This window comes from Spinacia oleracea, chromosome 2 (assembly GCF_020520425.1).
Source record: "Spinacia oleracea cultivar Varoflay chromosome 2, BTI_SOV_V1, whole genome shotgun sequence".
NCBI classification, from domain to species: Eukaryota; Viridiplantae; Streptophyta; class Magnoliopsida; order Caryophyllales; family Amaranthaceae; genus Spinacia; species Spinacia oleracea.
Window position 1 is genome coordinate 53,583,082 of NC_079488.1, and position 144,179 is coordinate 53,727,260.

Genomic DNA, 144,179 nt, shown 5'->3' on the forward strand with positions numbered 1-144,179 from the left:
CAGATGGTAATCTCGGCCTTGGTTCTTTTTAGTTGTTTCAGGAGAGGATTTTCAATGACTTCTGCGACGGTGGCGTGCCGTCCATTCTCAGGAGTTCGCCTAACCGGGATGTCGTCCATAGGAGGTGGGTGAATATCCGGTTGGTATATTCTTCCGGATCGGGTGAGGTTGTCGACCTCGGGCTCCTGAGGGGTGGTGTCAATGAGAGCATACCCGGGCCAAGTTTCAGTGAATAGGTCCTGGCCCGACACTTGAGATAGGTAAATATCTTCAGCATCATCATTCCACACACCACACACTTCTCTCTCGATTTGATCCATAGGGACCACAGCGAGTGGTGCACCTTGAGGTGTAATATACACCGTGGGGTCGAAATTTTCTGGTTGGTCGAGAGAGATGTGACAAGAGCCGAGTGGGCTCTTGTTGTTGTTGGGTTTGCCAACGTTAGGGAGAGGTATCACTTCATCCTCTATCATGTCCTGGATTGTATGTTTTAGATTCCAGCAGTTTTCAGTGTCATGCCCATTTCCTTGATGGAATTTGCAGTAAGTACCTTCGACCCAATATTTGCTTTTGACAGGAGGGTCACGGGTGGGGCCTATAGGTCTCAACTTTCCTTGATTGGCAAGTCTTTTAAAGGCTTGTACCAAAGTCGACCCGAGTGGGGCAAACTTTCGGTCTCGGACCCATCTTCCAGGGCTTCTTCGGGCGGGAGTCTCTTCTACAACATGGACTTCTTGGGCTTGGGATGTGTTACCCCGATTATAGGTGTTGATCTTATATGTGGGTTTGCTTTGTATGGTTTTGGCGAGGTCGTCCTCGATCTTTATTCCCACATCATAGACTCTTTTGACAGTGTCAAGTCCCAGGTACCTAAGGTGTTGTCTGTAAGCCGGGTCCAGGTTGTCAATGAATTTTTGGACCAATTATGTTTCGGGAGGCCTATTGATTAGCTGGGCCGCCTAGTCCCTCCATCTAGCAAAGTAGGTTGTGAAACCCTCATTTTTCTTTTGGAAGAGAACTTCCAGCTCGCGCATGGTGACTTGGAAATCCATGTTCGACGAGTATTGCTTGATGAAGACATTGACAAAGTCTTCCCAAGTGGGGAAGAGCTTAGGGTCCTGGTGATAGTACCATTTGAGCGGCACAGGTTCCAAGGACAAAGGAAAGGAAGGTAAATACATGGACTTGTCCACGCCTTTCAAGTTCATGGCATTCACAAAGCTCAGTAGATGATCACGGGGGTTGTCCGTGGCCTTGAACTTTGGTAAGTCAGATGAACTGAACTTTTCTGGTAGTTTGCCAGGAAAAGGTTTAGAATCGAGGGAGAAGTATTTGCTCCCCATGGTTTGCTGTAGGACCATTTTTTCAATCCTCTTCTCGTTATCGAGGTCATTTTTGGCTTGCGCAGCCGCTAAAGCTTCATTTTCCATTTTCAGTTGGCCCATAAGTTGGGTCATTTGGACCATCTGGTCTCCACTACTACAAAAATGGGCAAAGAGACCCCTTAGAAAAGACCTCATGTTCGACATAACGGGTCTCTTCAATATAAGAGATCCATTATTATAGATAACGGCTCTCTTATTGCGCCAAATAGCCCATTTAAAATGAGAGGGAAAAAATAAGAGACCCGTTATCTTATTTAACGGGTCTCTAGTGCATAAATAAAATTATTTAATTAATATAATAAAAGAAACAAGAGACCTAGTACAGTAGTTAACGGCTCTCTACATTTCAAAGACCCACCACTCCCGTAAAATAATGTTTAAAAAAAAATTTAAAATTGCAAAAGACCTGTCATTTAAAACAACAGGTCTCTACTTTCTTCATGGCGCCAAACTTTTCGCCAAACTTTCGCCAAACTTTCGCCCAACTTTCACCCTAGTTATTTGCCTCTTCTTCTTCCCTGGACATACGAACAAGTAGGGCAACGAAACACACAAACCGAAATCACCACCACCGGCGAATCTATATACAACCGGAGAAATACGTGACGGTTGGCGACTTCAACCACCACCGGCGACCTCAACACAATCTCTAGCAATCTACGAATTCAGGTTTTTGTTCTCATCTCTCTTTATTTTTTTTTTTCGAATTTCTGAATTACGTGTGTGAATTTTGAATTCAATTTATAATTTCTTCTACAAGTTAGGTTCTGTTTCCTGAAATTTTCAGTTTCAATTTCATCGTTCTGTTTTTGCCCTGAATTTCTGAAATTTTATTGGTTTTCCAGTTCATGTTGAAAGTGTTTCGCCATGGTTGGTTGAATATTGTTTTTGTAGAGTTTCTTGGCATGAGTGACACACTGAATTGATCTTTGGTATTCATGGTGTGCGCCCAGTACAGAGTCTACAGACTCAATTTTTATTTAGGTTTTCTTATTTTGTAGTTTAAGTGTCAAGGCACACCTTCTGACCTTCTATCTTTGGTGTTCATGTTTCTATTTAAGTGTCAAGTTTTCTTATTTCTGAGTATCAAGTATCGAACCAGGGAACACAGTCCAATAGTCTGAGACGAACGTCGAGTCCAATAATCTTGGAACGTAGAGCATGATATCTTTAGGTTTTGGTTGCTTTCTTCTATCTGGTTGGTTTAGAGTGCTGCTGTATCTTTTTCTACTAATGATGAAATAATTTAACCATCTTTGAGGAATTAAAGAAAATCACAGATTAAAACATTTTTGTATGGATAGGGATAGATGTGCAAGTAGGAGTACACATTACCCTGTACACCTGGCAGAGTGTTGAATGGGGTAACATCTTTCTTTTTCTCCATTTTTGTCATTCGAAACTGTATGTGCTTGGAAATTCACTCTCATATTCCTTCTGTTGGCTTCCCTGGGTACCTTACTGTAAGTTGTCTAGTCTAGTCTGCTAAAAAAATTATATTCAAGTTTCTAGATTATTTTTTTAATAGCTAGTTTTACAGATTGTTTCTTATTAGTTGTTTGTGTTAATTTATGTGCCAAATTACTTTTAAAATTTATGTTGACCTAGTACGGTACAATAAGTGTATATTAGTGAAAGTCTAACATGCGTGACTATACTTTACAATATGTTTTCATTTCCAATGGTTGGTGTATAGAAAATAGAAATGGATCGAAGTTGGATTTCAACAAAAATTCCGAGTGACCCAGAATATCAAGCAGGTGTAAGGGAATTCATTAAGTTTGCTGTTAAGAATGGTGGAGGCCGCTCCAAGCTACGTTGTCCTTGTATCATGTGCCATAATTTCTTGCATAAGAGACCCGGAGAAATTCTTAATCATTTATCTAAATGGGCATTTGATAAAACATATACATGTTGGATTTGGCACGGCGAATGCAGGGACGAAACAACGGTCGGTAACTCTGAGGCTAATGTTTGTGAAGGTCATAATACGAATGAGGGAGATAGGTTAGAGGAAATGCTTCATCAAGTTGAGGAAGCTTTTGATGAAGACCCTTTCACATTTGAGAGCTTGCTAAATGACTCCGAAAAGCCTCTCTATGAAGGCTGCACTAAGTATACAAGGTTGTCTGCAATAATAAGGTTGTATAACGTGAAGGCGAGCCAGGGTTTGACTGATATAGACTTTAATTTGATACTGGAAGTGTTCAAAGATATGCTTCCAGATGATAATGTCCTTCCAAGTCGTACATATGAGGCAAAAAAGACATTAAGCCTTATGGGTTTACCTTATGAGAAAATTCATGCTTGCCCTAACGATTGCATGTTGTATAGAAATCAAAATGAGTCATTAGAGAGTTGCTCAGTTTGTAATGCCTCGAGGTACAAGAAAGAGGAAGGACGAGTCCCTGCTAAGGTATTATGGTATTTTCCAATAATACCGAGGTTTAAAAGGCTATTTTCTAATGCGAGAGATGCCGAGAAGTTGACATGGCATTTTGATAGTCGAGAAGATGATGGATTTCTTAGGCACCCCGCTGACTCACCACAATGGAGGTTTATTGATGGGAAATTCCCCGAGTTTGCCAAAGAAAAGCGTAATCTACGCCTTGCTTTGTCTACTGATGGGTTCAATCCATTTGGCTCCTTGAGTAGCACTTATAGTACTTGGCCTGTTGTTTTGATTACCTACAACTTATCTCCCACACTTTGCATGAAAAGAAGGTATATGATGTTGTCATTGCTAATTTCTGGTCCAAGACAGCCTGGTAATGACATCGACGTGTATTTGGCTCCTCTGATCGACGATTTGAAGATGCTTTGGGAAACAGGTGTAGAAGTGTTTGATGCATATCGAAATGAGAAATTTAATTTGAAAGCAATGTTGTTCTGCACTATTCAAGATTTTCCGGCATATGGTAATTTGTCTGGGTATACAGTGAAAGGGAAGGCAGCATGCCCCTTATGTATGGAGCAATTTCCGGGACATTGGTTGAACGGATCAGGGAAGCATGTGTTTGATAGTCATCGTGTATTTCTGCCATGTGATCATCACTATCGTTACATGAAAAAGGCCTTCAATGGGAAACAAGAATTTGGAGAGCGTCCAAAGATCATGTCTGGTGTAGAGGTGTTTGAGAAGATAAAAGATATCCAGATCACATTTGGGAAGAAACATCGAAATTTTCTTTCTAAGCAAGGGTTTAAGAAGTGTTCAAAATTGTGGAGCTTGCCATATTGGAGATTTCTTTTCGTGAGACATTCTCTTGATGTGATGCATATTGAGAAGAATGTGTGTGATAGCCTAATTGGTACATTATTGAACATCCCTGGGAAGACTAAAGATGGCCCGAAATCTAGAGCTGACTTAGAGACACTTGGGATCAGACAGGAACTCCATGTTGTTGAGAAGGAGAGTGGTCGAAAATACTTGCCTCCTGCTGCGTATACACTGTCTAGGAAAGAGAAAATCGAGTTATGTGAGAGCTTGGCAGGAGTTAAAGTGCCACAGGGGTATTCTTCTAACATTCGTAGCCTTGTAAACATGGATACCTTGAAGCTTGTGGGCCTTAAGTCTCATGATTGTCATGTCCTAATGCAACAATTATTACCCGTGGCTATTCGTTCAATTTTGCCTAAAAATGTTCGACATGCCATTATCAGACTTTGTTTGTTTTTTAATGCAATTTATAGTAAAGTCATTGATCCTAAAGATTTGAAAGCTTTGGAGGAAGATATTATTATAATTTTATGCCAATTAGAGATGTACTTTCCTCCATCGTTTTTCGATATCATGGTTCATTTGACGGTTCACCTAGTAAGAGAGATAAGATATTGTGGTCCTGTATATTTGAGAGTTCAATGGGCTTTTGAAAGGAAAATGAGAACGTACCAGGGATATGTTACAAATGCTTATCGGCCTGAGGGTTGTATTGCCGAAAAACTTTTCTACGAAGAAGTAGTCGCATATGTTAGTGAATTTATGGTAAATGCAATGAAGATAGGACTTCCTGTATCTCGGCATAGTGGAAGAATGGATGGTCATGGGACCCTAGGTCGTAAACAACTTGATATGTCTTATGAAAACTGGCACAAGGCACATTCATATATTCTGCATAATGAGGATGAAGTTGCACCATATGTCGAAAGACACATGAGACACTTGAGGAAGTACAATCCAAGGGCGAATCCGAAATCCTTAGCTGAAAAACAAAGCAAGTCATTCATTGTTTGGTTCAAAGATGAAGTAATCAGGGAACTTGAGGACCCTTCAGTAGTAGTTTCTGATCGAGTTAAGAGTTTAGCATTTGGACCCAACTTTAGTGCAACTTACTATTCTGGATATGTTATTAATGGCTGCACTTTTTACACCAGGTTTCAAGATGATATTAGTACTATGCAAAACAGTGGGGTTACTTTGGAATCTGAAGCTATTCATTTTGCTAGTGCGAAAGATAAGAATCCGGTTTGTGCTACAATGCGATACTATGGAGTCATTGAAGAGATTTGGGAGTTGCATTACTGTAAGTTTTCGATTCCTGTTTTCAAATGCCAATGGTTTGACAGTAACGGAGTTGTAGAAAGTAGCTTAGGGCAAATATTTGTCAATCTTAAAAAGACCGGTCACAAAGAGGATCCTTTTATATTAGCTAATCAAGCTAGGCAGATTTTTTATATGAATGACCCCTCTGATAAGAGAATGGCAGCAGTCATCACACCAAGGTCTCGAGTTGCCTTCTTTTCCATCGATGCCACTGGTGATTGTTTAGATGATACTATGTTGGAGGCTAGTTCTTTGGGAAGAAGAAATGTACAAGTTCGGGGTGATGATGATGATGATAATGCTGATGATTCCTCGATGTATGTGAGAGATGACCATAACGAGGGTACATGGGTTGAAGAACAAAAGAATAGCAAGGGAGTCAAGCTAAAGCGAAAGCGAAAGCGTTCTAATTAAAATGTAAATATCGTGTAGAATATGATTGTTTTTGCATAAAACTAACCAACTGATTAGAATCTGATTGTGGCATAAAAGGACCAATTGATTGTTTTTGCATAAAACTAACCAACGAAGGAATTTCGGGTATGTATGGATTTTGCGATAGTAATGTTCTATCTCCGTTGAATCCAACAGTGGAAGAGGCAGATCGGTGTGAATATTTAGTTCGTGCCTTTGGGTGCAACAAGGGAAAGAATCGTAATCAACTATTCTTTGCACCTTATAATGAGAAGTAGGTGCAATGCGTATTTTCTAATTTTATTTTCTTTTGATTCTGAAGATAGTTAAAGTTGTCTTTATTCTATTAATATGCTATTATTTTCTCTTATAATTTGTGTATATAGTCAGAACTGGATGTTAGCAGCCATTAGCCCTTGGAATGCTGTAGTGTATTGGTTGGATCCGGCTGGAGCAGGAAAGGAGATCCCTGAGTTCATTAAAAGAGACATCAATGAGTATGTGTTAACCATACTTGTCAATTTTCCTTGTCAATTTTCCTTAGCCTCCTGTTTCTTCATAATGGATATCCATTAATATCGAAAAAGAAGCTCATTGAGCTATCATTTTTTTTACGCAGGGGAATTAGAAGATTTAGCATTCTCTATCGAAAGGATATTAAGAAAGTAAAAAGGAATCCGAAAATTGGGTGGATGCAACCAGAGGTATTTCATCTGTGTTCTCTATAATACTATGATGTAGTACATTAATACAATAACTTAACTTACCTGATGTATTACTGTATTTCTTTTATTCCTTATATTGTAGTGTCCTCGTCAACCTCAAAACAGCAATGACTCCGGATACTATGTGTGCCGTTATATGATCGAGATTTTAGAAAAAAGAGTTCTATGGGTGCCTGACCAGGTATCATTTCCTATCATTGCTATTACCTGTGAGTTTGAAGTAAAAATGACTAACAGCTCTAAACTAGCTTTAGACTGCTATAGTAGCAAGCATACAAGATAGCATTATGGCGAAAACAACATCTAAAATCACCTGTCCTTAATTATTCGGATTCCCATACCTTGATTTGCTGCTAAGCCTGCTGTGTCCAGTCTGATTACCTGAAGGAACAATAATTAGATCATGCAGGTACAAAACAATGCAGAGTTCAGGAAATTTTAATGTATCCCAAACTCACCAACTTAGTATGCGTAAAAGGGAACTTCAGATTAGTAACCCTTCTTTTTTCCCCTTAATCTGTCATATTAGTAACCTCCTCTGTGCATTCTATATCAGCCCTAAGGAAAGACAGATGAAATACCTCTCAAATTCAGAAAATTTTTACACATTTATTCTCAGATGCCTAAATCTAAATCTATCCTTTATTTTATCTGGAAATTTACTTACTCCGTACTAGATGGCTATCCTTACAAAGTTACAAATAGATATAAAGGTAAAACCGTTCTCTGTTGCTTCAATTTCCAATCACAGTTAGCTTTTACAGAGCTGTAAATAATAGGATACCAGAGAAAAGAAGAGAACTAGAAATGTGCTGGGATCAATTAGGTTGAGAACTCTGATTACATAGCGGACAAGCAAAAGAGATCAGACAAAACGCAGATTAACAGTTGATTAATAGTGTCAATGATTGAGGGCTTTGAAACTCAAGCGCGCATTGACTAATACTGTATAGAAGTGGTTTATTACAAAACAAACTTCTGAGATTAATATCAAACGCAAAATCATTATCCGATTGACATATACGTATCTAATCAAACCCAAAAAAGCGAAAGATGTATGATTAAGGACCTTAGATACTTTTTTCTTATATATAGTCAGGAGCAGTCCTGATAAACATTTCCTGATCTAAGCTCGAGCAAGAGCCTAGCATTCGAGCAAAAAAATTTGCTGTGAACATCTTGCAGTCTGCAAACTCTGTCCTAGCTGGTAAAGTCAGTTAGTTAGTTAGTTTCATAGATCATTTCAGTACAGCTGGTAAAGTTAGTTAGTTAGTTATTTCATAGATCATTTCAGTACATCTGGTGTTTTTGCTTTGAGGTAAGATGTTTTGTCTGTCCAGATTTGGGCAAGTCACTGTTTGTTGTCTTTCCATTTTTACTCTCTATTCTGGGAACATCACTAAAGTGTGTTGTGGGATGCCCCAGGTTAAAATTTTGGTAGGAGTTTAGAGACGAATTTAAATTATACTCTTTAATCGTATTTTCTGAAGGATCGTGTCACCTTGTTGGCATATTTGCTGATTATTCTGGCATGATTTTAGTTTTGCTTGTAAATCTGCATTTCTGCATCTGGTATTTGCCCGTGAGCCGAACTATTGGCAGATGGCCGGATTGGTTAAGCTTAGAACCTGGTATCTTTTGTTTAATCTCAAATTGGTATTAGTTAGTATTTGTAACTGGAAGACTATTTATTCTTTGACCTCTATACCATTTCCTGAACTGCACCATTTACCTTGTTTATGCCATTTATTTCCAATTTTAGATTTTCATTTAGCTTAACCTGCCTAATATAGTTACTTGTACCATTCCATTATCATTACCTAAGAAGCGTAGCTGGGCAGGTCTTAGCTAGTTAGATTGCCTTGATATAGTACCTTCGTACTTACATTCATACACGATAAAGAATACTAGGCTTCTGTTATGAATTGTTGTAGCAGTTTCATTTTCTTTCCTATAATGAACTATGCATTTGCTACAACTATGCGTTTACTAAAATACTAATTATGTTACTTATTTACAGTTTTCTCACGAAACCTATTCATCGGAAAATGTTGATGAAGTTAGAGACATGTGGGTCGAGTATTTTCTCAAGCCAGAAGCAAATGAAGAAAACAAAGATGATGGTATAGAAATAACTCCGTGAGTTTTGATTGGCAAATCGGTGTAAATATATGATTAGATTTTAGAACGTACGTTTTGTTTTACGTTTTTAATTTGGAAATTACAAATTAATGTAAAGTTGCGTTTTGAGCATTACTTTTGGTAAATATATTTTTGGAAAAATTGATATTATCGGTCCCAACTATGGCCGATTTACTTTAAAAGGTCCCAACTTTTGATTATGTCAGGGTGGTCCCAACTATAGAGAGTGTTTTCCAAAAATGGTCCCTTAGTTAAAATTAAGTGCTAAATAACTTAATTAACACTCATATCTCTCGTGCAATAATCATATTTTTTAATTAAATGAAGTAAATGGAACAGTATGATATGCTTAAATCAACTTAATTAATAGTTTAATAAACCAAAGGACCATTCTTGGAAAACACACCTTAAAGTTGAGACCACTCTAGAATAATCAAAAGTTGGGACCTTTAAAAGTTAAACGGCCATAGTTGGAACTGTCAATATCAATTTTTCCTATATTTTTTTGGTAATATGGACTATTAAGAAATGTTTATTGAATTATTATAAAATATTACAGCAGCAGGTGGTTTAATACAATCGGTGAATGAAAAATTACAGGTTATTAGCATGTAAAGATTACAGCAGGTTTACAAATTACAATTGTTGAATTATTAAAAAAATATTACAGCAGCAGGTACTGAATTAACATTTTTTTAAAAAAAAAAAAAATACATGAAAAGAGACCCGTTATTCATAAAAAGGGCTCTTTAGGTATAATACTAAAAAGTTCAAAGAGACCCCATATCTTACATATGGAGTCTGAGGTTATTAGAAAAGAAATTAATAAAAAAATCAAAGAGACCCCATATCTTACATATGGGGTCTGAGGTTATTAAAAAATAAATTAATAAAAAAATCAAAGAGACCCCATATCTTACATATTGGGTCTGAATATTTTTAATAAACAGACCCCATATCTTACATATGGGGTCTCTTTCTCTTCTAAAATATTTTCCTAAAGGCCTACGTAAGAGACCCCTTTTCTTACATGAAGGGTCTCCAACTTTTAACAAACAGACCCCATTTCTAAGAGGGGGTCTCTTTTAAAAAGAGACCCCCCCATCTAGAGACCCCCTTAGAGGAGGTATCTTATGCCGTTTTGGACGGGTCTCTTTGCCCATTTTTGTAGTAGTGCTCGCAAATCTTCGATGGACATGTTTGAAGGCGCGAATCGAGGTTGGGGAAGCGGAGATCCTTGAAATGAGGGACGACGGACGGAGCTTGGAGTCACTAAACCTGAGGTTGGTGATGTATCTTCGAGACGCACTAATCGTTGATTCCCTGATCGGCACCAAGTGGCAGGACCAGTCCTAGGCATAAGATAAGCTAAAGTTTAGGTTCCCAAAGTTTCAAGCATTACTTAGTCTTAGACTTCGACTCTCTCTATTGGTTTTTCACTCTTTCTTTTGTTGGTACACTTTTTTGGTTTTTTTTTCTTTTGGTCATTCTTTGGATTTTCGAAACACTTGCCCGTGTGACATTCATAGTTGTTAGCATGTTCGGTTTTGGTGCCGAGCATTGCCGTCGTAGGAGGCCTAACAACGACACAAAGAGTTATTAATTTTTTCACGAGTCGCTTTTGAAATCGAGTGCTTTTCTTACGCCCTCGTAGCAATTTTTTTTTTACGAACATTTTTTGTGCTACGTATTTTTCTTTCGCTCGGGCACCGAGGCTGCTGCGCCTGACTAGAAGGCCAAGCAGCAACTTCAGCGCCCAGCTAGGGGCGTGAGAAATTCTGGCGCCCAGCCAGGGGCGTTGAAAATGCGTCCCTGGCTGGTTCTCGTTTTCTGTCTTCTGTTTATGCGACTTCGATTTGCGTGCTTGCCTAATAACGTCCTTTATGCGTAGCAGCGTTTGTGGGATTCGTTACAGGCCATCCCGAGCGTCGCTTATTTTTGTGGCGATCATTCGGGTTTGCGGAACACGTGTTTCGGTATAACTCTTTGGCAAATTAGTCTATGAATGTTTGGGCAATTTTTAAGGTCGTTGGTTTCCTAGGATAGTTTGTCACACACAATCACATATTTCGCTACACATAACTACATTACAAACATGGATTTGAAAATTAAATATGTCATGTAGTTTATGATAGGCTTCTATGGGTAGTTTATTTGCGCCTGGCTTGGTACCGCTTCTATCATAGATCTAACACATGCCCCGGTCGAGGTAGTGTCTTCAACAGACGAATTTCGCCCAAGAGGCCAACCCGCAAGTGCAAGCCATGGGGGCATGCAGGCGAGAGGGACCTAATGAGCGAGCGATTGGGTTCGGGATAGGTGTACTACCTGCACAAGTACCGAGTGGGAAACATGTGCGGCGTATGCACCCCCCTATTGGCGGAAAAAGGTATCCTTAGTCCCAAATCCCGAGGGAGCCGAGATTCGTTATGCGGTTCTGCCCGTTCACATTAATATGCTGATTTTCAGGTCGTCCCAACTTGACGGGGAAATAAACGCGGGGTAGGATCGTTTCACCCTTCGGCTATTTTGATTACCTACAAGCATGAGTATTTCCTTCACTATCCCCAGTGGAGTTGCCACTGTGAGGGGGTCGAAAAAGAACGAGGCTAATGCGTGACCTCGTCCCTTGTGGGTGTGACGATTCTTTTTATTCAATCAAGTGTAATTGGATTTCCTGTGAGTTTACACCCAATTGACTAGTAATATAGGAGTCGCCCTTCAGTTTTTAACGACAATGAGAAAAACTGATAAAACCCGGTTATCGTGACATAAAGGGAGTGCAATTATGTTTGACCACGACGGCCGTAGGTTCCCTTGTGATCCCTGGTGTGGGGCTCTCTCAACATACACCCGCAAGGTAGAGATTGAGGGTTCGGGGGACTGTAACTACCGAGAGGAGTACTTCGCTCGTCGATAACTCCAGAGGCAGGATATCCTTACTAGCTCAGCATAAATAATTGAAGGGACATGCGTTAACTATTAAACTAATCTGAGTTGATTTTAGCAATATGCAACATATAATACTAGATCGATCACGATTATTTGAATTAAATAGCATTAAGGGACCTAGCATGATAATTCAATTTCCCAAAAATATTATATTTGTTAGGCGTGATAGAACAATCAGATTTAGTTAGTTTAACAGTTCATAAAAAGGGCGTGGAAAGCAATTAAATCATCGAGAAGGGGCACATTACGACGCACCCTTGAGAGGTGCGTCACGGTTCTCAGAAAACTAACCACTTTGACTTTGCTATTTCTCCTTTTTATTTAACGAATCTCAATTATGGGATAGGATACGTTCTGTTCGATTTATGGATCGATTGCGACAGAACGCGTGAACAATTTCGCAGCGTGAGGCTTAGGCTAAGGGTTGGAGTCAATACTCAGAATATAATTGTGTTGTGTTCTTTTACGTCGAATTTGGGGCTGTATTTATAGGGAAGAGTTCGTGGAAAGATAGAATTGCAGAGTTCTAATCCATAAAGAATTAGGAAAAAACACGTACCCAGGTATTTTCAGCGCCCAGGCCTGGGCGCCGAAGATTTCGGCGCCCAGAACCAGGCGTTGAAAATAGGGTTTGGGCTGTTTTCTTTAGTCAGATTCGGATTCCTGAAATCCGTAGAGTTTGAGACTTAATCGAGTCTTTTAGTGCGTATTAATCTTGTGACGGGATGCGTCTGGGCCCGTTACGAACTCTAGGCTCGTTAGGATTTTAATTAATACGTAACTCTTATTTCCGAATCATATTAGGAATAGGATTCTCGCAGTTTTCTATCTCATTTAGGATTTATGTTGGAATGCAACACCTAATTCTGACAGGTTTCTATCCTTTATGATTTGCCACTTTTAGAAGCTACCTTTTACGACAATTACTATTTTTAGCAGGTTTCCATAAATAGCTGTTTTCTATAAATATCAGGTTTCGGGTGAAATGAAAAGGGGAATTGAGATTCGTTTATCTTATAGGAGATGCGTTGTCAAGTTGAGATTTATGCTTTCATCATCGAACCTTTCCCTTTCGGGAATGGGGACAAAAGTAGGTGTCTACACTTATGAGTAATGAAAGTTATCCCCTTTTGCAAAAGGGGACGAAGGAATGATTAAGAAACAAATATCTCAGATCATCAACACTTACATCATAGATCAAACAACAAATGTTGCATTCATGCAAGACAACAATATTCATCTCAGAATGTCCCCAAGCATCATTGAAACAAATTCAACCTACAAACACTTAGCGCCTGAGAAGCATCATAACTGATACTAATGGCAGCACGAGTGAGTGTAGGTAAGTGAAAGTGTTTCTCATCATATAAAAGACTCATCATCGATGTTACACAACAAAGGAACTTAAGGGGACAACTAACCTCTAAGTAAACAAGACATGAATTGCCTTTCCGGTCTAATGCCAGTTTATATGTGACGGAATCAATTGAATTGTTTCCAAAGACATTTAAACTGGCAAAAGATCAAAAAGCCAAAACAAACCATGCTCATTTTGGTCTCAGATGTCCCCAAGCTTTATTGAAGCACACCATGTTCACAAACCATTAGCACACAAAAGCCTCAAACAGCCTAAGGCTGGATGCTAATGGCGCACTGTGGTTTATGATGCATGGATAGTTTCTCAGCAAACAGAAAGACTCATCACAGACCTCACACAAACACAAAGGCAATTTGACTTAAGGAACACACATATACTAATGGCAGCACGAGTGAGTGTAGGTAAGTGAAAGTGTTTCTCAGCATATAAAAGACTCATCATCGATGTTACGCAACAAAGGAACTTAAGGGGACAACTAACCTCTAAGTAAACAAGACATGAATTGCCTCCCCGGTCTAATGCCAGTTTATATGTGACGGATTCAATTTCATTGATTCCTAAGACATTAAAACTGGCAAAGACCGGAAAGCCAAAACAAATCATGTTAAATTTGGTCTCAGATGTCCCCAAGCTTCATTGAAGAACACCATGTTCACAAACCATTAGCACACAAAAGCCTCATACAGCCTACGGCTGGATGCTAATGGCGCACTGTGGTTTATGAAACATGGATAGTTTCTCAGCATACTGAAAGACTCATCACAGACCTCATTCAAACCCTAAGCCACTTATTGTTAAGGGACACACAAGAACACCAAGCACTCATGAAAGGCAAACAATAAGAGGGGACTTTAGTGATTATTTTATTTCCATTCACATGTTATTCTTTAATTCATAAACTCATCCCCGTATGCTTTCACCCCTTTCAAGGCAACACTAATCAACCAGCAAACATATCACAGTTGATAATCAACAAACAGATCACAGTTGTTAACCAACAAACAGATCACAAACATATGTTTTTATACCAATATCACAACATTTTTATACAGGCAACATTTTTTAAACAGGCAACATTTTATCAAGCAACAAGGCAACATTCATCAATCAACAAGGCAACATGTTTCAAGCAACAAGGCAATAAAAGAGGACATGCATACACTCCAAACCCTATAACATCCACAAAAACATCAACACCCCTTGCCAACAACAGATCACAGTTGTTGGCTACTCCACCTTATGTCTCCACAGCTAGCTAGCAATCCAAATATAAATAAAAGAGGGTTTTATAGAAGACAGACTTATCTCTAAGCATCATCAACACCCTTAGGTGGCTTTTGTTTTATTTCATCTTCCTTCAACTTTGGGGACGAAGTCGAACATTGCCCATCAGACACCTCAGGAACACCATTCGTGTTCTCACACTCACCCACATAGTATAGGTCGAATGAATCAGATTTATTGGGTTCCTTGCAAGCAAGAGGGGACATAAATGGTGATTAATATATTCCAGATCATCAAAACAAGATCATACAAACAAGATCATCAAAACAAGATCAACTGAACAAGATCAAATGAACAAGATTTTCACAACAACCATGGGATTGAACATGCAACTGAAATAGATCATCATAACGAGATCAACTGAAGAACATCACCAAAAACATTCATGGGATTGAACATGCAACCGAACTAGAACATGCAATACATGCAACTGAACAACGTCACCAAAAACAATCGTGGGATTCAACATGCAACTGAAACATGATCATCAAATCAAGATCAAGTGAACAACATCATCATAACAACATCATCATAGCAAAATCATCATAACAACATAACCATAGCAATATCATCATGGGATTGAACATGCAACTAAAAAAAAATAAGACATTCATTCCTGATATTGAACATGCAATACAAAAATCATATAGATTCACAAGGATAATCAAGGGATCGAGGACATGCAATTCAAAAATAACATAATTTATCATGAAATATCTGACATGCAAATCGAAAACTCGTCACTGAAAAAAATAAATCAAAATAATTCATGATAATACCATCCGATCAACAAATTTCAGACATGCAAGTTGAAAAAATGCTAAATAAATTTAAGTTATGTTTATTCAAAATAAATCAACAAAATTCACAAAAAAATCACCAAAATTCACAAAAATTCAGAGTAAACCTTAATTTCATTACATATCAGAAATTTCAACCAATAATCACAAAAAAATCCCAAAATATCAGATTCAATCCCAGAAAACAGAGTAAACCCGAATTTACTAAGAAATAAAAAAAAAACCCAAAAATAAAAGAAATATACCTCTTCAGATTCGTCTCCTCTAAAGAATATCATATCTGCTAGTGTGGGGACTCGATCGTCGTATTTCGACTCCACCTCTTCACCATGCTCCACATCCCATTTCTCGTACCAAGCTTTGAGATAATTTCGGGTACTCGTGTTCTCCTTCTGGGCCAACCTCAAATTATTCAAATACTCGCCAGAACGAGTGGTCGTTGTTGGGACAATTGCATTTTGACCCCCAATCACAGTTTGGGTCAGGAATTCGTTGCCCAGAAGCACCCACCGAATAACTCGGACGAGATTTGGAGGAAGAAGATCCCATGAAGATATTCAAGGAACCCTAAAAAACTCAGATTATTTCCCCCAAAAAAATTTCAACACAAAATCGTTTACCAGCGTCGATTTGGGACAAATCAGGGGACAAATATAGAGGGGATCTGATCGGAATGTGATTCCGTTTAAAATTTTAGAACAAATTTGAGTGAAAAACCCAAAGATCTGAGAGATCTAACCAAGAAACACGAAGAACAGAGGCGGAAAACCTTAGGGTTTTGAAAGAAACAGAGAGGTTTTTTGAGGAGAGAGAGGGAGAGAGTTTAGAGAGAGAAAGGAATCCGGAGAGAATGAGGGAGAGAGAGGGGTGAAAGGGACGGTTAATAAGGAGAGAGGGAGGGAAAGCGACGTTAGGGTTTATTGAATTAAATAAGGGTGGTTGGGTGGGTTAAATTAATTTAATATTGATTTTGGGGAAATTTAGGTAGGGAATCTTTAGGTATTATGGTAATTAGATAGAAGTGTAAGGGTATTTTAGGATAAAATGTATGTCCAAAAATAGAAACGGATACAACAAAAAGAAACGCTTAAAATAGAAACGGATACAACAAAAAGAAATGGAGGGAGTAGATGATTGCTTATTAATTTAATATAAATAAAAGCTGACATGTTGATGAAAAAATGGAAAAAGTGTAAATGTATAAGAAAAAAAATCATGGTTTGTGAAAAAGTGTGAAAAATGTATGTCCAAAAATTGAATCAGGACAAGTATTTAGAAACGCCCGATGAGAAATATATGACACTTATGAAACGGAGGGAGTATGTATTTGCCAAAAATAGTAAACTAGACGCGCGTTTATTTGTGGACAAAGTGAATACTTTGTAATACTTTTTATTTTTTAGTATTAGAAATTAGATTGTAGTTAAAAGTCAATTAATTAAGTGATTTTAAAGATCTAGAGGGACTAGTGGTTGGTGAATATTACGTACTTCAAACTTATTCGTACTATTCTCCTTTATTTCTCTCTTCTCTCTCTTCCTCCTTCAAAACCCTAAACTTTTAGGGGCTACCACCATCCTAATCGGTTAGGTTGATGATAAGTCTCTATTTTCTTTCTCTTTCTAGCTTTTGATTTTATGTTATGAGTAAAATCTTCATTCTATCTCTAATGAAGAGTTTCTTTACCCATTTATTGGCTTATATCTAGTCTTTTTGAGTTACATCTCTCTCTCTCTCTCTCTAAAAATTGATTCGAAACTAAATCAATATCAAAGCTACAACAAATCGAAAGACTCATTCATTGAAGGTTGTATCAAACAACGGTGAGGGTATTCATAATTGTCAGATCTCATCCACAACGATCATGGTTTTATCGGATTAGAATTTCGTTTGATCCAAATTGTTTTGCATTTGTTAATGATGTCTATTGTAGATGTCGTGTGACTATTTTAGTACCCCTTTCGTATTTATTTAAAAGATACACTTTCTTATTCGGTCTTATTTATTTAAAGGACACACTTTCCTTTTTTTGGCATGTAATGATCCTCATTTTCATTTCCAATTATGTTAATATTTCTCTCTCTCTCTCTCTCTCTCTCTCTCTCTCTCTCTCTCTCCCTCTCTCTCTCTCTTATGGAGTTGTGGTCCTCACGCTTAATCACATCCTCTTATTTTAATTCATTCACTGTCCTTGTAATAAATAATACTCCCTCTGTCTCTTTTTGTTTTTTACGTTTGGTATTTTTAACGCGTTTTAACGACTAATTAATGTGCATTGAGATTTTTCTAAGTTTTTCATGTAAACAAGGAAAATTACGTTTATTTATAATGTTTTCACTCTTATCAAAATTTTGATATTGGGAAAATGAGAAAAAGTTAATGTCTTTATGGAAAAGTGTGAGGGATTAAATGACTCAATTGATTTAATTGGTTAATATAATAATTGGGTACAAATTTTGATAGAATATTAAATCATTTATGTGATAATATAAAAGGAAATGTAAAGAACATTTTGAAACATCCAAAAAGGAAAACGTAAAAAACAAAAAGAGACGGAGGGAGTAGCTCAATACCTCATTTTCATTTTATTTTAATAAATTCAGGAGGAACTCACACTCCTGAAACTACCTACCGATCAAAATGTTTTGTTTAAAAAATAAATGTGGATAAAATAATGAACTAATTTTACCTTAAAAATATTATAAATTGATTTTAAAATCAATTCAAAATCTTTGATACTTTTTATGCACTCTCGTCATCTTTAGTGTACAAGTATCGTTTCACTAATTTCTATGTTCTAATAATAGCAAATTTTACCCCCTTTTAACTTTTTGCAAATTTGGAAACCCCATATAACCATATTCATCGCTTCCCAAATTAAGAGGTTTGTAATCATATAATTACTATGAACAATCTCATTATAATTCTTCTCAAAAAAAAAACAACCTCATTATAATCTTTTTTTTTTGTTGCCAAAATCGTCTTTCTTCTCTCCGGAAAACTAAATCAGTAATTATCTTTCCTTTTATATGGAATTGACGCTAAGCCGCCCTATATTTGGCATCTCCATCTCCGCTCCAATCAGGTAACTTATTTGTAGAACAGTACGTAGAAGAATGATTATTTTTGTAAAATGATTATTTTTGTAAAATGATCATTTTTGTATGCATGTTATTTCTAGGAGTTCATATTTTAAATGATTTTTCCGACAAGTACCTCAGATGTTTAACTTAATTCATGCAATAAATCCCAGTATTTTAAGTAATTCACTCTACATCCGACCTTTAACTTTGGGAAAATAATTTGAATAGCCTTATTGCCTTACGAAGAAGATAAAAGAATAAGAGATCTAACATAAGATAACATCAAAATCGTGTTATGTTAATTTGTTTTCTAAACTTCAAAAGTAGACGGTAAATTTCTGAAAACACGATAATATATACTGAATTATAATCTTGAGGATATTTGACAGAAAAATCGTATTTTAAAAACTTCAACCACGCTTCAGAGAGCCCCGACTATAGTCAATTCGTATATTTATGTCTTGTACTTATTGCATTTCGGTTCACTTTAATACACTTTCCACAATTTAATAGCCTACTAGATAGTTAGATCCCATCCTACTTTAGAGCACTATAATTTGACATTTGGCATTGGGTTAAGTTATAATGACGATACAAAATTACTACAATGTTGACAGTATATAAAAGGTAAAATACGACGGAGTATTAACTTCACTCGAGTCTAATATGTGACCGTAAGTCAAGTTAATAAAATTGTGAGTTTATAATATGGGGACAAATTTACATTCCACTTGCATCGTCACTTGTATTTTATTTTGATTCATCAACCCCTAGTTGCTGCCACTTGCAATATTCGATTAATTATTTTTTTGAAAATTGTGCTTAATGATCTTGTATTGATATTGACGAAGATAAAGAGAGATTTAAGTAAGAGATTATCAAGTTAGTGAAAATTACTCTCTCTGTCTCTTTTTGTTTTTTGTGTTTGATATTTTTCACGTGTTTTAACGATTAATTATAAATATCGAGATTACTCAATCTTTTTTATTTAAACAAGATAAAATAAGATTATTTATAATGTTTTCTCTTTTATCAAAATTCTAATATTGATAAATGAGAAAAATTTAATGTCATAAGGAAAAAGTGTGAGATATTAAATAATTCAATTAATTTAATTGGTTAAAATAATAATTTGACACAAATTTTGATTGAATACTAAGTCATTTATGTGATAATATAAAAAAAAATGTAAAGAATATTTTAAAATACCAAAAAAGAAAAAAAAAAGTAAAAAACGACGGACGGAGTAATATAGAAGAAAAAGATGAATGAAGGAGAAATTAATTTTTACTTAGACCAAAAATTAATGATGTACTTGGTCTCAGGTCGGTCACATGCGACTAACAAGTAACAACATCCTATGTAAGATCAACTTTGTCCCACCACCCCACACGTGTCATACAAACCCACACCTCATCAGAGATATTTTTCTTGGTTCAATCAAGTCCAAAATAAGAAAAGCAAAATAAATAATAAAATGACATGAGAAATCAAGTAGACGCCCCATCGCATGTTGACAAATGAGACCCGTATTTCTAGTAAATACTACACTATCTCCGTTAAACCACACATTTATTTCCTTCTAAGTTTAGCATTTTACCAACATCCCCTATTTTTTCTCGAAGCTTCACAATCAGAAAATTAAACTTCTAGAGAAAAAAAAAAAAAAAAAAAAAAAAAAAAAGAGAAAAAGGGAGGAAGAAGAATTTTAATACGAAGGCCAAAGTCTGAATCATCAACAAATTAATCAAATTCCTTTTCCTCCCTTTCTCTAATTGTTGATTGATTATTCATCCACAATAATTTATTGAATTTTCCAAAATTTGAATTATGGCGTCGGAAATGTTAACGTCTGGAGCAAGTGGGAGAGTAAGCGCCTTAATATCAATGAGTGCATGGAGGAGTTTTATGAGGATGATGATGACTGTATTATTCGTGATTTTGGGACCGTTTAGGGAAAGAAGACAGAAAGTAGCGCCGATATCGGTGTCGGCGAAGGAAGAGAAGGTGGTGAGCGGTTGTGTTGGTGGTGGCCCAGTGGTCAGGTTGCCGGCGGCGATTGTGAGGCGAGTAGTGGCGGATCAGGAGGTGGCAGCGAGGCGGATGATAGCGATAAGGCGGGTGAAAGAGGATGAAGATGACAAGTGCTTGAGGGATTATTCGCTTTTTGGTACACCTAGAGGTGTTACGCTATTTACGCAATCATGGTCTCCTGTTTATAGAAATGTCAGGTACTTTCCTATTTTATTTTTTAGTAGCAAAATTTGCAAAATATACGCCCTTGTTATAGTTTGCCAATTACAACTTCACTTACAATTTTAAACTTGACCCTCAACCCTAAATTACATATTCCGGCAAAATCAATTAGAATATGACATTTTAATAATCTATTAAAAATCCAATTACATAATTTCCTTTAAAAATTGGACACAGGTTACCCCTTACAACTATTTAAGTACCAACACATAATATATGATAAGCCAAATGCACTAGTACATCCCAATATTCGTCAATCTTTGTATTGGTTGTTAATTAACTTCAAAGATATTGTATTATTTGGTATTAGGTTGAGAATTTATGACGAAATTATGCCCCGTTCGGTGTAATTAGCTACTTGAAGCCAACTTTTAGAGGATGGAGTAGATGTCAGACTCATACTCCGTATTACATGTTAAATGAGTATGTTCAACATTAATTAGACGGTAACTTTAGGGGAAAAACATTTAATCTAACAAGATCTTACGCGACTGCCATTTGTATTACGTATTAATCACAAAAGATCGAAAATTTAGCGTGAATAATATAAAAATAAAATGGTGCAATATTTAAGGAACGAAGTAAATATAACAATTTGACTAAAATATTAGCAAATACTCCTTTCGTCCATTAATACTCGCACCGATCGAGTTTAAGATACTTGAATTGACTTGTTAATTTCAGTGGCGGACCTTGAACGGTTTTACGAGGGGGCCGGTAGAAAAAAGTTAAGCAATATACTATGTAATTATACAATTATACACAAATTTTAGGAGGGGCCGTAACTCAAAATACACTACAAAAATTTTCGGCCGGGGTGGACAAAGATCCGCCACTGGTTAATTTAATGGGCGGTAGTTGATAGTGGGGGTATTTTTTAATATAGTTAGTGTAAAATGGTAGGGGTAGTGGGGGTGTGAATTTTTAAATGATTTTTTGTAGGGTGTGGGTTAGGAGGTAATTGTGAGAAATAATAATATAATATTGGTAAAAGAATTTCATTTATAGAAGCGGTGTAAGTATTAAGGGACGACCCGAAAAGGAAAGTGGTGCGAGTAGGGACGGAGGGAGTATTTTCTTCCATTTAGAAACAATAATAAAAAAAGAGATAGAAAATAGAAAATATAAAGTAGGGATCATTTAGGGAAAAAAGTTGGCCCTAAACTTTTACACTAGGAAGTGACGCATGTCACTTCTGATGTGTATTTTACTATAATGTAATATATTACAATTTTTAAGTAGTTTTTTAATCACATTTTAACTAAATTGATTTTGGGAATAATGATACAAAGTATTAACGTTTATGCTAGTCTGGCTTACCAAGAAAATTATCTCCAATTTAAATGTAACATGATGTACTGTGACTCTGTGAGAAACTATTTTTGTTAGTAACACTATTTTGATATTACATTACACGGGTTTGCACTATTTACTCAACAGTTATCATAAGTTTCAAACATAAAGTGAGTTTGAACCATTATTCCATTGTGCTCTTATTTTTACGCTATTGTGCCTGGTTTTATGAGCCGTACCTAATGTTTGAAACTCGCGTATTCGTTAGATGGCTGTGTTTACAGTTTTGTTTCTTGTTTTTTTTATTTGAAGTCTAATGTTTTGTTTCATTTATGCAGGGGACTTGTGTTGCTATTGCATGGCCTTAATGAGCACAGGTTCGTGGTTGGTCTGGTACTATACTACTATGGTACATATTGGCTCTCTTTATTTATCCTTTTATCGGACATGCTAATTGTTCGTACATTTGTTTTTGATGACAGTGGTCGATACAGTGACTTTGCAAAGCAGCTAAATGGTATTGGAATCAAGGTTTATGGTATGGACTGGATTGGTAAGTCTTCTACTCTCATTAATTTCTTTTGTTGAAACTTGATATACCAATCTTTTGCACTGTCCTTTTTGGGTTTGTAACTTCGACATAAAACTTACTCTCCTGCTAGCATTGTCCTGGTCTTATGCTCCATTTTATTCGACTTATTTTGTCTGAATTTATGTTCTGTTATGGTCACCTTATTTCTACTTATTAAGTTCGAATAAAATAAGCCCAGGAAAATAAAGGTTGACCAAGTACAAGTTATAACTAAAATAAGTTCCGATAAGTTCAGTTAAGTTAAGATAAATTCAGATAAGAAATTTCAAGAAAAAATAAGTGAAAATCAGGTGAATAGAATGCATCCTTAACTTTATCTGAAAAAACCTTATATTGTGAAAAATATATGAGATAATATTATCTTTTCCTGAAATCGGAACTTATCCGAACCTTAACTAAACTTATTTGTATGCCGTATATTCATGGAATGGTACGTGTATTGTATTTTGCTTCTTGTTCAAACAATAGAAAACTGGAACACTATAGTGCTACAACCCTGATCGGACATTCTGAAAAAGGGTTCAAGTGAAGGGGCGAAAATTAAACATTTGGATAAGCTATACCATACTACCTTGCGATATTTCTCTTTTGTGGGAAATGTACCGGAATGATTTCAAGAAGGCGATTCGAAAGCGTATTATTGCATTGGTTATATCACTTATGGGCCAGATTTGCTCATAAACCCTTGTGTTGTGGAAGGTTATCAAAATCGTGATTCTACTTTAAGTCGGAAGGGCCCGCCAGAAGGATCGTAAAATCGTAAGATTTTAAAAATTTTATGGAAATAATATTATATAATAAAATGGGTAAATCATTTTATAGACAAACACTAAAAATTAAACTATTTAGTTAGTTTCTCATCTAATAGGCAATATCTTTACAAATCATGTAAACTAACCTTTGTACTATATTTTGTAACTGGAAAAAGTATTTATATTAAATAACAAAAACACCATAATCCAACATCCAACAATGCTATGCCATAAACTAATGAGAATAAGAACACAAATTACAATACTCCGTACAATCTAACAAATTATTAATGGTTTATCAACCATTATATCCAAAGCAACGAATCAGAAATTGGTCCGGTCCTAAACCGGACAAAACCGAAATAACCCGAAATCGGAATCTATAATTTTCTTGGTTCAGAGACCGGTCCGGAATAATTCCAGTTCAGACCTGAAAATTTCGTACCGGACCGATTTGGTTTTTGACCTTGGACCTGTTTAACAATAGAGTACTTAATTTCACACTGATTTTTCTTCATAACCACTCTAAATAATCTAATACCTATAGTTTATCTACATTAAACTCACAAAATTTTGTTCTATAAATAGATTTACTGCATATTTTCAGTAACCAAATAGCTTTAAAAGTAGGTTCAATACCTCAAAAGTAACAACAATATCAATTTAGAGTGACCAATTGATTCAACTAGAATATTAGTTGAACTATTGATGCTTATTTTACATAGAATTCAATCCATTATTCCAAAGGAACAAAATCAATGAATAAGATCTAGTACGATGTCAAATTATGTATTACAAAAACATCCAAAACAGCGAACCTCAACAATAAACCCTGAAACCCTAAAATATGTGAACTACAATAATACCTAAAATATGGGAACTACAATAATGCGATTAATCCACCACCCACCAAAATAAATAAATCAAAACATCAAATTATTTGTTCTATCACCTGGGAATCTTATACCATTCTATCACATGGCCACATGGGAATCTTTCCTTCACATGATTCTCAAAACCACAACCGAGAGCTTCATGATGAAGGCTACACATTTGAGATAATATGTCTCTTGACTAACTCATCAATCATCTTTGGAATAGTCGACAACACAAAGAAGAATTGTAGATCTAAAGAGTAGGTGGCCTAAGAAGTAGAAATAAAGTGGAGAAAAAGAAAGATAAACTAGTGATAGAGAAACAAGTGGTAATTATTGGAGGTTGAGCTGAGAAGTAAAGAGAAGGAGGATTAACAGAGGAGTGAGAAAGAGAGGCAGGGTGATGGAGATCTTAAAAAGTTGGAGTTGGGCGGAGTAGTAGAGGACTAGGTTAAGAAATGAGAGCGGAAATTAGTCATATATACTCTATATTTATGTATCCGGGTTCACGGCCTGGACCGGAACGTTTCAATTTTTGTCTTGGTTCGGAGTCCGGAATCTCACCTGGTGCCCGGTCCTGGCCTCGGTCAATTTCTGCACACTCCTACCCATGGTAGATCCCGTGGTAGGTTGCCACATTTGGAATCATCACCAATTTGCCATCAACACCAATATCATCTAAATCGAAGCAAAGCTTGACATGTTTCTAAAAACTAAAAGCAAAAGAATTGATTTAACTAAATTAGAGAACTCCAAATTGAAGAAGTAAATTACAGGTGCCCATTTGCAAATGCCAGCAAGTTTCACATGTGTCCCGGGTTTAAACAATACCATGATGGTGGTATGAGCGTCCTTGGTGTCTTGATTCTGGCCATACGGTGCTTGCAAGATGAACTCCGGGCAAGGGGGGTCCCCTAGGCAGAGCCTCCGACACTCAAGTCACTACAATTGGTGTATAAATTGAGAGTATTTTGGGGAGAGAGAGAGTAGGTTGACTTCTCTATGAGAGGTATATGTAGTGCTTTGTTGGGCCTTTGAGGCCTTATTAGTGATATTGGACTTGAGTGTGTTTTATTAGCTTTTGGGCTAAAATGGTATGCCTATATTAGCACCTAAACAACATGCCCCCATACCCAATTCTATTTGAAAAATGGATTGGGTTTTAATTTGTAATCACGATTCACGTCCAAGTAAAAATCGATTTCATCTTAGAATTTTATCCCTTAGCCCGGACTTCAGATTCGGGTTTTATCCTTTGGCTCAATTTTATCCTCGAATTGTACCTTCGGATTTTGTCCTCGGCTTAGATTTTATATTTTGGCTCGATTTTATCCTCAGATTGCACCTTCGTATTTTGCCCTCGGCTCGGATTTTATCCTCGGATTTTACCTTCGGATTTTAAGCCTCTTAAATTTTAATTTGCATTTGAGAAAAATTCAGAAATCTATTTTATTCGGCTTTTAGGCCGCTTAGATTTTAATTTTCTCTCGAGGCAAATTCAGAAATTTATTTTATACTGCCTTTTAGGCCGCTAAGATTCAATTTGCACTAGAGGAAAATTCAGAAATTTATTTTAAGAACTTGCTAGCCTGAGCGCAGTAGTCGATGTTTAGTTTTTTCCAAGTTCTTGTGATCCGTGGATCTAGGCAAGAACTTACATGACTATACAAGCGGATTTAACTACAGTAGCCCGAAAGCAATGCCCAAAGTTAATTATTTCCAAGTCCTTGTGATCCGAAGATGTGGGCAAGAACTTGCATGATTATCTAAACGGATTTAATTTCAGTAGCCCGGAAGCAATGCCCAAAGTTAAATATTTCCAAGCTCTTGTGATCCGAAGATCTGGGCAAGAACCTGTGGGTTTTTCCAAATTCTTGTGATCCAAAGATATGGGCAAGAACTTGCAGGTTTTTTCAAATTGTTGTGATCCGAAGATCCGGGCAAGAACTCAAATTGTTGTGATCCGAAGTTTTGGGCAAGAACTTGCAGTTTTTTTCCAAATTCTTAGAAAGAACTTCAGGTTTTTCCAAATTCTTATGATCCGAAGATTTTGGTAAGAACTTGCATAGTATCCGTGCGGATGAAATTCGGTAGCCCGAAGGCAATGCTCGATGCTAAGGTTTCCAAATTCTTGTGATTCGGGGATCTGGGCAGAATTTGCTGGGTATCCGAGCGGATGATCTTGGTAGCTGAGGTGCTCTATCACAAAAAGGAATTTGACATTAATCTTTGTTCAATTTGTTGTTATGAAGTTGACTTGCAAATTTGATAGTGTGATATATCAACAGAGAAGTATATATGAATATAATTGCACTGTTTGACATATACTCATGGTTTGAAAAGTGAAACTTGATTTGATATTTAAAGAAATATTATTTCTTACTCTTCACTACATATTTTCAATATGCCCTCACTCATGAGTTGAGTTTTGGTCGACTTATGAGTAGTATTGGATAAGGTAAGTAAAATATAGTTGTGCTAAGATGATCATTTAATGGAATATTATCTTAAAAATGCACCAAGTTTGCCATTATTCGATTGTTTAACCAACATTGAGGTTCACTCGTCTCGTTTGTAAATCAAGTGAATATTATAATGCAAGTATGATCGGCTAATATGCTTTATCATTTTCGGATAAATGCCAAAACATACAAGATTATGCAAAAAGCATGAGACGAGACTACATAATTTTGAGCTCGATAATTAGCGTACTTGTGCTTGTCGAACATGAATTTATAATTTGTTTTGGACATGATAGAAAATTTGAGGTGTATGCTCATGCGAAATGACTTATGAAGTCTCCAAGAATATCTAGCATTTTACCAATTTTATCAAGACAAAGTATAAAGTTTATACTTAAATAGGTAGAGGGGACGTATCGTTTATCAAGTCAAATAAATTATCTGATGTAGAAGATTCCTCGTCATCTATTTAACTGGCCCACGATAATGCAATATTACTCGGCATAGTAGAGGACTACAACACCACTTCATGTAATATCTTTAGATGGCCCACCATATTACTCGGCATATCTTTTATTAGTTGACAATATTACTCGACATCTTTTATTTGGCTGGCCCACCATATTAAACGAGCTTATCTTGAGCTTTTATGAAACTTCAATTATTATTGAGTAAAGCTAACTCACTGCCTTTTGGATACGACATCCAACAAGTAAAGCCAATTGACACTTTTTAACTTTTCAAAGCTAAGTGAATTGTTGCATGCCTGCATTTATGTTTAGGTTTTGGCTTTTGATATCATTACACGTGCCAAATGCCAATAGATGTTCTGCGTAAAACATTGCAAGGCTAGCTTCGGGAGGTTGCTACGACCTCGACACTGAGCTCGGCTCTGAGTTTCGGCACTGAGCTCGAGAGTTGTTATGCTCGGCACTGAGCCTCGATTTTGAGCTTTGGCGCTGACCTCGGCTCTGAGCTTTCGGTACTGAGTTTTTAGGGTGGCTTGTAGCTTGCGTTTAGTGTTTGAGATTTCCTCCACTACCGTGCGTATTTTTGGAGGTAGGTCTAAGATTAGACCGCCTTATTTTCCAATTTCACAACATATGGTGAGTAAGGCACATCCTCGACACATTACTTTTTGTGATTAAGATGTCATAATGTAAGATTGTTTTGCGGACACATAACCCACTTTCTAATAGTCGAGATATGACAAAACGACATTACTCGCTGGTTACCTCATATTCTTCGTCCACTTTTTTGTGCTTGAAGTCTTGAACACGATAGCCATGAAAGAGTGCATCTTCATAAGGTAGTGTACTTGATCCCCACAGACGGCACCAAATTGTTTCAGGGTTGAAACGATGCTATGATGATAATGATGTTGATATGAGCGTCCTTTCTTGAGTTCCAGCACGTACGGTGCTTGCTAGATGAACTCCGGGCAAGGGGGGGGTCCCTCAGGCGGAGTCTTCGACGCTTAAGTCAGTACTATTGATGTATAAATTGAGAGTATTTTAGGGGAGAGAGAGAAAGAGTGGGGTGGCTTATCTAGGATTGGAGAATGGCCCGTTATTACCTTCCCCCATGAGGGAATATATATAGTGTATGGTTGGGCCTTTGAGGCCTTATGAGCGATATTGGGCTTGAGTGTGTCTTATTAGCTTTTGTGCTAAAATGGTATGCCTATTTTAGCACCCAAACAACAATATGGATTAAAGAACACTGAGAATATTAAAGGCAAATTGCTGGCAAGTTGCATATGGATTGTCGCCTTATCTGTGATCATTTACTCAAATTGAAGAAGCAAGCTATTCATCTACAAATTCAGCAAAATAAAAAATACGGAATAACTAAGCAACTAACCCGAGATGACAACACGAACAACAATTCAGCAAATGACTGAGATTATTTATGAAGAAATAATTATTTTGCTGATTGAAACCGAGATGTAACGATAAAAAATGGCAAATAAATAATTTTGAGGAGTGAGAGAAAGTCTGTGAGTGTAAGGGGGGTGAAAGTGCGTTGCTTGGGTAAACAAATGAATGATAGGCTATGGGCCTGGCCCAATTTTAAGCAACAAGCACCTAAAAGGCTGAATCAGTAAAATCATCCCAAAGTCGCGATTAGCACGATTTTACCGATATAGTAAGAATTCTACTTGCGATTTTTTTGGATTTCGATTCTAGGTGTAATTTAGCTCTTTTTGGTCCGGTGGGATCGTAAAATCCTACAATTAGCTACAATGTTTATGACCTTCGTGTCGTGTGTTTTCGCTTGTTTAAAATGTCTGTTTTATGAGGTTTATTTTCTTGCCTGAATCGGGTGTTTCTTTCTTGATTATGTACTTGAATGGTTGTTCTTCTGTTAATCTTATCTACTCTACCCCTTCTCTATTCTTTATCTAGTTCTGTTAGAGGCTCAGCTACCGTCAAATAATAACTTTAAAAGGGGTAACATAGTTTTTAGCTTTCTAACCAAAATCTTTATCATTAACGAAGACACAACTCAATATTTTTTTTGGATTTATCGTTTTTATCTTTGTAGTAACTGTTTATAATCTCCTATTTAATTAAGCTTAATTGAACTCCTTTGTTTCCATCTTTGTAGTGAAGATGTTTGGTATTAGATTTGCTACCTATAGATTCATATAAACTCATAACGGTTCTTTTTACCAAATAAGTAAAGTCTTTTGTCCCTCCCAATCAAAGTTACAATTGTTTGTTTCGAGTTCAGAACTATATGTCAAGTTAGGTGAGAAATGTGATGTGTGCCTTTAAAGTGAAAGGTGTTTTTTGATAGTGAAAATCTGATTTAAATGCTGCATATAGGCCCTTATCCCCCGCTTCCCCTCCCAACCGCGCACCCCACTCAAAAAAAATGAAGTTAGAGAGTAGATTTCAAAATTTTAATGATCCTACCATTTCCCACATGTCATCGGATTATTTTAATGATATTAGTCTTGTTCTTGTCATTTCTGCTTGAGAGTGTAGAAGTCATGTTTCTGTGCATCAATATGTTAATGTTGCAGGATTGAGCATTCTGATTGGGTGCCCTGTGGTGCTGGTAAAGTAACATGTGAAGCTCCTCTTAATATGTAAGCCTGTTATTTGATGAGTCTGAGTCCGATTAAAAGTGGCGCATACATGATGCATGTGTTTTAAAATTCCAATGTCGATATGATAACCATCTAGCATGCTTAAACAAAAATACTTTCTTCATTTTCTTACTTGATTTCCTTCTCTTGTGGGTAAGGTCAGTGCTCATTTGAAATATATATAGCGAGGTTATATTATCCAGGCAAACTTCCAGGTGTTGCATCAAAAAAATATGCGAGGTTTTCCTTTTGGTTCCCAGGCTGGTTTTTTAATATTTATCTTTGTTTTTATTTTTCCTACTAAACTTTGATTCTACCCTACGTGAGTTTGATGAAGTGTGTGTTTTTCATTGCCTTACTTGATTCAGCGCCAATTTTAAGGTATTCTGTCAGTTTGTTCTCTTCTATAGTTCTTCAGACTATCACTATGTTGGTTTGTTTAGTTTCCTGTTAAGTAGTAAGGTTTTTAAAAAAAAAAATTAGGCAGAAGGATATTAATTCCAGCCTTTATTTCTAATTCTTTTTATCGGTGTACTAATATTTTCGGTTTCGAATATCCATTTTTCCAGGACATGGTGGAAGTGATGGACTGCATGCTTATGTCCCTTCCCTTGACGATGCTGTCGTTGATATGGTATGTTTTCATCAGCCGTTGGTAATAGAAAACAATTTTGTTTAAGTCATTTATAATCCGTGTGCTTAATAATGTTGATACAGAAAGCATTCCTAGATACTATTTTGTCAGAGAATCCTGGACTTCCCTGCTTTTGCTTTGCACATTCTACCGGTGCAGCTATTGTACTTAAAGTGAGTGTTCTCTCTTTAGTCTTGCTGCTGAAGAACTTTCATTATTTCTCTTTTTATGTTGACTCTTGGTACTTATCCTTCGAATTAATGCTGTCCCATGTCAAAAATGCAGGCAGCTCTTGACCCTAAGGTTGAAGCTCAAATACATGGCATAGTTTTGACATCACCTGCAGTTGGAGTCAGTCCATCTCATCCAATTTTTTCTGTAAGCCTCTAATTCGTATTATTTTTTTCTTTCGTGATAAATCTGTAGTTGAGCCTTTCTTTTTTTTAATGTTTCATACTTTTGAGAAACTTAATGTCTGTCGTTCCATTCACTACCAAGTCTCATTTTAGTACTAGTTTTTCTAAAAGAAAATCCTTTTTGTATGCTCTGAAAGTGAAAATTTGGTGGGGAAAATGATGTACCACATACACCGGGAGAGAATTGACCTTCTAAAAAAAAATTGAATTTAGTTCTTTATTTATAGGTGTTTATGGAATTATTATAGCAGGTTGGTCTAGTAATTATAGGGGGCGGCCGTTCAGAGGCAGCAGAAGCCATCGCCCTATATTCGGCTTCAGATGATGACTCATCCAGAATGGTTTGAGAAGCAGTACGCTGACCTTATAAAAAGAAAACAGATTCTTGAACCCCTTTTACGCTCATGATATGATCACCGGTTCCATCGAACTTGTCAAGATCTTACTTACTTGAATAAGTAAGGACAGGAGTTTCAGAATGGGCGGGCACGAGCGGTCTAGTGTCCGAGCCGCCACGGGCGTTAGGCACACCATCTTGAGAAGTAAATGCTTTTGACTACCGTAACTGAATTTCATGACTTAAAAGTAAATCCCAAGGATTTTGTGGAAGCCTTGGAACCTTAACTGGATTCTTAACAAATCAAAGTCAAATTGTAAAATGGAACCATAATCTGTAGCACGGAAGTTCATTGGGATAAACTCAAAATGAACTGCTCTTAAAATTTGCATTTGGTTCAGCTCCGATTAGACTCTTTCAAGAAACAGTTGCAGGTGGGGCGGGCTTTTGTTTGCTGGGTAAGTTGATTTAAGGGAAGTAGGAACTATTTTAGACTACTTCTAGACGCTGTTGATTCTGTAGTATTCTGAACTCTAAAATAATGTTTCCTTGGTGAACGAGTCTAAGCTGTCATTCAGCATCTGAATTTTTATCAAAAATGTGATATATGACTGTTTCTTTACGCCAGAATACAGATTTGTAGTGCTTTTACAGGCATTGGTACAAATATTCATGAATCTTATGTTACTGTTTTAACCTGTCAGGTCATTGCTCCAATTGCATCTTTTTTATTTCCAAGGTATCAATGTCGGGCTGCAAACAAATCAGGCACAGTAGTCTGTAGAGATCCTGAAGCACTAATAGCAAAGTATTCAGACCCTCTAGTTTACACTAGTGCAATTCGTGTTAGGACTGGCTGTGAGATTCTCCGCATTTCCGCATATATACAAGAAAACTTGAAGAGATTGAGAGTTTCATTTCTTGTACTTCATGGATCTGCTGATGCTGTTACAGACCCTGAGGGTTCCAAGAAATTGTATGAAGAGGCGTCTTCGACTGACAAAGCAATCAAATTGTATGATGGATTGTTGCATGACATCCTATTTGAACCTGAACGACAAACTGTCATCCGGGATATAACTGAATGGCTAATACAACGGATAGAAGACTAGGTATGAAACCGAGAACTTGTATAGACCACAACATATTGATGAGTGGCAGGCCAACCTCTTTTTATTGTTGTCGCTTGCTATGACTGCACCGGTAGTACGAGGACAGTTGGGGTATGGAACAATAAACAAGGTTCATTTTATTTTCCGTTTAGCCTGTAACTTTCATCTGATCTAATGGACTGTTGAAAAAGATCGATTGCAAAGTGTTTCTTGTTCATTTATAATCTCAAAATTGCTTGTTTCCCACATAATGTATGCTTTTTGCAGCAATTGTAACGGAGATATATTTCATCTTCTAACCATTGAAGATGCATTTAACCTTTATTTACAGCAATGGGCACCCTGAAATTTTTGGTTATGGGCTAGTTGGATTTTTTTGCAAAATGTGTGCAATTACGGACACTGCAAAAATAATAATAGTAATAGTAATAGTAGTAATAATAATAATAAGCCAGCTCCTGAGGGCATTTTAATAACTTGACTTTTCGTGTAAAGACGAAAACACCCTCCATTCGTTGTATATCGTTGGTACTCCGTACTCGCTTGCTGTGCCTCCATCCCCTCTCATTTTTCTCTCTCCTCACTTTTCCCCCACCAAAAGTAAACCCTAACCCTAGAAACGACGGCATCACAATCGCCTCCCTCCTCAATTGCTTCCCATCGCCGGCCTTGCATCGCTTCCCATCGTCGAATTTCTATGGTTACTTTTCCTCGCCGCCGTCCCTCACCAAATCGCGTACCAAAGCAACGTTAAGGTAGTTTTTTGCGTTTTTTTCCCTCTCTCTCTGTCTTTAGCTGAAGAATCATGAGTTTTAATTGGTTTTTTAAGGTTTTGTATTTTTCGATAATCGGAACCCACCATTCACCAAATTCGTGGCCAATTTCAGATCCCTCGATTACCTTCGTTTCGTCACTATAACCCGCGTTTCTGTTACCGTCGGCTACTTAGTATGGCGTTGACGTCAAGCGGCGATGTCGGCGCAGGATGCGGCTGCGGAGGGGAAACGGGGGTTGCCACGGTGAAGATGACGGCGGGGACAACTTCGGTGCAGAAGAGTAAAGAGAGTGAGGGTGTTGGAGTGGTGATGATGAAGAAGGTGAAAAGAGAAAGAGGACGGTCTACTGCTAAAGATTGAAAAATGCCGCCTTCTACTGCCAGAAAGTGTAGTTCCAGGTTGTTCTTGCTCCTCTGTGATTTAAATTATTTTATTTTTATTTTTTAAAATTATGATACTGAACATTATTTGTTGTATTTGAATTACTCATTTAATTGGGTGTTTTTTCTGGGTTCTTCTCTTTGGTAAGTTTTTTGATTTTGATGGAGTTTGTATTGTACTGCAACTATTTGTTGTATTTGTGTATTGAAGGTATTGAATTTTTGAATGAATTTAGTTGTTGAATTAATTTTCTACATTTTTGAATTAATTTAGTTATTGAATTAATTTTTCGAATTGATTAATAATGCTCATTAAAAATCTGTCGAATTTTTGATGCATACAGGCCAAGAGAACCAAGAAGGTCGGTAATGTAAGGAAGTAAGGTGAGTTCTGATGTGGTGATGTCTGTGACAATAAATCCTCTGGCATTTTTTTTATTAGTATGCATTTGATATATTTTTGTCTAAAACAGCTCGAGAACTAAGAATCAATTCTAACATTGTCTCGGTTCTTAAGAGGACTAAAGCTATCAAGGCCCAACTTGAGCGAATGGACCGCGCTACTGCTGAAAATTGGCGTCTATCTTCTGAATTGGGTACCCCAATTGATCGGTAAGGAACACTAATCTCGAAACTAATTGGGGTTTGAATTGTTTGTAAGGTTTGTTTTACAAAATAAATGTTGTTGCTTTGGTTGGTAATTTAGATGGAAGTTGATATTTTGTCAGAAAGTTGGATATTTTGTAGGATTTAATGTTCTGATCAGATAAAACCATGATCCAAATGTAGAAATTAATTGGGTTTTTGTGTAGGTGTATTTTTATGAGTGTTAAATTTTGTTTTGTAGAATTTATTTTGGGTTTTGATTGTTATTTGAGATAGAATTTGATCAAATTTGCCTGAGAATTTGGGAAACTTACTCTTTCTAATTAGATTTGTGCATTATAATTGCTTATGCGTCTGTAGACTGACTTCAAATAGTTCTTAAATGCACTATGCGATATTCGTGTAGTTAGAATATTACTCCCCTTTCAATATTATTTTGCACATAAACAATCGAGTTTATCACCTGTATATTTCCATAACGCTATACTGTTTATTTTCTTTGTTATGTATGATGATTTTACCCTAATACATCTCCAAGCCTTTGTCTATCTGTCTACCACCCTTTCTAACATTTCCAACTTACTGGACAGGGATTCTTTTTATGATGCATTTTATGGAGAAATGAGCTTGAATGAGGATCACTTCAAACGGATAGAAGCAGCGGCAGCAAAAGGAAGAACTCAAGAAATCTTACCATGACACTGAAGGAGTCTTCTCCACCCAAGAAATCAAGAACTCAAGTTCAATCGAAGAAAACTCTCACTACAGCAATGGCTTCAAAGGCAATTTCCTACAAAGAATTTGCCATGTCACCCCCAGGAAAGGAAGAACTAACGAATACCTCAACACACCAGTCTCAACACGTCCTACAGGCATAATTCCAATACCTCCAATCTATAACCTTAATTTTTTTAATATGAACTTTGTGAACATATTTTTATCTAATTTTATATTTAGTGTTGTAATACAATTTAAACTTTTTATATAATCCCGCACGTATCGCTCCCCTCTATTTTAAGTTTTTCGTGATGTAAGGCTACGGGTATTGTACGACCTTACTATCGCAAAATATGAATTTTGCGAATGACTTTTAGTGCCTAATATTTCTAAAATTTCGCACGCATCGAGTGCTTAAAATACTAGTATATATATAAAGGAGGCATATTTGCTGAAATATTAGAGCGCCACCTAGGATTACTAATGGTTTCGGCCAATGAAAAATAAGATTTCTAATTTATTTTTGAATTAAAAAGTTGATTTCCACGTAGATAATTAATTAGCTGCCACGTAGATATTCTAATTAATTAATTACTAATATATACAACTCCATCCAAAATCAAACACTCTAAAATTAAAAAATAAATCTAAAATAAAATTCATCCAAAATCAAACACTAATAAAAAATAAAATAAATAAAAATTCAATTTAAAATCAAACATTAACCTAATATTAGAGCGCCACGTAGGAAATTAATGGTTTCGGCCAATGGAAAATAAGATTTCAAAATTAATTTTGAATTAAAAAAGTCGAGTGTCACATAGATATATAATTAAGTGTCACGTAGATATTTTTATTATTTAATTATTAATATTACGCGTGTACAATTTCATCCAAAAACAAACAACGCTCATAATTAAAAAATAAATCTAAAATAAAATTCAATGCAAAATAAAAAAACTAATCTAATCTAATATATAAAATCGGGTATACATAGGAGTTCTATTTAAACATAACAATTTAATAGAATCCGTGTATCACACTGGCTATAATCTAGTAATAATAATAACAAGAATAATAACTATAACAATAACAATAATAATAATAATTTTTTGTACTTTGATTGACTTTGTTAGCATGTGACTTTGTTAGCATGCGTCTGTAGCTCAATGGATAGAGCGTCTGTTTCCTAAGCAGAAGGTCGTAGGTTCGACCCCTACCTGACGTGCACTTATTTTAGGGGAGTGGGGGTCCAGATTGTATCTCGGCTTCCTACTAACTATTTGTAAAATATTTAACTTTGTTAGCATTTGATTTATAATAATAATAATAACAATAACATGTCAAAAATTAGTTATAGTTTAATTAAACTAAAAAATATTATAAACAAATTTTTATTAAATTATTAAATTATAAACAAATTAAATATCATGATGCTAAAAGTTCCAAAATCTATTGGGATAATAATACGCTCCTCGACTCCCATGGTCACCCAGAAGTCATTGCAAATATAACGTACATTAGAATAGTTGGGAAGATAACACATTCATCATCCTTTTAAAATTAATTGCACTGCCACTTTTCGCACTACATTAAGCACACAGCTAAAAAAAAATTCCTCTCCGAAAAAGAGTTTCTTCGCCCCTAAGCAATTAGGGTTTGTTCTTCCAGTTCGTCCTGTTCTTCGACTATATCCTTTCAAATTCATAATTAGTAGTCTTTTTTTTATTTTAATTTCTTTTGTAATTCTAGATTACTCGTTAGTGAGAAGCGATTTAGTGATTTGTTAGTTTCTTAACATCTGTTTTTTCTTGTTTTTTTTCTTAAGACATCTGTCTAATTGAAAAAATTTCTTTTTAATCCTTTTTTCCCAATCCTAAACACCTGTCAATCTCTCTTATAATTCACTTTTCACTCACCGCTTAAACTTCTTTAACCGTTTTAAATTCACACTTTATTCTTCAGGAGCTTTTTTCTTCATAGTCTAATTTTCTACTCTACTCTTTCACCTCTTCAACTCTCTTGGAAAAATTACTTTAATCTTAGAATATACTCTGTTGTCTCGATTACCATGTCTCTTTCCTTCTACTCTTCTTTAATCTTCTACCTTTCTTTATTCTCTTTGTCTATTGTCTGTCCTTTTAATGACTCATTTAAATCCTTGGAATACTTACAGAATGGGTCCTCTTGTTGACCCTCCTCAAGAGTTTCATATGGGCGAAATTGATTGGGAGAAGTCTGTTGTGGGTCACTTCTTCGATACTAATCCTCCTAGTCAGTCCATGGTTCAACATATGGTGGATTCTCGTTGGGAGAAGCGGGAAAATATTACAGTTTACCGTACAGGGAAATATTATGTTTTTGTCTGCTCACATAAGGCTGATGTGGAAGCCCTAATAGAGCTTCATTCTACTATTATTGATGGTAGAGTAATCACGTTTAGAAGAGGAGGAGCGGGAGTAATTCTGGGTAATATTGATTTCAAAAGAGCTTGGCTCTGGGTTCGAATTGTTGGTCTTCCTCTGGGGTTGCTTGACCCTGAATGGGCTCTACAATGTCTTCGTCTTATTGGCTATGTTGAGATGATAGAGCATGATGGTGTTGTATTACCGTCAAACCCTGAATTCAGAGCAAAGGTATGGTTTGATTTAACAAAACCTTTAATTCCTGGATGTTTTGTTCCTGTGCCTGGGGGTCAGATTGTGTGGGTTTACTTTTGTTATGAGGGTGTTTACAAATTTTGTAAGAAATGTGGTATTATTGGTCATTATATGTGTAATTGTGAATATACTGCATATCATGCCTTTCATGAAATTAGAAGTAGAATTGAGGGATTTGAGGCTGCTGGTCTTACTGTTATTCATGGTACTATGGAGACCCCCCTTTATTCTAATATGATAGAAGGCCTGGATGATAGATATAGGTTTCGAAATGTTAGAGTTAATTTGCTTTTACTTGGGTTGGATGCTGAGTTTCAAGGGGAAGCTGATGATGAGGGGGGGGGGGACACTGATGTTGGGGTTGGAGACTCCTCGGATGATCAGGGAGGGGATGATGGTAATGAGGGAGGGGGTAATGCAGTATTCCAAAATGGTGATGTTAATTCTCCTCATGAAAATGCAAATGAAAATCATGGGGATGTTGATGGGATTAATGGTATGAACATAGGGCTTCCTCAGAATGGTAATGTAGAAAATGGTAATGTAGCAAATGGTAATGGTGCAAATGGGTATGGAATTTTTGAGGGGATCTTTGTGGTGAATAGGAATTCTGACTCTGATGATTATGCGAGTGCTCAAAGTTATTCTGATTTAGTTCATGTTGTTCATAACTCAGCTGAGTCAGGGGAAGATTATGACCCTGTAACACCAGAAAATTACCACCACCCATGAAGGTTTAATGGTGATGTTCACTCTCAGTTTCAGAATGTTAGTACGTTTTCAGGAGATCCTTATGCCCCTTATTACCCTTCAAATCAGCAGCAAAGAAATCCAGGTTTTAGAATGTCAGCCCCATCAATGTTAAGTGATAGTAGTGACAGTAGCATCTCAGAAGAAGGGCTGGGTGGTTTTTTTGCAGCACCTCAGGTTGGGAAAGATTTTGAAATTGGAGAATCATCAGTTGCAAAACCACCTGACTATCACACTACAAGGGTTTTTGTTGAAGGTAGGCCTCAGGTGTGTAGGGATAATGTATTCACAACAATCCCAAGAGCTCCTTTTGGTGTCTTTGAAAGTGAAATTTCTGTTAGGTTATGATACATATGACAATTCATAAATCATGCGGAAAAACCATAAAGCCAGGAAAGCATATTATTTACACATAATCATTTAGCATAGAATAGATGCATACATGTTGTAGCGTGCCTTCCCTAGCTGCGCCCGAACCGAACAAGAACAAGTCTTTAGGACTCCAAATGTCGTCCCTCTGTAGATAGTCCACAGTACATCCGGATCCGCCTCAAGTTAGACCAACTAGAATCGCCCTTAAGGTGCTTAGGAATTTTCGGCTATGTGTTTGCAAGTGCATGGCTGATTTTTCTTTCAAAAACTTACCCTTTGAATACTTCAATCGTGCCCATAAATTGTGACCCTAGGCACCTATTTATAGGGGTATGGAAAAGGAATTGTAATCCTACTAGGATGTGGATTTGCTAGTTAGAATCTTATTAGGACTCTAAATAACAAAATCAATCTATTAGGATTAGGATTTAATCTTTGCACGAATTCCAATAGGATTAGGATTCCCGCACAAACGTTGCACGAGCCGTGCACCCGCGCAAGCCTTGCGGCCCACGTCAGGCGCACAGCGCTCGGCCCGTGCTGCTGTGCTCTCGCGTGCGCGCGCCCTTGGCTGGGCCTGGCCTTGCGCTGGGCCTGGTCGAGGCGTGCGTTGGTGCGTGCGGCTCGCTGGGCGATGGCCTGGCTTCGTGCTGGGCCTTCGTCTAGCGGGCCTCGTCCGATGCTAATTCGTACGATACGCTTCCGATTGAATTCCTGATTCCGGAATTCATTTCCGATACGAACAATATTTAATATTTCCGATTCCGGAATTAATTTCCGTTTCGAACAAATATTTAATATTTCCGTTTCCGGAATTATTTTCCGATTCCGATAATATTTCCGATTCTGACAATATTTCCGTTTCCGGCAATATTTCCGATTCTGGCAATATTTCCATTTCCGATAATATTTTCCGATACGTACCATGTTTCCGTTTCCGGCAACATCTACGACTTGGACAATATTTATATTTCCGATACGATCCATATTTCCGTTTCCGGCAATATCATCGTTTCCGGAGTATTCATTTCTTGCTTGTGACGATCTCAGCTCCCACTGAAACCAAGATCCGTCGATTCCGAATATCCATAGATAGAGTATTTAATGCCATTAAATACTTGATCGGTTTACGTACTATTTGTGTGACCCTACGGGTTCAGTCAAGAGTAAGCTGTGGATTAATATCATTAATTCCACTTGAACTGAAGCGGCCTCTAGCTAGGCATTCAGCTCAATTGATGTCACTGAATTATTAACTTGTTAATTAATACTGAACCGCATTTATTAGACTTAACATAGAATGCATACTTGGACCAAGGGCATTATTTCCTTCAGTCTCCCATTTGTCCTTAGGGACAAGTGTGCATTTCCTAATTCCTTTGTCGTTTGATGCTTGCTCTTGAACATAAGGTAAGAGTTGTCATCCTTATTATGTCCAGAGGTGTTTCTCGGTTTCAGAGTTCAACTGATCAAATAAACAGATAATCATAGCCTATGATTCATCCGAGCACGGCCATGCATTTCACAGTTTCTAGCTCTCCGAGTGGCCTTGTACAACTTTTAAGCATCTCATCCCGATTTATGGGAGGACAATCCCAATCTTGCGATCTTGAGATTAGACTTCGTTTGATAGGTGATTACCTGAGCGTTGCCTTTATAGCCTCCTGTTACGGTGCGACGGTTGGTCAACGTCAAAGCAACCAGTTCTCAAACAAGTAATCTCAAATCACTCAGGTATTGAGGATTTAGTGTCTAATAATTTAATGAAATTTACTTATGATAGATTTTCATCTCTTACAGTAAAGTTTCATAGGTCTGTCTGATACTAGTCTTCCCAAAGTAAGTATCTATGCAAATGATTATGACATTGCCATGTCCACATAGTTCAAGAAACAGAACTACTAGTCATCTTGCATTCTAGTCGTCTAACGTTTTCTATGCGTCCAATTTTATAGAAAACTCCGACCAGGGACCATTTTCAACCTTTGACATTCAAGTTCACTTGATAGACATCTCTTAGTCACTGGACTGGTCCTGACAGTCTATCTTGAATATATCGTCAAATTGAAGGGACTCATCATTTAATAAACCACAAATTAAATGGAAAAATGAATTCTATTCATTTATTGTGAATGATTAACCAATAATGTTTTACAAAGATTTAAACTCTAAAACTTTAAAACATTAAACAATGATATCAAAGCCATTCTCCAATATGCTTGATTCCCATAGCTGCAGTGTGCGAGTTGTGCTTCGCCTGCGGCAGAGGTTTAGTCAATGGATCTGATATGTTGTCATCAGTTCCAATCTTGCTTATCTCAACTTCTTTTCTTTCAACGAACTCTCGTAGAAGGTGAAATCTACGAAGTACATGCTTGACTCTCTGGTGGTGTCTAGGCTCCTTTGCCTGTGCAATAGCTCCGTTATTATCACAATACAGGGCTATTGGTCCTTTAATGGAGGGGACTACACCAAGTTCGCCTATGAACTTCCTTAGCCATATAGCTTCCTTTGCTGCTTCATGTGCAGCAATGTACTCCGCTTCAGTTGTAGAATCCGCAATGGTGCTTTGCTTAGCACTTTTCCAGCTTACTGCACCTCCGTTGAGGCAGAAGACAAACCCAGACTGTGATCTGAAATCATCTTTGTCGGTTTGGAAACTTGCGTCCGTATAGCCTTTAACAATTAATTCATCATCTCCACCATAGACCAGGAAGTCATCTTTGTGCCTTTTCAGGTTCTTCAGAATATTCTTGGCAGCAGTCCAATGCGCCTCTCCTGGGTCTGACTGGTATCTGCTCGTAGCACTGAGTGCGTACGCAACATCCGGGCGTGTACATAGCATAGCATACATTATTGAACCAATCAATGATGCATATGGAATCCCATTCATTCGTCTACGCTCATCAAGTGTTTTTGGGCACTGAGTCTTGCATAGAGTTATTCCATGAGACATGGGTAGGTAGCCTCGCTTGGAGTCTGCCATCTTGAACCTATCAAGCACCTTATTGATATAAGTGCTTTGACTAAGTCCAATCATCCTTTTAGATCTATCTCTTTAAATCTTGATGCCCAATATGTACTGTGCTTCTCCTAGATCCTTCATCGAAAAACATTTCCCAAGCCAAATCTTGACAGAGTTCAACATAGGAATGTCATTTCCGATAAGTAATATGTCGTCGACATATAATACTAGGAAAGCAATTTTGCTCCCACTGACCTTCTTGTATACACAAGATTCGTCTGCGTTCTTGATGAAACCAAAGTCACTGACTGCTTCATCAAAACGTATATTCCAGCTCCTTGATGCCTGCTTCAATCCATAGATTGATTTCTTTAGCTTGCATACCTTTTTAGAATTCTTTGGATCCTCAAAACCTTCAGGCTGTGTCATGAACACAGTTTCTGTTAAAACGTCGTTTAAGAAAGCAGTTTTGACATCCATCTGCCATATTTCGTAATCGTAATATGCAGCAATTGCTAACATTATCCGAATAGACTTTAGCATTGCAACTGGTGAAAAGGTTTCATCGTAATCCACACCGTGGACTTGCCTGTAACCTTTTACAACCAATCTAGCTTTGAAAACTTCAAGTTTCCCATCCTTGTCCTTTTTCAGTTTGAAAACCCATTTGCTTCCAATGGCTTGGTAGCCATCTGGCAAATCGACCAAATCCCATACTTGGTTTTCAGACATGGAGTCTAATTCAGATTGCATGGCTTCTTTCCATTGCTTGGAGCTAGGGCTCGTCATAGCTTGTTTGTAAGTCGCAGGTACATCAATTTCAAGTAATAGAACATCATAGCTCTCGTTCGCCAAAATACCTAAGTACCTTTCCGGTTGAGATCTATATCTTTGCGATCTACGCGGGGTAACATTTCTAGATTGACCATGATTCTCACCAGATACTTCTAAAGATCTCTGAGTTTCATCCTGAATGTCATCTTGAGCATTCTCTAGAGTTTGTTGTTCGACTCGAATTTCTTCGAGGTCTACTTTTCTCCCCCTTGTCATTTTGGAAACGTGATCTTTCTCCAAAAAGACACCATCTCGAACAACAAACACCTTGTTCTCAGATGTATTGTAGAAGTAATACCCCTTTGTTTCCTTTGGATAGCCCACAAGGATACATTTGTCAGATTTTGGATGAAGTTTGTCTGAAATTAATCGCTTGACGTATACTTCACATCCCCAAATCTTAAGAAAAGACACATTTGGAGGCTTTCCAAACCATAACTCATATGGAGTCTTTTCGACAGCTTTAGACGGAGCTCTATTTATAGTGAGTGCAGCTGTATTTAGTGCATGTCCCCAAAATTCTAATGGAAGTTCGGCCTGACCCATCATTGACCTGACCATGTCTAGCAAGGTTCTGTTCCTCCGTTCCGACACACCGTTCCATTGTGGTGTTCCAGGAGGAGTCAATTCTGATAGAATTCCACATTCTTTCAGATGGTCATCAAATTCATAGCTCAGATATTCACCGCCTCTATCAGACCGCAGTGCCTTAATCTTCTTGCCTAATTGATTCTCTACTTCACTCTGAAATTCCTTGAACTTTTCAAAGGATTCAGACTTATGCTTCATTAGGTAGACATAACCATATCTACTGAAGTCATCAGTGAAAGTGATAAAGTAGCTGAAACCACCTCTAGAATTTGTACTCATTGGTCCACATACATCTGTATGGATTAAACCCAATAGTTCATTTGCTCTTTCTCCAACTTTAGAGAAAGGTTGCTTTGTCATTTTGCCAAGTAAACATGATTCGCATTTACCATAATCCTCTAAGTCAAATGGTTCTAGAATTCCTTCCTTTTGAAGTCTTTCTAAGCGTTTCAAGTTAATATGGCCTAATCGACAATGCCACAGATAGGTGAGATCTGAATCATCCTTTTTGGCCCTTTTGGTATTTATGTATAAACTTGTTTGTCGTGATATAATAAATAAAGTCCATTGACTAATCTAGCAGATCCATAAAACATCTCTTTAAAATAAAACGAGCAACTATTGTCTTTTATTGAAAAGGAAAATTCCTTAGCATCTAAGCAAGAAACTGAAATGATGTTTTTAGTAAGACTTGGAACATGGAAACACTCTTCCAGTTCCAAAACTATCCCAGAGGGCAACGACAAATAATAAGTTCCTACAGCTAATGCAGCAATCCGTGCTCCATTTCCCACTCGTAGGTCAACTTCACCCTTGCTTAACTTTCTACTTCTTCTTAGTCCCTGTGGATTGGAACATAAGTGTGAGCCACAACCTGTATCTAATACCCAAGAAGTTGAATTAGCAAGTATACAGTCTATAACGAAAATACCTGAAGATGGAACGACTGTTCCGTTCTTATGATCTTCCTTTAGCTTCAAGCAATCACTCTTCCAATGCCCCTTCTTCTTGCAGTAGAAGCATTCGGATTCAGAAGTGGGTTGACTGGCCTTCCTCTTTTCAGATTTGGCAGATTTGAAAAGAGGAAGGTCAGTCAACCCACTTCTGAATCCGAATGCTTCTACTGCAAGAAGAAGGGGCATTGGAAGAGAGATTGCTTGAAGCTAAAGGAAGATCAGAAGAACGGAACAGTCGTTCCATCTTCAGGTATTTTTCGTTATAGACTGTACACTTGTTAATTCAACTTCTTGGGTATTAGATACAGGTTGTGGCTCACACTTATGTTCCAATTCTCAGGGACTAAGAAGAAGTAGAAAGTTAAGCAAGGGTGAAGTCGACCTACGAGTGGGAAATGGAGCACGGATTGCTGCATTAGCTGTAGGAACTTATTATTTGTCGTTGCCCTCTGGGCTAGTTTTGGAACTGGAAGAGTGTTTCCATGTTCCAAGTCTTACTAAAAACATCATTTCAGTTTCTTGCTTAGATGCTAAGGGATTTTCCTTTTTAATAAAAGACAATAGTTGTTCGTTTTATTTTAAAGAGATGTTTTATGGATCTGCTAGATTTGTCAATGGACTTTATTTATTAGATCACGACAAACAAGTTTATAACATAAATACCAAAAAGGCCAAAAAGGATGATTCAGATCTCACCTATCTGTGGCATTGTCGATTAGGCCATATTAACTTGAAACGCATGGAAAGACTTCAAAAGGAAGGAATTCTAGAACCATTTGACTTAGAGGATTATGGTAAGTGCGAATCATGTTTACTTGGCAAAATGACAAAGCAACCTTTTTCTAAAGTTGGAGAAAGAGCAACTGAACTATTGGGTTTAATCCATACAGATGTATGTGGACCAATGAGTACAAATGCTAGAGGTGGTTTCAGCTACTTTATCACTTTCACTGATGACTTCAGTAGATATGGTTATGTCTACCTAATGAAGCATAAGTCTGATTCCTTTGATAAATTCAAGGAATTTCAGAGTGAAGTAGAAAATCAATTAGGCAAGAAGATTAAGGCACTGCGGTCTGATAGAGGCGGTGAATATCTGAGCTATGAATTTGATGACCATCTGAAAGAATGTGGAATTCTATCAGAATTGACCCCTCCTGGAACACCACAATGGAACGGTGTGTCGGAACGGAGGAACAGAACCTTGCTAGACATGGTTAGGTCAATGATGGGTCAGGCCGAACTTCCAATAGAATTTTGGGGACATGCACTAAATACAGCTGCACTCACTATAAATAGAGCTCCGTCTAAAGCTGTCGAAAAGACTCCATATGAGTTATGGTTTGGAAAGCCTCCAAAAGTGTCTTTTCTTAAGATTTGGGGATGGGAAGTATACGTCAAACGATAAATTTCAGACAAACTTCATCCAAAATCTGACAAATGTATCCTTGTGGGCTATCCAAAGGAAACAAAGGGGTATTACTTCTAAAATACATCTGAGAACAAGGTGTTTGTTGCTCGAGGATGGTGTCTTTTTGGAGAAGGATCACATTTCCAAAATGACAAGTGGGAGAAAAGTAGACCTCGAAGAAATTCGAGTCGAACAACAAACTCTAGAGAATGCTCAAGATGACATTCAAGATGAAACTCAGAGATCTTTTGAAGTATCTGGTGAGGATCATGGTCAATCTAGAGATGTAACCCCGCGTAGATCGCAGAGATATAGATCTCAACCGGAAAGGTACTTAGGTATTTTGACGAACGAGAGCTATGACGTTCTATTACTTGAAAGTGATGAACCTGCGACTTACAAACAAGCTATGACGAGCCCTAGCTCCAAGCAATGGCAAGAAGCCATGCAATCTGAATTAGACTCCATGTCAGAAAACCAAGTATGGGATTTGGTCGATTTGCCAGATGGCTACCAAGCCATTTGAAGCAAATGGGTTTTCAAACTGAAAAAGGACAAGGATGGGAAACTTGAAGTTTTCAAAGCTATATTGGTTGCAAAAGGTTACAGGCAAGTCCACGGTGTGGATTACGATGAAACCTTTTCACCAGTTGCAATGCTAAAGTCTATTCGGATAATGTTAGCAATCGCTGCATATTACGATTACGAAATATGGCAGATGGATGTCAAAACCGCTTTATTAAACGGCGTTTTAACAGAAACTGTGTTTATGACACAGCCTGAAGGTTTTGAGGATCCAAAGAATGCTAAAAAGGTATGCAAGCTAAAGAAATCAATCTACGGATTGAAGCAGGCATCCAGGAGCTGGAATATACGTTTTGATGAAGCAGTCAGTGACTTTGGTTTCATCAAGAACGCAGACGAATCTTGTGTATACAAGAAGGTCAGTGGGAGAAAAATTGCTTTCCTAGTATTATATGTCGATGACATATTACTTATCGGAAATGACATTCCTATGTTGAACTCTGTCAAGATTTGGCTTGGGAAATGTTTTTCGATGAAGGATCTAGGAGAAGCACAGTACATATTGGGCATCAAGATTTACAGAGATAGATCTAAAAAGATGATTGGACTTAGTCAAAGCACTTATATCAATAAGGTGCTTGATAGGTTCAAGATGGCAGACTCCAAGCGAGGCTACCTACCCATGTCTCATGGAATAACTCTAAGCAAGACTCAGTGCCCAAAAACACTTGATGAGCGTAGACGAATGAATGGGATTCCGTATGCATCATTGATTGGTTCAATAATGTATGCTATGATATGTACACGCCCGGATGTTGCGTACGCACTCAGTGCTACGAGCAGATACCAGTCAGACCCAGGAGAGGCAAATTGGACTGCTGCCAAGAATATTCTGAAGAACCTGAAAAGGCACAAAGATGACTTCCTGGTCTTTGGTGGAGATGATGAATTAATTGTTAAAGGCTATACGGACGCAAGTTTCCAAACCGACAAAGATGATTTCAGATCACAGTTTGGGTTTGTCTTCTGCCTCAACGGAGGTGCAGTAAGCTGGAAAAGTGCTAAGCAAAGCACCATTGCGGATTCTACAACTGAAGCGGAGTACATTGCTGCACATGAAGCAGCAATGGAAGCTATATGGCTAAGGAAGTTCATAGGTGAACTTGGTGTAGTCCCCTCCATTAAAGGACCAATAGCCCTGTATTGTGATAATAACGGAGCTATTGCACAGGCAAAGGAGCCTAGACACCACCAAAGAGTCAAGCATGTACTTTGTAGATTTCACCTTCTACGAGAGTTCGTTGATAGAAAAGAAGTCGAGATAAGCAAGATTGGAACTGATGACAACATATCAGATCCATTGACTAAACCTCTGCCGCAGGCGAAGCACAACTCGCACACTGCAGCTATGGGAATCAAGCATATTGTAGAATGGCTTTGATGTCCTTATTTAATGTTTTAAAGTTTTAGAGTTTAATTCTTTGTAAAACATTATTGGTTAATCATTCACAATAAATGAATAGAATTCATTTTTCCATTTAATTTGTGGTTTATTAAATGATGAGTCCCTTCAATTTGACGATATATTCAAGATAGACTGTCAGGACCAGTCCTGTGACTAAGAAATGTCTATCAAGTGAACTTGAATGTCAAAGGTTGAAAATGGTCCCTGGTCGGAGTTTTCTATAAAATTGGACGCATAGAAAACGTTAGACGACTAGAATGCAAGATGACTAGTAGTTCTGTTTCTTGAACTATGTGGACATGGCAATGTCATAATCATTTGCATAGATACTTACTTTGGGAAGACTAGTATCGGACAGACCTATGAAACTTTACTGTAAAAGATGAAAATCTGTCATAAGTAAATTTCATTAAAATTATTAGACACTAAATCCTCAATACCTGAGTGATTTGAGATTACTTGTTTGAGAACTGGTTGCTTTGACGTTGACCAACCGTCGCACCGTAAAAGGAGGCTATAAAGGCAACGCTCAGGTAATCACCTATCAAAAGAAGTCTAATCTCAAGATCGCAAGATTGGGATTGTCCTCCCATAAATCGGGATGAGATGCTTAAAAGTTGTACAAGGCCACTCGGAGAGCTAGAAACTGTGAAATGCATGGCCGTGCTCGGATGAATCATAGGCTATGATTATCTGTTTATTTGGTCAGTTGAACTCTGAAACCGAGAAACACCTCTGGAAATAATAAGGATGACAACTCTTACCTTATGTTCAAGACCAAGCATCGAGTGACAAAGGAATTAGGTAATGCACACTTGTCCCTAAGGACAAGTGGGAGACTGAAGGAAATAGTGCCCTTGGTCCAAGTATGCATTCAATGTTAAGTCTAATGAATGCGGTTCAGTATTAATTAACAAGTTAATAATTCAGTGAGATCAAGTGAGCTGAATGCCTAGCTAGAGGCCGCGTCAGTTCAAGTGGAATTAATGATATTAATCCACAACTTACTCTTGACTGAACCCGTAGGGTCACACAAATAGTACGTAAACGGATCAAGTATTTAATTGCATTAAATACTCCATCTCTGGATATTCGGAATCGACGGATCTTGGTTTCAGTGGGAGTTGAGATCGTCACAAGCAAGAAATGAATACTCCGGAAACGATGATATTGCCGGAAACGGAAATATGGATCGTATCGGAAATATAAATATTATCCAAGTCGTAGATGTTTCCGGAAACGGAAACATGGTACGTATCGGAAAATATTAATGGAAATGGAAATACTGCCGGAATCGGAAATATTGCCGGAAACGGAAATATTGTCAGAATCGGAAATATCATCGGAGTCGGAAAATAATTCCGGAAACGGAAATATTAAATATTTGTTCGCAACGGAAATTAATTCCGGAATCAGAAATATTAAATATTGTTCGTATCGGAAATGAATTCCGGAACCGGGAATTTAATCGGAAGCGCATCGTACGAATAAGCATCGGACGAGGCCTGCCGGACGAAGGCCCAGCACGAAGCCGGGCTATCGCCCAGCAAGCCAGCGCGCCACAAACGCCCCAAGCCAAGGCAGTGCCCAGGCCCACCGCAAGGCAGGCCTAGCGCGCGCCAAGGCCAAGGCAGCATGTGGGCCTCGTGGCGTGGGCTGCGAGCTCACAGGCCGCGCGCATAGGCGCCCCTTGTGGGCTGCCGTGCGTGTGTGTGTGTTTGTGTTCGTACACGAATCCTAAAGCTATTAGGATTTGATATATGATTAAATTCCTAATCCTAAAAGGATAAATTAATTAAGTCAGAGTCCTACTAGGATTCTAGTTTAATTAATTAGTATCCTAATAGGATACCAGTTCCTTTTCCATACCTCTATAAATAAGTGCCTAGGGTCATTATTTACAGACACAATTGAAGTATTCAAAAGGTAAGTTTTTGAAAGAAAAATTCAGCCATACACTTGCGCTAACCTAGTCGAAAATCCTAGTACCTTAAGGGCGATTCTAGTTGGTCAATCTTGAGGCGGATCCGGACGTACTGTGGACTATCTACGGAGGGACGACACTTGGAGTCCTAAAGACTTGTTCTTGTTCGGTTCGGGCGCAGCTAGGGAGGGCACGCAACAAAGTGTATGCATCTAAACTATGCTAAATTATTATGTGTAAATAATATGCTTTCCTGGCTTTATGGTTTTTCCGCATGATTTATGTTTTGTCATATGAATCATAACCTAACATTCTTTTCGTCGACTGGAGATATTCAAATTGTTCAGACCCAACTCAAGTTAGCTTTGGAACAGAACACAATCTACAGGCAGAGAGACAGTGATCATTTTGGTTGTTTACATCCTTCAGAGCATTTACCAACCTACCCACCAGGGTTTTACTTTACAAATATAGGTAGGGTTAATGCTTATATGCCGAATACGGTTATATGTATTGATAGAGCATGGAATAAAGTCACCTTAAGAGCAGGAATGGGATGGGTGCTCCAACAACCACAGTCAGCTGGGACTAAAATTATTGGGGGTTGTGTGAGGGGGTCGAAAAAGCGCGAGGCTAATGCGTGACCTCGTCCCTCGTGGGTGTGACGTTTCTTTTTGTCAAATCAAGTGTAATTGGATTTCCTGTGAGTTTACACCCAATTGACTAGTAATATAGGAGTCGCCATTCAGTTTTTAACGACAATGAGAAAAACTGACAAAACCCGGTTATCGTGAAATAAAGGGAGTGCAATTATGTTTGACCACGACGGCCGTAGGTTCCCTTGTGATCCCTGGTGTGGGGATCTCTCAACATACACCCGCAAGGTAGAGATTGAGGGTTCGGGGGACTGTAACTACCGAGAGGAGTACTCGCTCGTCGATAACTCCAGAGGCAGGATATCCTTACTAGCTCAGCATAAATAATTGAAGGGACATGCGTTAACTATTAAACTAATCTGAGTTGATTTTAACAACATGCAACATATAATACTAGATCGAGCACGGTTATCTGATTTAGATTGTATTAAGGGACCTAGCATGATAATCTAATTTCCCAAAAATATTATCTTTATTAGGCGTGATAGAACAATCAGATTTAATTAGTTTAACAGTTCATAAAAGGGTGAGAAAAGCAATTAAATCATGGAAAAGGGACACATTACGATGCACCCTTGAGAGGTGCGTCACGGTTCTCAGAAAACTAACCACTTTGACTTTTCTATTTCTCCTTTTATTTAACGAATCTCAAGTTACGGGACAGGATACGTTCTGTTCGATTTTTGGATCGATTGCGACAGAACGCGTGATCAATTTCGCAGCGTGAGGCTTAGGCTTAGGGGTTAGAGTCAATACTCAGAATAATGATAATTGTGTGTTGTTCCTTTCACGTCGAACTTGGGGCTATATTTATAGAAAAGAGTTCGTGGAAAGATAGAATTGTAGAACTCTAATCCACGAGGAATTAGGAAAGAACACGTCCCAGGTATTTTCAACGCCCAGGGCTGGGCGCCGAAGATTTCGGCGCCCAGAGCCAGGCGTTGAAAATAGGGTCTGGGCCGTTTCTTTGTCAGATTCGGACTCTTAGAATCCGGAGTGTATGAGACTTAATCGAGTCTTTTAGTGCGTATTAATTTTATGATGGAATGCATCTGGGCCCATTACGAACTCTAGGCTCGTTAGGATTTTAATTAATACGTAACTCTTATTTTCGAATCGTATTAGGAATAGGATTCTCTCGCAATTTCTATCTCATTTAGGATTTATGTTGGAGTGCAACACCTAATTCTGACAGGTTTCTATCTTTTATGACTTGCCACTTTTAACAACTACCCATTATGGTAGTTACTATTTTTAGCAGGTTTCCATAAATAGCAGGTTTCTATAAATAGCAGGTTTCGGGTGAAATGAAAAGGGGAATTGAGATTCGTTATTTTATAGGAGATGCGTTGTCAAGTGGGGATTTATGTTCTCATCATCGAACCTTCCCTTTCGGGAATGGGAACAAAAGTAGGTGTCTACAGGTTGTGACTATGGTCTAGGGCATTCGGCTTTACATGTGCAATCTATGGCATGTCTGCGCGCGTTACAATGGTCATCGACATCTTCAGTAACAGACATAGCGGTTTTCACCGATTCAGCTAACTTGGTCTCTTACTTGCAAGGGATAGTTAAGCCTGATATCCGTCTTACTTGGACAGTAAAAGCCATTCTGGAAATAGGTATAGTTTTCAGAAGTTGCATGGTTACAAAGGTCGATCAAGGTGATATACAGTCTGCTCATGATTTGGCTAAACAGGCCGCAAAGGAGGGTTTGCAATTCGTTTCCCCATTTGGTGTTAGGCCTGATGGTTAATTCGCTTTATGTTTTTCTTTTGATCGTAATTTTATCCTATGTCAAAAAAAAAAAAAAAATAATTAATTGCACTCTTCCGGGGATAATCGTGTTACCTCTTAAGCTTATTTCAGAATTAATAAACAAAAAAGAAAATTAAAGCAATTTTTTTTGAAATAGAGCAGAGCAGTGTCGTACGCTCTTTGCTGCAGCGACCAGCCGCTAGGGATGGCAATGGGTCGGATCTAGACCGGGTATGACAGGATCTAGACCCAAACCCGCTTTTTAAGAGGAATATCCAGATCCAACCCATATCCGTTGGGTCCAAAAAAAATCAGCTCTAGATCCAGATCCACTGGGTCTAATGGGTCTAGGGTCGGATCTGGGTCCTAAATGGGTCTAAGCGTATTTGTTTTTCAAAAAAAATTGTCCCTCGTTTTTCTTATATTACGTCATTTTTTCGCCCATTTTTTTGTACGTAAACGTAACGTTGGTTTAATAAAACCACTAAATATGGAATATTCGTTAATGTTGTTTAGGGAAAAATATCATATTAGCCTTGTAATACAATAAGTATTTAAAGTTTCTAATATTAATATTTATATGTCACGTCAAACAATTTTTAAATAGTTTAGTATCATAAGAACTAAATAAAGTTTATCACATAAAGATTGAATTATATTTATTTATTTTTTAAAATTATATATATGGGTCTGTGGGTCGGATCTGGGTCTTTAATTCTTGGACCCGGACCCAGACCCGCCCCATTGAACAAAGATCCAGATCCGCCCCAGATCCACAGGGTCTAATTTTTTTAGACCCAGACCCAATGGATCGGGTCCAATCGGATCTGGGCCGGGTATTTGACTCATTGCCATCCCTACTAGCCGCACACGATTTGCATAAAAAAATATACTTTCTTATATGGTGTTGATTGTCCTTAAAAATATACTTTCTTATTTTTTTTTCTGAATAAATTATTAAGAACAAAAAAAAAATCTTAACCAGTCAATCTATATTAAACTATTTGGCAGTCAAAATTTCTTCTACAGTTACTCCAACATGGTAAATAAATAAGGGAGGAAAGAAGGAAAGTATTAGTAAATAAGTGATAGAGGAAAAAACCTCAAGTGCGGTCTCATTTTAAGGGGTTTAGTGCGGGCTTTTACATGTGCAGCACATGGCCTGCCCGCACTTGATGTTTCTCAAGTGCTGCCAATTTGGAAAATGAGCCCGCACTTGACATTTTTTGTGCTGCCAATTTTAGAATATGAGCCCGCACTTGATATATTTGGTGCTGCCAATTTTGAAAATGAGCCCGCACTTGACATATTTGGTGCTGCCAATATTGAAAATGAGCCCGCACTTGACATATTTGGTGCTGCCAAATTTGAAAATGAGCCCGCACTTGACATAGAAATGGGCAGCACAAGCATAAAAATGAGCCGCACTTGATATATAAATGAGCCGCACTTGGCCTATAAATGAGCCGCACTTGATATAGATTTGTTGTATAATCGATTTCCCTGCTACATATTACAATTGGACCACGCCACTGATTAACCTCCATACGTCATATAAAAATTATCCAATTATATAGATAATTAATTTAAATAGTATATAATTGTAAATATAAAAGTCGATTACATTACAATCATATGAAAAACTAGCATCCATAATTTAAAATTCAGTACAAGAAAATATCAAAGACAATCACTGGTAATGAAGTTTGCCAACATTTCTCGAACTTCATCTATCTCCTCAAAGGTGAAAGGCCGCTCCCTCGGATTATTGAATACCTTAAAAAGATCAACCATCAAAAAAAAATATATATACACTTTAGTTATATTATAAATATTGAATCGTACAATAAATTAAGATTTAATTTGTTCATAACAAAGAAATAATGAACCGTATAATAATAAAATTGGTTAATTTCGATACCAACTTTCATCTAATGAACTTAAATAAATATTTTAAAGTCCTTCCATGTTTAATAAACTTAGTTTTATGTTTCAAAGACTCATTCTCACCCATTTTGGTGAAGTTATGCACATTTAAGCCTCGTTACTTCATTATCGGTCACAATTTGACTAAAATGGCTAATTTCGGTCCCAACTATCAACTAATGAACTTAAATGAGTATTTTAAAGTCTTTCCATGTTTATACACTTAGTTTTATGTTTCAAAGACTCATTCTCACCAATTTCGGTGAAGTTATGCACATTTAAGCCTCGTTAGGTCATTATCACATTTTGACTAAAATGGCTAATTTCGGTCCCAACTTTCAACTAATGAACTTAAATAAGTATTTTAAAGTCTTTACATGTTTGATACACTTATTTTTATGTGTCAAATACTAATTATCACCCATTTTGGTGAAGTTATGCACATTTAAGACTCGTTTGATCATTATCGGCCATATTTTGACTAAAATGGCTAATTTCGGTCTCAACTTTCAACTAATGAACTTATATGAGTATTTTAAAGTTTTTCCATGTTTGATACACTTAGTTTTATGTTTCAAAGACTCATTCTCACCCATTTTGGTAAAGTTATGCACATTTAAGCCTCGTTAGTTCATTATCAGTCATGTTTTGACTAAAATGGCTAATTTCGGTCCCAACTTTCATCTAATGAACTTCAATACGTATTTTAAAGTCCTTCCATGTTTAATACACTTATTTTATGTTTCAAATACTCATTCTCACCAATTTTGGTGAAGTTATGCACGTTTAAGCCTCGTTAGTTCATTATCGGTCACATTTTGACTAAAATGGCTAATTTTGGTCCCAACTTTCAACTAATGAACTTAAATGAGTATTTTAAAGTCTTTCCATGTTTAATACACTTAGTTTTATGTTTAAAAGAATCATTCTCACCCATTTTGGTGAAGTTATGCACATTTAAGCCTCGTTAGTTCATTATCGGTCACATTTTGACTAAAATGGCTCATTTCGGTCCCAACTTTCAACTAATGAACTTAAATATGTATTTTAAACTCTTTCCATTTTTTATACACTTATTGCTATGTTTTAAAGACTCAGTCTCACCCATTTTGGTGAAGTTATGCACATTTAAGACTCGTTTGATCATTATCGGTCACATTTTGACTAAAATGGCTTATTTCGGTCCCAACTTTCATCTAATGAACTTAAATGAGTATTTTAAAGTCTTTCCATGTTGTTTAATACACTTAAAGACTTATTCTCACCCATTTTGGTGAAGTTATGCACATTTAAGCCTTGTTAGTTCATTATCGGTCACATTTTTTACTAAAATGGCTAATTTCGCTCCCAACTTTCAACTAATGAAGTTAAATGAGTATTTTGAAGTTTTTCCATGTTTGATGCACTTAGTTTTATATTTCAAAGACTCATTCTCACCCATTTTGGTGATGTTATGCACATTTAAGGCTCGTTTAATCATTATAGGTCACATTTTGACTAAGTAACGAGAGTTACTCGATCAAAATCATAACAAGAAGTTAATTCAAAACGTATTTTCTAATTTTTCAAATAAAATAATAAATGTATTTCCTATGCATTCCATTATGTTTCAAATATATGTTGATTGCTCAACCTTTACCAAATGAGTGAATATACTTACTTGCAAAGATTGAGGCGTGGCCAAGTTATTTTAGAGCAGCTATCAGGCCACGACAATGTGTACAACATATGCAATCGCATATCTGGCAACCTTACTGTGCGAGAACTGCTGAGTCCTGTCATGAGAGAGGTTAGTAGAAGAATATAGAGACATTGAAGACAAATGGTATGATATCTTATGCTTTTTATTTTATTACCAAGAATCAAACTAATTATAAATTCATTCTCCTTAGCTTTAGGATGTTGATAGTCCATGATATGTTATGGTCAAGCTTACTCCCAGAAAAATAATAACTTTTTCAAATAGTGCTTGACATAATAATGCAATAATTGGTCTATTATTAGCACTCTAAACACATGAGCTTGTCAACTATGGCAGTCAATATAATATGGAAGTACTATGTTACAACCAGGTCCATTTACAGTATTTTGTTTACCCGAGTACCAATAGAACCCATAGATCCAACAATAGATATAGGTTACAATTAAAAAATAAGGGTTTTTAATCTACCAAAAAATCAAAAAAAATCAGCAAAGAAATTCATCCAAACCACGAATAATCAAGAACTCATACAGAAAAAAACCACCAAAAATATCAATTGAGAGTTGTAGGAAGGAGGAGGATGAATAAAAAGGGGAGAAATCCAAGGAAAATGGATAGATTACAGTAGCCAAAAAAAAAAAAAAAAAACTAAAAAATCAAAAACTAAGAGAAATTAACAATAATTACACAAAAAAGCACTAAAATCGAACTTTTTCAATGCAAAGCAACATATCAGAAACACGAATCGCAAAAAATAACCAATAAATCGAAGAAAAAACCTGAATTAGTTCCATCTGGAAGAAGGTAGAGCTCAGTGGCGGTGGGGGAAGGAGGCCGGAGCGACAGGCTGGGTTTTTGTTCGAGGATGCAGGGAGGGTGGTGGGTTTACAGGCTGCTTATTTCTGGTACGCTTGCTACAATGTTGCCTCAGTTCACACATTGGACGTTGCTAGTTCTTTTGGATTGGGGTTGCAGTTAGAACTTTGGGTTGGTTCCTGGTCAAACCAGGTCAACTTCATTTGGCGAAGTTGATTACTCCAGTCTCACTCAGGTCTGCCCCAGACTGATAGCGGTTGCCATGCAGTGGTGGTTCTGTTACTTCTATTTGGTTTAACAACTATACAGATTGTTGGTGATTCTGCTGCCGATCTGAATGTTGCCTCAGTTCTGAATGCTGCCGGTTCTAAATGCTGCCGGTTCTAAATGTTGCTTATTTCAGGTACGCTTGCTACAATGTTGCCTCAGTTCACACATTGGACGTTGCTGGTTCTGTTGGATTGGGGTTGCAGTTAGAACTCTGGGTTAGTTCCTGGTCAAACCGGGTCAACTTCATTTGGCGAAGTTGATTACTCCAATCTCACTCAGGTCTGCCCCAGACTGATAGCGGTTGCCATGCAGTGGTGGTTCTGTTACTGCTATTCGGTTTAGCAACTGTACAGATTATTGGTGATTCTGCAGCTGTCTCTCAAGTGATCGAATGCTCTCATAGTTTCCTCACCGAAGCCTCCTGTGAACTGATCATACAAGGAGGAAAAAGTTCATTAAAACATCATTATGTAACTTTGTAACAGATTTAAGAGCTTTATTTTTTGTAAAAACAACCATAATAGCTAGTAACCCATAATGAGCTTTCTTTTCTGTAAAAACAACCTTGCCAACCTACATGAAACTATAGTTACATTCATCATTTCAACCTTGTATGATTTCAGGACAAAACCAGAAACAATACTCCAGAAATTTCATCTCAGGACATAAGAGGTAAGGTTGTGTATAAGTCTCTAGTCCAATCATAAAGCACGTTATAAATATTAAGGGCATAGAATGACATAGCACCAAGATATGAATTGAAGCAAGCAAAAGAGAGAACAGAAAAGTGAGAAAAATAACAATTGGATTTTTTTGGATGGTTTTCTACTTTGACCTCTCGATACATGAAGACTGTGTGATTTCAAAATGAAAAACCTAATTACCATAACATGCTTAATATTTTTGTAGCCCCATTTTGAAGTAGTCGGTTCTCAAAATTATTATCCCTACTTATTGATTTTGATGCATAAGTCAATTTTGAACTATGTATAAACCTGGCTACATCTCTCATTAGTTTTGTATATAGCTAGATCATTCATGACGCTAATTACCGGATAATTGACTTACTAATTAATAGTAGAATAATTAACTAAAACATGACATATACGAAGTATATAGGTAGTGTTTCCTTGTCACGATGATCGACATGTATGTTGAGCCAGCAAATGTATAACCTGGGAGTCTATCAAGTCTGAGTATCCTGATGACTTGCCATACATTATCAGCTACTACTTGCTGAATTAACTGATTTAGTAGTCTTTTCTTTCACCCAAACAAAACTAAAGCAGAAGCTAAAATTAACCACACATTATTCTTCTACTAAACTCATAGGTAAACTTATTTTCCAATGCTAAATTTAGTGATTTCTAAAACTTATCGAAGCTTACAGGTGGATTACCAATAACTATAAGGCATACCTTAACTTCTGATTATCCTTCAAAAATTTCAAGTTCATCTCGTATAATCTGATTTTGACCTTTATTTTGACAGTCACTTTTTTGTGCATTAGCTTAGCCACCAAAAATCATCCACAACAAATAATTCAATCACATAGATAAACGAAGCTGTACCCAAATTTCCAACTAATCAAGGAAATTCATAATATTTTCCATTGATTCCCAACTATCCACCACAAAACAAAGCAGAATTGATCAAAAGACAAAATTATCTAAAAGCAATCAATCAATTGCTGAAATTACCAATTCAACAGCTAAGTATTATGAAGTAATCGGTTGCATAGAAGTGGAATTCATCCAAAAATTGCACTTGAGTAAGAAGAGTTAACCATACCTGAAGAACAAAAAGGGGAAGCACGAAACCCTAACACGACGAACAGAGGAGAGCTGCAGACGACATGTAGCCACCCACCGGAATTGTGGGTCCTCGGTGGAGAGAGACGCGACAAACAGGTGGTCCTCGGTGGTATTTCGGTGAATTTTCTGAGTAGTGTGAGTAAAGTTGAAGAAGTGACCTAAAAACGGAAAGTGGAGAAGATGGAGGAAGGAGAGAGTGAAATACAGGGTTTGAGCGCAATTTTTTATTTTCGAAAGAAATCTTTTGTGCGGCTCGTTTGTGAAATGAGCCCGCACTTGAGTTTAAAGCCCGCACTTAAACTCAAGTGCTGCCAATTTTTTAAAATGGCCCGCACTCGTAAAAATTTAATTTTTTTTTTTTTTTTGAGTGCTCTCAAGTGCTGTCAATTTACTAAATGAGCCGCACTTGAAGAGAAGCACATGACGATTTTTCTAGCTACTAGTGGAGGAAAGAAGGAAAAAGTTATACTATTAATTTTTTGTAATTTTTACTTGCACACGATTTGATATATTAAGAGTCAAAGTAATGGTTAGAGTAGTAAAAGTCAACCATGGTGCGATATTTCCGGAACGGAGGAAGTATTAACTTTGTCCCACATTGGTAAAAGAGTGAGGGAAAAAGGAGGAAAGAGTTTATATTAATTTTGTCCCACATTGGTTAAATGGTGAGTGTACGTGAAAGCTATGGAAAGGGTTATAAGTATAACTCTTTGAGTGTGAAAGTGTAAAAATCACTTCCATCGGGCTCTCATTTGGGCTAATGGATATATTGATTTTGGGTACAAATGTACTTTTTATATGATTGAATTTTTTTATTCAAGTCGGGTTTGAGTTGATTTTTGAGCTCGAGTTTGTCCCGAGTTGAGTTCGAGCTCGAGTTTATTTTTTTAGCTCAAGTTTGAGTTTTCGAGCCAATTTCGAGTCGAGTTCGAGCTCGGGTTTAGTTTTCGAGCTCGAGTTGAGTTTGAAAATTTTGAGCTCGCGAGTTTTCGAGTTGAGTCGAGTTTGACTATGAGTTTTCGAGTTCGAGCTCGACTCGGCTCGTTAGCATCCCTAGTCTAAACTCAACTTTTGTCTTTTTTTGTTCAATGATATCAGGAAATTTTGCAAATGCAGAAATTCGGAAGATGAGCTGGTTTATGTTGTTGCGTCTGAAACTGATGTTGCAATATGTTCCATTCATCTTTGCAATTATTCCCAGGTATGTTAGATTTTTTCGCCAATATAATGTGCTCAGTCCGTTTGGTCTGTATTTTGGTTTTGGTTTTGATTTGATTTGATTTTATTTGTTTTGTGTATTGATTAATGTGGGTGGTGAATCAATATGTAGTTTTGATTTTCTGGGTTTGTGATTTATATTTTAGATTATTTGCTCGGTATTTTGGGCTTAGTTTTTTTTTTAATGTGGGTGATGAATCAATATGTCAGTCTTGGAATGCTTTTCTATGATTTGCTTGCAGCTTCATCTTTGATGTATCCAGTTGCCTTTTCTGTTTATGCATTTATTCTTTATTTATTACAAACCATGTCAATTTTTCTTGATGGTGTGATTATAATCCGTCGTTCCCTGCTCCAGTGCTACAGGTGTTGGTAAATTAAAATTATACTCACTACAGATTGGTTCTACTGATTGTTTTATGTGATTCTGCTTATTTATTGCTGAATTGAATTCGATTCACACTATGCAGTTCCTATGATTTTCCTACAATTGTTCTATTCTCTAATATACTTAATATGTGAATCACCTATATGTTTGATTTGCCCTAAAGGTAAACTTAGGAAACTAATAAGTATAAATTGGTCAAACCAACTTCTACCAACTAATTATATGTTGATTTCTTCAATCCTAAAATATTTATATGAATTTGAGTGAAACTCCATTTGATACTTCAATTGTTTTGATCCAATCTATCCGGGTTTTTTGTTTTTGCAGTAATTAAATAGAGATCGATAAAGCAATTTGAGATTGTGATGATCGAAGGTTGAAGACTAAATACAACAAGGTCGTTTATGTTATTCAGAGAGCTCTTCCTCTTTACAAGTATGACCTTTTAATTTGAGTTGAATGATTTCAGTTTTTGACTTTTGTTTCTGATTTTATGAACTTATTTTATCATACAATGGGGTGATGTTGTAGTATGGATGATTTTTGGGTTTGAACGAGATTTGAGTATAAATTGATGTGAATTGTGTTGGGTGAATTTGCATTGATCAAGCTCATTGTATTACAGAGATTTGCATTCAACTAAACGCGTTGATTAATGAAATAGTCTTATATGGGGTTTATTAAAAATCATTTAAAATTGAGCCATGTCAAATGGGAAAACCATATATTATTCCAGTGGCCCAATAAAGTATTAGAGAGTATTATTCTGTCATGTTTGAGTATTACTCTGATTTAGCGCAGCGTGATCGATTTCTTAGGGGTCGTAAGATGGGAGAAATTGAAGAGCCTGTTACTTTTTCCGACGGGAATTCCACTTTCCAGATTAGGGTTTCTGTCATGTTTCTTGTAATCCCCCGTAAATTTATAAATTTTATTAATATATTTTAACGTATATTATTTATATTTAAATAGAATTGATGAATTTTAAGTAATAAATATATAATTAATCTTGTATATATATTTTTTTTAAGTACGTTCTAAATATTTAACGATTTTTGAACTTTATTATATATTTAATGTATATTTAATTTTATTTAAATATATTCTAAATATTTTAACGGTTTGTGCAATCAAGAATAATTTTAGAATTTTATGTTGAAAAGAATTTGAATTAGGAAAACTCGTTGAATTCGGAAAACAATCCTATTCGGTTTGACTCAAACACTAAAACCCAAATCCTAATCCTATCCCACATGGGAAAAGCCCAAAATAAAAACCCATACCTCTGAAGGAAATAATGCCCTTGGTCCAAGTATGCATTCTGTGTTAAGTCTAATAAATGCGGTTCAGTATTAATTAACAAGTTAATAATTCAGTGAGATCAAGTGAGCTGAATGCCTAGCTAGAGGCCGCTTCAGTTCAAGTGGAATTAATGATATTAATCCACAGCTTACTCTTGACTGAACCCGTAGGGTCACACAAATAGTACGTAAACGGATCAAGTATTTAATGGCATTAAATACTCCATCTATGAATATTCGGAACCGACGGATCTTGGTTTCAGTGGGAGCTAAGATCGTCACAGGCAAGAAATGAATACTCCGGAAACGATGATATTGCCGGAAACGGAAATATGGATCGTATCGGAAATATGAATATTATCCAAGTCGTAGATGTTGCCGGAAACGGAAACATGGTACGTATCGGAAAATATTATTGGAAATGGAAATATTACCAGAATCGGAAATATTGCCGGAAACGGAAATATTGTCAGAATCGGAAATATTGCCGGAATCGGAAAATAATTCCGGAAACGGAAATATTAAATATTTGTTCGAAACGGAAATTAATTCCGGAATCGGAAATATTAAATATTGTTCGTATCGGAAATAGATTCCGGAAATGGAAATTTAATCGGAAGCGTATCGTACGAATTAGCATCGGACGAGGCTTGCCGGACGAAGGCCCAGCACGAAGCCGGGGCCATCGCCCAGCAAGCATGCGCGCCACAAGCCCAGCCAAGGCAGCGCCCAGGCCTACCGCAAGGCAGGCCCAGCGCGCGCCAAGGGCCACGGCTGCGTGGGCCGTGATGCGCGGGCTGCTGCTCGCACGCGCATGGGCAGCCCTTGTGGCTGCCGTGTGTGTGTGAGTTTGTGCTCATGCATGATTCCTGAATCTGCAAGAGTCAGTGTATGATTAAATGTCTATTCCTAATTGGATAAATTAATTAAATAGAATTCATGTAGGATTCTAATTCCAATTAATTCGCATCCTACTAGGATTACGATTCCTTTTCCATAACTCTATAAATAAAGGCCTAAGGGTCATAATTTATACACAAGTTTTAAAGTATTCAAAAGTGAGTTTTTTGAGAGAAAATTAAAACACATCTTGCTCATAAAAGTGCCGAATTTTCTAGTACCTTAAGGGCGATTCTAGTTGGTCAATCTTAAGGCGGATCCGGACGTGCTGTGGACTATCTACGGAGGGACAACACTTGGAGTCCTAAAAGACTTGTTCTTGTTCGGTTCGGGCGCAGCTAGGGAAGGCACGCAACAAAGAGTATGCATCTAATTATGCTATATGATTATGTGTAAATAATATGTTTCCTGGGTTAATGGTTGTTTCCGCATGATCTATGTAAATGTCATATGTATCATAACCTAACAGTGGTATCACGAGCCCCTTATTATTTTCATAATCTAAATTGCATGAACATGGTTAAATATTACAAATTTGCAAGAATTAAAAGGGGTGATTAATTTTCGTAATTGTTAATTAATTGCAAATTGCGTTTATTTAATTATACGTACGCAGTTTTTCGGCAGTTTCTTCGTTACTCATCCGAATTGAGTGATTTTTGTGTCAATTCCGCATGTAAAAGGCATTCTAAAATTTTGACAAAAATGGTATTTTTCTGCCGAACCCAGAATTCTCAAATTCGAAGCCTAACTATGACTTTTCGAAGGTTTTAGTTTTTCGAATGCAAAATTTCGTAAATTTAAGATGTTAAATTAAATATTTGCGATTCCTGTTGATAAATCTTGAATTTTTGATTGACCTACTGCATATGTTTAACAAGTTTGAATGCCTAGTCTTGTTAATTATGCAATCTAATTTGTAATTATGATTAATTTGTTGAAAATTAGAATAATTTAGAATTAATTTGATTTTCATAATTAATTGTAATTTAATTAGAAACCTATGATTAAAAACCACCATAAAAATTGTAAATTTACGATAAATTTTAAATTTTTATGACCTAGACTTGAATCCATATCAATCGGAAATCAATTGGATAATAAATTTTCGATTTTTTCGCCCTAAAATTATGAAATTAATAATATTTATTAATTTGTCATTAATTTTAAATATAAATTTTGAATTTTATGCGATTCGTTCAAATAACTTGCACGCACGAAGCAATGGACGCTTCGTGTTACCCTTAAGGGGTGTTGTATAATGCGGGCATGCGACGACGAGCAAGGGAGCTCGTCGCCCGTGCGGCACGAATGCAATGAGCAAGGGCGTAGTGCACGAGCACAAGGCAGCAGCCCTGCCTTGTGTCGTGTGCCACGAGCAATGAACGAATGGGCATGGGCGAAGGGCGAGCCAAGGCAGTCGCGTGTGGGCAGCAAGCGAGCTGCGCCACAACGCGCGCTGCCTCGCACAAGTGCGCGCAGCCTCGCGCGCAGCGAGCGCAAGCTCGCGTGCCACGAGCGCTGCGCCCAGCACTGCTCGCGCGCGCAGCGCGCGATGTCGCTCGCCCAGCGAGCGATGTCGCGCGCCAGCGAGCGATGGCTCGCGCGCGCAGCGCGCGATGTCACTCGCCCAGCGAGCGATGTCGCGCCCCAGCGAGCGATGGCTCGCGCGCACAGCGAGCGAGCCAGCGCGCCCAGCGAGCGATCTCGCGCGCGCGCACTGCGAGCGATAGCTCGCGTGCGATGGGGCGCTGTGCGGAGGCTTGCGATAGGACAGCAGCAGCTATGCGACGAGCGCATGGGCTGCGCGCACATGGCCAGCAATGGCTGTGTGCGTACGGCCCATGGGCGTGCAACGCGTAGGGTGTTTGCGTTACGATTAGATCGTTTTGAATGTTTAATTTGAAAATTTCAGTTCACGTAATTTTAATTAATTTTAAAATTAATAATTTGAATTAATTTCTTGGATTTTAATTTTGAATATTATAATTATAATAAATGGAATTTATTCTAATTATTTTACTAAAATTAAAATCATGAATTAATTTAAATGCGACTGAAATTAAATTAAATTTTTGGATTTAATTATAAATTTATATGAGCTTTAAATTTTGATTAAATTTGTATGTTTCCGGTTAGACTAGAAATACAATTTTATGTTTAAAATTAGTAAAGCATATGAATTTATTGGTTTGAGTGGGAGCGCTTTTTAGTCATAAACTCTTGATTAGGTCTACAAATCCTTAAGGTTAAAACAACTCGATTAGAATTAATAAGGACTGAATAATTGGTAGATTATTGGTGCCCTTGATTAATTGCTGCAAATGTTTACGTGATGCATAATGTGTTTTACTAACCAGCTATGTGGGCCATTCATGATAATGAATGGGTGAATGGTATATATTGTATATGTACTGTTTTGCAGGTTATGAAGTGACTAGTATGGCCCAAATAGGATAGAAAATATGGTCTGCGTACCATTAATTTGAATGTAATTGGTCTAAAGTACCAAAGTTATTTTTCAATTCAAATATGGTCTGCGAACCATCAAATAGTTGTAATTAGTTATAGCTTATCCTATTTGAAGAAAATGGTGCCTCCCACGGAGATTTTCAAGACGGACTTTGAAGTCAAAGCTTCAAGATGAAGTCGGGCCATACTAGATCACAAATATCTTATGCATGTTTTAAGTTATTTATTGCTTTAAATATGTCTTAAAATGCATGAGATCAAAAGCTTGATTATGTTGCATGATTAAGGATTTTAGTTCACTTAAAATCTAACCAACATAGTAAGAGCCTTAAGTTCCAAACTTAAAAATTGAGTTAAAAGGTGCCATGCCAAAATATACACTTGCTTGGATATCCTTTACATCAATCTAGTAATAGTTTTTCGCTCAGCGAGGTGTTACTTATTGGTCCTAAAGGGGCAAGGTACACAAATAATTGTGAGTACATGTTAGTTTTGGTGAAACTCAACGATATAAGTAAGGAGTCCTTTTATGTCGTGGCAAATTCGATAGGTTTACCTAATAAGTTCTTAGACGTACCTATCAACCAAGAATAGTTTCTAGACTATTAGCAAAAGGCTTTTGCTTACCTAAGATGTTCTAGGATTAAGTCGACAAACTGTGCTTAGTTCTTCAATGATTTTAGGATCTTGGAATCATTTTATTCACACCTGCCGGAACACATAACTTGAATAAAATGCTTAATAAACATTGAATTATGCATGTATGCTAGAATTTAAGTTTATTAAGAGAAACTGTGAATGGTTATTTATTTGTTTATTCTTTTCAATTGTAGTTTTTAATATGGCAAACAACAATCAAAACATCATCATGGGTTCTGAGCTTATGGTCAAGCTGAACCTGACAAATTTTCTTGAATGGGAAGCTAAGCTAGTTGAAATAGTCAAACTCAATGGACTTGAGTATGTACTATCACATCCCATGCCAAGCTACTATGCCAGAGACATGACCCCTGAGAGATTTTACGCCTGGGATGCGGATCTCAAAAAGGTTATGAGTCTCATGCTGAACAATATCCCTGATGATTGGGCTAGAAGGTTTGTAGCTTATGAACCTTTTACGCTCATCAAGAATCTGAGGGATATCTGTCGTGGAAGTACGGAGGACAGGGACCTGAACGTCCATGAGTTGATTGAATCAATGTCTGGGCTAAAGGTTAGTTCTCCCAACAGGTGTTATAGGATGGAGGTCCAAGAAACACATGTTCAGCTCCTTCGCACCAAACAGAGGGTAGGCGTCCCACTGAGGTTCCATGTGGATCTTATGTGTTCATATTTTGATCGCCTAAGTCTACTAGGAACACCAATAAGCGAAAGGATGGCAGTCTCTGTCTTGCTCAATTCACTACACAGTGGGTTTGGTCGCTTCAAGCAACAATACCTAAGTGAACCAAGAGAAGAAACAGTTGCAGAATTTATTCACCTTGTCAGAAAGGCTGAAATAGTACTGGACTGTGAAGCCAAAGATTTACTCAAGGCTAGAAAGAGACCATTCAAGAAAGGTGGAAAGTCCAAGGGCAATGCTAAATCAAAGCAGGACAAGTCCACATCAAGCTGTCTTTATTGTGATGGAATAGGCCATTACAAAAGAGAATGTCCAAAGCTAAAGGAAGATCAGAAGAACGGAACAGTCGTTCCATCTTCAGGTATTTTCGTTATAGACTGTATACTTGCTAATTCAACTTCTTGGGTATTAGATACTGGTTGTGGCTCACACTTATGTTCCAATCCACAGGGACTAAGAAGAAGTAGAAAGTTAAGCAAGGGTGAAGTCGACCTACGAGTGGGAAATGGAGCACGGATTGCTGCATTAGCTGTAGGAACTTACTATTTGTCGTTGCCCTCCGGGCTAGTTTTGGAACTGGAAGAATGTTTCCATGTTCCAAGTCTTACTAAAAACATCATTTCAGTTTCTTGCTTAGATGCTAAGGGATTTTCCTTTATAATAAAAGACAATAGTTGTTCGTTTTATTTTAAAGAGATGTTTTATGGATCTGCTAGATTAGTCAATGGACTTTATTTATTAGATCACGACAAACAAGTATATAACATAAATACCAAAAGGGCCAAAAAGGATGATTCAGATCTCACCTATCTGTGGCATTGTCGATTAGGCCATATAAACTTGAAACGCTTAGAAAGACTTCAAAGAGAAGGAATTCTAGAACCATTTGACTTAGAGGATTATGGTAAATGCGAATCATGTTTACTTGGCAAAATGACAAAGCAACCTTTCTCTAAAGTCGGAGAAAGAGCAAATGAACTATTGGGTTTAATCCATACAGATGTATGTGGACCAATGAGTACAAATGCTAGAGGTGGTTTCAGCTACTTTATCACTTTCACTGATGACTTCAGTAGGTATGGTTATGTCTACCTAATGAAGCATAAGTCTGAATCCTTTGACAAATTCAAGGAATTTCAGAGTGAAGTAGAGAATCAATTAGGCAAGAAGATTAAGGCACTGCGGTCTGATAGAGGCGGTGAATATCTGAGCTATGAATTTGATGACCATCTGAAAGAATGTGGAATTCTATCAGAATTGACTCCTCCTGGAACACCACAATGGAACGGTGTGTCAGAACGGAGGAACAGAACCTTGCTAGACATGGTCAGGTCAATGATGGGTCAGGCCGAACTTCCATTAGAATTTTGGGGACATGCACTAAATACAGCTGCACTCACTATAAATAGAGCTCCGTCTAAAGCTGTCGAAAAGACTCCATACGAATTATGGTTTGGAAAACCTCCAAATATGTATTTTCTTAAGATTTGGGGATGTGAAGTATACGTCAAACGATTAATTTCAGACAAACTTCATCCAAAATCTGACAAATGTATCCTTGTGGGCTATCCAAAGGAAACAAAGGGGTATTACTTCTACAATACATCTGAGAACAAAGTGTTTGTTGCTCGAGATGGTGTCTTTTTGGAGAAGGATCACATTTCCAAAATGACAAGTGGGAGAAAAGTAGACCTCGAAGAAATTCGAGTCGAACAACAAACTCTAGAGAATGCTCAAGATGACATTCAGGATGAAACTCAGAGATCTTTAGAAGAATCTGGTGAGAATCATGGTCAATCTAGAAATGTTACCCCGCGTAGATCGCAAAGATATAGATCTCAACCGGAAAGGTACTTAGGTATTTTGACGAACGAGAGCTATGACGTTCTATTACTTGAAAGTGATGAACCTGCGACTTACAAGCAAGCTATGACGAGCCCTAGCTCCAAGCAGTGGCAAGAAGCCATGCAATCTGAATTAGACTTCATGTCTGAAAACCAAGTATGGGATTTGGTCGATTTGCCAGATGGCTACCAAGCCATTGGAAGCAAATGGGTTTTCAAACTGAAAAAGGACAAGGATGGGAAACTTGAAGTTTTCAAAGCTAGATTGGTTGCAAAAGGTTACAGGCAAGTCCACGGTGTGGATTACGATGAAACCTTTTCACCAGTTGCAATGCTAAAGTCTATTCGAATAATGTTAGCAATCGCTGCATATTACGATTACGAAATATGGCAGATGGATGTCAAAACTGCTTTCTTAAACGGCGTTTTAACAGAAACTGTGTTTATGACACAGCCTGAAGGTTTTGAGGATCCAAAGAATGCTAAAAAGGTATGCAAGCTAAAGAAGTCAATCTACGGATTGAAGCAGGCATCCAGGAGCTGGAATATACGTTTTGATGAAGCAGTCAGTGACTTTGGTTTCATCAAGAACGCGGACGAATCTTGTGTATACAAGAAGGTCAGTGGGAGCAAAATTGCTTTCCTAGTATTATATGTCGACGACATATTGCTTATCGGAAATGACATTCCTATGTTGAACTCTGTCAAGATTTGGCTTGGGAAATGTTTTTCGATGAAGGATCTAGGAGAAGCACAGTACATTTTGGGCATCAAGATTTACAGAGATAGATCTAAAAAGATGATTGGACTTAGTCAAAGCACTTATATCAATAAGGTGCTTGATAGGTTCAAGATGGCGGACTCCAAGCGAGGCTACCTACCCATGTCTCATGGAATGACTCTAAGCAAGACTCAGTGCCCAAAAACACTTGATGAGCGTAGACGAATGAGTGGGATTCCATATGCATCATTGATTGGTTCAATAATGTATGCTATGATATGTACACGCCCGGATGTTGCGTACGCACTCAGTGCTACGAGCAGATACCAGTCAGACCCAGGAGAGGCGCATTGGACTGCTGCCAAGAATATTCTGAAGTACCTGAAAAGGCACAAAGATGACTTCCTGGTCTATGGTGGAGATGATGAATTAATTGTTAAAGGCTATACGGACGCAAGTTTCCAAACCGACAAAGATGATTTCAGATCACAGTCTGGGTTTGTCTTCTGCCTCAACGGAGGAGCAGTAAGCTGGAAAAGTGCTAAGCAAAGCACCATTGCGGATTCTACAACTGAAGCGGAGTACATTGCTGCACATGAAGCAGCAAAGGAAGCTATATGGCTAAGGAAGTTCATAGGAGAACTTGGTGTAGTCCCCTCCATTAAAGGACCAATAGCCCTGTATTGTGATAATAACGGAGCTATTGCACAGGCAAAAGAGCCTAGACACCACCAGAGAGTCAAGCATGTACTTCGTAGATTTCACCTTCTACGAGAGTTCGTTGAAAGAAAAGAAGTCGAGATAAGCAAAATTGGAACTGATGACAACATATCAGATCCATTAACTAAACCTCTGCCGCAAGCGAAGCACAACTCGCACACTGCAGCTATGGGAATCAAGCATATTGGAGAATGGCTTTGATGTCTCTGTTTAATGTTTTAAAGTTTTAGAGTTTAAATCTTTGTAAAACATTATTGGTTAATCATTCACAATAAATGAAAGGAATTCATTTTTCCATTTAATTTGTGGTTTATTAAATGATGAGTCCCTTCAATTTGACGATATATTCAAGATAGACTGTCAGGACCAGTCCTGTGACTAAGAAATGTCTATCAAGTGAACTTGAATGTCAAAGGTTGAAAATGGTCCCTGATTGGAGTTTTCTATAAAATTGGACGCATAGAAAACGTTAGACGATTAGAATGCAAGATGACTAGTAGTTCTGTTTCTTGAACTATGTGGACATGGCAATGTCATAATCATTTGCATAGATACTTACTTTGGGAAGACTAGTATCGGACAAGACCTATGAAACTTTACTGTAAGAGATGAAAGTCTGTCATAAGTAAATTTCATTAAATTATTAGACACTAAATCCTCAATACCTGAGTGATTTGAGATTACTTGTTTGAGAACTGGTTGCTTTGACGTTGACCAACCGTCGCACCGTAAAAGGAGGCTATAAAGGCAACGCTCAGGTAATCACCTATCAAACGAAGTCTAATCTCAAGATCGCAAGATTGGGATTGTCCTCCCATAAATCGGGATGAGATGCTTAAAAGTTGTACAAGGCCACTCGGAGAGCTAGAAACTGTGAAATGCATGGCCGTGCTCGGATGAATCATAGGCTATGATTATCTGTTTATTTGATCAGTTGAACTCTGAAACCGAGAAACACCTCTGGACATAATAAGGATGACAACTCTTACCTTATGTTCAAGAGCAAGCATCGAGCGACAAAGGAATTAGGAAATGCACACTTGTCCCTAAGGACAAGTGGGAGACTGAAGGAAATAATGCCCTTGGTCCAAGTATGCATTCTGTGTTAAGTCTAATAAATGCGGTTCAGTATTAATTAACAAGTTAATAATTCAGTGAGATCAAGTGAGCTGAATGCCTAGCTAGAGGCCGCTTCAGTTCAAGTGGAATTAATGATATTAATCCACAGCTTACTCTTGACTGAACCCGTAGGGTCACACAAATAGTACGTAAACGGATCAAGTATTTAATGGCATTAAATACTCCATCTATGAATATTCGGAACCGACGGATCTTGGTTTCAGTGGGAGCTAAGATCGTCACAGGCAAGAAATGAATACTCCGGAAACGATGATATTGCCGGAAACGGAAATATGGATCGTATCGGAAATATGAATATTATCCAAGTCGTAGATGTTGCCGGAAACGGAAACATGGTACGTATCGGAAAATATTATTGGAAATGGAAATATTACCAGAATCGGAAATATTGCCGGAAACGGAAATATTGTCAGAATCGGAAATATTGCCGGAATCGGAAAATAATTCCGGAAACGGAAATATTAAATATTTGTTCGAAACGGAAATTAATTCCGGAATCGGAAATATTAAATATTGTTCGTATCGGAAATAGATTCCGGAAATGGAAATTTAATCGGAAGCGTATCGTACGAATTAGCATCGGACGAGGCTTGCCGGACGAAGGCCCAGCACGAAGCCGGGGCCATCGCCCAGCAAGCATGCGCGCCACAAGCCCAGCCAAGGCAGCGCCCAGGCCTACCGCAAGGCAGGCCCAGCGCGCGCCAAGGGCCACGGCTGCGTGGGCCGTGATGCGCGGGCTGCTGCTCGCACGCGCATGGGCAGCCCTTGTGGCTGCCGTGTGTGTGTGAGTTTGTGCTCATGCATGATTCCTGAATCTGCAAGAGTCAGTGTATGATTAAATGTCTATTCCTAATTGGATAAATTAATTAAATAGAATTCATGTAGGATTCTAATTCCAATTAATTCGCATCCTACTAGGATTACGATTCCTTTTCCATAACTCTATAAATAAAGGCCTAGGGGTCATAATTTATACACAAGTTTTAAAGTATTCAAAAGTGAGTTTTTTGAGAGAAAATTAAAACACATCTTGCTCATAAAAGTGCCGAATTTTCTAGTACCTTAAGGGCGATTCTAGTTGGTCAATCTTAAGGCGGATCCGGACGTGCTGTGGACTATCTACGGAGGGACGACACTTGGAGTCCTAAAAGACTTGTTCTTGTTCGGTTCGGGCGCAGCTAGGGAAGGCACGCAACAAAGAGTATGCATCTAATTATGCTATATGATTATGTGTAAATAATATGTTTCCTGGGTTAATGGTTGTTTCCGCATGATCTATGTAAATGTCATATGTATCATAACCTAACAACCTCCCCTTTTCTATTACACGTAAAACACAAAAATCTCTCAAACCCTTCTTCTTGCTTTAGCCTTCACGTGAAAACACAACTCACAAACCATGCAACCTCCTTACTCTCAGCCGCCAATCAACCACCGATGGACCACCGTCGTCCCTTGGCGCTGTCCTCCTCTGCCGGTAATTCTCCTTCTCTCTCTTTCATTCTAATCTACTCTACTCTTTGGTTTCGGTTCTTGCACACCCATAATCGTTGTTGCTTTGTTTTTCGCTAAGTACACCACCGTACTCGCCGCCAACAGCCACCGCGATCCCTTGCCGTCGCCTGATTGCCCTTGCACGGTAGTCCTCTCTCCTTCTCCTCCGTCGTTCTCTTTCTCTTCTCTTTTCGTCCTTCCCTAACTGTTTTCCTCCCCTTGTGGCGTCGGTTTTGCGCGCAGCCACAACAGCAGCCTCGAGCTCCGTCGCCGCCGCTGCGCCCAGCCACGTGTGCAACCTCCGCAAGCCATCACTGTCCCCGCCGTGCCCTGTCCGCCGACCAACACTCCTCCTCTCCTTTTGGTTATTTCTTAAACCCTAAGTTATTTAAATATTTTAATTAAGTTTATTAATTTGAAATTATGTTTCTTGAAATTAAATTATTAATCTTTATAGTTAAATTATAATTTTCAGATTTGGTGTTCATGTTAGTAATTAATTATTTTCGGTTTTGGTTGATTAATATATAAGTTAGGGTTTTAATTAGTTTAGTGATTTAATTCATGTTTATTGAATGTAAATTATAAGTTATTATGATTAAATTATATTTTCAGATTATATACTATGTTTAAATAATAAATTTAATTTTCAGATTATTTAATTGAATTGAAATAAGGAATTTAATTTTTAAAGCATGGATTTTTAAGGTTTTAATATTCTAAAATCATAATAGAATGATTATATATTATTAAAGCTATTATTTTTATGATTTTAAGAACTTTGATTATGTTTTGTGGACGTTTGAAATTATTTTATATTGCTGGAAATTTTAAAAGGGATGTTTTATTGGAGTTTAGAACGTTTTGGGATCATTAGTTTAATAGTTATTATGCTTGGAGGTTATTTAGTTAAGTTTCGATATTGGGGATGGTTCAAAATATGTTTAGGGTGTATTAAGAGTACTTTAGTATTGCTGTAAATTGTTGGATATTGATTGGGGAATTTTATTGGTTGTTTTTAGGCGGAGAATTCTTTGTAGGCGACTTTTGAATTCGTTAAAGTGGCCTATCAGTTTGTTTACACAAGGTACGTACATACCTGTGTGCTTGGAATGTGTGTGATTTGTTGAAACCATGTTGAAAGTGTTGATGAACTTGGTTATGTTGAAATTGGTGATGAACTTGGTTATGTTGAAAGTGCATGTTTAATATTGTTGGATGGACATGTTAAGCATATAAATTTCTTTATGAGAATTATAACATGTTAGTAGATGATTGATGTGAACATGTTGGTTGGGAACATTAGATTATTATATATATTAATTCAGATTGATTGTTCATTGTTCCCTTTTAGCTTTTCACTACTTTATAAGGGCCGGGGACCTTGTTTAGTAAGTTGAAACCTTATACCCATATAGAGGGGTTGACCAGTATCAAAGGAAAGGTTGGATTAATTGGAATAAGTCTTGATTGACATCTTTGTGATCACTTACTTAATTCCAAGATAAAAACAGTCGTGAATAAATGTTATTTTTATGATTGTTGAGTCACAACAGAGATTAATTTGTAAATCATGTAAAGTGAAACTGAGTAGCAATAGCTTTAGGCTGTGCACGTCTAAAGTGACGTACAATCAAGAGTTGGGGTCATGGGTCGTCTATGGCTTTTTCTGGGGCCGGATTGATCACCGGTTCTATTTTATTCAAAAGTCCCTCGATATCGCAGGTCATTGGAGTTTACGGAGTCGCGCCCGTACCTCGTCTTCCTTAGTGAAGAAGTTTCTAGTAGCAACTCAGTCCATTGACTATTTCAATTAAAATAATGTTATTGTTATAAAACTCTAGTCCATTCTAGCCTAGTCTAGTCAAGTGTGGTCGTCAAATTAACATGTTTTGTCTACCCTTACTCGTGTTTTATTAGTATCATGTTAGGGTTGTTCGTTCAATAGTATCATGCTAGGATTATTATTGTTTTAGTATGTAGTACTCAGCTTTGCTGATTACGTGCTTTGTTTGTGTGTGTTGATCATGGCCATGCCTTATTGATCCTGTGATGACCCATTTTGGTGAGCAGTCTCTAAGGATCAATAAGCATTGTCCATCTACAGGTTTGAAGATGATGCATCATTGGGATCGGGATTAGAGAGCTTGTATTTATTTTTGTTTTGCTAAGTGACTTGGTTTGTTAATTTGTACTTGAAACTTGTCGTACTATTTACATTTCCTTATTTTCGTTGATTGGTTTTTGGATGTAATATGTAATCGATTATTTATAAACCTAAAAGTTAGTTTTATGTTTTCCGCTGCAAAATGCTGAATAAGCCGTTACGTTTTCACACGGGCGATAATGCCTTGATAATTCTCTACGTTTTATATTAAAAAGTTATTTTAGAAAAGAGAGAATTTTCGAGGTGTTACATTTCTGTTTTACTTTCTGAATATTAGGGTTTAAGGCCTTGTTCTGTTCACCTTATTTCCACTTATTTTAGGAAAAATAAGTTCAGATAAGTTCAGTTAAGTTCAGATAAGTTCATATAAGATAAGTTCATGAAAAATAAGGGTTGACCAAGTACAACTTATAACTAAAATAAGTTTTGGTAAGTTCAGATGAGTTCAGATAAATTCAGGTAAGTTCAGTTAAGTTCAGATAAATTCAGATAAGATAAGTGAAAATCAAGTGAATAGAACGCACCCTAAATGGTTAACTTTTTGCTGAAATGTTTAGTTTGTCTTAGCCTCTTAGGTATTTCAAAAAGTTGAATTTAAGTTTGGGTTTGATGATGGTTTTTGATGAACTTGGTAGTGTTCTTTGATTCATGACTGTTTGACTGCTGATTTTCCCCACGGAGAAAATTAGTGTTCTGATGAAGATTTTTTTAATAATTTTAGGATGTTCTGCATAATTTAAGTTTTCCAGATAAGAATAAAATGGATGATGAATTTTGGTAGGTTGTGGCAGACTAGCAGTTCATTTATTGTTTGGTTAATTGGTTGCTGAGTAGTTTTTTCTGCTTCTAATTTTTGTATCCCTAAATGAATTGAGTAACTTTTGATGATGATATTTGGTAATTTATGGACAATTTGCATTATACAACGGTGACATTGGGGACGCCAATAGTGAAGTTTTTGGTGGCATTGGACACAGGGTGATCTGTTTTGGGTGTCGTGTGATTGTTCAAGGTGTGCTCCAATTGTGGCTGCAAGTTATGCATATAGTACCGTAAGCTTCTTTTACTTTACTACATTTAATTGCTTATATTATAAAGATATTCAGGATGTAGCTTACCTGAGGTGTCTTCAGAGGGCTAAATTAGTTGTTTAGTTCCTTAATAGTGAGTATGTGGTGGTGCTTCTGTTTTAATTTGCAACAGGTGTGTTGGGAGCCTGTTAGCTTGCTGCTGGGTTTTTTTTGCTGAGTGTAGGCTGGTAGCTTGCATCTGTTTTACTTTTTTCAGATTAGGCACATCTTTTGGTTGTTTCTGGACTACGGTACTGCTGTTTGTTTTGGTGTATGCAGGGGGTTTGCTTAATATGGTTTAAATTGGTAAATTTAGCCACCTTATGCCTTAACAGTCCTAACTTCTTTAATGTGTTATCTTTTGTTATTGATTTATTTTGGCGATGCAAGTGTTTCCAGCCAAGTAGATTGTGCTATCAAGATACGCAACCTAGAGTCTAAGTTGGATGTCGTAGTATATACAATAAAATATCGTAAAGAGTTGGAGAAAGATGTTCAATGTCATCCAGAAATTGTAGTTTGATTACTAAGATTGTAAAGAGCTGGAGAAATATGTTTAGTTACTCTGGTACTACGATTTTGATTTTTAATCATATAAGCGCATGAATAAATTGTGTTACCATTTAGATTTTTTTTTAAATAGGGACGATTAATTTTTCTTTAGATGAACTTTAAGAACATATTTTCTTGCCTACTACTCCATATTTGTGATGATTAGTTGTAATACTACAGTTTTACATAATCTCGCACGTATCGCGTGCATATAAGATTAGTAATCTTTAATGGTGGAGGTTGATAATGATGGATGGCATGAGGGAACAAGCAAGGAGATCACGAGAGAGAGAAAAAAAAGTTACCGCAAAAAACAAAAATACTTTAGGAAGTTCATAAATAAAGTATATACAAACTATTTTCAAAAATCAGAAATAAATTTACTAAAATAAGAAAACTATTGACTTGTAATTACACACAATGCATATTTGTACAATCGTACTACAAATATTTTGTCAAAAAATTCAAAACTTTGTACTACAAATATCCTATATAATAATAAAAATGTCAGTGGCTATTGTGAGGCCTCTAAAACTCTAATCCAGCAATCTCATGCACTCCCGCCAAATCCAATCAAACCACCCTAATATCCAAAATTCAAATGAATTTTCATAGAAAAAAAGAGAGAAAAACCCACGTACAATATAACCTACCCAGTAAAAGAAACTACCCATAAACTACTCCTGCCTTCATGGACAATGGACAATGAACAAATTATATCACAGAAAATCTACCTCCAGCGGTTTCCTCATCATTGTTCTGCATTGTTTCTCAAATTAAATCAATTGAAAAACCCTACCCGACAACCATCAGTTTCTTCATACAATACTCGAAGACGTTGAATAAACCTACCTTCGGAGAACTGATTAAGAGGGGCGTCAATGCCATGTGATTCATGTGAAGAACAGAGTACACCAACACAAACATTAATCCATACATTATTGCTAATAAGAAGAGTAGTTTGAATGCGATATATCTCCAGATTTCAGTCTGAAAATCGTCATTGATGAACTATGAAGAATTGCTTCATTAATACGACAGTTTTCTTTGAAGGTGAAGTATAACCTAGGGGTTTGGTATTTGAACAAATGTTTGGAGCAATTGACAAATTTCTAGAATAAGAAATTCGGTTATTTGATGAGAGGTATTTTTCCTTATTTTAAAATAATATATTTTGGTCGTAGTTTTACACTTTTAATTATCAATTGAAATCGTCATAAGATACGGTTGAGATATGAACATCCGATAAATAATTGTGATTATTGGTTATTTGCTTTTGAGCATTGAAGCATTTAAAAAATCGATACTTATGCCATATTCCGTATATTATTCGACTTTATTTTAAGTGCAATGATGTAAAACAACATATTCCTAAGTTGCTATTTGCGGTCCTATTTATTTTTAAAGAAATGTATTTTGGATCTTTCTGTTTATTTATTTCTGATTTTATGATATAATAGCTTCAAATTTGTAATTGGGTTTTTTGTTAGATTTGTGTTGGTGTTGTATTTGTCTAATTACTTTATCTCTTACTGTATAATTTTACATTCAATTGATCTGCAAAAAGTCTATCTATATGACCACCATACCTAGATGGGCTATTCACCTATTCGTATTGATTATATTTGTAACTAAGTATTCCGTATATTAGATAGGAAGGAAGGTACTCCACAAAACCCCAACTAAGAAGCATAATAGATCTAATCATCTAAACATGAACCAATCGGATGAAATAAATACCTACAAATCAAAGTTTTGTTTCTTTTCTTTTCCCTTCCTTACATCAAAACACCTAAAAAGACAAAATACCTGCATCACTTATGTAAAATTGTTGTTCTTACTTCTTTTTACTACCTCAAATTCTTATTGCATTATCCTAATGCCACGTTACTTCAGTAAAAAATGTCTTTTTATACTTCGTATTAAATTTGTTGGATTAACAGAAAGTATAGAGTATGAAATACGAGTAAGAATAATTATATATTAACCAAGTAATTATATTTTGGTCATGACATGTGCTGTTTAGTTTTTGAACTTTCGTTTAAGTGCAAATGGACTATTTAAGTCCTTGCTATTCCTAAGTTGCTTATTTTCTTACTAATAAGGACATAAGGAAAGATAGAATTCAACAATCACATAAGATAAAACATCTTCCATAATATATTAGCAAGATTACAAGAGATACAAATTTATTAAATACGTTGTATATGATTTAAAATTCATTTCTAATTAGGTTTTTCGGTTAGTTTGTTGAAACTAAAACATACTCTAATCAGTTTTTTTACACTTTTTAGACAACATATTGAGATGATCATCGGTTTTAAAGTTTCAGATATTAAAGAATTTGAAAACCGTGTATTTTTTTTTGACGGGAAAAGTCGATCACTTCATTCAATTTGAAAACCATATAAGTATATACTACGTATGCAAATTTGTGCAAAAATATTGTGTTTGGACAACATATATTGACCCATAATTAGGAATTTGGAGACATAATTTTGGAGGACAACTTGAAGGAGTGTTTGGTGAATACGTTCACTTTCATACTATATGTTCTCAAGCTAGAGAGTGATTATGTCGTAGTTGCATTGCTTTTGCGAGTGAGATGGGAAGAAAAATTATAATATTTGAGGAAACGAATAGGTGTTTTTTGAGTTATTTAAATAGGAGTATATGATTTTAGGAGGATTTATTTGTAATTATGATGATAAAGGTCGCAAGTTACTACAATATTTAGTTGTCGCAATTTTACGTGTTGGAGTTTAATTAATACAATAGGTGCCACATAGGTTATGCGTCATCAGAATATTTTAACTACCAATGCAATATTTTTACTATGAAAATATGAAAATAAGGTAGTCGATATAAAGAAGGAAACAAATTAAATATTAAGATTTTCCTATCTTTTTTTTAAAACATGTACAATAGGTTATATAAGTTAAATATTTTAGTTTTCAACTTAAATCACGACACATAAGCATGTCATGCCATCATTGTGATGCGACTTAAAGATCGCATGTTGCAACCTTTATCATTTTCATTGTAATTAGTATCGATTTAACTTTGACTATGTACCTCTATTTTTATTTGCAACATTATCTATATCCCGTGCTTATGCACGGACACATTCTAGTTTTTGTCAAAAATTCAGAACTTTGTACTACAAAAATTTACTTCAAAAAATATCAGAATTGGTGGTAAAAATTGTTTTAAGCTATGGAATAAATATGGGTCGGGTCGTAATAAATAGGCCATGACTCAGTCCAGCCCGTTTAAGAGTTATCTTGAAGCAACCCGCCTATTTAATTTCTAACCCGGTCCGACGCTGACCCGACCCTGCACAGGTCTCCCCTAGGCACTGACTAAGTGAGTAGTGACTACTGCTGTTATGCTGTACTAGTGTTACTACCAATCCTCCATCCCCCACCAGTCCACCATATTAGAGCATCAACATTCATGGGATTTCACCCTTCCCATTTGAGAAAAAATGGAAAAGGGAGGGTTCTCACCATTGTGGAATGTTTCTCATAATCATAAAACAAAAGAGGAGGTTAATAAAAAGGGAAGCTTCCCACATAAAAGTGGTCTCAAAAGTGGTCCCAAGTTGATGGGAGCCCACGTGTGTTTCTTCCCTTCAAACAATCCAACTTTAATTTTTTTTTTTTTAAAAAAAATTACCGTTGAATTAGTGTAAATATCAGTTAACGATTAAATTAGTGTAAATAGCAATTAACGATTAAATTAGTGTAAATAACGCTTTTTTTAACGTACTATAATTAATGATTTAATTCGATTAATTAAATGGTAATTATTTAATTATAATACCAAATTTTGATTTAATTAATATTATCTAATATTAATGTGTTGAATCAAATAATTTTTATTAATATTGGTGGAGTATGGAGAGTAGGAGGGAGAAAAGGTAGTGGGGTATGGAAAAGTAGGAGAGAGAAGGTAAATGGGGAGGTTAATGAATGTAGGTATGAAATTGTGAAATGGAAAGGTTATGTGATAAAGTTAGTGGAAAGTGATGTGGACCAATGAGAAGAGGGGAGAGAAAACCCATGAGTGTTGATGCTCTTACCACACCACTCGAGCGGGCCAAAACTCTCCCTCCTCTCAAACTAAAAATAATCCTGCTTATTCCAGCAAAGTTCTCTGTAAAACCCTCCCAAGCTCAACCTTCTAAAACACCACTACAGGCACCACCATGTCGCAACCACCGCCACCGTCAGACATCGTCAAAAATCGCTTTCTATCATTCCTAATATGGCAATCCATTCAATCCGCCGCCATTTTCATACTCACCAAAGCTTTACTGCTCTCCCCTTTCACCCCTAAACCCTACTTCCCCTCTCTCCTCGGTTGTGTCTCTCTCCTCGGCTTCCTCATTTCTATGCTCTTCTTCTCTATTTCCGTCCAACTTAACGCCACTCCTCAGTTCCGCCGCCACGCTTCCCCGCCGGAGCTCGCTCTCGGAATCGTCCGATTGGTTTTTTCCGGTTCGTCTTCCATCGACGAGGGTTTTGTCCATCGAGCTCGGTCTTCTCTGTGTATACTCGTTCTTATTAGTGTTTCATCTGTGTCGGGTTTTGCCGCGGTGGTTTTGATAGCTGGAAGTAGTTATTCTGGTTCTTTTTCTGGGTTGATCAGCTCATTGGGGCAACGAAGTGTTTTTGCCGGTTTGCTTTATGGGTTTTATTGTGTATTCTCTCAGCGCTTGGTGTTGGATTTCCCTATTGTTCAGGTGCCTTATGTACTGTTTAGATTGCATTGATTTTCCTGCTTTCTTCTTATTTTGATGAAATTTTAATTTCATATTGGATGTTTCAATATGATACTGTACTAGATGAGATAAAGATCTTTGGTTGGAATTGGATATGATATGAGGGTGCTTAGTTGAATGTGCAACCATGCTTAGATAATTAGATTAGAAAAAATTAGGGATGAAGTAATGAAGAGTTATATTGGAGGCATAGCTCGTAGCTTTGTATCAATGGTAAAATGCAAGGAGCAAGACTTAGATGGTTTAATCATGTAATGAGGATGGATGAAGTGATGAAGAGTTATAGGCCTTATAGCGGGGTATAGCCTTGTAGCTTTGCATGAATGGTAAGATGGCAAGATTTAGATGGTTTTATCATATAATGGGGTGGGATTTGTATAGATGGATTGAGCACTTAGTGAGAAATTTTGCTTGGACTGCAAGGGAAGAAAAGGTATGCCGTATGCCAAGAAGAATTGGAGGAGATTTAAATTTGCAGCCCATGTCTGATTGGAAAATATTAATTTGTTGTTGATCAATGGTAGATGTTAACTGTTCTTTAAGTTCAATGCTTCATGCATTTTAAACAAGATATTTAGTACTACCTCCGTTCCGCAATACATGATCATTTCTCATTTAGGCATTATTAATCAATCAACTCTGACAATCTTTCGTTCACCATTATATAACAAAAAACATAGTGAAGTGAGATCTTGTTAAATTCGTATTAATGCGAGGATTTCAAATATCAACTTTTTATAATTTTTACTTATATGCATTTAGAGATATTAATGTCCAAAGAAGTGTGTTGGAATACGTGTAAAAAGAAATCTTGCATATATTGTGAAACAGGGTAGTATAGCATACTGGTGGACTGTTGATCTGTATGAAGTTTGGTTGGAGAAGTGGAGTGAGTGAGGCTTGTGGAAGATTTGTTTATGAAGTGTAAAACACTCAATTTGGCTTTAGTGTTTGTTATGCGTTTTCGAGTGAAACCTCCTTATGACCAGTCTATGTCCCTGTTTAGATTTCCTGATTTTAAGCGAACTGGAAATATGTATTGATTAAAATTATTATTATTGATCTATTGAAAATTATTTTTTTTACAAATTAAAACCTATTGAAATGATTGAATTTGATATTTAATATTTAATGGTTAAAAGCTTAAAACTTATTTTACTTTCTTCAAAAAGAAAAAAACTCAATTTTACTGATTTCAACTGATTGCTTACTTTATTGAAACATTTTTTTTACTGGTTAAAAATTATTCAATTAAATACTTTGTTATTGACCAGTACCGAGTACGTCACCGCCGTGACGCATCGCATGATCCATTGCACCCATTTATCGGGATAATCCATCTTTCGAATAAGAGCCTCCAAGAGATTTCATCTAATACGGTCATAGGATTTATTTAGGTCAATTTGAAGACTGCATCAAGCCGGTTATCCTGCTTCTTTTTCTTGACCATATTCATCATCTCATAAGCCAATGAGCTATTGTCCTATAGAAAACGCCCTGCCACAAAGGCGTTCTGAAAATCACCGACTATATCCTTCATCACGGATTTCTGACGCCTCACTAGGCATTTCAAAATGATTTTGTAGGAAGTAAGACATAGGCTTACAGGCCTAAACTTCGCCACAAGTACCGGTTTTGGTGTCTTTGGGATAATGGTGATGAATGCCTCGTTCGTCTCGCGTAACATGAACTGTCGGTTAAGGAAGTTGTGGACTGCCTCGTATACTTCTGTTTCAGTGACATCCCACTTTTGGTGAAAGAAACTGGGTGGCACCCCATCTAGACCCGGGGATTTATCCCCTTCATGCTAAAAGCTGTTTGTTTAATTTCCTGCATTGAAAAGGGCATAGACAGTAAATCAAGTTGAGTGTTAGTTAAATTCGGGGCATCCTCCATCCATGAGTTCCACACGTAGGTGCCTGCTTGGGAGGCCTGACTCGCGGAGAAGAGGTCTGAGTAGAAGTTGTAGAATAGCTCCTTTATTTCCTCCGGTTCTGTGACCCAACTGCCCTCTCAGTTTTTGATGGCTCACATTTCATTACGACTCTTTAGTGAGCTAGCACACCTAAAAAAAGAGGTGTGTTGGTCTCCCGTGTCATCCTAAATTGTAGGGACTTTATTATATCAAGTTATACTCTTAATTGTTGATGTGGAGGTCATTACAGACTCATTTTCAATGTGTTTTTAGAAGTCAATTTCAAATCTATGGTTTATGAATAATGCACCTTTTAACCTCTTTTTGAAATAATCTTATTATTGTTTGTCAACAGCGTCCACCTTTTTTTAGCTATAAGATGGGGCTTCTTTCGGCTGTTAGACAAGCTCTAAAGCTTTCGGCTGCATCCTTCATTTTTTCAGCACTGTTCGTGGTCCTCTTGCCAAATCAGCGTAAAAGTTCGGTTGCTAGGCAATATTTTTCAGAGCATTTTATCTTTTACATAGGAAATTTTGCGGTTTTTCTCTCCTGGGAGCTGATACTTCATTTGCACAAGGTTTGTTCTTCACTACATCACTTAAGCTTATTAGATGCCATTGTTCTGTATATGATCAATTTTAAATTTCATTGTTAACTATCTTAATTTCGATACAAAACAAGACATTGTTGTTACTTCATATTCACGGAAATTTCAGAAGTGTTACAATATCTATTTGATATCTTTTCTTGACTGATTTAATTTGTGTAGTGAACCATTTGGAGTTTATAATTGTTTTGACATGTTAGTGGTTTCAACAATCAACTTAAGACATTGATACCTGGTTGCTCCATCAGGATGTGTGCAGTGAGCATGGTTCTTCTTTAATTAGTTTGTTTTGTCTTGTTGTTTAGCTAGCACGTTTTTGTCAATTGCTTGAGTTGATTTTTCACGGTTTTAGCTATTGGTTGCGAGAAGAATAGCATGCTCCAATCAGTTCGTTCATTCTACTTTTCAGTAAATGTAAAAACTATTGGCCAAACATACTTTTTGGTTTTGTTAGCTACATTAGCAAGCCAGAAGCTAATGAAGAGGCTGGCTTAAAGCCATTTGCCAAATAATTGCAAAATTTTATTGTCTTAACGTGGTATAAGCGTATGACATTGTCTTTCTTGAATTAGATCTTGTATCCACCATCATCTCAAATTACATGTGTCTAGAAGTGGTGGGACTGTTGCTATTTTTTCATATATTTGAATCCCGTATCCAACATAATCTCTGAAGTGTTTTATTATGATAGATTGATAGCTCTCTATTAGAAGTTATTGGTTGACTGATTTGACTTGTGCACTAAACAGTTTTTAGGTGCTTTATTAATTGAAATGTTCTTCTGGTCTCAAGTTACTTATGTCTGTTTGACAGGCATGACTTTCTAGTCTTCAATGCTATATCTAACCTTGCCTTCCTTGTTTTACCTCAGAAGTCCACCCCCAACTTTTCTTTCTTGGTTTTTTTTGGTGGTGGGGAGGGCTTCTTGTTTTGATTGACAAAATGGTGTAGAGATCCATTTGCTTGCAAGTTGCAACTGACTTATGTGTATACCTTTGAATTCGATGTCCTTAAATGCCTTGTTTAATAATTGAACACCTATTCACTGACCATGTTGCCTAGAGCTCGTTAACATTTATGGATTTGAGTTATACTTGCATATCCATGTGTATAGGTCCATTTTCTATATCTATGTTCATTATATGTAGGTTAATATATTTTTTTATGTCCAATTGTACCAATACTAAAAGATTCATACCATTGTTTTATCGTATTCTTATACAGGTTCTGCATACAAAGAGATTTGTGTTTGCTCCATCAAAAGGATCTGCTGCAGTGGAAACAAATCCCAGTGATTCACTTCTCGCTGCTTTGGAGGGCAGTCATCCTAGATCTCTGCTGCAGTATCTTGCGTATCTTGATTTATGCATGGTGTGTGGAAGTAACATTGAACCCTGGCGCCGGGCAGCCTTCTTTGAAGAAACTGGTGAGACTTACAAGAGAGTAGTGGCTGCGTGCATGAGGCCTTTAGAGCAGTTTGCTTCAAAGTTAGCTGAAGGCTTAACAAGTTCAACTGAGAACGTAAACAAACTATCGCATCAATTAAGCTCCCCAAATGAAATTATTCATAGCTCTGAGATTCTTGAATCATTTGGTAATTTCCAGGTAATCAAGCTTTTTCCTTTCGTATTTGATGTGATTTATATCAAACTTGTGTATGCAACGATATGGTGAACCTTCATGTTTCCGTCTTTGATAACTTGTTCTTTGGGAAGATTCTTTGACAGATTTCTTCCTACATTACATAGTGCTATTTGAAACTGAAATGTGAATACAAAATTACTCGAAATACATGAAGTTCTAAATGTTATATTTTCCAAGGTTGAACTCCCATATGAGGCAATGTTGTTAGTCTTGTTATCTGTTAAGTCCTTTCCTTATATAGCTTTTCTTTTAAAAACTGTTTTGATGTAGGACCTTGGAGGTCTTGTGTAAGTTAAATATTTTTCATTTCACTACTTGCCCTTTCAAAAATGATTTCTCCAGCATTTCTATAACTACCTCTCCACAGATGGGAAAAAGGTGAGAGAGAGAAGGGGGGTGGGGATAGGTAGGTATGTGATCTCAATACTTGGGGGTAGCAGGTATGGGACTTAGGTAATTAGGGAGGGATGAGAAACTTGGGGGCATAAGGTTCCATACCTCAGTTACCACAACTAAAGACCTCATCAGATTTATTGGCAGATTTATTTGAATCATGAAATATGACAAGGGTGCTTTCTGCTCCAAGTTCACTTCATTCCAAACTTACTCTACCTTATATTACCGTGATGCTACTAACATTAGAGGCGGGGGATGCTTTCTTTGCGTGGTGAGTTGTTGTGAGCTTATTTAGGTTCAACCGTTCAAGTAGATATCAATTCAGTTTTGGTATTATTAGAAGCATCCAAATTGATATATGGAAAGAGAGATTTATTGCATTTTGGTGTCTTTTGGGTTCCTCTGTATAGTGAAAGGGTACATTGAAGGGCATGAACGATTTAAGTCCACGAACACAGATACAAGTACTCTACTTGAGAACTTATATCAATTGGGTATAGATTTAGTTACAACCGAGGCTACTTGAAGGTTTGATTAAACAAACCGAGTTACAAGTTAAAAAGCTATCTAATTAGAAATGTTTTGGCGAAGCCACATATTTTACTAGCTTAAACTTGAATGATGACAAGAAATTCGTTTAGTGATTGGTAAAAAATGACTAATGGTAATAACATTAATAAATTTATGTGTAAATTTACAATAGAAGTCCCGTACCAACTTCTATGGTCATTGTCAACCATTCCATTCAGCAAGTTTCACTTGTTTCTTCATTTATTTTAACTTCCATCTCTAATGTGGTAACAGACATTTTTTTCCTTTTTGGTAAAAACCACTTGTTTGGGAATGAAGTTATGTATAATTTAGGATGTACTTCCCACACGCTCCTTTGGGTATGTAGTTTAAGAAAATAGTAAGTTAGGACCATAAAGTGAGTTGTTTGAGTAAAGTTAGTGGAATCATTTTATAATTTTAGAAAATCGGACATGTGAGGGTGGGGGAAAGTTACTTTAGGTACATAGTTTAAGAAAATATTGATTAGTGACCTAAAAGTGAGTTGTTTAATGTAAAGTGAAGGGCTCGTTTGGTATCGATTTTTGTTTCCAGCTTTTTGTTGTCAGTTTTTAAAATTAACATGATTACTATAAGTATGATTATTTTTTAGTTCATGGTTCAATATAAATCAGATGACTTATAAAACCTAAAAATCAAAAACTGGAAACCGGCAGGCGGCAGTGATACCGAACGAGCCCGAAGTTAGTGGAGTCATTTTATATTGTTAGAAAGTGATGTGAGAGTGAGGGAAGTTAATGGGCCATGGTAGGTGAGGTAAATACATTCTAATAGCTGTCTGTCCTTTCCAAATAAGTAAGTATGTCAATTATTCTGTAACAGCCAAAAGAGGGAAGTGTGTAAGTTATTCTAAAACGGATGGAGTAATTTATCTTACAAAATTAGGTGTGAAATTATTACCAGTGCTGCTATTTACTACTGGAGAATAGAGGGGCTGTGAAGGGTTTCTAAATAAACACGCAAAAAAAGAGATAGTACAAGTAAAAAACAAATAAAGCTTAATATAAGAAGCATAATCCCGCAAACTAATTTAATAGATTACTTGGATGGCCATTTATGAAAACACAAGAAACGAAAGGGTTTTAACACTCATTAACTCCAGTTAAACAATCCAACTCTTGATAGTCTGCCTGTCTTATTGACTTACCGTCCTAAGTAACTAACTCGTAAACAAATAATCCTAAACATATGGAACATATTGGATAATTGAATCAAAGCAATACCTCTATTACTTGGTAAATGGTAGGATGATAAGTAATAAGAAAGTGGCACAATATAGGAATCCGATTGTTAAGTTAGAGAAAGTGGGTCTTAAGATCCTTTAGTTTATGGTGTTTAAGTTGGTGGGTCAACAAAATTATGCACTAAATCAGTTCATGGGATTATGCTTCCTCAGTTTTTAGCATTATTTGTTATTTAACTTACACTATTTGCTGTTATGTAGTTTGTCTTTTTTTCAAATGAATCATGTAATTTCCATTTCTAGTCTTATCCCTCTCTCTTAATACTTCTTTTATATCACTTTTTCGTTAACTGGATGTTCTGACTGCTGTAATTCTGTAACCTCTTTGGCACTAAGGTAAGGTTAGGTATCTAGAATTATGTTAGGGTTCTGTGTGTGAGATGAATTAAATACTTCAGTTACCCTGCTGAGCTATTGTTTAAGTTTTCAGTGGCTTACCAAGGTGGATTATTCATGGTTTTTCATGCCTTTCTTTCCGGTCATGATTTTCTCGCTTTATTTCTTACTGTAATATTGTACTTTCTGGATTGGTGGCTATTATGATGGATACAGTGGACTTTAAAGTCCGAAACTCTTTCTGAAAGGTCAAGAGTGGTCATCGAATCCTACATGTAACATTTCATTGATAACTAACACTTAAGCACACACAAAATTATCCCCTCATGTGTTGGCCTTCATGGTGTTCCTTCTAGTCATAGTATGTATGTTATTTCCTATCATATCTTATAGTATGAAGTAAAGAGATAATTTTTTTGCAAAAAAAGAGAGAAATTTTAGTGCAAAATGCACCAAACACTACTAGAGGGATAATACACCCAAGTTTAAAAATGAAGGAAGAACAGAGTGCAACAACTTACAGTATCCAATCACCGTTGCAAAGATAGGAAAACAAGACATGGCATCCTTTCAGTATGTTACTAATTTGGTATGGTTGCATGTCTGAAAGAAACATAGATGTGTTCTGATAAATCTAATATCATCTGTGGCAGAATTACATGGTTGCGTGTTTTTTTTTTCTTTCTAATGGTCTATACTTGGTTTGAGTGGTTTTCTTTTGTAATTGGCAGAGTTGTCTGCGGCATCTCTAAGTATTCTTAATTCCTTTGTGGTATTTTGTGCAGTTGTATGCATGGTGTGCACAAGCTGTAGCATCTTTAGAAGTACACTCACATAAAGAAGACAGGTTTGGAGTTGCTCAGCTATCTGGGAGTCATGCTATGGTGTTATCAACGCTGTTGTCTTGCCTGGTTGCTGTGGAAACATCCATGGGAAAGAAGATAAATTTGCAATCCCCAAATCATATACTTGGTCCTGCTGGTATTAAATGGGCTACAAACAGCACAGCTAGAAGAGAAATTGCTACTGCCATGAACAAGAAAAGGGGTAGCCCTTCACACTCAAAGTCGTATGCATTAGCAGATGTGTTAAAGGTATCTATTTATTCAATAGTATCTGAATTTCTTCAAGAGATGCGCGCTAGTGCTAAAATAGGGGCTTTGGAGAAAGACTGGCTCAACAATACCAACCTTGTTTATGGATCTGCTGAGCTTCTAGTTCAAAAACTTGATTTCTTTCTTAATTTTCAAGCTAGCTAGGCACACACTTCAAATTTGATTCATATACGTCATATTCATGTCTTAATGGTAACTCCAAGAAGGTTTTGATATTGATTTATACGGAGTAGTGTATTGACGTTAGTTACGTAATGGGATGAGAAGAGCTTGTAAATGCTTTGAATGCTACTTGGTGACCTGTTGAAGTTCTTGTGCTTATGAAATCACCCTTGCATATTCTGGTTGTATTCTCATACAAGTAATAGTAATAGGAAAAATTTAACATAAATAATTCGAACTATAGCTGGCTTTCTCAAAATGATCCCAACTATATAACTACGTTTTTTTTAAGCTCACCATACATTAACTTACACTACAAACAAAAACAACTGGGCTATTACAACATAAATATTGTAACATTGTTGTCGGATACTTAAAATTCCCGATAAGGGTAGGAAATCGTAACCTAAATATTCCACAAAGAGGCTGACCACCTTGGAGGAAGTAAATACACCTATCAGATATGTATGGGTAAATACATATCAGGCCCACAAAAAAAGGTAAAATGAAAATTAAAAAGTTTTTTGGGGGAAAATGAAAATGTACAGTGTAGCAGACATGGCAAAAATGCCATGTTGGACCTGGCAACGTGGAAATTAATGATCTGCCTTACAATTCTGTTTGTTCTTCCCCAAATCGAGTTCTTCCCCAAATCGAGTTCTTGTTCTCTGGTTCTACCCCTATTGTTCTTCTCCTCTTGTTCTACTCCTCTTGTTCTTCAATTCAAAGAAAAATTAGGAAGAAATAAACAGAGAGCACACACAATCTCAAATTCATTAACTTTGGGGAAGAAACTTATCTTATGATATTTGTCAACAATTATCTAGATGAGTTCGAGGGAAATAGACGCTGAATCTGGGAGATTACTAAACGACGAAGAGGAGGCGTTCGAATAGAGGTGGAAACCTCAATCTTCCGATGAAGAAGAAGGTCTGAACAAGGTAAATGGAGCTTCTGAACCCAGAAAATTAGGTTTTTTTAGGTATTTAATTTCGTATTTTTTGTAATATATTATTGGTCTGAGTTCGCATTTAATTTCGTGCCTTCGAAATCGGGTTTGTGTAATTTCGTATTTAGCTATGATTTTTTCGGATTGCTATATTATTGTTTTGAGAGATTTGGTCCGAATGTGGAATTTATTGTGGTATTTAATGTAGGGACGAATTAATTGGTGACTAATATCAATGTTTATTGGGGATTAATAATAGAATGAAAATGTGGAATAATTACAATGTTTATTTGGGAATAATAATTGAATAATAATGATGAATTGTATTACTGGTTTATCTGTTGTGTATTTATTAATACTGATTAATAGTTATGTACTAGTAGTTGGGATGATAGTTGATGGGTAGCGGAATGTTATAATCCTATTATTATGCAAGCCAAATGAATTATCAATAATATATATATGTGACTGGTAGTCATGATTTATAATACTATATTGTTGATGTTAATTTTAGGATGGGGGTGATGGTTTCAAAACCCCCTCCAAGAAATTGGTATTGACTGCCTATGGGGAGGAAGAGGAAGTTCCTGAAGTGAAGGAGGGTATGGTTTTTCCCGATTGGGAGGCAATTGATGTTCAATTGAAGGCTTATGGTAGGCAAAAGGGTTTTTGTTTTGTCCGTCGTTGTGGTTCGCCGAAGAAATGTACTAGCAGTACTTTGTCACGGGATGGGTCTTAAACGGGAGTAGTAGTTAAATAGATGCGTAATTTTATGTGGACTTGTGAGTGATATGGGGTGCCTGAGAGGAAGCGGAAGGTTAGTGGTGTTTTTGGTTCATCTGATATCCAGGTTCATGTTGGTAGTGGGGTACGCAAGTCTAAGAAATGTGAATGTCCCGTACATGTGTTTTCTAGTGTTAATGAGATAGGGCAGTGGGTTATACGTAGGTCAGTCATGGGACACGCAAATCATCACCCAACCCCGGGTAAGTCCCGAACAATTGCTTCGTTCTTGAAGAAGTTCATTGAAGATAATCCCCATGTAAGTCGGGAATTTGAGATTTGTAGGAAATCTGGCCTGGGGACTAATCAAGTATATAATTTGATGTCAACGCGAAGGAATGGTAAAGCGCACATGCCCTTTTCCCAGAAGGATATTCATGATTACCTTGCCAAAAGGAAAAAGGAAAAGACGAAAGGCGGTGATGCAAGGGCGATGTTTTCTTACTTTGAGAAGATGAAGGAAGATAATTCAGATTTTTTTCATGTCTTTAGGCAAGCTGATGGTGGTAGTTTGCAAGATGTTTTTTGGGTAGATGCTCATATTAGAGCGACGTATGAGGAGTTTGGTGATGTTGTGTGCTTTGACACTACCTATTTGACCAATCAATACAAAATGCCATTTGCGAATTTTGTAGGTGTAAACCATCATGGGCAAAGCATATTACTTGGTTGTGCGTTGGTTTCTCGCGAGAATGCCGACACCTTTGAGTGGATATTTAGTCATTGGTTGGAGTGTATGGGAGGCAAAGCCCCAATAGGGATATTGACCGATCAGGATGCCGCGATGAGGAAAGCATTACGGTCAACCATGAGTGAAACAATTCATAGGTGGTGTCTATGGCACATTGCGCAGAAGTTTTGTAGGAAGATAGGAAAGAATGAGGAGTACCTAGATTTGAAGGAAGACTTGGAGCATGCAATTTATGACAGTCTCGATGGTGATGAATTTGAAATGAATTGGGCAACCGTGATGGAACGCTACAACTTGTCAGAGAGTGAATCCGATTGGCTTGAAGGTTAGTAGGATTTGCTTCCGGGTAGATGTGAATATGATTGTCTTTATAAAATGTTGATTTGTTGATCACCTTGTTGATAATGATAAAATACAAGAACTTGTTGATAAGTTGTTTTGCACAAATGAGATATTTTCCACTAACCTGATCAGTTTTATAGAGAATTGATCCGATCCGTTTTATAGATTAGTTGCACCAAAGTAAAAAGATTACATGTTGAAAATAGTTTGTGCACCACCTGGTTATGAGTACATGTTGAAAACAGATCAAATGATGGGTACCCTACTTTTATGAGCTTCCCAATCCCATTTTGTTGATGTTGTTAGTTTGTTGATGCCTGGTCTGCACAAACTGATCTGATCCATGGTCTGTGCAATATGATATACACAATATGATCTGATCAGTTTATGCACAAACTGATCCCTGGTCTGCACAACCTGATCTGATTAGTGTATGCATAAACATGGTCTGCATAACCTTGTTTGTGCATAGACTGATCTGATCTGATCAGTTGTCCATGATCAGTCTATGCACAAACATGGTCTCCACAAACTTGTCCATTATCTGATCAGTTTATGCATAAAGTGATCCATGTTCTTTAATATGCAAACCTGTTGTTATTTAATCCATGATCTGATCAGTTTATGCATAAACTGATTTTGAGTTCTCACCCTTGTTTGAAAACATTATAAACATTACAACTTGTTCTATGTGTAGATATGTACAAGGAAAGGATTATGTGGGTCCCTGCCTACCTGAAGCATTTATTTTGGGCCGGAATGAAGACGACACAACGGGTTGAAAGCATAAATAGTTTCTTTGACTGTTATGTTGATAAACATACTGCTTTGTATGAGTTTGCTAAGTCTTACTGCGAAGCAATGGAGGGAAGAGAAAATGCGGAAAGTAAGGCTGATGAAAGTACGGCGAGAAATATAAGGCAAATTCTTACTGGATTTCCAATTGAAGAAGTGTTCCAGAAATGTTATACTGATGCTAAGTTTAATGAGGTTCAAAGAGAGTGTACTAAAATGCTGTATGTGAATTGTGTTAGAAGGAAGATGTTGGATGATGCTCTGGAGGAGTATGAGCTTGAGGATAGGGTGTGGGTAAAACCTAAATACTCTAGGAAGGAGATCCTAACGAAACGTAAGATAAAGTATGTCGCGACGTTTAATTATTTGACCAAAGAAGTTAGTTGTCAGTGCAAGCACTTTGAATGCCATGGAATCATGTGTAGGCACATGATGCTCTTGTTTGGTTTAAACAACCAAACAGAAGTTCCCGAAAAATATATACTTCGGCGTTGGAGGAAAGATGTTGAACGGAAATATACTAAGGTGAAGGTGATGTACCATGACCCCTTGAAGACAGAGGCTGTTTGCAGGTGAGATCCATTCCACTTTTGATTTGTTAAAAAATCAAGTTTGTTATGGTTACTTTAGGTGATTATTTATATGTTTTGGCCATGCCATGTAGGTATGATAAGTTGCAAGTGTTGTTTGATCCCATTTGTAAGAAGGCTTCCAGTTACAAAGAAACTGTTGACATAGTTGTAGAGATATTTCAGTTGTTGGATATTCGGTTGGATGAGAAGATATCCATGCTTGACAGGCAGAATGATGTTACCCAAAGTGAGGAGTTGATGTTGGGAACACCATCTTCTGTATGTCTAGAGAAGGGTATGACTGAGGTAAGCCCTTCTTTAGTGGGTGAATTGCTCCCGGTATGACGTTGCATTGCAGTCTTTGATTCTCCACTTAGAACTGAACATGAAGGTAGTTGTGTTGGTGGTGAAAGTGTTCCTAGGAGTGTAGAGTATCAGGGTCTTGATTCCGGAAGTAATGATGGATATGGTTTTCCGTCTGGTAGCGTAGATGGGGTTACTCCCCTGTTGGATCCCTTTAAGCCTCCTGCACCTGATCATAGGACTACTAGCTACAGGTTCAGGTCATGTACCGAGTATCCAAAGAGACCTCCAATGAAAGAACAGATGAACCTGAACTGTGATTATTGTAACAAAGATGTGACTCAAACTGATGTTGCTGCTGCTGCTGCTGCTGATGATGATGATGATGCTACTCAAATTGATCAGGGTCCGTCTTATCCAGCCTCGGAGAAGCCGACTTCGAGGAAGGCAGCAGCTCCGAGGAAGCCAGCAGCCCCAAGGAAGCCTGCTGCTCCAAGGAAGCCGGCTTCTCCAAGGAAGGGCAAGAAGGCCTTGGAATAGGCACACCCACAACCTCCTAGCGAGTCGGAACAGGGACCCCCCTGCCACGCACACAACAAGTACAGTTTACTATAGTTATTTTTTTACACACGTGCTTTTATTCCCATTTTGATGTTTAAAATACATCAATTTATCAGGTTTTACAACAAAGTCTTGGTGGTATACAAATGTTAGATGGAACCATACGTTACTTTTCTAAGCCGGCAACCCTCTTACCCCCTGGATATGTCCATCACCCCCCACAATCTCATCAATCAACCTATGTTCAACCCCAACAGTCTCAACCACGACCTTACGTCCAACCCCAACAATCTGAACCACGACCCTATGTTCAACCACAACAATCTCAACCACTGAGCTATGTTCATCCCCAACCAATGCATCAACAAACGTTTGTTCATCCTAAACAACAACGCTATTTTCATCCTCAACATCCACAAGAACGACGGTATATTCAACTACAACAATCACAACAAATGTTTGCTGATCAATCCCAATCTGAAGTCTGTGCCGGGTCTGTGAACGGACCGGTAGGTGGATTTTTTGAACCTGTGGTTGGTGGTGGTGGTTACGTTGACCAAGGTTCTTCGAAGGTTATATCCTTTTCACAGCAGATGCGTGAGGTGAATGCGGTGAATCTAGCCAGGCTTTCGGTTTGGGTACCCCATACCAGACGAGTGTTCGAGGACCCGGCTCTTCCACCCCATTTGATCCAAGGCCAGCTGTTTCTGGTGCCTCTACTTTGTCAACCACTCAGTTGCCTCTATTTATCCGTAATCTTGTGTCTAGTGTTAAGGAGATGTAGGATGATATGCCAAGTTTGTAGTTTATTAAACATTTGGATATTTGTAAGTGGGCCAGCCCATTATAAGTTGGAATAATTTACCATTTGTTGTTGAAGTTGTAATAAAGTGATGTGAATTATTTACATTGAAGTTGGATTGAATCTCTGTTATTTTATTCTGTAAATTATGGATATTTGTAAGTCAGCCCATTAAAAGTTGGAATTATTTACTATTTGAGAATTTTGGTTATTTGTAAGTGGGCCAGCCCCATTTAAAAGAGGGTATAATTATTTACAAGAATCAAATGGGCTACAATTAATTAATGAACTACAAATTAGTTGGTTACCATCACTATTGATTTTGTAAAACGTATTATTTTAATGTTAAAAGTATCATTTAAATGTTAAGAGTACCATTTAAATGTAAAAAGTACCATTTAAATGTAAAAATTACCATTTAAATGTAAATAGTACCATTTGAATAAAAAGAGTACCATTTTAATAAAGAAGTACCATTAGACTATAAAGAGTACCATTTGAACATAAAGGGTACCATTTAATTATAAAAAAGGACCATTACATCAAATAACCAAAGTTAAACATAAAACTAGTCATCTTTATGCACGACCATCTCTATTGGCATACTCCCCACGCTCTAACCTTTGTTGGTAACATACAAGATTAGGTGGCGGAGTTAGACTATGACTAGGACACACACCAGTGACGTTAGTGTCCGGGAGCGCATAGTAAGGGTTCGAGTCAACTAGCCATGTGATCTTTCCACCGTACGGTCCATAACCGTAATCAAAGTAGGATATACGTCGGATGGCATTAAGGTTCAATTAGGGAGATGGAGGAAGTTCCCTAAGATTATCTGTGGCAATACCAACACGACGTGCTATCCTGTTGACAATTCCACCGATCGTAAGCCTTTCCAGAGATATGTCACCCACGTTATTGGAATCCCTCCACATCCGCCTCCATTTTATGCGTAGCTGATAAAGGTAGTGAATAAGCCAAGCCATGTGTCTGGTGGGGTGAATGTCCTTGGATTCCATTTACCGTGGACCATCAAGAATAAGTAATACAAATCTTCCTCGTACACCCTGTCGAGTTCCAAGTCCCGTGCGAAGAAGGTGCATGCCATAATTTTGAATGCCATCCTAATGGATGGGTTATGAATTAGTGTTGCGCAGGGTGTTTCAGGATCAAATCGTGGCAGGATTGTAAGCGATTCCCAAAACCTGTGTGGATTGTACTGAGGGTGTCTTGGTGATTTTGGTTTGCAATCCGTACTTTGCCAACCGAACATACCTTGCAACTGTGTTTTCGTCCGGGTGTAATCTTGATTTCTAAGACGGAAACCGGCAATTGGGTGGTCATCGAACAGAGCAGATGGGTGGGAGCAGTAGTCGTATTCGTGACGTTGACGGTGGTTGCATGTGCGGGGGTTGAATGTGTACAAGAATTGAACGGTGAGCCGGTCGTAGCTTTTAGTCGGCCTTAGGGCGTGATCCCAAAGGTCTACAGCACTAAGTAATTCTCTAACCTCATCCAGGATCCCCATCATTGCAAGGGAGGTAACATCTACACACATGGTGGGGAAGGATTGAGGTCTAAAGGGGTCCATATTGGGTTGGAGGTTTTTTTTATTGATAATATTGAATAATGTTGTAGGATTGAGGTTTTGATAACGATGAATGGTATGGAGTAATTTATATTGTAGAGGATGCTATGTATATTACACGAAAGTTCACCCATTGCATGGAACATGGTAAATGTCCATTGAAATCTGACATTGTTTGTGCATGAGTTGCCAAATATTAGCTTGGGAATTTGTGGTGATGCAAAATAGTGTGCATGCAAATTTGTGGCAAGTAAATGTGCATGCAAAATTAGCAATTTTGTGGCAAGTAACTAGGCATGCGAATTCTAGGCCATGCCATTGTCTTGTCCAGTCAATCGAGTAATCAGTTAGCAATATCTACGAAATTTAATAAAATTGAATGGCATGGTCATACGCAATATGAATATAATATTAGGCACTAAATAATCCGATACATTAGGAGAAAATTAGCATGTTCAATTACAACAGAGATATTACCTTAATACACTAGTAGACGGATTAATATATGTTAGTCCTTAGAATAATAATAGGGTAAACGCGACATTTAACTTAAGATAAAAACAACATTAGGGAAAGTGCGACTATAGTGACGATGAAAGGCACGAATATCCAACAGCCTAGTCCACCCCCGATCTTTGCATCTTAAGCATGATGTATTGGGTCTGGACCTTTCGGGCGGTGGTATTTGCTTCAGCAATGTTACCTTTGTAGGAAGCCAGGTCTCTTTGGAGTTTCTCTTTGTCGGAAACCAAATTCAGTATCACTTGTGTTTGCAGTGCTATTGGATCGTCAACATCAACCCAATGAAAGTATGTACAACCCCTTCTACCGGTTTGAGGGTCGTAGTCGGGACAAGCCACGAACCTCCGCCCTGGATTATCATTCGTCCACGCTCTAATGGTACTCATGCCATACCCCCAATCACAACGCTTTGCAATTGGTAGCACGGGTGGTGGCGAAGAGGATCCTACAATTTGACCTAGGAACAAATTGAACAAACATATACTTGTTAGAACAAGTATTATATTCACTATAATATTTGATAGAACAAGTATTATATTCACTATAATACTGTTTATTAGGAATCAATTATCCCATGAATTAATTCCGAGTATTCAAGCCACCCCTAAATTTAATTAAAAATTCTGGATTTTGTAACAAGTTATGTATTCCCATTTCCATTAATTCTCACATGTTAAACTTTCCAGAAATAAAAATTGAATGAAAGTCAAACCACCAACCTAGTTATCATAACTTCACAAACATTTTCCTAGAATTTTCAGAGATGTTACAATTTTCCTAGAAATTCCAGAAACTCCAAAATTCGCAGAATTTGAGTTACAATTTTCCTTCAACATATTTCCAGAATTCCACATGTCATCATAATTTCAGTTACAATTATCCTAGAACCCATTTTTTAAGATTTTATTTAGAGTGTTTGTCCCATGAAATCAAAATTTTGACCCAAGCACACGTAATCGAATTAATCTAAACAAACCATTAAACAAACAACTACACAAATGTTACTAATTTACGAGAGTATCACAATTTACAAATAAGTCTCTAATTGAACAATTAACGAACAAGGAATTCCATCAAATTATAATTTAAACGAAACATAAATGATTGATCTTAACAATTAAATGGCAATGGAACAATTATTTACCTCCCATCTGGTGAATGTGGTTAGAGATCGAGAGCAAGAAAGAGAGATAACCCGAACAGAGAGAGTAAAAGCAATAGAGAGTTTGGGCGGCTAAGCACAATTGCAATTGTATTTGTAAATGAACCGTAATTAGGGTTTAGTTTTGAATGTGGGTCAATTCAAATGGGCCATGGTGGTGCAGTCACCTTTTAACCCCACACCCCAAATGTAGTCAATTCCAAACTTTGACTTTCACTATTTTGTTACAGTACTTGTTGCCAGTCTTGTTCAGACGTTTCCACGAGTATTAAAAAAATGTGCCCCTGCCTCTACGTGTCAGATTTGTCAGATTTATACAGTTGCCAGTCACAGATTTGGGATAAGTCCAGTTCTCAACGGGAACAATTCTCATGTCAAATATGAAAAGCAAATGGTATTTCATTTTATTCAAATGGTACTACAATATAACAAAATGGTAGTGATTTTTGACAAAATGGTAGGTGCATAAACTAATAACGTCGTGCATAACATTTATTTAACATGGTACACGAAATTGTTATCCCATCCCGATACACGCAACATTCTGGTACATAGACTAGTCTTCTTAAACGTCTCCTTCCAAAGGGGAAAACACTTTTACACGAGACGCATAGACACCTCCTTCCCAATCGTCTTCCATTTCAAAGGCACACACGTCACCTTCCTCAATGTTATTACAAAGCCACTTAGTCATAGTAGTAAAACCTGTTAGCAAACAGATGTTATTGTAAAAGTGAAACTTGGCGCCATAAAAAGGACCGTGACGATTCATAAGGACAACTTTCGACTTTCCCGGTCTAATGTGTTGCATCGCGAATTCCCTTGGTATAGTCTACAAAAACATTTATTACAAATAATTATGAAAAAAATATTGTTCACTTTACTATTAGTAATTAGATTGTGAAACGTACCAGGGTGCCGGACTTCTAATAAGTCTCGCTTAATTTAATTGCGAAATTAGGAAGTCTTGAATACTTCAAGTAGCATTGCGCATTAGGAGTATTCCTCATTAGTTAGCCACCGTGGTCTAGGCCCCCTTGTGGTTATGGTTGTTGGAATTTCCCCAACTTGACCATCATCTAGGCTCCTTCCACCCCTCGTAGAATATATCTTGAATGTCGTGTTGCCTACGTATGAAAATTCCAATTTATCCCCCGCCATGTAACTATTACCTTCGATGAAGTTATTCCATCCATCCCTGAACGTCATACTCCCTTCTGGTAAAAAGGAGAAGTCATGATTAGGGGATATTGGGGGGTGCGAGACTATCTGTATTTCCCACTCTGTCTGAATTGACCCGTCTTATGGCTATGGTGGAGATGTACTGAATTCCCAGTATATACATTGGCTCTCTCGGTACCGGCTGTATGGTAAAATAAATTAGGTAGTGTTTAATAAATTAATAACAAAATAAAACAATAAATATAAATTAGCTAGTGATTAACAAATTAATAAATAAAATAAATCAATAAATATAAATTAGCTAGTGATTAACAAATTATTAATAAAATAAATCAATAAATATAAATTAGATAGTGGTAAAATAATTAATAACAAAATAAAACAATACATATAAATAAGATAGTGGTTAAAAAATTAATAACAAAATAAAACAATATATATAAATTAGTGGTTGACTTAGTATCTTACCATAGAGATCATGTTCTGATTGTTGAGGGTGATACGAAAATAATATAACCATGTTCTTCCATTCAACATACTTTAATATTATAATGGTAGTTAAACGATACCTAATTATAAAAATGGTACTGGATAATATTATAATGCTAAATACAAGTATCCCGTGTTAATCTTTAATCGTATATTCCAAGATAATTCCAACTATGATATTTTGATTTCTATGACAATTCCAAACACTAAAATGTTCTTTCTCTAGGATAAGCCCAAAAAATTAAATATTCTTTCTCTAGGATAAGTCCAAAAACTAACATATTATTTCTCTAGGATAAGTCCAAAAACTAAAATATTCCCCCCCCTAATAACTCCAAACACTCATATATTCTGATTCTTTGGTTTGAAATGACATGCCTGACATGTCAACTCCAATTGCCATATCACGTGAGTCACCATTCACGTGAAACATATATTTTCACTGTATGTTGTTTGTCGTTTTCCTACAAACATGTAACATCCAGTAAATGGTATATGTGGACAACAAATGATACTTGTTTGGGCCAATTCAAATGGGCCGCGAAACTCAAATGGTACTTGGATAAACATAAATGGTAGTCAGACATTAAGAAATGGTACTTAAAAAACAGAAAATGGTACTTAAAAATTAATAAATGGTACTTGAACTAAATACTCGAATTAACTATTTGGTAGGACTACATGGAAACGATGGGTGATACATCAAGTTTTAATATGCAACTACGTAGTACATGAGTAACAAAGTAACAAATACTCTAAATTAAAGACGATTTAATCAATTTCATAAGCAACACTACTAATTTACGCATCACCACTTTCGTCTGACGACCAACCAGAATACGACTCAGCACCCGAGTCTAGGTCACTTACATACATTTTGTCGTTATATTTTTTCCAGCAATGTGTAGTTTTTCCAAGTGATCGATAGGATAAGTCGCATGGTCGGATGGTTAATAGTCCGATATTAAGTTCAGATTTTCCATCTCATTCATCCCGTTGACCTCAAACATTTTTCTTTTGAAAACCGCGTACTCCTCGTCATCTTCTAATATCTCCATTGGATCATTGGTGGAGAAATTCAACCACTCAACCACGGAACTCCATTGAACTTCTTCGTTGGGTTTAACACCTTCAAAATTTTGGCCTAGTAATAATATCCCCCAATAGTTTCCATTTAACTCCACCTCCTCCACTTGTAGGTTTATTGCCATCATTTCCCATTTCTGCATGGGCATGCTAAGCTCGAAAAACTTTATCAAATACCGATTAAAAATCGGAAACGTCCGACAGTTGACCAATATTGTGTGGAGTTTTTCAATGATGAACACAAAAGAAATTTTAAAATTTTGAAGGAGGTAAAACATAAACCCATATGCTTCCTTGCGGAAGTAACGGGCATTGCCAATCTTCATCGGGTTAAGAAAATGATAGTTGGGATGATAATCTATACCTTGTACCGCGTGGTTCCCACCTCTAGCAACCGTTGACATTTGAAATCCCTCAATGCAAGTCCGACTACGTCGTTGAATAGTTAGGTCAGCGATTACAACCTTCAAATCTTGATGTCCAAATTCCGTGAGCTCTTCAACCTTGGTTAACATATTTTTCTCTTTTTTTGAATTTTTCCTCAATTTAGAAAGAACCATATCTATACTATATATTAAAAGGCGTTTAAAAGAAAGTTTATGTGACACGTGGCGCTCTTCTTATGGCTGGTTTGCTCAATGTAATTTTCATATACATTTAAAAAAAAAATATCAAACATGGTTTGCATAAGGTTTGAACCCTTGACCTTGTGTTTAAACAATAAAGCCTTTACCACTAAACAATTACATGTGTTCATGTTATCATTACAAAAAAATATATATATATAAGTAAATGTGAATGTCATTAATGTGGTAACCCGGGGCATCGCCCAGACCCAAAAACTAGTTTCTCCCTACTTCTCGATTTTAAAAATGGATTTTTTCTTCAATTGAGACAATTGCATTATCATAATGTTACAAGTTATTTATAGAGTGCTCTTATTTATTAACAACTCGTAGTATTGTACAAAAAAGAACATCATTGCGTATAAAATGGTACTAAAATTGTCAGAAAATGGTATATGTTATCATTAAATGGTACATGTTATCACTAAGATTGTACACGTAATTGTAAATATGTTGGAATCTTTTACGTGTGATATTTGGTGACCATAAATCTGGTAGAGGTTGTAGGAAAATCTGCAACATTATCTACTAAATCTAATTATTGCTAAAATTTAGGAGAATCAAATCTAAAAGGACAATATTCTCTTTTGGACCACTCATTACCTAGTACAAGTACAAGTACAACCTATTACCCAATAAAGACAAATTGACTTTTGGACCCATGCATTATTCTCATTCTTTAAATCAAAGCTTCTATATAGTTGGACTTCAATTCTTTTAACACATTCCATTTCAATTTCCTTCCATCTTTTGCATTTTATTTTCTCTAAACCCTTAATTAATTTTCGTCCACTGAATTTCCTAATTTTTCCAAAATGAACAACCCATTTCATTTTCAATCAAGAAACCAAGTTCGCAACTCGAACTCCAACCGTCTAAATTATCACCCTAAAAATTGTCTTTACTTCGTCCCGGTACTCGGCCAACCATCTGAAAACAACATAAACAACACTTTATACTTCCATGATAATGATGCAGATCGTGGATTATGGAACCGCATTCCTATATTGCGTGTTATTCAAACGTTCAAGGAAAGCCCAATGATTATCATACCATCCTTCCAAGGAAGGTTCATGTTAACCGGGGACGGTGAAGTAAAACAAGCTTACATGACTTTAATGGAGGATCTCAAGGGTAATCATGCCGTTGAGTTGTTTGTCAAATGGTGTGTGGAAAACCACGACTTCGAAGACGAGCTCGTGCCTGATTTCGTAGTGGGTGTCATAGATCCGGTTCCTATCATCAACACGGAAGGCACTCCTGAGTATTGCCTCCCCCGGGGCATGGATAATCAGTGTCACCTTTTCATCGGTTCCTTCACCGACGCACTCCACGTGATGAAGGTTAACACCACTTTGACACACATCAATGTAGACGTATTCCATAAATACAGATGTAGAAGGAAGACTAGGTACCATTTAAGTTTAGGCATGTACCAACTTAAATGGTCCATGCCTTAACTTAAATGGTACTTGCTTTACGTAAATGGTACTTGCTTAACTTAAATGGTACTTTCTAAACTAAAATGGTACCTAGTCCTCCTTCTACAGCTGTATTTATGGAATATGTCTACATTGATGTGTGTCAAAGTGGTGTTAACCTTCATCACGTGGAGTGCGTCGTTGAAGGCACCGATGAAAAGGTGACACTTACTATCCTTGCCCCGGGGGAGGAAAGACTCAGGAGTGCCTTCCGTGTTGATGATAGGAACCGGATCTATGACACCCACCAAGAACTCAGGCACGAGCTCGCCTTCGACGTTGTGGTTTTCCACACACCATTTGACAAACAACTTAACGGCATGATTACCCTTGAGATCCTCCATTAAAGACATGTAAGCTTGTTTCAATTCACTTCACCGTCCCCGGTTAACATGAACCTTCCTTGGAAGGATGGTATGATAATCATTGGGCTTTCCTTGAATGTTTGAATAACACGCAATATAGGAATGCGGTTTCATAATCCACGATCTGCATAATTATCATGGAAGTATAAAGTGTTGTTTATGTTGTTTTCAGATGGTTGGCCGAGTACCGGGATGAAGTAAAGACAATTTTTAGGGTGATAATTTAGACGGCTGGAGTTTGAGTTGTGAACTTGGTTTCTTGATTGAAAATGAAATGGGTTGTTCATTTTGGAAATATTAGGAAATTCAGTGGACGAAAATTAATTAAGGGTTTGAACAAAGAGAAAATAAAATGCAAAAGATGGAAGGAATTGAAATGGGACGTCTTAAAAGAATTGAAGTCCAACTATATAGAAGCTTTGATTTAAAGAATAAGAATAATGCATGGGTCCAAAAGTCAATTTGTCTTTATTGGGTAATAGGTTGTACTTGTACTTGTACTAGGTAATGAGTGGTCCAAAAGAGAATATTGTCCTTTTAGATTTGATTCTCCCAAATTTTAGCAATAATTAGATTTAGTAGATAATGTTGCAGATTTTCCTACAACCTCTACCAGATTTTTGGTCACCAAATATCACACGTAAAATATTCCAGCATATTTACAATTACGTGTACAATCTTAGTGATAACATGTACCATTTAGTGATAACATGTACCATTTAATGATAACATATACCATTTTCTGACAATTTTAGTACCATTTTATACACAATGATGTTGTTTTTGTACAATACTATGAGTTGTTAATAAATAGGAGCACTCTATAAATAACTTGTAACATTATGATAATGCAATTGTCTCAATTGAAGAAAAAAATCCATTTTTAAAATCGAGAAGTAGGGAGAAATATGGTTCTTTCTAAGTTGAGGAAAAATTCAAAAAAAGAGAAAAATATGTTAACCAAGGTTGAAGAGCTCACGGAATTTGGACATCAAGATTTGAAGGTTGTAATCGCCGACCTAACTATTCAACGACGTAGTCGGACTTGCATTGAGGGATTTCAAATGTCAACGATTGCTAGGGGTGGGAACCACGCGGTACAAGGTATAGATTATCATCCCAACTATCATTTTCTTAACCCGATGAAGATTGGCAATGCCCGTTACTTCCGCAAGGAAGCATATGGGTTTATGTTTTATCTCCTTCAAAATTTTAAAATTTCTTTTGTGTTCAACATCTGTCTACTCCTCCCGCGAATTCCTTTTCCCTCCAAATTTTCTTGTATAAGGAAGAAGCCATCCTTACATATCCGGTACTCACACTTTGTGTTGCAACCAATGTGGCGTGACAATCTCGTTGGTCAGCAACAACCCCATCACAAGAAATCAGAATCACCCCACCAGGGCTACAACATACAATGTATCAACCAATTATTATATGTACTCATAATATACGTACTCATAGTATAGCAATTTAGGAAAATAATCAAACTAAGACTAGAATTATACCTCCCTGGATTTTTAGCCATGCTCCAATTACGAATAAAATCTATTAGGCGCGATTCCATTGCAGTTTTCCTACGAATGGTAGGTCTCGACACAAAATCAGAATCAATTCTAGTTGGTTTAATAACCCTCTTTTCCCCCGTTCCTGAGTTGTTGTCTTCCTTTGTGCAACTATGTTCACCTATTTCAGGTGGCCCTTTGCTAGTTATCGGGCCCGTAGAAGAACCACTGCTGTCGCAATTGATCTCATCATTCATCACTTCCTCTGCCACCTTTGTCACACCCGCTATCACTTCGCATACATCCCCAACTACATCATTTTGCACATCATCTTTTTCCCCAACATCATCTTGCACATCATTATTTTTAACTACATCGTTTATAACTTCATCATCATTAACTTCATCATTTTGAGCACCATAATTTTGCACATCAACATTTTCAACAACATCATTTTGAACATCAATCGATACCTCCACCTCCTTCCAACAACTTGGGTTGGACGTGGTACTAGAAAGCCCTGCTGCCCATGCCTAACCTCAAGCCCATGCCCAAGCCCAATCTCAAGCCCAATCCCAAGCCCATGATCCTGCACCTGCACCCGCCCGTGCCCAAAGCCACCAGCTTCACTGCCCCCTCCAACATCGACACCCCTTACACTTGCACCACCAGCTTCACTAACCCCCACACCTGCACCACCAATATCAATAACCCCTACCCCTACACCACCAGCATCCCTCCGTAACCCTACACATCTGGTAAAATCACCTACACCACCATATGTTGGAGGAGCACCAACACCAGCACCTACAGATCGACCATCAACAACCCCTACACCACCACCGGCACCTACAGATCGACCATCAACAACCCCTACACCACCACCTAGAACTCTTGTACCAAAATCTGGCTCCACTACAGAAGTACCAGATTCAAATACCTGTCCACCACTACCAAACCGATAGCCACCTCCGAATAATCCTGAGCCTATATCACAACCTCGAATAGACACAGCATCGAATATTAACCTCTCTAAATGAGGTTTGACCAATTGATATACCTTAAGAGGAAACAATACCAAAACAACAAAAGTAAAATCAACCAACCATTCTAAGTATCAAACAATATTATAAAAATATCCTAACATAATTACCTCTTGAGCCAAATCCGATACAATTGAAGCCCCCAAGTTTGCTTCTACCCGGCGGGACACCATGACAGGTTCTTGGTGAGTTGCTACACTTTTCTGACCTTCAGCAAAACTATACATCGCATGCAACCTCTTGCAGGACTTCCATTTTATAAAAGAAAAAATATATTTCTTAATTCATACAGAAACAGCCATCTAAAACAGGAACATGTATAACATACATTTCATTAGAATCTTACCGCCAATTTGCCAAAGTCACCATTTCTTCTCCTATCCTCTCCAATAGCCTTCTGACCGTCTTTGTCACTCCAAACCTTAACTCTAGGTAACACCTTCATTTGCAAAGGTGGAAGATCCAATAGATCTAGATAAAATATCTACAAAATAACAATTAAATAAAAATGCAAATAGATTAACGAATAAAAAATATGACAACTAATGAGAAAAACAAAAAATATTAGCTAAATATTAAACACATTATTCTTACCATTAGTCCAACGATGCAACCTCCACAACCACCGACAAATCCCTCTTACTTGAATTTCTCAGCGAATCTCTGTGACTGCTCCATTAACCACCCAAATACATATGAACACCAGTCATACTCTTCTGCATTCTCAAACACCGAAGCAGCTGCCACTCATTGGGATGACAAATTTGTAGACATTGTGGTGGGACAAAGAATATGTCCCAAAACAATAATCAAGAATGCAGCCCTGAATTCCTTCTTCTCCTTGTTGTTACTTAACGACACCACACCACCTTTTTCGTCTCTCTCTCCCACACAAGCTTCAACACCATCCACAAGCATCACAACCTCCTCACGAGGTTTATCCAAATTTTTCCCAAACTTTGCCAAAATCTCTTGTGATCTTTCTACCATCGACACATTCTCATAATCTACCTCAAAAGGAACCACCTTATCCCCATTTGGCAACCCTAAAATCCTCTTAAAATCTCCTGCACAGAATGAACGAACTTTTCCATCACCAAATTCAACAGACCCATCACCCCAACCCTTGTAAGCAGCCAATAACAGAAGTTACGGGGTAACTTCTTCAACTTCATCTCTAATAACCCACCAAAATCCATCCTACTGACTTCTTCCCTCCTAGACTCGTCAAACTTACTAACAACATCCAAAAAAGCCTTCACTCGACATATTATGTTAGGTGCCTACACAATTATATTACTTATTAAAAATACATTTTTGCAATTAAATCCATATAAACATTCAAATATAACAACTTTATTTACCTTTCCCAACATTTGAAAATGCGTTTTCACAACACGAGAACGAGCCTTCACATAATCCCCGTTACCCTTCATAGTCTATACAAAAATAATAACAACTTACAATGTAATCAATATCAACATAATATGTAAACAATTTGATAAAATTTAATATTATATAATTTTAAACCTCATTTTTTACCTTAACCCTTTTACGCCTCAATTTTTCCTTCTTCACCTTCACTTTTCCTTTTCTCTTCTTTCTTTGCCTCCTTCCCATATCTGATGACTCAAAAGAATCAGAGGACGCAAAAGATTCTGACTCCGATGACTCAGAGGATTCATCATATGAGGAATCGTCGGTACTGTCTTCCGATGAACCATTTCCACTGACATCAAGCGCATCACAGTCATCATCAAAGGACTCTGCACTCTTTCTCTTGCAGAGTCCTAGACAATATCAAGAGGACGCGCGACACGAGCAATAAATGTATCAAATCAAACGATCAAGCCTTACCCCCCTAGTGTTCTTAGGAGAATCAATTCTTTTTGCCTTCACATAACCCTTCTTGCGCCCCATTCTACTCAAAAAACAACATCACAACTACATCACAATCATTCAACTCCGCTTATGCAAATCAACGACCCTATGGTCACTCATTATACCAATTTCCACATTTTGCAATTAATTTAATTTCATTACAGTTTAAGCATTTTCATTACATACAATTAGCATTCATAAACCAATTTATTATATAACTTATTTATTTTTAATATTATTACGAGGCCTCATATTATTAGTCTCTTATTTAATAAAGCTAATGCTTTTTAATAACAATAAATCTGGGACTTTTTCATAACACTAAATTAGGTATTTAATAACACTAATTTCAACGAAATCACCGGCAATTAACACAATCGTTAACCCAATTTTTGCATAGAGACCAACACAATAAAATAATGAACAAATCAACCATTTAATACAACACAATAAAACACAAAAGCAACACAAAATTGAGGTTATCTGCCATAGAATTCGACAAAATCAACCATTTAATAAAACAACTTTGCAAATTAAACAAGTAATTAAACAAACTACAACACAATAAATCATATTTTAGATACAAGCTGGGACAAAAATAATAAAATAAACAATTATTTTCCCTATGAACAATTTCAGTAAACAATTACATTAACAAATTTTGAGATCGACTCAAACAATTTTTCAGTTCAGTAATTTTTTTTGAAAACATAGGGAATAACCTTTTTAATTACTCTTGAAATGAAAAAGACCCACAAAAATCTGAGTAGAATCACACTTCACAGGAGAGTAGATCTGAGCTTCAACAAGGAGAAAAGGTTGGAGGAGAGAGAAGAGAGAAATGAGGGAGATGAGAGAGATTGACGAAGGAATCGAGAGAGCAAACAGAAACTAATGCCATGCTAGAATACATTACCCAGCTACAACCAACACACATGGATTTCATTAAACAAGTCAGCATTTTCAAATTTGGGATGAAGTTACCAAAATACCCCTGATATGTTTTTCTTCTTGCAATAGCCGCTGCGAAAACCTCGACCACCTTGCCTCTAATCACGGAGGGAACACAACGGAGTTAATGAAGATGCTGAGAAAGTGAGAAGACGAACACTGTCCAAGATCAATCAACCTTTATCCTTTGAGGTGAAATCTGAAACAACTTGGGTCTATGCTTCTTGTGAATTCACAAAAACGTGTCTTGCATCCTCAATTCCTCATACAAGACTTTGATAAGCATCTCTTCATTTCGAGATTGCTTACTAAACGTCGAGGCTCTAAAATCCCCAAAGCTATGTTGGGGCTATGGGTTTTTATGATCCAAACTATAGCTACAACTAGTGTATTAAGACCTACTCCCACCGTCTCTTTTTGTTCTTTACGTTTCGTATTTTTCATGCGTTTTAAATGTGTGTTGAGATTCCTCTTTTTTTTTATTTAAACAAGATAAATTACGTTTATTTATAATGTTTTCACTTTTATCAAAATTCTGATATTGGGAATATGAGAAATATTTAATTTCCCAATGGAAAAGTGTGAGAGATTAAATTACTCATAAATTTAATTGGTTAAAATAATTATTGGACACAGATTTTGTTAGAGTATTATGGCATTTATGTGATAATATAAAAAGAAATGTAAAAAACATTTTGAAACACCCAAAAAGGAAAACGTAAAGAACAAAAATAGACGGAGGGAGTAACATTTTTGGATTAGTTTAATAAATAATGGATTTAGGCTATGTTTATCTAGTTCCACTGAATTAACAAAATCAAGTTTAATTTATGAATTATAATATTTTATTCCGAAACGAGGAAGCAATAGGATTTTGTTCTCTTCAACTTACTTTGACTTAATTTAAACAAATAAGTTCAGATGAGTTCTTATAAGTTAAAATAAATTCAAAAAGTTCAGATACGTTAAGATAATATAAGATAAATTAGAAAAAATAAGTTTTTTACACATAAATAACTTTATTTTAAGTAACATAAAAAAAAGTTATTTCAGATAAAATAAATTCAAATAGAATAATACTTCCTCCGTTCATTTTTACTCGCAACGTTTGTCATTTTCACGGATGCCAATGCACATCTTTGATCATTATTATCTTTAATTCTCTTTAAGTAAAAAGTACAAAAAGTGAATATTTTGAAAATACACATTAAGACGAATCTAACAAGATCCCACATGATTATGTTTTATCTTACGTATAAATAACTAATAATGGTCAAACTAGAGTATGTGAAAGTGTAAAAATCACAAACGTTGCGAGTATTAAAAATCGGAGAACGTATAAGTTTAGATAAGAGTACTTTTAGCAACATCGAAACATTTGGATGTCAAACAATCTATCTATATAATATATTAAAAGGCGTTGTGAATAAAGTTTATGTGTCACGTATAACTCTCCTACTTACGCCACGTCATCCACTCACCAAGGTTATGTAATGTTATTGACAACCAAAAAGCAATACAATAAGGCTCGAACACAAGACCTCCAGTTTGGAGAATAACTCTCATTACCATCTTAACCAACCACTAATTGTTGTTTATTCATGCACATTAATTTATAAATGCACGTAAACATGAAGTCTAAAACAACTAAATCTTTATGTTACCTTTTATTTCCTATGGACTATATTGAAATAAAAACAACAATTAAAACATTAGGAAAACCAAGAACCAAATATGATATCATAAGTCGCATAAGCATCAACTATATAAATGGCCGGCATGTAATTTGGTGTTTATTAATTTGAAGATTGCTTAGCTCCATTAGACAATAAATTAAACGAATTTAATTATAAGATAATCTAATTGAAAAATTACTTCGCATGATAAATGAGTACGTGGTGTACATGTGTACTCCGTAGTTGATGAATTTAATGAATCTTTTCACTTTTATGCATGGACTACATGTATTTTGGTCAAACATATAGATCTGGCGAAAAAATCTTAAATTTTAATTATTCAAAGTAGCCACCGGAGCATCGCCCGGGCCAAACACTAGTTTGGTCTTCAAAAATGGTTTCGTGGAGTCATTTCTCTTTTGACTTCCATCTCTTTTCTCTGTCCTCTCTCTTATTACTTTTTGATATTTTAATAGATATCTCTTTTCTAGTCTAAGTATTTGGATGTTACTAAACATGCTCTAAAGTTATATAATATAAGTTCAAACAAAATAAGTTGAATAGAACGGATCCCTAAGTATCTCGTACAAGTTACAATTGGGGATGCAAACAAGCTGAGCTGAGCATTACCTAATTTGGACAAGCTCGAACTCGAGCCCGATCTTTCAACCTAGCTCAAAAATTTCAAGATCGGTTCGTTTAAGAGATTTTATGTTCGAGAACGTTTCGTGAACATCTCGTTTATTAATCGAGACAAGTTCATAAACGAGCTTTTTATTTTATTAAACGAGCTTTTTATGAACGAGCTTTGCATTTTAAAGTTTAACCATAATAAAAACATAATTTGGAATATGCACCAAGTTTATCAATTTAAATTCAATTTTTAAATTCTTTTTTATTCTATGGTACATTTTTTTGGGTATTAAAAGTCAAAATATGATTTTTATCTATAGTAAAATAATTATGTATGACAAAGAACATAACTAGACGAGTTTGTGCATAAACATAAATGAAGGAGTTGTTTGTGAACATAAATGAATGAGCATACATATGTTATCTTCAAGTTCGTTTATTAAAACAAGTTTCAAAAGTTGTTCAAGTCCGACTCATCTCTATTCTATAAGGGAACTCCTGAGGTAATTTTAGTAATTGAACTTTTGGTGCCCCCTATAGAATAGTCCATACCCTTGGTTACTTCACAATTTAATTAATTAACTAGTGTGTGGCCGCAACGTTGCTCCGGTTGCTACGTTGAATAATTAAAGTTCGAGATTTTTCTTCAACTCAATATTTGACCAAAATACATGTCTATAAAAGTGAAAAGATTCATTAAGTTCATCACCTACACATGTACACTACGTCATTTCTCATGCCAAGTAATATCAATTAGATCATCTTACATTTCATTTCATTTATTTTCTAATGAAACTACATGCTTCAACTTAACAAACACCAAATTATATATATGCATGGCATTTTTATAGTTGATGCTTATATATGAGACTTATGATATCATATTTAATTCATGATTTTCCTAATGCTTTAATTGTTATTTTTATTCCAATATGGTACATAAAAAATAAAAGATAAGAAATAACATAAAGATTTAGGGGTCGTTTGGTTCAACAAATTAGATTGGATTCTCATACCATGGTGGTATCATGGTATGGAGTGAAAACACCTTACCAATATGGATTTCTTTGGTTCAACATTAGAATGAGTTCTATATCCTATTTCTAGTGTTTGGTTCACTTTTGGCCGGAATGAATTTTGTTTTATATATCTAATTTAGGTTTTATTAAAATATAATATTTTTTCAAAAATAATACTCCCTCCAGCAGCAAAGGGCATTTCTGAGAAACTTCACATAGAAGTTGGGCTTTCTGGACAAAATGAAAGAAGAGATGTTGGAATGGAGAGATCTGGGAAAGTTTTTTATAAAAATTCTAAGATAGTCATCATAAAGATGACCATGGTAGGGAATTAATATAGGCCACATAAATTGATTTTCTTTTATCTTTTCTTTTTTTCTTTTACCTTTTTTTTTATCCAAAAATCTTTTAACTGATTTTTTAGAAATATGAAAAAACAATATATTTAATTTTGTGAAAATAAATAAATAATTTCCAAAAATAATTAGGAAAATAATTAACTTGTGAGTGTTGTTAATTCATGGTTTAAGTTCAATTCTCTCTCCTCTCCCTCTCCTCCGCCGGCGCCGAAAAACTCACCGGCGAAACCAAATCGAGGCGATCCACTCCTCCTTCTCAACTCTCTTGCCCCCGACATCCACTCCACTCCTCCTTCTCAACTCTCTCAGTACACCATAAGATGATTTCCATCATCTTCAACCTCTGCTCATGCTACAGGAAAAAAAAAATTGAATGGCATAGGTTGTCAACGAGAGATACAACGTTTCCGAACGCAGATTAATTTGATGATATGGAGAAATGGTTGTCGAAGTTTGGTTAAGAATTGTAAAAAAAATGGTTTCACAATTTTTCAGATCAGTGTTGCAAAATTATGTTTTAGATCTAGAAATTTTTCAGATCAGTGTTGCAAAATTATGTTTTAGATCTAGAAATTACTTTGTAATGTTGTTTGGTTGAATTCAAAGTTACACATTGACACTTTGGGTGCATGTAAGCTATGGGGGGTCCGAGGAAAAAGACGCTGAAAATTGCGTTTTGGGTTTGAAGGAAGAAGACGATGAACAGTAGTTTGTGGCCGCTACCAAGGCACAATGATGAGTAAAATAACCACGCACACTAGGGCATTACCAAGTATCTTTATGAACATCACCAACCATATAAGATGAACTATATAAGTCTAGTAGCTGAGTGAAATTACCAAATAGGTGTAGAAGTTACCAAAGATAAGATTGTTTATTTCCATGTTCACAAATAAAATAAATCTTAACATTATGAAACGGACTAAAACGATTAGTAATTTTGAAATGGAGGTATTATTTGTTAAAATAATAAAACAATTATTATTTTTCTCAAAATAAAAAATATGAGTTTTCTGTATTAGTATTATAAATTGGTGAACATGTGTGGGTCCAACTATTCACACGGATGGATAACACCATATTTGTATACCAATTGGTCATTACCGACTTAAAACATGGTTCTATATTTAAGTTATTATCTTTAAGTAATTACCAAGATCACTCTGGGTAGTATCCCAAAAAATAAGTATCAGGGTCGAAAGGTAAATTTTGTGGTAGTTGGGTATGAGATTTAGTTAAAGTATTTTCATTTGGTCGTTACCGAGTAATCGGTTAGTAGTTACCGTAGAGAAAAACATGGTTCTAAATTTAAGTTATTATCTGTCAGTAAGGACCACGATATCTCCCGGTAGCTACCCACATAATAAATCTCAAAGTGGAAAGGTAAATTTTGTGGTAGTTGGGTATGAGATTTAGTTTAAGGATTTTAATCTATAAAATAGATCTCCATATGTATTTTCCCCACCAAAATAATGGGTATTGGTTAGGGTGAGGGCTTTCTCATGGGTAAACATTTTTAAGATTCATTTCTATTGCAATGAATATGTGTGTTGTACTTATTTGGTCCGTAAAGAATGCTACTAGTGAGTAAGGTGTACGTAGTAAGTTATGATGTTACTTTAACTCTAACTAATAACTCTTAGAGACATAGGGGTATTTACATTTGGTTAAACATTAATAAGGGGTCGGCGGGTTCATCTATGAAACTAATAGTGAAACTTAAATCAATATACTACTTAGTGGTGTTACACATTTAATTTCTCTAGATATGTAGTTGTTTTTTGTTTTTACTAATAATGACAACAATTGAAATTGTAATGGATATTGTTGTTTTAATCGCCACGTGTTAGAATGTTGTTACTATAGGTAACACACATATAATAAACACCAATGCCCGATGAATGCGAGAGTGATGTTGATGAGGAAATGGACTATAGGTAACACACATGTATTAAAATCCAATGCCCGATAAATGCGCGAGTGAATGTTGATGAGGAAGATCCATTTCTATTGCAATGAATATGTGTGTTGTACTTATTGGGTCCGTAAAGAATGCTACTAGTGAGTAAGGTGTATGTAGTAAGTTATGATGTTACTTTAACTCTATTCTAATAACTCTTAGAGACATAGGGGTATTTACATTTGGTTTAACATTAATAAGGGGTCGGCGGGTTCATCTATGAAACTAATACTGAAACTTATATCAATATACTACTTAGTGGTGTTACACATTTAATTTCTCTAGATATGTAGTTGTTTTTTGTTTTTACTGATAATGACAACAAGTGAAATTGTAATGGATATTGTTGTTTTAATCGCCACGTGTTAGAATGTTGTTACTATAGGTAACACACATATAATAAACACCAATGCCCGATGAATGCGAGAGTGAATGTTGATAAGGAAATGGACTATAGGTAACACACATGTAATAAAATCCAATGCCCGATAAATGCGCGAATGAATGTTGATGAGGAAGTAGACTATAGGTAAAACACATATAATAATGCCCAATAAATGCGAGACTAAATGTTGATGAGGAAATAGACGAGTTATTTAGAACCTCTTTCGATATTGAACAAATACAAGTGACACGTGTTATTTAAAACCTCTTTCTATATCAACTACAATTGACAGAGGAAACACATTAATCTAATATTTACACGTTATTGAGAGGGCGACTGGGATCAAGCTCCAAGTGAAAACTCAACTGTATTATAATCTTACTTAAAAAAGAAAAAGATATCTTTAATGGTTATTTTAAATGTACAAATAGTATGATATGGAGATAAGAAAAATAGAATGACTAAGACAACTTAAAATTAGTGTAAGAAATTGAGTAATGAGTTGATTAAGTCTATATTTAATGTCTATAGAAGTTAACTTGGTACGTACCTAGATATATCACTAGTGGAAAAAGGGTCATTTGCATCGCACATTTAAGTGCATTTGCGTCGCACATTGTGCGTGGCAAAAGCTCTCGACGCAAATGACTAAAAGTCATTTGCGTCGCACATTTGTGCGACGCAAATGACCCTTATTTGCGTCGCACATTAAGCAAATGTGCGAGGCAAATGACTTTTCAGGCACCATGTTGAAAAGTCATTTGCCACGCACATTAGCTTAATGTGCGTTGCAAATGACTTTTCAGGCGCCAAAAAATAAGTCATTTGCCACGCACAATAGCTTAATGTGCGACGCAAATGACAATTTGAGCACCAAAAAAGTAAGTCATTTGCCTCGCACAATAGCTTAATGTGCGACGCAAATGACTTTGAAATTTGTAAAAAAAAATAGGTTCCATTTTACTATATATATATATATATATATATATATATATATATATATATATATATATATATATATATATATATATATATACCTATTAAATAGAACCACATCAAATCAATAAGACTAAATACATAAAGGCAGTACCTTCATAAATCTTACAATACAAAATCTTGAAATATCTACAACAATGTATTCCATCTAACGGTTTCTCTTGACACCCAACAAAAAAAAAAAAAAAATAGTTGCTGCCCAGAATCTTCTAGTGTTTCCCTTGCTTCCAATATTAGTTGGGGGGTCTGCTTACGTATAACAGAGATTGTTCGTTAGAGATTGTATCTCATCAGCTGAGAATTTGTTATCGTCCCAGAGAACATGGTAATGAGCTGGTCTGCTGGTTCCCTGAAGAAAACGGTTGTGCTATTTGTTATTTCTAAAGAAAACATGTAAGCTATCGATAACTCTATTAAAACTCGCTGAAAAACTCACCTGAATACCAGCATGACTGCATAGAAAGAAATCAAAATCGGTTGGGTGACATATTTTAGTATCTACCACTGTGCCTGCAATGTCATGAATTCAATGTTATCAAACATCATCAGAAAAAGGCACCTAATTACATTAAAAAAAATTATGAATCTGCTAAAACGTAACATATGACAGTCAATTCGACAACTCTGATGAATGGCAAGATTTACCGTGTAGGAAATAATACCAACACCAAAACCTTCCAGCAGTCGCCCCATGTACAGAAATGAGATATCCTATAGATGGTTCAACAATACAGAAATGATACGACCAGCCAACCAATCAATAATATTTGGGATTGAAGATAAACAAATAGCACAATGCTCGTTTATATAGCTCACTTACTCTCGAAAATGATACGACCAACCATCCAATGATATTTGGGATTGAAGCAATCATCAGTGACTGCAATTAATTAAAAACAGGAAATCATAATTAAAAAAATAAAATACAGTACAACAGACATTGTTATGACTTATGAAGATCTGTTAATGTTCATATCAAGTAGGACCCTTTTTAAGAGACAACAATGGGTGACAATGACACAAATTCTATATGTTAAAAACCATCAATAAATTGCAGGAAAGGGATAAAATTTCATACCCCTTTGCGCCCAATGTATTCAGAAATCTGACCACTAGCAATTGCACCAACCATTGCTCCCACATTAGCCAATGATCCAAACAAGGAGAACTGCCACCTCCATCAATACAATCACAAGTTAAATTGAAAAACAATCAATCATCTGATATATGTTGTTGGGAATTTTACATAAACGCAAGTCAAAATCTAATGATCATCAAGTTACATGGGTGCTGAAGTATAAAGCAGCAAGACAAACTGCAATTCAGCAAGACAAAGTGCTTGTATGGAAATTTCCATATAAAGCAAGCAAATCATTCCAACTAAGAAACTACAATCATCAGGATATACATGCCATGGCAGACGATTATTAAAGAAATAACATAAATTGGATGTCTGGTATCTCATATCTCATAAGGTTGGACCTCAGCTCAAAATAACCCCTAGAAAAATCAATTTTTCCACAGAAACAGGAACACCAATCAAACTTCCACCATGTTTACATAAATCAAGCTATTTAGTCTTAAGAACGAAAATGGAGACACAATCGTCAACCATTCATCATTAATCCAGTTCAATTTCCACTCAAAGTCAAGTTCAATCACAATAAAACAGAATCAAGAACATTAATCAAAAAGTAAAATGAGCAAACTCAATAGAATTCAATCGAAAATCCAAAATTACATAAACTGAAGTTCAAAACCCTAACTAAATGAAGAATGAAGGAGACAGATGGAAGCATTACAAAATTCTCACCTCCGACTAACAGTCCCGCCTCCTTCCTCCACCTCGCCGCCGTCAATTTAGTTTCTCTAGAAACCTCCGCCGTCAAGCTTCCCTTTCCAAGGATTTCGAAATAGATGCTTCGATTGCGACAGTAGCAAGGGTGCGACGCCGACGGTTTCAATGACGCTTCCACCTCCGACACCCTCCTCCACCTCTTCTACGACCCCGATTCTCCCTCTTCCGTTGTCGAAACCTATCATAAAGAATTGAAGAATAAAAAACTTAAACAAAAGTGAAAGTTCTAAAACCTAAAAGAATTGAAGAAAGGAGGAAAGAGATGGAAGACTTACCTCATTTACAAACCGAATTTTTTTGCAAGAACCTTGCCGGAGGAAAATTTGAGCGGCGAGGTTGAGGAGAGAGAGGAAGAAACTGGATCGGGTTTGAGGAGAGAGGAAGAAGCAGGGAGTTTAGGAAAGAGAGAGTGTTTGAGGAGAGAGGTAGAATTAGGAGAGAGTGTGTTTGAGGAGAGAGGTAGAAACCCATTGACACGTCCGAATTTTTTTTACCTCATTTGCGTCGCAGAATTACTAATCTGCGACGCAGATGACTCTTGGAGTCATCTGCGTCGCAGATTAGTAAATCTGCGACGCAAATGAGGTAATATTTTGCGTCGCATTATTACTAATCTGCGACGCAAATGACTCTAAGATCATCTTAGAGTCATCTGCGTCGCAGATTAGTAATTCTGCGACGCAAATGACTAATTTTAATGCTTAAAACTGTCAATTGCGTCACATGTTTAAATGTGCGAGGCAAATGTGGTGATGCAAATGATTGTTTTTCCACTAGTGTATACTGGTAATTACCTTTAGTATATCGGTGACATCGTGATTAAAAATTTGACCAGAAACGACAAAATAAGAACATATAATTGTTGGCGGGACTTTAAAAATTATAAAAAAATTTAGTTTCTCCCAATTTTTCAATTCGCGGGTCATACGAAATTCCTTGCCAAAAGTTTTATAAAAACCCCAATATTTTCTCTCTCTTCGGAAAACCTTTCTCTCTCCTAGACACCCTCCTCTAGTCCTCTCCCTCTTACCAAAAAACCCCTTAAAATCACCCTCCAATTTTGAACTCCGGTAAGGTCTGTTCTTAGATTTGCTTTGAAATTTCTTATTTTGCTTACAGAGTTATTGAATTTTCAAATTTCAGGTACTGTAGTTTATAATTTCGCATATCAATTGTCGCCGACTACACTTAAGTTCTCGTGTTCTGTTGGCAATACACTATGATTTTGAGGTCAGTTCATCCAAAGTACCAATTAATTATGTTTACGGTCTGAAAATTAAACTAGAATTGAAATTATTGTTGCAGATACTTTTAAATTTCCTTTGATGTTGAGGGACGAATTGTACTTTTTTAAATATGATGTCTCACAGATGTTGGATCTCCCTCTCAATCTGAAGCCCGCAAGTGAAATTATTGGTGGCCTGTGTGAACTTTGGTTTGGAAATTATTGTTGCAGATCTTGCAGATCCTATTATTTTTAGAACAATTGGAGTTGAATATTTATTCAGTAAAAGGGTTAATTTTCCCTTTAGGTTTGTATGAATATACTATAGAATTATGGTGTCATTGTATACCTTGATGAGCGTAGTTATAACACATGGGAAATGTTGTTAAATTTGTATTGGAAATAAATGTTATGCATACTGATTTTGTTTGCTTAACTACTAGCTGCAGAGGGGAACCTCCTTATGAGTTATCTGTGTTGTGAGTTCATATGTCTGGATTGATCCAAGATTCATTACTTGGGAACATAATCACCACAGAATGCTAAGGCGAATGCATACAAAGGGACTCTTCCATTCTCTATACTGATGGTGGGGAGACGGGCAAGGGAGAGAGGGAAAATGAAGTACTTATGGATTTATGTTCACTTAATGATTTGTAAATGTATTACTTATTTCTATGGTGATATCAGTAATTAGTTCTTAAGTTTGGAACTCTCCATCGTGAGGTTGATTTCTTAAATATACGCAAGATACTTGTAAGTTGGCGGTGACCAACCCACAGCATGCTGGCTACTCCGCATGAACTACGTTCTTTAATGTACATTACAATAATATTATATTGATGCTATAGTCGTAATTTTTCTAAGTTTGTTTCACCATTATTTTCTAAGAGGATCTAATTCGGATTTATTAGAGTTCAAAGCCGTTAATTATTCAAAATGTAATAATTCATATTTGTAAAGTGAGTACTTGAATTCCCACTATAAAAAAATTTTGTGATGGGTTACCAATTAATGATTCGGTAGTCACCAAGGTATGTGGCTGTCACAAAATGTTAGGATTCCATTACATTTATGGTCCTTAGTAACAACTTGATTCCCCACTATAAAAACCTTTTGTGAGTGGTTACTAATTAATGACTCGGTAGTGACCAAGAAATATATATGGCTTTCATGATTTATATGTGCTTGAGTTTGGTAGTGTCCTGTTCAAACTTGGTAATTGCAAGAAACTTAACCGTTCTCGTATTTTAACAGTTCAAATCTCTATGGCTTTTGGCAAGATATTTCAACACATCTTTTATTCTCTAGAACTAGGTCTTGGACATAACCGTTCTCGTATTTTAACAGTCGTATGATCAATTTCTATTGCATTGAATACCTGGTTTACTAATTGCGTTGCATAATAACTATGTAACTTTTACTCTTAATTGTAATGCCTAAAGACATTAGAATTCCCATTTGGTTCAACATTACAATTCCCATTTGGTTCAACATTACAATTTCCATTTGGTTCAACCATATTGGGTTCACGACATAAGTAAATAATAAACTAGTTTTTGGGCTAGGGCGATGCACGGAGACATTATTTGGAAAACTTTAACCAACAAAAATAGGTTGTGGTTCTTGGGCATGATATTTCAAGACATCTTTTATTCTCTAGAACTAGGTCTTGGACATAACCGTTCTCGTATTTTAACAGTCGTATGATCAATTTCTATTGCAATGAATACCTGGTGCACTCATTGCGTTGCATGGTAACTATGTAACTTTTAATCTTAATTGTAATGCCTAAATACATTAGAATTCCCATTTGGTTCAACTTTACAATTCCCATTTGGTTCAACATTAGAATTTCCTTTTGGTTCAACGATATTGAGTTCACGACATAAGTAAATAATAAACTAGTTTTTGGGCTAGGGCGATGCACGCAGACATTGTTTGGATAACTTTAACCAACAAAAATAGGTTGTGGTTCTTGGGCAAGATATTTCAAGACATCTTTTATTCTCTAGAACTAGGTCTTGGACATAACCGTTCTTGTATTTTAACAGTCGTATGATCAATTTCTATTGCAATGAATACCTGGTGCACTCATTGCGTTGCATGGTGACTATGTAACTTTTACTCTTAATTGCAATTCCTAAATACATTAGAAGTTCAATTTGGTTCAACATTACAATTCCCATTTGGTTCAACATTAGAATTTCCTTTTGGTTCAACGATATTGGGTTCACGACATAAGTAAATAATAAACTAGATTTTGGGCTAGGGCGATGCACGGAGACATTGTTTGGATAACTTTAACCAACAAAAATAGGTTGTGGTTCTTGGGCATGATATTTCAAGACATCTTTTATTCTCTAGAACTAGGTCTTGGACATAACCGTTCTCGTATTTTAACAGTCGTATGATCAATTTCTATTGCAATGAATACCTGGTGCACTCATTGCGTTTCATGGTAACTATGTAACTTTTACTCTTAATTGTAATGCCTAAATACATTAGAATTTCAATTTGGTTCAACATTACAATTCCCATTTGGTTCAACATTACAATTCCCATTTGGTTCAACATTAGAATTTCCATTTGGTTCAACATTAGAATTTCCTTTTGGTTCAACCATATTGGGTTCACGACATAAGTAAATAATAAACTAGATTTTGGGGTAGGGCGATACACGGAGACATTGTTTGGATAACTTTAACCAACAAAAATAGGTTGTGGTTCTTGGGCATGATATTTCAAGACATCTTTTATTCTCTAAAACTAGGTCTTGGACATAACCGTTCTCGTATTTTAACAGTCGTATGATCAATTTCTATTGCAATGAATACCTGGTGCACTCATTATGTTGCATGGTAACTATGTAACTTTTATCTTAATTGTAATGCCTAAATACATTAGAATTTCAATTTGGTTCAACATTACAATTCCCTTTTGGTTCAACATTAGAATTTTCTTTTGGTTCAACGATATTGGGTTCACGACACAAGTAAATAATAAACTAGTTTTTGGGCTAGGATAACTTTAACCATGTTTTGTTGCCAAAAATAACCAAAATTAACTCAAATTCTTATTAAGTTATTGATTTTTTAATCAGATTATATTTCAACCACAAAAATATAAAGTGTAGCATAACATAGTCAAGTCGATAAGTGGTTTACATCTGCATAAAGTGGTCACGAGGATAAGTCATTAGCATTCATATTAATAGTAAAGTTATAAAATTTGAAAAAGATATACTTAATATTTAATTAAGATAAAAAGGATCATCTACACTTTAGTATATGAGATAGTAAATTTAATTAATTTTCAATATTGTTTGTCTATCGTTGTAGTGTTGGTAGTGACCATTAAGAAAGTCAATAAGTACTGTGATAAAGTGGAATATTGTTAGAACTTTTAAGGTAAAAGAAACCTAAATTTTCGGCCCGTGGTTCAAAATTGAAAGTCCTTTTTTAATTTTTGTTTTCGGGGGTTAGACGAAAAATATCCCCAAAATTTCGAACTTATATCCTAATTATTTTCTCTCTCCTCGCATAACTTCTCAACTTCTTTCTCTCTCAAAAAAACCTCTCTCTTAAAAACCTCTGCATTCATCTTCCAGTAACTGCTCAACCTTACGGTAGTTCTTGCTATTGTTTCCATTTTTTAATCTTTCTTCTTTTCTTTCTCTGCAAAACAGTCTTCCGTTTATAATTTCAGGTACCCCGGTCTTGATTTGGCGAAAATATTATCGGCGACTACAATTCAGGCTTATCAGGTAATTCGCTTCTCGTTTTCTGTTGGTATAACACTTGAATTCTGCGTCAATTAAACAAAAGTATCATAAATTTTGTAATTTAAGGATTCAAGGTCTACAACTTAGGGTTTAGGGTTTAGGGTTTAGGGGGTTAAGGGTGTAGTTGTTTTGTATTGTGTATATTTACGAGCCGTATATTTATGACGGATGAATATCCCATAGAGTAAATAAATCTCATGTTCATTCTCACATGATTTTGTATAGTGATGTTTAATTTCCCTCTGATTCTTGTTGCTCTGGTAACTGTTTGATGAATATTGATTTTTTTTGCATTCCAAGTATTTTTGTATCTGTTGTGTTAATCAAACTGGCTATCTTTATAACAATGGAAATGGCCAACAATGAGGTGGGTTAGAATAGGATAAATGGAGTTTGGACATGTTCTTAATAGGGCAAATAGCAGATAAATTGTTGCTCTGGTAACTGGATGAATACTGATTTCATTTGCATTCCAAGTATTTTTTTATCAGTTGTTTTAATCAAACTGGCTATCTTTATAACAATGGAAATGGCCAACAATGATGTTTATTTTCTGTTATGAGTGTGAGATGTGTACTCAATTGTTGAGGGCCTAATTTACTCTCGTTTAATATGAAGGTGAAATGGTAAGGCCAAAGAAAATAGCAGTCAAGCGGAAAGCGCCTGCTACCAAATCAACGCCCCCTACGGGTTCAAAACAAGCAGGTATTCGGAACAATAAGAAACAGTCTGCAAAAAGTGCTCGACTTGAAAAAGGTAGCAGTAGCGATTTTATACCTGATATAAGGTTCAAGAATGAAGACTACCAAAAACTATTCCAAGTGAAATTCAAAGAACGACCAGTTTGGCCAGGGAAGAACATTGACTTTGAGTCTTTCACTAAAGGCAATGCGGAAATTGTGCATGAGTGGTTTTCGTTCCAAGGATGGGATGTCCTCCTACAGTATAAAGGGACGGTATGGGAAGATCTTGTGAGAGAGTTATACACCCACATCGAGCCCTTCGGTAAAAAGGAAGGGTTTCTTCGTACATGGGTGAGAGGCGTCACGATTTATCTAGATGACGAGAAGCTGGGACATATTCTCGGCATTCCGCATGAGGGGATCTATTGTAATCCCCCGTAATTTTATTATATTTTATTTATATACTTTAACGTATATTTAATATATTTAAATGTAAATTTACGAATTTTAGAAATGAATATGTAATTAAAATATAATTATGTTATTACATTTTGAATATTTTAAATAATTTATGAAATCAAAATTGATTTTTGAATTTTACGTTGAAACGAATTCGGATTTTGAAATCACGTTCTATTGAAATTAGAAAGCAAATCCTAAATTCTAAATTCTACTCCTAGCCCAATTGGGCAAAGCCCAAACCAACAAAACCCCAAAACCATACTCCCTTCTCTTTTCTAATTCATGTAAAACAAAATAAAACCCTCCTTCTCTTCTCCTTCCTCATTCACGTGAAACAAAAAAAAGAAAAAAAGAAATAGAGCTTCTTCATCCTCTCGACACAGCAGCCTCAGCAACCACCACTGCGCCGCCGTTCCAACCACCGACCGCCGTTCGGTATCTCTCCTCCTCCCCTTGTTCTTTCTTTCTTCTTCGTTCCTTTTCCCCCTCTGTTTTCGTTAGCTTAGCCTTGTCGTTTTCGCAGCATCACCGCGCCCAGCCACCGTCGCCGGTGAACCTCTGCCGCGCCCAGCCACCGTCGCCGGTGAACCTCTGCCGCGAGCCACCGCCGTCCCGCCGTCCAGCCCTTCTCTCTCCTTAATCCTTGGTTATTTCTTAAACCCTAAGTAACTAATTATTTTAAATTAAAGCTTGTTAATTTAGATTATGTTCTTAAATTAAATTTGTAATTTTTATGGTAAATACGATTTTCAGATTTGATGTTGAGATTAAAAACGAATTAATTTTCAGTTTTGATTAATTAAAATTAAGTTAGGGCTTTATCATGATTTATTAATTTGAATTATGTTTTCTTGAATTAAAGTTATGGGTTTTGTGATTTAAATTATAAATTTAAGATTATATGAATTTTATAATAAAGTTATTAATTTTCAGATTATCTAATTACATTGAAATATTGGTTTTTGATTGTTTAAAGTATGAAATTCAAGGTTTTTATAATTATTAATCATGGTAGGTTGAGTATGGATTATTGAATTGGTTGTTTTGGGATACTGGGAACGTAGATTGACCTTGGTGAAGCTTTTAAATGAATTTATATTGCTGAAAATTTAAAGTACGATGTTTGCAAAAAGTTTTCAACGAATTTCAATCACTAGTTCAATAACTATGATGCTAGGAAAGCAAATGTTTAAGTTTTGATATTGGGGAAAGTTCTAAATATGTTTAGGATGCATTTAGAATACTTTATTATGGTTGCCAATGATTAGAAATTGATTGAGATTACTTGTTGGTTGTTTAGGCGGAGAATTCTCTTTAGGCGACTTTTGTAAGTGTTAAAGTGGCCTATCAGTTTGTTTACACAAGGTACGTACATACCTGTGTGCTTGGAATGTGTGCTAATTGTTGAAACCATGTTGAATTGTTGATGAACTTGGTTATGTTAATGTTGTTGATGAACTTAGTCAGGTTGAAATGGCATGTTTGATACTGTTGGATGAACATATTAAACTTTTATTGCATTTTGAGGATTATAACATGTTAGTATGGAAGATTGATGCAAACATGTTTGATTGGGAACACTAGATTATTTAGTATATAATTCAGATCAGTTAATTGTTGTTCCCTTTTAGCTTTTCACTACTTTATGAGGGCGGAGGACCTTATTTAGTAAGTTGAAACCTTATACCCATATTCAGGGGTTGATCAGTATTAAAGAAAAGATTGGAGTTAATTGGAATGAGTCTTGTTTGATGCCTTGTGATCACTTACTCAATTCCAAGATAAAAACAGTTATAAATAAATGTGAGTTGCATGCCTTATGTGATTGTTGAGTCATAACAGGGTGTCAATTTGTAAATCATGTAAAGTGAAACTGAGTAGCAATAGCTTTAGACTGTGCACGTCTAAAGTGACGGACAAACAGGAGTTGGGGTTCATGGTGGTAGCCCATGGCCTTTCATTCGGACCGGATTGATCACCGCGTCCTATTTTCAGTCAAACGTTCCTCGATATCGCAGGTCACTGAGGTTACGGAGTCGCGCCCGTACCTCGTCTAGCTAGAAAACTCGGTCCATTGCCTATTTCAATTAAAATAATATTATTGTTATAAAAGTCTAGTCCAGTCTAGCCTAGTCTAGTTAAGTATGGTCGTCAGATTATCATGCTTTGTCTGCCCTTAATTATGTTTAATAGTATCATGTTAGGATTATTATTGCTTTAGTATGTAGTACTCAGCTTTGCTGATTACGTGCTTTGTTTGTGTGTGTTGATCATGGCTATGCCTTATTGATCCTGTGATGACCCATCTTTGGTGAGCAGTCTCTAAGGATCAATAAGCGTTGCCCATCTACAGGTTTGAAGATGATGCATCATTGGGATCGGGATTAGAGAGCTTGTAGTTCATTTGATTTTCTAAGTTGGATTTGGTTTGTTTAAGTGGACTCTAAAACTTATTGAATTAGTAACATTAACTTTGTTTTTCGTTGATTGGTTTTTGGGATTTATTCTGAACATGATTATTTATAAACCTACAGTTAGTTTTATGTTTTCCGCTGCAAAATTCTGAATAAGCCGTTACGTTTTCACACGGGCGATAATGCCTTGATAATTCTCTACGTTTTATATTAAAATGTTCTTTTAGAAAAGAGAGAATTGCCGGGGTGTTACAAAGTGGTATCTAGAAGCTTATGGTTTTACTTCAATGATTTTAGGCGCCTAAACTAGCTATTTTCCTAAAACGAATTTCCTCTTCTACGTATTACATCATTCAAAAATGCGTACTTTTTTTTTGGGGACCAAATTCATTTTATTTTGTTTGAAAGTATATAATATTTCTTATTTAAGTTCGGAATTAACTTATTTATTCGAAACTTTTTGTTTATGTGAATTAAGTACGTTTTTCTTTATTTTCGAAATTAAATTAAATATATTCGAAAAAAATAAAATAAAAAAATCTTATTCCTTAAGTATATTTATTCGTTTAATATTTATTCGCTTAATAAATATGTATTCGTTTATTATTTATTCGTTTAATAAAAATTTCTTATTAATTATTCGTTTTTAAAAAAAAAAAAAAAAATATTCTTTATTTTATTTATTCGTTTATTATTAATTCGTTTAATAAACTTTTTCTTACTAATCGTTCTTGTTTTATTCTTTAAATTCTTCAATGTTTGACCTATTATGATTTATTATGAGAGATGGGTAATATAGGAAAGGGCATATAGGATAGAATTATATGTGCATTAGTAGTTAATTGCTAACATAAGAAGTTAATTGCTATGTGCATGTGTTAAATGTTTAAGTGTTGCATGTAAATGTGCATAGAAATTGTTTGATTCCACCAAACTTATTGTTTTATTGAATTCTGATTATGCTTTGGTTGGGAAATCGTTAGTAAGATCTTAAGTTGTTTGTTTCAGGAATAAAATATTCCTTTCCAAGTACACCAATATAGGATCTCTCGAGAAAGATCGATATAGAGACAACTGATATTTTTGTGAGAAAGTAGTGTTTAGATGTGAATATCTTCCTATGATTCAAGAGCAACCCAATTGTACTAAGTGATCATGAGAATGAAATGGATTATGAGTCTGACATTAATAGTTACACCAGCGTTGAACGCAGAATGCATCATATATTAAGAACAGGAGACCCTGATAGGGATGAGGAAACCCTTCGTGAGTTTGACCGTGCTAGAAGGCACACTAGAGTTGATATTTATAATGTAGTGATACTAAGCTAGAGGATGACCTCAGTCTCAAAGGCTACGAAGATCCACAAGGCAGAGAAAACTAGCTTAATATTTTAATACCGAGGATGATGATGAATTTAAATACGAGCCCTTTACTCTAGAAAGCTATAAGGAATCAAAGAACAAGATTGATAATGTTTCCCTCTAGGATTGTTTCATTATTTATTTATGTTGGGAATAATGTGGGACAAGTCGCCCAACGGTAGTTTAAATTTATTGCATAGCGCTTTTATTTTATTTTGAGGACAAGTACGTTATTGTGGTTTAGAAATTGTTATTAATATTGTTTTGAGGAATAAAATTTTCTTTAGGAAATACAAGTTTCTTTTGAGGAATTAAAGTTAAATATTTAATTATCCAAGTGGTCAATGATTTAGTTTGGGCACGCGAAGAGGAATATTTCTTTTATTATTATTATTTGTGATGATTGAATTTGATTTGTTTCCCTCGATCGGATGTCCTTTATGTGAATGTCGTTCGCAAATGATAGAGGAGAATTATTTTGCAATGATTGTTGCACCTTCGTAAAAGATTTTATGTGAATATTGTTTATTGAGGCGATCTCTATGGTCAAATCAAATATTGCTTGATATAGAATGACATGTAAGTAGTGTTTAGAACCTAAGATACAGTATATTAATTTCAGGTCGTGTTATAGAATGGCCAATAATAATGACTTAGTTGTTGCTATTCGCCTCTTGGCGGAAAAGCTGACCCAAGAGAGAACTGAGCGTTCTGATTCTGCTGGGAACATGTTCGAGAGACTAGCCAAAGTTAAATCACCATACTTTAAGGGGAAAACTGATCTTACTTTTTAGAGAACTAGGTTAGAGAGTTTGAGAAATTGTTTGAGACTGTGAACTGTCCTTAGAATATGAGAGTGGGTCAAGTTGTCATGTATTTGAAAGATGAAGCTGATTTATGGTGGAGAGAGAATAGAGTTAGGCTTAGCACTGCTGAGAGATCCAATTAGGATTAGGTGTGGAAACCTTTACATCTTGGATATTGTGTATGGGAAAGCTGCTCATATTTATGGTTTCTAGTCTAGAAGGGACAAGAAAAATATTGTTGTTAGGGAGAAAAGAAAAGAGTAAAATGTTGGGGAAAACCAAGGGAAACCAGGGTTTAACCAATCCGGAAATTGGAGTTCGAAGCCTATAGGGTCGCAGAATAACCTAGGGAACCACAATAAGTCTTCCAATGAGAACAACAACCATAATAAGGCACCGGGTAAACTATTCTTGATGAGTCGAAATGAAGCCGAACATTCTGCAGGCGTAGTTCATGTTACTTTTCCTATTAACTTTGTGCTAGTTGAAACGTTGTTTGATTTGGGAGTAACTCATTCTTTTGTTTTGTCATCTGTCATTAAGAGTCTGAAGTTAGTAGATTTTGAATGATTGATTTACCTGTTATTATGCCTACTGGTGTAACCATAAGGTGTATATTATGGAAGAACTTGCCTTTGAAGATAAAAGATTGCGTTTTCCCTTCTGATTTGATAAAAGTTTAATCTGAGGGACCTGGATGTAATTCTGGGGATGGACTGGCTAAGTTTGTACAAGGCTAAGGTAGACTATGAAATTTAGAAAGTAAGTTTAAGGAACTCTATTGAAAGGTTGAGCTCATGTAGATGTTTTGAGAAGTCCAAGAACCTTAGTTATTTCTGTAATGCAAGTGAGGAAATCGATGAATAGAGAGTGTGAACGATTTTTCTGTAGTGTGTTAGAGGTGAGTAAAGAGGTTGGAGTTAAATTCGAGGATGTTGCCATTGTGAGTGGATTCATTGATGTGTTTCCGAGTGAAATTGCAAGTATGTTACCAGCTAGAGCATTTGAGTTCACTATAGAGTTAAATCCTGAAACGACACCTATAAATGATCTAATTAGGACACAATTGCAAGAGTTGTTTCGTTAAGGAGTATGTTAGACCTAGTTCATCACTGTGGGGAGCTCCTGTGTTGTTTGTTAAGGAGAAAAACAAGAGTATGGAATTATGCATCGATTTTAGGGAGCTAAACACCATCAAGAACAAGTATCCCTTGCCTAGGATAGATGACATATTAGACCAATTGAATTGGGCGAGTGTGTTCTCGAAAACTGATTTGTGTTTGAAGTACCACCAATTTAGAATAGCTGATAAGGGCCTAAGACCTCATTAGGATTCGTATTGTCATTGTGGGTTTAGAATAATGTCTTTTAGGTTAACCAATGCACCTGCATTAATTATGGATTTGATGAATGAGATTTTCTACGAATTCCGAATTAAGTTCGTTATGATGTTATTGATGATATCCCTATTTATTCAAGGAATGAGAAAGAGCATGACAAACACTTGAGGATTACTTGGAGACGCTTAGGAAGAATCTAGTTTTATTAGATAAAGTATACAAATCTTGAAGTCATATGTGTATAAGTGACACCGACGGAAAAGTGAAGGACTAAATTGATTGAGAACTATGTTACGTAAGGGAATAAATCTAAGAGACGATTTGAGTGGTCCAGGATCGTTAGAAATCATTGTTGTCTGGAAAAGATGAAAAGAAATACATGAATTGATGCAAGAGCTAAGAGTTAAGCCCAAAAGTTATACACCCATGAAAAGTGTAATGAGGTTCGGTAACAAGGGAAAATTTGAACAGAAGCAGTTTCTGTAGAACATGCTAAGATTCAAGCTGTGAATGAGTGACCTACTCAAATGAACGTGTCCGATACTTGAAGTTTTCTAAGCCTAGATGACCATTATAGGAGGTTGTGAAAGACTTTTCGAAGTAAGCAAAACCAATGACCAACTTGATGAAAAAGGAATCGAATTTCAAGTGAAGTGAGAAATGTGAGGAAGCTTTCTAGATTTAGCTGTTGTCGCGTCAATTGAAACCTTATAAGGCTAATTACCAAACCCATGACCTAGAGTTAACTGATATGGTGTTATCTACGAATATTTGGAGACATTACCTTTATAGGGCAACTTGTAAGATCCTTACCGAGAACAAAAGTCCGAAATTTTGGCAATAAGGTCCAGTTAAATCTTGGGGACAACATTGAAAATGAGTATTTCTTTCCACCCTGCAAACGATAGACAGACTAAGATTACTAACGGAATATATGTTGAGAACGTGTGTTATGGATTTTAAGGGTAATTGAATTTTCGTGCGTCAATAGTCACCATGCAAGCATTACGATGACACATGTTGAGGCATTGTATGGAAAGAATTGTAGAAGTCTTACTTGTTGGAATGAGTTTAGTGAGAATATTGTATTGAGGACATAATTCGTTGAGGAGAAATATCCAAAGTTATTCCCTGAGATGAGTTACGAGGGCGTAACTCGTTTTCTTTAAGAGGGGTAGAATGCGATATAAATTCGCGCTTTTTACCTATTTTTATGGTGTTTTTATGCATTTTTATGCTTATTTTAACAAATTATACGTGTTGATGCAAGTAAATAGATCCTCCGCATAAGAAAATGTGTTCTTGAGTATTGCAAGTAACGCTTAGTTGGCAAAAGAGTGCACAAGAGTGGCACAAAGTACTTCTACAATAAGAATAAGTTGAAAAGTTTGGAAAGATATGTGAATTTCCGTGTCAAGTTTCGGGACGAAACTTCTTTTAAGAGGGGTAGATTGTAATCCCCCGTAATTTTATTATATTTTATTATATACTTTAACGTATATTTAATATATTTAAATGTAAATTTACGAATTTTAGAAATGAATATGTAATTAAAATATAATTATGTTATTACATTTTGAATATTTTAAATAATTTATGAAATCAAAATTGATTTTTGAATTTTACGTTGAAACGAATTCGGATTTTGAAATTACGTTCTATTGAAATTAGAAAGCAAATCCTAAATTCTAAATTCTACTCCTAGCCCAATTGGGCAAAGCCCAAACCAACAAAACCCCAAAACCATACTCCCTTCTCTTTTCTAATTCATGTAAAACAAAATAAAACCCTCCTTCTCTTCTCCTTCCTCATTCACGTGAAACAAAAAAAAGAAAAAAAGAAATAGAGCTTCTTCATCCTCTCGACACAGCAGCCTCAGCAACCACCACCGCGCCGCCGTTCCAACCACCGACCGCCGTTCGGTATCTCTCCTCCTCCCCTTGTTCTTTCTTTCTTCTTCGTTCCTTTTCCCCCTCTGTTTTCGTTAGCTTAGCCTTGTCGTTTTCGCAGCATCACCGCGCCCAGCCACCGTCGCCGGTGAACCTCTGCCGCGCCCAGCCACCGTCGCCGGTGAACCTCTGCCGCGAGCCACCGCCGTCCCGCCGTCCAACCCTTCTCTCTCCTTAATCCTTGGTTATTTCTTAAACCCTAAGTAACTAATTATTTTAAATTAAAGCTTGTTAATTTAGATTATGTTCTTAAATTAAATTTGTAATTTTTATGGTAAATACGATTTTCAGATTTGATGTTGAGATTAAAAACGAATTAATTTTCAGTTTTGATTAATTAAAATTAAGTTAGGGCTTTATCATGATTTATTAATTTGAATTATGTTTTCTTGAATTAAAGTTATGGGTTTTGTGATTTAAATTATAAATTTAAGATTATATGAATTTTATAATAAAGTTATTAATTTTCAGATTATCTAATTACATTGAAATATTGGTTTTTGATTGTTTAAAGTATGAAATTCAAGGTTTTTATAATTATTAATCATGGTAGGTTGAGTATGGATTATTGAATTGGTTGTTTTGGGATACTGGGAACGTAGATTGACCTTGGTGAAGCTTTTAAATGAATTTATATTGCTGAAAATTTAAAGTACGATGTTTGCAAAAAGTTTTCAACGAATTTCAATCACTAGTTCAATAACTATGATGCTAGGAAAGCAAATGTTTAAGTTTTGATATTGGGGAAAGTTCTAAATATGTTTAGGATGCATTTAGAATGCTTTATTATGGTTGCCAATGATTAGAAATTGATTGAGATTACTTGTTGGTTGTTTAGGCGGAGAATTCTCTTTAGGCGACTTTTGTAAGTGTTAAAGTGGCCTATCAGTTTGTTTACACAAGGTACGTACATACCTGTGTGCTTGGAATGTGTGCTAATTGTTGAAACCATGTTGAATTGTTGATGAACTTGGTTATGTTAATGTTGTTGATGAACTTAGTCAGGTTGAAATGGCATGTTTGATACTGTTGGATGAACATATTAAACTTTTATTGCATTTTGAGGATTATAACATGTTAGTATGGAAGATTGATGCAAACATGTTTGATTGGGAACACTAGATTATTTAGTATATAATTCAGATCAGTTAATTGTTGTTCCCTTTTAGCTTTTCACTACTTTATGAGGGCGGAGGACCTTATTTAGTAAGTTGAAACCTTATACCCATATTCAGGGGTTGATCAGTATTAAAGAAAAGATTGGAGTTAATTGGAATGAGTCTTGTTTGATGCCTTGTGATCACTTACTCAATTCCAAGATAAAAACAGTTATAAATAAATGTGAGTTGCATGCCTTATGTGATTGTTGAGTCATAACAGGGTGTCAATTTGTAAATCATGTAAAGTGAAACTGAGTAGCAATAGCTTTAGACTGTGCACGTCTAAAGTGACGGACAAACAGGAGTTGGGGTTCATGGTGGTAGCCCATGGCCTTTCATTCGGACCGGATTGATCACCGCGTCCTATTTTCAGTCAAACGTTCCTCGATATCGCAGGTCACTGAGGTTACGGAGTCGCGCCCGTACCTCGTCTAGCTAGAAAACTCGGTCCATTGCCTATTTCAATTAAAATAATATTATTGTTATAAAAGTCTAGTCCAGTCTAGCCTAGTCTAGTTAAGTATGGTCGTCAGATTATCATGCTTTGTCTGCCCTTAATTATGTTTAATAGTATCATGTTAGGATTATTATTGCTTTAGTATGTAGTACTCAGCTTTGCTGATTACGTGCTTTGTTTGTGTGTGTTGATCATGGCTATGCCTTATTGATCCTGTGATGACCCATCTTTGGTGAGCAGTCTCTAAGGATCAATAAGCGTTGCCCATCTACAGGTTTGAAGATGATGCATCATTGGGATCGGGATTAGAGAGCTTGTAGTTCATTTGATTTTCTAAGTTGGATTTGGTTTGTTTAAGTGGACTCTAAAACTTATTGAATTAGTAACATTAACTTTGTTTTTCGTTGATTGGTTTTTGGGATTTATTCTGAACATGATTATTTATAAACCTACAGTTAGTTTTATGTTTTCCGCTGCAAAATTCTGAATAAGCCGTTACGTTTTCACACGGGCGATAATGCCTTGATAATTCTCTACGTTTTATATTAAAATGTTCTTTTAGAAAAGAGAGAATTGCCGGGGTGTTACATCTATGATGATCCTGGGCTGTCTTGGAGTAAACATACATATTTTAAAATCCAAGATTGCGTGAAGGCCTTGCTTGATGACGATGATTCCACGAGAGACACTAAGCCTCTCATTCAAGAATTGCCACCGCTAAATCGACTACTACACTGACTAATTCATGGAACCCTCAATCCTCATCCCGATAGAAAGTCATCCCTGACTTACCTTGATGTCTTTATTATGTTTTGCATTCTTCTGAAAAAGAAGATGATTCTCCCTAGAATGATTATCAATAATATTCGGAGTGCGCATAAAGAAAGCAGGACAAATAATCTGCCCTATGGTATGTGGTTGACAAAGGTGTTTAGACACTTTAAGATTGATACTAGTAAGGATGTTGCGCACACTAGTGCATGTCATACATTTTCTATCTCTACGCTCACCAAAAATATGAAGTGTACATATGATGAGTTGAACTCTGTATGGGTTCAGCCGGATGGTACCCAAGAAGGTATTGGTGCAGTGAGTAATCAAGGTATTGGTGAACTGGACATGCAGGTTCAAGGTGAAGATCCAAAGAATTGTATCAAGGAGGTACATCCTACTATGTTCACCTTTGAAACTGCATTACGGGTTGGCATGGTCGAGTCGATGTTAAGGTATCTGTACCCGAATATATTTACTAAGGAAGTGATGTTCGACATTCACGATAAGGTATATACATCACTCAAATTGAAGTTCGGTATTCGTGAACCTAAAGAAGATCCCCCTGAAGAGGATCTCTTTCAAGGTCGCAACACTGAAACTGATAATTACAGTTAGTTTAGATTCCTTTGCTTGAAATCATATGCAGGAATATACACCTACAATCACCAAACAAACAAAATTATTACAATAACTAGTTGCAATTTAAAGAACGGCATTGAACAATTGTGCAAACCGTGCTAATCTGGGTCAAATCATCAGGTAGATATGAAGCGGTACGTTCCCAAGCATGTTGAATTAAGTTTTCGTTAGCCATATACGCGTTACGTACATCATTTTTCAGAACAACAGCCTATAAGAAACGTTTGGTTTGTTGGTCAATAGAACTCACGCCTAAATAAAACGACCCAAATATAGTATTCTTAATAGATTGTTTACAGATTTTACCTGGAATAAAGTCAGAAAAATCAACTTCGTATTCCCTTCATGCGTTGCGCGACGTTCCAGATCATACAAGTACATGTCAATAAACTGCAATTAAAAAATTGTGTTAACAAACAATTTGATACTATTAGATTATTCAACGCCAATAGTAATACGTACGTGGCCTGTAACTCTTGAGTCTGGGTACACAACATGCGATTCTCCAAATGTGAGGTACATTTGGTAACCTGGGGGCCAGTATGCATGGTAGCCGGTGTTCTCTCGAGCTATATGTTGGCATATTTGTCTTTCCAATGGAGTTAGGGAACTCAAGCAGTCTAGGTAGATAGGACTTGGGCCTTCCGCTGATATGTTGGTGTGATCACTTGTATGAAGAACCTGGTTCACCTGCTTCATTTCCTGCACATCATTGTTGTCCCAATTAAAGCGTATAAAAAGAGACTGTTAAATAAAATCCACATTCTCTAGGTGATGACCAAGTATGTTCACGGATATTACCATATCTGGATCTCTCAAATCTACCTGGGGTGATGAGAATGAAGGAAATAATGCCCTTGGTCCAAGTATGCATTCTATGTTAAGTCTAATAAATGCGGTTCAGTATTAATTAACAAGTTAATAATTCAGTGAGATCAAGTGAGCTGAATGCCTAGCTAGAGGCCGCTTCAGTTCAAGTGGAATTAATGATATTAATCCACAGCTTACTCTTGACTGAACCCGTAGGGTCACACAAATAGTACGTAAACGGATCAAGTATCTAATGGCATTAGATACTCCATCTATGAATATTCGGAACCGACGGATCTTGGTTTCAGTGGGAGCTAAGATCGTCACAGGCAAGAAATGAATACTCCGGAAACGATGATATTGCCGGAAACGGAAATATGGATCGTATCGGAAATATGAATATTATCCAAGTCGTAGATGTTGCCGGAAACGGAAACATGGTACGTATCGGAAAATATTATTGGAAATGGAAATATTACCAGAATCGGAAATATTGCCGGAAACGGAAATATTGTCAGAATCGGAAATATTACCGGAATCGGAAAATAATTCCGGAAACGGAAATATTAAATATTTGTTCGAAACGGAAATTAATTCCGGAATCGGAAATATTAAATATTGTTCGTATCGGAAATAAATTCCGGAACTGGAAATTTAATCGGAAGCGTATCGTACGAATTAGCATCGGACGAGGCCTGCCGGACGAAGGCCCAGCACGAAGCCGGGCCATCGCCCAGCAAGCACGCGCGCCACAAGCCCAGCCAAGGCAGCGCCCAGGCCTACCGCAAGGCAGGCCCAGCGCGCGCCAAGGCCACGGGTGCGTGGGCCGCGCTGCGTGGGCTGCTGCTCGCACGCGCATGGGCAGCCCTTGTGGCTGCCGTGTGTGTGTGAGTTTGTGCTCATGCGTGATTCCTAAATCTACAAGAGTCAGTGTATGATTAAATTTCTATTCCTAAATTGGATAAATTAATTAAATAGAATTCATGTAGGATTCTAATTTCAATTAATTCGTATCCTACTAGGATTACGATTCCTTTTCCATAACTCTATAAATAAAGGCCTAGGGGTCATTATTTATACACAAGTTTTAAGTATTCAAAACTAAGATTTTTAAGCAGAAAAATCAGCCAATATTCTTGCCTACCTAACCGAAAATATTAGAACCTTAAGGGCGATTCTAGTTGGTCAATCTTAAGGCGGATCCGGACGTGCTGTGGACTATCTACGGAGGGACGACACTTGGAGTCCTAAAGACTTGTTCTTGTTCGGTTCGGGCGCAGCTAGGGAAGGCACGCAACAAAGAGTATGCATCTAAACTATGCTAAATGATTATGTGTAAATAATATGTTTCCTGGCTTTATGGTTTTTCCGCATGATTTATGAACTGTCATATGAATCATAACCTAACAGTGGTATCACGAGCCCCTTATTATTTTCATAATCTAAATTGCATGAACATGGTTAAATATTACAAATTTGCAAGAATTAAAAGGGGTGATTAATTTTCGTAATTGTTAATTAATTGCAAATTGCGTTTATTTGATTATACGTACGCAGTTTTTTCGGCAGTTTCTTCGTTACTCATCCAAATTGAGTGATTTTTGTGTCAATTCCGCATGTAAAAGGCATTCTAAAATTTTGACAAAAATAGTATTTTTCTGCCGAACCCAGAATTCTCAAATTCGAAGCCTAACTATGACTTTTCGAAGGTTTTAGTTTTTCGAATGCAAAATTTCGTAAATTTAAGATGTTAAATTAAATATTTGCGATTCTTGTTGATAAATCTTGAATTTTTGATTGACCTACTGCATATGTTTAACAAGTTTGAATGCCTAGTCTTGTTAATTATGCAATCTAATTTGTAATTATGATTAATTTGTTGAAAATTAGAATAATTTAGAATTAATTTGATTTTCATAATTAATTGTAATTTAATTAGAAACCTATGATTAAAAACCACCATAAAAATTGTAAATTTACGATAAATTTTAAATTTTTATGACCTAGACTTGAATCCATAACAATCGGAAATCAATTGGATAATAAATTTTCGATTTTTTCGCCCTAAAATTATGAAATTAATAATATTTATTAATTTGTCATTAATTTTAAATATAAATTTTAAATTTTTATGCGATTCGTTCATATAACTTGCACGCACGAAGCAATGGACGCTTCGTGTTACCCTTAAGGGGTGTTGTATAATGCGGGCATGCGACGACGAGCAAGGGAGCTCGTCGCCCGTGTGGCACGAATGCAATGAGCAAGGGCGTAGTGCACGAGCACAAGGCAGCAGCCCTGCCTTGTGTCGTGTGCCACGAGCAATGAACGAATGGGCATGGGCGAAGGGCGAGCCAAGGCAGTCGCGTGTGGGCAGCAAGCGAGCTGCGCCACAGCGCGCGCTGCCTCGCACAAGAGCGCGCAGCCTCGCGCGCAGCGAGCGCAAGCTCGCGTGCCACGAGCGCTGCGCCCAGCATTACTCGCGCGCGCAGCGCGCGATGTCGCCCGCCCAGCGAGCGATGTCGCGCCCCAGCGAGCGATGGCTCGCGCCAGCGAGCGATGGCTCGCGCGCACAGCGAGCGATGTCGCGCGCCCAGCGAGCGATGTCGCGCGCCCAGCGAGCGATGGCTCGCGCGCCCAGCGAGCGATGTCGCGCGCCCAGCGAGCGATGTCGCGCGCGCGCACTGCGAGCGATAGCTCGCGTGCGATGAGCGCTGGCACGGGCAGCGAGCATCAGTGCGTGCGGAGGCTTGCGATAGGGAAGCAGCAGCTATGCGACGAGCGCATGGGCTGCGCGCACATGGCCAGCAATGGCTGTGTGCGTGCGGCCCATGGGCGTGCAACGCGTAGGGTGTTTGCGTTACGATTAGATCGTTTTGAATGTTTAATTTGAAAATTTCAGTTCACGTAATTTTAATTAATTTTAAAATTAATAATTTAAATTATTTTCTTGGATTTTAATTTTGAATATTGTAATTATAATAAATGTTATTTATTCTAATTATTTTACTAAAATTAAAATCATGAATTAATTTAAATAACGACTGAAATTAAATTAAACTTTTTGTATTCAATTATAAATTTATATGAGCTTTAAATTTTAATTAAATTTGTATGTTTCCGGTTAGACTAGAAATACATTTTTATGTTTAAAATTAGTAAAGCATATGAATTTATTGGTTTAAGTGGGAGCGCTTTTTAGTCATAAACTCTTGATTAGGTCTACAAATCCTTAAGGTTAAAACAACTTGATTAGAATTAATAAGGACTGAATAATTGGTAGATTATTGGTGCCCTTGATTAATTGCTGCAAATGTTTACGTGATGCATAATGTGTTTTACTAACCAGCTATGTGGGCCATTCATGATAATGAATGGGTGAATGGTATATATTGTATATGTACTGTTTTGCAGGTTATGAAGTGACTAGTATGGCCCAAATAGGATAGAAAATATGGTCTGCGTACCATTAATTTGAATGTAATTGGTCTAAAGTACCAAAGTTATTTTTCAATTCAAATATGGTCTGCGTACCATCAAATAGTTGTAATTAGTTATAGCTTATCCTATTTGAAGAAAATGGTGTCTCCCACGGAGATTTTCAAGACGGACTTTGAAGTCAAAGCTTCAAGATGAAGTCGGGCCATACTAGATCACAAATATCTTATGCATGTTTTAAGTTATTTATTGCTTTTAAATATGTCTTAAAATGCATGAGATCAAAAGCTTGATTATGTTGCATGATTAAGGATTTTAGTTCACTTAAAATCTAACCAACATAGTAAGAGCCTTAAGTTCCAAACTTAAAAATTGAGTTAAAAGGTGCCATGCCAAAATATACACTTGCTTGGATATCCTTTACATCAATCTAGTAATAGTTTTCGCTCAGCGAGGTGTTACTTATTGGTCCTAAAGGGGCAAGGTACACAAATAATTGTGAGTACATGTTAGTTTTGGTGAAACTCAACGATATAAGTAAGGAGTCCTTTTATGTCGTGGCAAAATCGATAGGTTTACCTAATAAGTTCTTAGACGTACCTATCAACCAAGAATAGTTTCTAGACTATTAGCAAAAGGCTTTTGCTTACCTAAGATGTTTTAGGATTAAGTCGACAAACTGTGCTTAGTTCTTCAATGATTTTAGGATCTTGGAATCATTTTATTCACACCTGCCGGAACAATAAAATCGAATAAAATGCTAATAACTTGTTTGAATTGCATGGTTGCTTTAATTTCAAGTTATTATTCATGATAAATGTTTAGACTTTGCATGCTTCAATGTATGTTTTAATTATTGTTTATAATTAAATATCTTGCACTGCAATAAATCCTTTTAGAAAGGTAACAGTAAATTTCCTCGATTGGTAGTGAATCCAAGAACGATTCATGGAAATGAGAGAAAGTGAGCAATTTAAAATGTACGTTTCTTTTGGCGACTTTTATGGTTGTTTTCGAATATCAAAATCGAATGGCAAACCAATTGGTGCTTGTGAATTCAAAATACAATGTAGTTTTGAGATCACAAAGCATTGAGTTTAATACGCTCAGCTTTACCAATGGTTAACAACCTAATATCTTTGTCCATTTAATTCTCGAATGAGTCTAGTCCCTAGACATTCGAATAGATCGATGCTTAGAGAACTTTAGAAGCTTCTGGTAAGATCATCTAGTTGAAACAAAATATTCAACATAAATTAAAATGGTAAAGAACCTTGTTGGTGACATTGGACATGTCTAACAAAGTATAAAAGTCAACACTAAAGAATTCAATTCTTAAGACTATAAGAAAGGGTACAAGAAATAGGAAAACGAGGAACAAATGAAAGGAATTTACGATTCCGTTTCTACCTATAAATTTATGTTTAAAGAGAAGTGACCTAGCAATCAAACTTCCTTGGTATCATATACCGCTTGAGGTTCTTACTTCGGTAATAACTCAAATAAATGGAAGCTAGGATACACTAATGACCTACAAGTGGGAAATGAAGCATGGCAATGCTACATTAGTTGTAGGGTCATCTAGTTTGTTTTAAGTCCTTTCAAAGGCTGGAACTTAATGGCTATTTTGTTCCATAATCAGCATACCTAAATTTCTGCTTCAAACACAGAAAGACTCACATTCAGAAGAACAAAAACAATGCTTGTTTGTTTGTTTATTTGAATGAAATGGTCAATTACAGGTTGAGTTAATATGCTTGATTAAAACAAACAACTCTTTAAAGAACTTTACTAGGTTCAAATCAAACCCTTGATTTGAGTTCCATTAAATCTTTGGCATTGTTGCTTAGACCATATCAACAAGTTAACATTCATAAGCTCTATTTTGATGGACTTTTGAAAGTTGGTTGATTTCTAGATCAACTTAAGACAAGCTAGTCTTACTTGTTGAAAGTAACAAAGAATATGAACTATTGTTAGAACGCCTAGACGATAGAGTTTAAAGCTAAAGAAAGGTTTTATGACTTTATTATTTCACATGGATTTGAGTGAATATAGGTTTATTTACTCAAATGTGATATAAGTTGAATCTGTTTGGCTAGTTCAAAGATTCAGAAGTATAAAATCCACTCGGCAAGAAATCATAAAGATCTAGGTTAGATCATGTTGATGATTACTTGAGACCAAATATGATCATCAATGATTGTGTGTTGTAATTTCACAATCTAGCTCCATAAGATATGGCATATCTACGTTGGAATGATCGGAGTCAATTAGTACTTGATTCGATCAAATGATGAATCATAAAAACTTTTCCTATAATTTCTAAAATAAAATGCTCAACTACCACCAAACTAAACCAAATTCGTCAAAGCTATTGAAAAGTAATTTCAGAATATCTTCTCATAATATATCTAAAGAGTTCCTAAACTCAGTGGGAGCTTAGTGTTTGTTATTCAACAAACTAAAGCCCAAGTATAGATATATGTTTTCATTGTGATTTATTCAAATGAGACACAAGGGTATTGTTTCTACCACGAATTTTTGAGAACATAATGTTTGTTTGCTCGAAATGATGTCCTTTTGGAGATTCATTTCCAAAATGACAAGTGGGAGAAAATAGACCTCGAAAGTCTTCGAGGCGAACAACAAACATAAACGGACATTCCGGAGGCTTTTCGAAGTGCTTCAGAAAACCCGAACTTATTCTTTAAGACTTTAGAAGTGGCTTTAAAGAATAGACTTCTCTTAGAAGACTTTACAAGTGCTTCAAGGAGAACAGAATATTCAAAGGACTTTTAAGTGGCTATTGATATTCTGTTGTTTGATGTTCTATACCCAAGTAGGCATAGAGTTCAAATCACTGAAACTATGAGATTCTTCTATAGTGAAGAAACATGGAGTTCAGTTCACTGAAACTATGCAATTCTTCTATTAGATAGTGAAGAAACCTACAACTTACAGTCAAACTATTATCATGTAGATTAATGAGTTTGTGACCTGTTAGAAAGCTATGACGAAACCCAGATTCCCTAAAATGGTTAGAGGCCATATATAGACTCAAATGTTTTAAATGGTTAGAGGCCATAAAACATACTCAATGTTTTGATGACAAAATTGAAATTTTGTTGATTTGCAAGAATAGTTTCACACCTATTGGTTGCAAAGTTTGTTTTAAGGATAAAAACCATCAAACATGAAATTGTGTTCACACACAAAGCTAGATTAGTTGCTAAAAGTTAAAAGCAAATTCACGATGTGGATTGTGTTGAAACCTCATGCATAATCGTAATGCTCAAGTCTATAATTCAAGCAAAGATTGCATATTGGTACATATAGCAATTGGATGACAAAACGTATTCCTCACTCAAATGTTGGAATAAACTATGCACATGGTATGTCATAGGATTTGTGGATCCAAATAAATGCTTGAAAAGGAAAGCTAGCTTATGAAATCTAAGTCCAGATTTAAGCAAGCAATTGGGAATTAGAACTGTATTTTAGTGAAGCTAATAAGTATTTTAGTTTCATAAAATGTACATGATTCTTATAGATATATAAGAAGTTTAGTGGGAGTACATAATAACTTAATTGGTCCTATGTGTATCACACACATATCTCTCTATTGTGAAATAACATTCAAATGCTAATGACTTAGATTTGAGATTATTCATCAATGATGGACCATGGCGAAACTTAGTACATACTGGGTATTAAGATCTATTTACAAAGATCTTATGATATTGTTTTGGATTAAGTAATGGCATTTACTAAATCAAACACGAAAGTCTCCATTGGAGATATTCGACCCATGTGAATAAATCTAAGTAAAGGATGTTTTAACTATGTATAAGCATTTACTAAGTTAAACATCAAAGAGTCTAAATGAGATTCTTAACCTATATTATATGTCAAAGAATTTAGCTGAATTTAGTATCTACTGAAACTAGATAAGCTAAAGTTACATGAATAGAATTCAATTGGGAATTATTCTGCAAAAGAATTTATCATGTATGATATAATATGAGGATCGCCAAAAACGTATCGTATGACTTTAGGCATGACGAACATATACCAATCTCTATTGATCTAATTGAAGATCAACTAGATTGAGATCAAGAATACTTATGGTACTTGAAAAGGTACATAGGAATAGTTCTTGATTCAAGGAAATAAAGATATGCTAAATATTGATGCTACACGCATAAACACTGGCAAAGGATCAAGCAAAGACCCTTTGGAGTTAACCATTGACAAGGGCGAGCTAAAGAGCATCGTGTTTCGAAATGGCAACATGGATTGGAGACCATGAGTTGTTGCGTGGGAAATTAAAATATTAATTTCTATGTTCTAAGATACAGCTGGAAAGTCTTCCACATATCTGTGAACTGCTTGGATAAGCAAATCCAAACAAAGCATCACTAGCAACCTATACAGTTGAAGTAAAAGTAATTATTGCCTAAGAAGCAATAAAACAGGGTTGTTTAAAGTTCTTCACTGAACTTGGGTAGATCACCTATCTGCTGGCTTGATGGTTCTTCATTGAAAAATGCGTGGAACCACTCTTGAAGCAAGAAAAAACGTCTGCTAACTTAATGGTTCTTCATTGCAAAATGCGTAGAACCACTAATGTAGTAAGAAAGACTAGATCACATAATAAACAAACTCGAAAAGATCTTATCATCATATCTCAAAGAACATTCGATGAAAAGGATGTTAAGATTGGCAAAGCATGATAACTAAACCTATGCAACAAGTGAGAAGCAACACTCACATTGTCGCACTGGAAATCAAGCATAGCTTTGAATTCCATGAAATTGTTTTAGAAAATGGGTTTGAGGCCCATGGTTGTAAAACATTGGGGTTGAACATTTATCATATATGAAATGTATTTTCATATTCCATTTAATCTTGGTTTAGTATTAAATGATGAGTCCCTTCAAATTTGACGATATATTCAAGATAGACTGTCAGGACCAGTCCTGTGACTAAGAAATGTCTATCAAGTGAACTTGAATGTCAAAGGTTGAAAATGGTCCCTAATCGGAGTTTTCTATAAAATTGGACGCATAGAAAACGTTAGACGATTAGAATGCAAGATGACTAGTAGTTCTGTTTCTTGAACTATGTGGACATGGCAATGTCATAATCATTTGCATAGATACTTACTTTGGGAAGACTAGTATCGGACAAGACCTATGAAACTTTACTGTAAGAGATGAAAGTCTGTCATAAGTAAATTTCATTAAATTATTAGACACTAAATCCTCAATACCTGAGTGATTTGAGATTACTTGTTTGAGAACTGGTTGCTTTGACGTTGACCAACCGTCGCACCGTAAAAGGAGGCTATAAAGGCAACGCTCAGGTAATCACCTATCAAACGAAGTCTAATCTCAAGATCGCAAGATTGGGATTGTCCTCCCATAAATCGGGATGAGATGCTTAAAAGTTGTACAAGGCCACTCGGAGAGCTAGAAACTGTGAAATGCATGGCCGTGCTCGGATGAATCATAGGCTATGATTATCTGTTTATTTGATCAGTTGAACTCTGAAACCGAGGAACACCTCTGGACATAATAAGGATGACAACTCTTACCTTATGTTCAAGAGCAAGCATCGAGCGACAAAGGAATTAGGAAATGCACACTTGTCCCTAAGGACAAGTGGGAGACTGAAGGAAATAATGCCCTTGGTCCAAGTATGCATTCTATGTTAAGTCTAATAAATGCGGTTCAGTATTAATTAACAAGTTAATAATTCAGTGAGATCAAGTGAGCTGAATGCCTAGCTAGAG

General features: G+C 36.5%; 5 protein-coding genes, 2 long non-coding RNA genes and 1 other non-coding gene across 8 annotated transcripts; 6 read left to right on the plus strand and 2 right to left on the minus strand.

Annotated features, from left to right (window-relative positions):
• Positions 1-3,093: 3,093 nt before the first annotated feature.
• Positions 3,094-6,345, plus strand: LOC130467424 (uncharacterized). The gene has a single exon (XM_056835929.1). The coding sequence runs from the start codon at positions 3,094-3,096 to the stop codon at positions 6,343-6,345; it is 3,252 nt and encodes a 1,083-aa protein (XP_056691907.1).
• Positions 6,346-20,251: 13,906 nt separating this feature from the next.
• On the plus strand, positions 20,252-32,893 carry LOC110794146 (uncharacterized). The gene is made up of 7 exons (XM_021999089.2): positions 20,252-20,940; positions 22,597-22,635; positions 22,741-22,811; positions 30,606-30,670; positions 30,754-30,843; positions 30,956-31,048; positions 32,128-32,893. Exons 1-7 carry the CDS (start codon positions 20,540-20,542, stop codon positions 32,533-32,535), a joined length of 1,167 nt encoding a protein of 388 aa, XP_021854781.1. The 5' UTR covers positions 20,252-20,539; the 3' UTR covers positions 32,536-32,893.
• Positions 32,894-36,169: 3,276 nt separating this feature from the next.
• Positions 36,170-36,242, plus strand: TRNAR-CCU (transfer RNA arginine (anticodon CCU)). Its single transcript has one exon. It is a non-coding gene; the product is annotated as a tRNA-Arg (tRNA).
• Positions 36,243-53,431: 17,189 nt separating this feature from the next.
• LOC110794149 (uncharacterized) lies at positions 53,432-58,658 on the minus strand. The gene is made up of 4 exons (XR_002534945.2): positions 58,387-58,658; positions 56,289-57,023; positions 55,468-55,582; positions 53,432-53,657 (listed from the first exon to the last, which is right to left on the minus strand). It is a non-coding gene; the product is annotated as an uncharacterized lncRNA (long non-coding RNA).
• Positions 58,659-79,824: 21,166 nt separating this feature from the next.
• On the plus strand, positions 79,825-88,689 carry LOC110794147 (uncharacterized). The gene is made up of 4 exons (XM_021999090.2): positions 79,825-80,485; positions 82,795-83,016; positions 84,271-84,651; positions 88,021-88,689. The coding sequence occupies exons 1-4, from the start codon at positions 79,949-79,951 to the stop codon at positions 88,492-88,494; spliced, it is 1,614 nt and encodes a 537-aa protein (XP_021854782.1). The 5' UTR covers positions 79,825-79,948; the 3' UTR covers positions 88,495-88,689.
• Positions 88,540-93,487, plus strand: LOC110794148 (protein FAR1-RELATED SEQUENCE 5-like). Its single transcript, XM_021999091.2, has 8 exons — positions 88,540-88,556; positions 88,660-88,711; positions 89,976-90,193; positions 90,269-91,260; positions 91,975-92,416; positions 92,498-92,644; positions 92,737-92,939; positions 93,003-93,487. Exons 1-8 carry the CDS (start codon positions 88,540-88,542, stop codon positions 93,485-93,487), a joined length of 2,556 nt encoding a protein of 851 aa, XP_021854783.2.
• Positions 93,488-115,278: 21,791 nt separating this feature from the next.
• Positions 115,279-117,084, minus strand: LOC130467858 (protein argonaute 10-like). Its single transcript, XM_056836815.1, has 7 exons — positions 117,033-117,084; positions 116,298-116,387; positions 116,040-116,099; positions 115,865-115,930; positions 115,656-115,729; positions 115,474-115,568; positions 115,279-115,443 (listed from the first exon to the last, which is right to left on the minus strand). Exons 3-7 carry the CDS (start codon positions 116,062-116,064, stop codon positions 115,368-115,370), a joined length of 336 nt encoding a protein of 111 aa, XP_056692793.1. The 5' UTR covers positions 116,065-116,099; positions 116,298-116,387; positions 117,033-117,084; the 3' UTR covers positions 115,279-115,367.
• Positions 117,085-123,254: 6,170 nt separating this feature from the next.
• Positions 123,255-125,777, plus strand: LOC130467859 (uncharacterized). The gene is made up of 4 exons (XR_008927831.1): positions 123,255-123,666; positions 123,755-123,877; positions 124,532-124,596; positions 125,551-125,777. It is a non-coding gene; the product is annotated as an uncharacterized lncRNA (long non-coding RNA).
• Positions 125,778-144,179: the final 18,402 nt, after the last annotated feature.

What these genes read in the sequence shown, in the direction of transcription:
- LOC130467424 (XM_056835929.1), top strand. Translation starts at nt 3,094, where the DNA reads ATGGATCGAAGTTGGATTTCAACAAAAATTCCGAGTGACCCAGAATAT.
- LOC110794146 (XM_021999089.2), top strand. Translation starts at nt 20,540, where the DNA reads ATGGCGTCGGAAATGTTAACGTCTGGAGCAAGTGGGAGAGTAAGCGCC. An exon ending in CATGGCCTTAATGAGCACAG is followed by an intron (nt 22,636 to 22,740) that starts GTTCGTGGTTGG and finishes TTTTGATGACAG; the next exon opens with TGGTCGATACAGTGACTTTG. An exon ending in ACGATGCTGTCGTTGATATG is followed by an intron (nt 30,671 to 30,753) that starts GTATGTTTTCAT and finishes ATGTTGATACAG; the next exon opens with AAAGCATTCCTAGATACTAT.
- LOC110794147 (XM_021999090.2), top strand. Translation starts at nt 79,949, where the DNA reads ATGTCGCAACCACCGCCACCGTCAGACATCGTCAAAAATCGCTTTCTA. An exon ending in TGGATTTCCCTATTGTTCAG is followed by an intron (nt 80,486 to 82,794) that starts GTGCCTTATGTA and finishes GTTTGTCAACAG; the next exon opens with CGTCCACCTTTTTTTAGCTA. An exon ending in TGATACTTCATTTGCACAAG is followed by an intron (nt 83,017 to 84,270) that starts GTTTGTTCTTCA and finishes ATTCTTATACAG; the next exon opens with GTTCTGCATACAAAGAGATT.
- LOC110794148 (XM_021999091.2), top strand. An exon ending in CTGGTTGTATTCTCATACAA is followed by an intron (nt 88,712 to 89,975) that starts GTAATAGTAATA and finishes TGTTAATTTTAG; the next exon opens with GATGGGGGTGATGGTTTCAA. An exon ending in CTAACGAAACGTAAGATAAA is followed by an intron (nt 92,417 to 92,497) that starts GTATGTCGCGAC and finishes AATCATGTGTAG; the next exon opens with GCACATGATGCTCTTGTTTG.
- LOC130467858 (XM_056836815.1), bottom strand. Translation starts at nt 116,064, where the DNA reads ATGGTTGGTCGTATCATTTTCGAGA. An exon ending in GCAGTCATGCTGGTATTCAG is followed by an intron (nt 115,569 to 115,655) that starts GTGAGTTTTTCA and finishes CGTTTTCTTCAG; the next exon opens with GGAACCAGCAGACCAGCTCA. An exon ending in ACGAACAATCTCTGTTATAC is followed by an intron (nt 115,444 to 115,473) that starts GTAAGCAGACCC and finishes TAATATTGGAAG; the next exon opens with CAAGGGAAACACTAGAAGAT.